Here is a 121,896-nt window from a genome sequence, read left to right as displayed (position 1 = left end):
AATATTATTTAATGTATGTGATTTTTTTCAAATATTGTTTCTAGGTTGCTATCTATGAGCAATTGGAGGTTTAATATAAGCACAATGAAAAACTTATAAACCTTAACTGTCATTTATACAATTGGCTATTAAAATTATTTGTTTTAATTAGGTTAAGATTCCCTTTCTTACTTAACTCTCCTATCCCTTCTCTTGCCCAAATGAGAATATATACAAAAAATAAAAACCCATTACAAACATGTATGCTCAATCAAAACAAATTTCCTCATGTCCAAAAAATATTTGTCTTATTCTGCATTCTGAATCCTTCATCTTTCTATCCAGAGGTAAATACGTTTTATCATTAGTCCTTTGAAATCATTTTTGGTCATTATACTAATAATAAGAGTTCAGCATAATAGTATAACAAAACATTATGTGCCATAACTTGTTCAGCCATTCTGGAGAATGGGACAATTTAGGGACATTCTTTCAGATTCCCATCCCAGCTCTCTATCCCCCTGTGCCATCTAGCTGCCTCAAAAATTAGGTAATGCTTTAAGTTTTGCTAAGTACTTTACAAATATATAATTTTATTTTTATTTGACCAGCTTTTGAAATGGACTCTTGCCTGCATTCAGAGAAAAAATGTTTTGAGCCTGGCTGTGGGTTCCTAGGATATAATCCTGGAGAGAAAGTGATTTTTTTCTCATCCTGGGGCTGACTGTGACCAACTCTGAGCCTAGTATGGTTGTAGGAGTATAAGTGGTGAGATGGACTTCTATAACATGGAAGTTTTTTGGTTTTGCTTTTTTTTTTTTTTTTTTTTTTTTAAACTGAAGGCTGAAGAAGAAACATGAAGGAGTAGTCAATGGAGGATTAAGGAAAACCATAAACTAAGGATTGGCAGAAAAACTGGAGGAGACTTCCAATTAATGAGTGAGATTTCAGCATAAAAAACAGTGAGTCCATTTTCTCTGATGGGTGAAATAAAGGCTGATCCATACCAAGTTACCATAATGTACATGGAATGGCTCTGTGTAGCCACTGAGACTTGTCTATCCCCATCTCTTCCTATACTCTCTTTTCTAGGTTTTTATAACATTACTTTTTCCTGGTTCTCCTATCTGTTTAGTGACTCCTTATTTTCCTCTGCTGGATCAATGATCCCACAACTAGTAATTGAAATAGATTTCTTTTTTTTTTTTCCTTTTAATATTTTTCTTTCTTTCTTTTTTAATTATAGCTTTTATTTTTCAAAATACATGCAAAGATAGTTTTCAGCATTCAAAACTGTGTTCCATATTTTTCTCCCTTCCTTCCTCTCTCCCTTTCCCCTCTCCTAGAGTGCAAGTGATCCAATACAGATTAAACATATGCAATTCTTCAAAACATATTTCCACATTTATCATGCTGCACACACACAAAAAATCAGATCAAAAAGGAAAAAAATGAGAGGGAAAAAAGAAGCAAAACAACAACAACAAAAGATGAAAATACTATATTGTGATCCACATTTAGTCCCCATAAGCCCTCTTTCAAGTCTATTGGAATTGCCCTGAATCACCTCATTGTTGAAAAGAGTCATGTCCATCAGAGTTAATCATCACATAATCTTATTGCTGTGTACAATGTTCTTTTGGTTCTACTCACTTCACTTAGCAACAATTCATGCAAACTGACATAAGTTTCTTGAGCCATCTACTATGCTACCAAAGTTCTCCCTCAGCCATGTCTTTTATAGGTATTGTCAAAGAAATCCAGATGCTTACTGCTTTGGAGCAGAAATATACCAGTGTTTTCTTCCTCAATTCCCTATACGGAGTTTTAATCCAAACTTGGAACTAGTACTTTGAGAAGCTTATCCTGTTCCACCTGTTGGATCTGTGAAAAGCTGAGAAGTCCAATGGAAACTACTGAAGGATTGCATTGAAGTTCCTCAAAGTTAGAGAAGGACTATATAGCTATAAGATCACCAGGAAAGATAGTGGACCTGAGGTGGTGTTTGTATGAATAAGCTGCTAAATTCCTTTTAGTTAACAAGTAAAAGGTGATGATTCCTTAGTCCCTCCTCCCTCCCTCTCTTTAGAAAGGACTTGAATCTGATTTTTTTCTCTGGATCCAGGTAGGCTTATCTTTGTTTCCTCTTTAAACATTTACTTTGTCTCTTTAAACTGGAAATATTTGGAAAAACTGTTAACTACCCACATTGCTAAATGGTGTGTAGCTGAAATGTAATTGGATACACTGGGGAGGGGAAGTGGAGAGATAAAAAAAAAATTAAAGTTTTTTTTTTATCAGGGTATGGGATCTCAAAGATAGAGAAGACTGTAATTGACTAATTTTTACGTCTTTCCAGTGTAAAGAGAATAAAAACTGAGTTTTACTAAGTAAATGAGTATAGCAGTAGCTGGGTTACTTTCTACTAGACAAATGAAACAAATTCCTCCTTGCAAAGAGCTTATATTCTACTGGTATAATACAAATATGTAAAGTAAATAAATAAAAGTAAAGTAAAAAAGTAAAAAAAAGTAAACAAATAAAATTAAAGTACACTGATGTAAAGTACTATCAAAAGGACAAGAGTGCTAAAAACTGAGAACATGAGATGCTCCATGTATGTAAAAGTTGTTGCTTGAGCTATGCTTTTAAGGAAGATAAAAACTAGGAGAGAGAGTAGTATATTTCAGACAGAGGGGACAATTTGTGCAAAGACTAAGTAAAAGGAGTACCATATTATAATATTGATAAGTATATCCTTAGCCAGTTTTCAAGGTCCTGTTGGCAGAAGTTTGAGAAGTTGATGCTCTGGAGAGTTTCAGCTCCAAATATATCTTCTCTAGGAAGATGTCCCTGGTTTCTTCTACTGCCAGTCCTACTAAGGTCTTCTTTCATCTAATCTTTATTAATTTTACATGTATATATATATATATATATATATATTTAAATGTATATACACACATATATGTGTATATATATATATATAGTCTCCCCCCATTACAATGTAAGCTTTCTGAGGGCAGGCATTATTTTAACTTTTTATTTATATCCTCAGTATTAGGCACAGTGCATGCCATAGAATAAGTCCTCAACCCATTCTTGTTGTTGTGATGTGGATCACAATATAGTATTTTCATCTTTTGTTGTTATTGTTTTGCTCCTTTTTTCCCTCTCATTTTTTCCCTTTTTGATCTGATTTTTTGTGTGTGTGCAGCATGATAAATGTGGAAACATGTTTTGAAGAATTGCATATGTTTAATCTGTATTGGATCACTTGCTCTCTAGGAGAGGGGAAAGGGAGAGAGGAAGGAAGGGAGAAAAAAATGGACACGGTTTTGAATGCTGAAAACTATCTTTGCATGTATTTTGAAAAATAAAAGCTATAATTAAAAAAGAAAGAAAGAAAAATATTAAACAACTAGGATTCCGTGGGATTGACTCATGTATATTTTCTGAACGTAACTAACGTAGGAATCTGTTTTGTTTGTGCATGTTTGCTGCAAAGGTGTTTTTTTTTCCTTCTTTTTTCACTGAGAAGGCGAGAGAAATGTTTTTTCATTAGTTAAAAAAAAAAAAAAACAAAAAAAACCCAATTGGTTGGAAGGTACCTTAAGTTTGGAAGTAGACAAACTCAAATTCCACTTTTGCTGTTTATTCCCTCTGTGTCTTTGGGCAAACCACTTAAACTCTGCGGGCCTTAGTTTTCTCAACTGTACAACGGAGGTAGTGTATTGGACGGGTCGCTGTTAGTCCCTTCTAGTTCCAAATCTACGGTGATCTCTGGGGCTGAGGTAAGGGAAAGCCGGAAAAAGGGCGACCTTGGAGGCAGCCTGCCCCTCCCAGCACGCCCGGAAGAACGGGAAAAGGAAGTAACTGGAAGTTTGACAAAGTCCACCGCGGAGAGTTGCGGAAGCCGGGAGGGGAAGGGAGGGAAAAACCAAGGGAGGAGCGCCTCCTCCCCCACTCTCCCGTGAAATTGAGTCCGGTCTCAGGGAAAGCTCCTCCCTCTCCCTCCTTCCCGCCTCTTCCGGTCTCCGGGATTTGATTCTATTGGCGGACGGAAGCGAGGCGGGGAGCCGGGAGGTTTGAACGCTGCCCGGAGGAGGTGCCGGCTGCGTCCGTCTCGGCTTTCCGCTTCGCCTCCCCAAGAGTCCTTCAACGGTTCGGCTGCTTGGTCTCGTTCTGCCGCCGCCGCCGCCGCCAGATCCTTTTCTTTTCCTCGCGGGTGAGTGGTCGGCCTCGTCCGGCGGGGGTGGGGTCGGGAGCCTGGCTGCGGGCCACCCTTGGTGGTGATGCTGCGGGATTGGGGAGGCTCGGCGGCCCACCGGCTCTTCCCACCTGCCAGGCCTCGGGCAGAACCGATCTTCCGGGCCCGTTGGGCCACCTCGGACTAGTCACTTGGTCTCTTCGAGCTGAGATGGGATGGGGTCGGGCCGATGGCTCTCAGGAGGGGGGATGGGTGCGGGGAATACATTTTAAAAAGCTTCCCCCCCCAATCCTTAAGTGAAAGTGAGCTTTGCCTTCCGTTATGTCTGTGTGGGCGACAGGGCATTATTCTGAGAAGGGATATAGAAGTTTGACCAGATTGCACGCGGAATTGTCATTGCTAGTATTTCTATAGGGCTTTGACGTTTGCAAACCTTATCTGTTTTAATAACAATAGCTGGCATTTTTAGGGAGCTTTATGGTTTGCAAAGCATTTTACATGTTGTCTAGATTTCGGTAATTATATATTTTGCATAAAATGTATAATATGTAAATGTAAATGTATATTTACATATATGTAAATATATAAATATATATAATATATAATATATATATATGTAAATATATTTACATATCCATCATACATATATTTTATAGCATTATGTATAGCAAAAATATAATTTAAGGTTTGTAGAATGCTTTAACATGTTATCAGACTTAATAATAACTAGCATTTATAGAGGGTTTTAAGGTTTGCAAAGCACTTTCCATGTCTGATGTAAAAATTTATATAATTCTTCAAGGTTTGCAGATGGCATTAACATATTATCTGGTTTGATAATAATAGCTATCATTTATGGTGGGTTTTAAGATTTGTAGAGGGCTTTGCATTCTGATTTAATAATGCTAGCAATTAAATAGCTTCTTATTTTTTGAACTGAACTGACTTGCCCATAGTTATACAGTTATTAAATGTCTGGGGTCTGATTTGAACTCAAGTTGTTCAGATTTCAGAGCTAGTAGGTTCTCTATCCATTGGATTTAGCTGACTCAAATTTCTTAAGTTTTGCAAAGCTCTTTTACATGTTTAATTTAATGATACTAGCTAGTAGCTATATGTTTCATAACATATGTTTTTATCATTTAAGTACTTGCTAAATATCCCATTTTATTTGATTTTTTTTTCATTAATTCCCTTGAAATTCTTGACCTTTTGTTTTTCCATATGAACTTTGTTGTTATTTTTTCTAGGTCATTAAAATAGTTTTTTGGGACTCTGATTGGTATAGCGCTAAATAAATAGATTAGTTTAGGTAATATTGTCATCTTTATTATATTTGCTCGCCCTATCCAAGAGCATTTAATATTTTTCCAATTGGTTAAATCAGACTTAATTTGTGTGAAAAGTGGTCTGTAATTTTGCTCATAAAGTTTCTGATTTTCCCTTGGCAGATAGATTCCTAAATATTTTATATTATCAGTAGTTACTTTAAATGGAATTTCTCTTTGTAACTCTGACTGTTGGATTTTGTTAGTGATAAATATCCCATTTTATACTCACAACAACTGGGGAAGAATAGTGCTTGTGATATTAATCATCCCCATTTTATATAAGATTAAATAAAAGTAGTGCTTCTGATATTAATCATCCCCATTTTATATAAGATTAAATAAAAGTAGTGCTTCTGATATTAATCATCCCCATTTTATATAAGATTAAATAAAAGCCGAGAGACAATTCTGTGAAGTGTCCCAGATTGTACAACTAAATTTCTCTGAAGCAGAATTTGAAAGATTTTCTTGATGGAGGCTCTAAACTACCTATCCAGTTAGTGTAATAATAATAAAAACAATACTAATAGCAGTATTTAATATTTTTGTGGTGTTTACTATGCGCCAAGAACTGTAAAGTACTTTGCAATTGATATTTCATTATATTCTCAAAACCCTGAGATGATGATGATGATGATGATGATGATGATTATTATTATCCCCATTTTTGTGAGGCAGAAATTAAATGAGTTGTCCAGGATCACCCAGCAAGGAAGTGAATGAGGCTGGATTTGAGTTCAACTTTTTCTGAATCCAGGTCTAACCAAGAAGAAAGGCAGGAAGAATATTCTCAGAGCAACTTTTAACCTGATAGCTGAAAAAGAAACACTCTTGTAAGAAAGGAGACTGGCTTCTAGGCCAGATTTTGCCCCTCAAAAGCATACATCCTTAGAAGTTGTCCTTTTGAACATGTTCAGTGAAGTAGATATGAATAAGGGAATTTAACTAGGTGTCTCCAAGGCTCTTCTAGTTCTGAATCCTATGACAAAAGTGTGATGAGGTATGGATCTTGGCAGGAATATGGATTGGTCTCCTAGTTCTCCAAAATACCAAGTTAGGGCGTTTTGCAGCAAGAAACGCTACACAAAAGGCTGTGATAAGAAAAGGCACTTTATTAAAGAGAAAGACACCAAGATGTTCTCTTAGTGGGCAATATCAAAGAATTGCAAAGAGACATTTTCTCAGGGCTTACTTATATACGGAAACAAAACAATTTGGGTTGTGCATCTGAAAGGAACATACTTGAGATAGGGTATGGGAAAAGAGTCTTTCCCAGGGAATGTAGATTTTGCATCCAAAAGGTGCATAATGTGTGGGAAGTGAGTCTTTCCCAGGGAATATAGGTTTTGCATCCAATAGGTGCATAATGTGTGGGAAGAGAGTCTTTCCCAGAGAATGCAGATGCTCTTCTGGACTAGGATGTATTGTCCTCATCATGTGTAGCAAACTATCTACCGATTTGTTTATTTATTCACTTAATAGTATTTTAATTGTTTTCTAACTACATATAGTTTTCAATACTTATTTTTGTAAGATTTTGAGTTCCAATTTTTTCTTCCTTCCCTCCCTCCCCCCTCCAAGATGGTATAGATTATACATAAACAATCATGTTAAACATATTTCCTTATTAGTCATGTTGTAAAAGAAGACTCGGAGCAAAAGTATAAAGTCATGAGAAAGAAAAAACAAAATCTTCCAAAAAGTGAAAATAGTTTGTGCTTCGATTCAGACTCCATAGTTCATTCTTTGGATATGAAAAGCTTAGGAAACTTTTATGAACCTCTCTCTTGTTTTCATCATTCCTACTTCTGCCTGTTGCAGCAACTAGGAACAGATTTTTTTCCTTCTATTTGAGAACTTTACAGTTATTTGTAATTAGTGATTGTGTTATTTGTTATTTTTATTTGTCCGGGCTAAATAGTTTTTGTTCCTCAGGTGTTCTAGTTTTTATGCCCCTCATTCTTATTATCATAGTCCTCTAGATAGGCTTTTAGCATCTTTAAATGTGATTGAAACACAATACTTGATCTGGTATAAGGAATCCTTACCTTTTGTCCTGGATAGCATGTGGCATTTAAAGTGATTCTATGATTGCATTTGTTATTTTTGGTAAGCGTGTCACCTTGTTTCAATTTTTTTTTTTTTTTTTTGAGCTTGTTCTCCACTAAAATATTTCACATCATTTCTTTTTAAGCCAGGTATTGTGAAGGTCTGTGGTTGATTCTGTGGAACATAAATATAGGACTTTATATTTGTCCCTATCAAATTTTATTTTGTTAGTTTTGGCCTTGTTCCAGCCTACAGGGATCATTTAAAATATTGACTCTGTCACTGAGTGAATTAGCTTTCGCTGAAGAATTACCATCCACATGGCGAATAAACATTTCTTCTGTGTCCTTGTCCAAACCATTGATAAAAATGTTGATACCCACGGATTGTAGCATGTCACTAGAGATTTCCTTTTATACTCTTTGTGTAATGCTCTTTTGATTGTATGTGGCTGACTACAAATCCAATTGACAGAGCTGTCATCTAGCTCAGATTCTCCCCCCCCCCATGTTTTATATAAAGATGCCATAATAAGAAATTTATTAAATATCTTGTGCCTGCAATCTGTAACAGTTCAATTTTGAAATTTATTTCTGCATCAATTCCATCTCTTGGAGACATTTTCACTTGTCAAATGGGAATAATACAAGTTTTCTTTGGAGCTCCTAAGTTTGGAACTGGAAAGGACATTTGAGATCCATTTCCTTTCATTTTATAGATGAGGAGGTATTTTAGAGAGGTCAAGTGATACAATTAAAGTGACATTGACAGTAAATGGCAAGGCTAGGCTTTAATTCTAGGTCTTTTCATTGTAATATTGTAATAGGAATCCGTATTAACTCATCTTGATTGTATGATTGATAGGTGGATAGCACATTGGATAGTACATTGATTTTGGAACCCAGGAGACTCATCCTCATGAATTCAAATGTGGCTTCAGACACTCCTTAACCATGTGACTCTGGATAACTCACTTCCTCATCTGTAAGATAAGCTGGAGAAGGAAATGGCAGAGCATTCCTGTATCTTTGCCAAGAATACTCCAAATATGACCACAAAGTGTCTAAAATGATTCAACAACAATGATTGCATTGTTCATCATTGATCATCTCTTTGTTCTTTTGCCTGTAGCAGCCTAGGCAGGTACTTGGACTGCTTTTAATGAATCAGGTGGAGCCATTTGTCTTTCTCTGAGGGTAGAATTAATACAGGGGAAACAGATCCTGTTATATTTAAGGTTCTGGGAATCATGGAGGGAAGGAAGAATGAGACATGTCCTTTACACTTACTGAGCTTCTGACTTGTATGTAGGTTTATTTCTTTAGGCAAGGGACTATTTTAGAGCAACTCCTCCCAAGCTGCTTTCTCCTCCTACTGCTCTTCATTCACTCACTGTCTTTATCTGCTTCTTTAATTCCTGCTCTAAAAAGCATATTCATGCCTCCAATCTTACAACCTACCCCAGTCCTTCTGATTTTGTATGAACTTATCATGTATACTTTTTTTGCTCTGTTCTTGAATCATTTTTCCCTTTTACTGCTAGCAAAGGCTCATGCAAACTCAAGAGCACATATGCATACGCACACAGACATAACAATATTAGAAACAATTTTTTTTAATAAGATTTTGAAGCTGGAAAGAAACATTAATTATCAGTGGAAAACTGAGCCCAAGAAAAGTAAAGTAAATTACTTGGTCAAGTTCATATGATCAATAAGTTGGCAGAACCAGGATTAGAATCTGCTTTTGTTATAAAACCTTTCTAGGAATGCAATTCAGAATTCTGCCAGGGTATCTTAGTGGTTTGTCTGCCAAAGTATTATAGTGGTTTATTGTTCATGATAAATATTTCTGTCTAGAGGCAATGTGATAGCAAGATTTATCTTGTTGGAGAAACAGCCTACTATAAGTTTTGTTTCTTTCTGATTTCTTTGAGGGAAAATGTAATGGTTGAATTCCAGACATAAACAGTTGCATCTTAAGCCAAAATCTTAACTTAGTTTTTATTTAGGCTGTCTCTTTCCCACATGTTAAGGTAGGAGGAATCAAGAAACAAAACCAACCCATTAGAGCTTTATCCCTTCTATTTTCTCAACTCATCTATTGGTGGAGATGCTAATGAGTGGAAATAGTCAAAAGGTAGATTCATTGGGAAAAAGGGAAGCTCCACTGGGTCTAAATGTTCTAGTTTGATGATCAACTCTACAACTGCACATTGACATATTAACGATACATGTTGTTGATGCTAGTCAGATGACTGATTTTCATAGGTAATTGTGGGATTAGATCAATAAATGTTGAATATTTAATATGTGCAAAAGGTTGTTGTGGGCATTAAGAAAACAAGAAATTTTTGATCTCTTTCTATTTAAAAGTTCCTATCAACCATTTAGATCATCTTTAATTTTTAAAACTAGGTTTTAATGCTTTTGTATTATTTCTATCCAACAGATTGTATGCTTGTTTTATATTTTTTGGTACTTTGAAACAAGCTTTCACCATGGCTGTGGGAGATTATGATGAACTTCTCAAATATTATGAATTATATGAAACTATTGGGACAGGTAAGCCTTACTTTTTCATTTTTTATGGAAAGAAGACTAATGAATTTTTGGGTTTTCAGCATGAGTTCTTGCTGATTGCTAACTTAGGAGACTGTCAAATGGGCAATCTTGTTTAGCTGTCAGTGCTAGTATATACTTCATGAGATCAAAAGAGAGGAATGTTGGGTTAAACACTTCTAGATGGAGTTCTGATTTTTAATTAATCATAAATTTTCAATTATTTAGTCATCCCCATGCATATGTACACATAGTTAATTACCTTTTTATTGGAGTGACCAACCCCTAAGTGGAAATGGTAATTTGATAGCATTATTTTAATCTTAGTTTTGATGGAACACTTCAGAAATTTAGATTGTTTATTATATATTTTTACTTATAATCATGGAGACTTGTATATGTTTGTACGTTTGCCTAATCATCATATAACTTAAGTTTGTTCACTGTCTAGGATGATCAGAGTAAATCTTGAAATACCTGGATTGTGACATTTTGATAGATGCTTTTGATGCTTTAATCCACTGCTTTTGATAGATTCTTTTAACGATTCTTTCTTAGACAATCCCAGTGTTATGTAATATTTTCTTTAATTCTTCACATTTCTTCACACTTCACACTTTCTTATGCTCCTGCACTTGTGACAAGACTTTTAGCAAGTTTGAGTCTTTAGATTATTTTTCAGATGGAAATTGTAGGAAGGCAGGAATATTTTTAGTAAATTAAATGCTTAAATATCAGTTTAATGGCATCTGTTATAGTAATAGTAATCAACTTTAAGTATTTGAATATGTATCAGGACCCTGAAAAACTTGTAGTTGACATGGGATTGAATGATGTGTTATTACAGTGTACAGAATAGAATTGTTACACTCTCTGCTTGCATAGATTAGTATTTGTGGGTTTTGGCTTGAGTCTTTGCTAGAAAAATTGTTAATGAGGGACATGTATATAATCTTTTCCCTCTAGGTTCCCCTTTTAAGTAAAGTCCTGATGAGAGTAAACAATCAACTGTTTTACAACTAATTGATTAGAGTGATATCAATCATTTGGCATAGTATGGCCCAACAAAAAATCTCATTTAAAATCCATATTAGATATATGTAGAATTTCTTTTCTTTAGAGATAGTATTTGTAGAACTATTTATTTATTTATTTCTCTAGGACTATTTATAAATAGCAAGAGAGTAGAGAAATTCATGATTCTCCTATTCTCCCTGATTTAGATAACTGTTTTGTTTAACTGTTCTGTACAAAATATTGATCAAGATTTTGTTGTATTTTTAAAGATTGTTGCTTATATTTACCACTTTATTAAAACATGAATTGATGTTGAAAGTGTTATTAATTTTCTGTCATTGGCAGGTTATTCACAAACTTCTCTTTTGATAAATTTTTTTATTGATTTTTTTTTGGGGGGGGGCTTATATTGTCTTCATTTTCAATTGTATTTTTTTACTATCTTTTGTAATAATAAAACTGAGAGGGGGAAAAAACATTTCAGCAAGCCTAATCAATGGATTAATGAAGTCTGACAGCACAGTCTTTTACTTCTGTAGTCCTCTCCATAGTCTTCTCCCTTATTTGGGACCAAATTTGGTTCTTATAAATACATAATGTTCAGTTTTGTTTATTTTTGCAGTTTGTTTATACATGTGTTTATATACACATAGAAATATTCTTTTCTATATGTAAAAAAAAATTATATATTTGTACAGTATTAGCTTTAAAGCAGTTTTCTCTAAAATGAGTTCTATCTACTACCTTGAAAAACCAGAGTCCACCAATTCTTTTTTTTTTTTTAAAGATAGTACCTAGTATACAATCAAATATGAAGAATCAGGATACAGTGGTAAAAGGTGGAAACTTCCAAGTCATTGAAAGACTCGTCTTGTTTGCCTGAGCCTTTAATTCTGGAGATTATAGTTAGCTAGACTCTTCTGAAATATGTTTATTTTTGAAATGTTAACTTTTTTTAAAAAATTCAGGTGGCTTTGCAAAGGTTAAGCTTGCCCGCCATATTCTCACTGGAGAAAAGGTAGCAATAAAAATCATGGACAAGAATACACTCGGGGTAAGTGTTTTTTTGTTTTTGTTTTCAAATTTAATATTAAGTTAACCTCATAAATCAAAATATGATTTCTAGTGCTCATCATGTAGGGATTTATGACATTAAATAGGAGGCAAGGGTTAACTTGATTGACCAATGTGATAACAAGTTAACTTAAGAATACTTATATGAGCTCTATTTAATCCATTTGTCCAGCCACTTAACTAAATCTAATTTCTGTATTTTCTGAACATGTGAGTATTGGACTATTTCTTTGACTGCTTTAATTGTTGCCAAATTATCCATGTGTTTCATAGGACAAATTCATGAATACAGTAGGACTTAGTTATTGTGGCAAATAAACCATTTCATTTTAGCCAAGTATATTTTACTCCATTAAAATGAAGGTATAGAAGCATTATTGCAACCCATCACTTTATTTTAGGAATACAAATACAATCAATCCCTACACTCTTAGACTACCTTACATAAGATTAAAAATAGACATAACTATATAAAACAAATATAAATGATTGCAAAGGCAGTATGGGAAGGAGGGTACTTGCAGTTGATGCAATCAGGAAAGACTGTGTAAAAAGTGGCACTTGAACCGGGCCTTAAAGGAAGAGAGGAATTTTTTGAAGAAGAGGTGAGGGAGGTCATTATATAGGCATGAGAAACAATCAGTAGAAAAGCATGTGGGTGGAAGATAGAATAATGTAGTTGAGGAATAGGGACTTTTAGTTTGGCTGGATCACATAGTGTAGGAGGAGAAATGTATATTGAAGCTATAATTTGTTATTGCCATGTTGTGAAGGGCTTTAGAAGCTTAACAAAGAGATTTATATTTTTATCTTAGAGGCAATAGGGAACCCCTGGAGTTTATTGAGTAGGTAATTGACACAGATCTGCATTTAAGGAAATTCATTGTGGCAGCAGTGTGTAGGATGGCCTGGAGTGAAAAGAAGCAGGAATATTAGGAGGTTATTGCAGTGATCTAGGTAGTGAAAAGTTAAGAGGACTTGAACTAAGGTGACAGGTTTGGGAATAAGGAAAAAAGGATCAGATTGAGAGATTATGGAGATAGAAATGGCAAGTACACTTGTACTGTACTTAATAGTGTTTTCCAGACTTGAAGAAGACTGTTTAAAAAGGTCTTGACACTGAAAAGAATCTTCTTTTAGCTAGAGGTTTTTTCCATCTTGAATCTTGCAAGTCTATAAAAGTACTTCAACACTTGTAGTGTAGATAGCAGTGATATTGATGGCTTTTTTTCCCCAACTGATAAAGTAGAAATGATTATTCAGGTTCCACAAAGAAATTAACCAATGTAGATCATTGAGGGTCTGTGGCATACAACTTTGTCAGAGAGCAATCAAATGATGGCTAAGAATCCTTTATCAGATGTTAGAAATAAGAATTCTGAATAAGGTGGGAGGGCTGGTCCAGTCCTGCTTAGGGTAATATCTGCTAAAAGTTTCAGTCAGTGGTGACCAGAGGATCATAACCCTTTGATTGTGGTTTTTGTCAGTACAGTCAGGCTTCTTGGATTTTTGGATTATATATATAGAATAAATTATATATATAAATTAAATATTTAAATATATAAATTATATTATATATATATAATTAATAATATAATATATTATATTATATAATATATTAATAATAATTATATATTATATTATAAATTATATATACTATACTATTAAATATATATATAATATTTCTGGATTTAATTTAATTTCTTTTCTTTCTTTTTTAAAATTAAAGCTTTTTATTTTTCAAAACATGCATGGATAATTCTTCAACATTAGCCCTTGCAAAACCAATTTCCCTCCCTTCTCCCACGCTCTCCCCTAGATGGCATGTATTCCAATATATGTTGAATATAGTAGAAATATATGTGAAATCCAATATATGTGTCCATATTTATACAATTATCATGCCGCACAAGAAAAAAAAAGAAGCAAAATAAAATGCAAGCAAACAACAAGAAAAGTGAAAATGCTATCTTGTGAACTACATTCAGTTCCCACGGTTCTCTCTCTGGGTGTAGATGGCTTTCTGCATCACTGAACAATTGGAACTGGTTTGAATCATCTGATTGTTGAAGAGAGCCACATCCATCAGGATTGATCATCATATAATTTTGTTGTTGCCGGACATAGATAATTTGTGGTTGCCTTGGTCAGTATGTATCCTGCAGGGATCTGTTTCTATTTGTTTGACAGTGCTTGCACCTGTGGATTAGAAAATAATTCATTAGAAATATAGAGAACATTATTATTCATTCCCTATTTAAAGATGACAATATTCTCTGTCCCTCCTAGAAAGCCTAGAAACCATTGTTGTTATGATATAGGTGTTTTATAACATGCCTAAAATTGCTTTAGGATTGTAATTTTTGTTACAGAATGATTTGCCTCGGGTGAAAATAGAGATTGATGCTATGAAGAATCTAAGTCATCAGCATATTTGTCGTCTTTACCATGTACTTGAGACTGACAACAAAATATTTATGGTTATGGAGGTTAGTATGTTCTCAAAACATAAACATATTTGCTAAATAAGAGTTATATACAATTCATTTGCAAAATTTAAAATACATGTTGAAAGTGAATATTCTTATGTTTAGTTTCAATAATGTGTCTTTGTTATCAAAATATTTAATACCTTACTGTGGATCTGTGCTTAGAACTGTACTGAGATTGTTACCTTGTCCCTGAATAGTAAGAGTTTGTACCCCTTGTCTTGGAACACTAATGACGAAGGATAAAGGGCTTGGGGACAATGAAATGAAAACAAAGAATACACAGACACTCACATATACATTACAGATGCAGTTTGGAGTTGATTGGGTATGTGTTTGAGGAAGTAGAGGACAGAGAGATTAGCTGGGGGAATTCTCTGCTTATAGTTCATATTGTTAGAGGAAGATATCTGACGAATTTGTAAGTTTTAAGAGGTAATGAGTGACTTGGGAAGATTTCTGAATAATGAATTAACTAAGCATTCTGCTGGGCTAGGGTATTTCAGTCATATAACATGGCTTACTGGCTGTTACCTGGTTAAATGAAGAAGATTTGAAACAGATGTGTATGAAATGGGCTTCCAGAAACAAAATGGAACTGTTGGTGATAATCCTGGTGTGCCTTGTTGTGGGGATTTTAAGTCCAGGGCAGAACTGTTGAACTGATTTATAGTGTGACACTAGGATACTGCAGATTTTAAGAAGGATAGTGATGGGATAACAATGCATGGTGAACTAGATACCTTGTGACAACAGCAGTGAGGATAATGAGTTGGATAGGATTAAGAGGATTCATGCTACAGGTAGAGGACTGGACTATATGACTTTTTTGGGGGTCCCTTCCAGTTCCAAGATTCTTTAAACCCATAGAAATAGGAGGTGAGGTAAGGAAAGGGTTATAGTAATTTAGGTGAAAAAATAAGCAAGGGTCTGGACTAAGGCTCTGTTACCAAGGATAGGAAAAATTCTACAAGTACAGGAAATGTGAAGGTGTAGCAGTTGAGAATGTGGGCAGCAAGGAATATAGATGAGTAAAAGATGTCTCTAAAATTTCTTGATTTTGTCAAAATAGAATTGCCCATTATGAAAGTAGAAACTTCTCTATATTTTTAAGTTTATTTTGATTCAACAGGAGGGTAACTAGTCTGAGATATCAGGGACACAGTATTATATGGGAGTGATTTTCACTCATTTTATCTGAGGCTCTATTCTGAGAAGACTTCCCAAGACTGCCAAAGACTGTCAATGATCCACACAAAGTTAAGAGCCCTGGGCCTAGATTACAGAAACATTCTCATACATAGATCAGACCTTGATTTGTTTTGCTTGTCTATATAAATTTGTTATTAAGGAGGGTTTTGTCAAAAGAGGAAGGAGGTGACTTGTGTGGGCAGTGATAGATGTGGGGGAGGAAAGCAATAAAGCATTTTAATACTTGAACAGGAGGTTGAGAGTAGAGTACAGAAGAGGTCATATTAATTTGTTGCTATCAACATGAACTCTCATTTACATATATATGTAAAACAACATATATTCACATTTGTGTGTATATGTCTACATATTGATGTGTGCCTATATATGACATACACATCTACGTCTATGTCTGTATATACACATGCACATAAAAGCATAAATTCCATTTGATAGAAAGTTTCTTTTAACAATTCTTTTCCTTTTCTTTCCCATGTTGAAATGTGTTTGATTGTTGATTAAATTAAAAACAAAACATTCAAAAATATTCATAAATGGGGGGAAAAGGAGAATGTCTATAAATTGCTCTATGTTCTTTTTTTTTTTTTTTAATAGCCTTTTATTTACAGGATATATACATGGGTAACTTTACAGCATTAACAATTGCCAAACCTCTTGTTCCAATTTTTCACCTCTTACCCCCCCACCCCCTCCCCTAGATGGCAGGATGACCAGTAGATGTTAAATATATTAAAATATAAATTAGATACACAATAAGTATACATGACCAAAACGTTATTTTGCTGTACAAAAAGAATCAGACTCTGAAATATTGTACAATTAGCTTGTGAAGGAAATCATAAATGCAGGTGTGCATAAATATAGGGATTGGGAATTCAATGTAATGGGTTTTTTTTTTTTTTTATTTAATAGCCTTTTATTTACAGGATATATACATGGGTGACTTTACAGCATTAACAATTGCCAAACCTCTTGTTCCAATTTTTCACCTCTTACCCCCCCCCCTCCCCAGATGGCAGGATGACCAGTAGATGTTAAATATATTAAAATATAACTTAGATACACAATAAGTATACATGACCAAACCATTATTTTGCTGTACAAAAAGAATCAGACTCTGAATTATTGTACATTTAGCTTGTGAAGGAAATCAAAAATGCAGGTGTGCATAAATATAGGGATTGGGAATTTAATGTAATGGTTTTTAGTCATCTCCCAGAGTTCTTTTTCTGGGCATAGCTAGTTCAGTTCATTACTGCTCCATTAGAAATGATTTGGTTGATCTCGTTGCTGAGGATGGCCTGGTCCATCAGAACTGGTCATCATATAGTATTGTTGTTGAAGTATATAATGATCTCCTGGTCCTGCTCATTTCACTCAGCATCAGTTCGTGTAAGTCTCTCCAGGCCTTTCTGAAATCATCCTGTTGGTCATTTCTTACAGAACAGTAATCTTCCATAATATTCATATACCACAATTTATTCAGCCATTCTCCAACTGATGGACATCCATTCAGTTTCCAGTTTTTAGCCACTACAAAAAGGGCTGCCACAAACATTTGTGCACATACAGGTCCCTTTCCCTTCTTTTTATAATCTCTTTGGGATATAATCCCAGTAGTAACACTGCTGGATCAAAGGGTATGCACAGTTTGATAACTTTTTGAGCATAGTTCCAAACTACTCTCCAAAATGGTTGGATTCGTTCACAACTCCACCAACAATGCATCAATGTCCCAGTTTTCCCGCATCCCCTCCAACAATCATCATTATTTTTTCCTGTCATCTTAGCCAATCTGACACTCTATGTTCTTTAGAAAGAAAGCACTGAGTTATTACACCTTGTTATGTTCTTGTTGCAGTACTGTCCTGGAGGAGAGCTGTTTGATTATATAATTGCCAAAGATCGTCTCTCGGAGGAGGAAACACGTGTCTTCTTCCGGCAGATTGTGTCAGCTGTTGCTTATGTACATAGTCAAGGTTATGCTCATAGGGATCTCAAACCAGTAAGTAACTGTTGTACAATCAGTTTCACATTGAGCTTCAAAATTCATTTACCTGTGATTATCAGATATTCGGAGTCAAACCATTCAGTCAAGCCATTGTTGTTTCCCAGAGCAAATAAATTTATTTATTTAGTTAGTTAGTTTATTCCATTCCTCAGCTCCTTGTTCTGGCATTACACTGAAAAAACACTGGGTATATTCAGGATTTTAGTGAGTGCACATGGACAGGCAGAATTCATTTCATGCAAGATACTGTGTGTGTTCCTGAAGACACAAACACGAATTGAAAATGAGTCCCTGCCCACAAGGAGCTCCTATTCCACTGATGGGATATAACTTGTAAAGAAATTAGTAAATATAAGCAGGAAAAAGGGCACAATTGAGGAGATAGGGAAAGATTTAATAGAGTAGGTGGCAACTAAACCTCTAACAAAGATTCTGAGATGAAGAAGTACATTCCACGTAAAGAGAATGACTTCTTTGAGTGCACAGAGGGCAGAGATGAACATAGCAATAGACACATATGTTAAACATATCTAAGAAACCTAATGAAAGATATAAAAAAGAAGAGCATAAAACTGTAATATATGTTCAGGGTGAAACAAAATTAAGAAGCAAAAGAAAGGCACTTGAATGGAAGGAACAGAAATTTGTTGAGAAATTATGAATAACAGTAATCTTTATACTTAGTTTCAGTCCCTTCACCTCTTTTTTTACCCATATTTCAACAAATTCACTTGGTTCTCAAAGACCCCTCCCCCCCTCCAAGGGCCTTCCTTCACTGTACCCTTGAAACCTTACCATATAACTCAGTCAGCTAAGATCAAGGTGGGGTATGTGGATACTCAGGATGTGATAAAAGCGTTCAGTAGAAACATTGAGGCTAATGGAGTGAGAGGTACATCTAGCCCCTCTGCTAAAATAGGAGATCTTAACTATTTGGAGGTTATAAAACCTTTTGGAAGTCTAGTGTGGCCCATGAACTCTTTCTCAGAATGATGTTTTTAAGTGCATAAAATAAAATATATATGGTAATAAAGGAAACCAATTATACTGAAATACACTTAGCAAAATAGAATTCCTATTAGGTTTGCAATCTGTGGCTCTGAGTCAGACAGATTTTAATCTTCAATGAAGGAGGCAGTGTTATCATTGATTCAAGCAGAATCATTGAATTCTAGCAGCACTCATGCTCTCTGGGTGGAGTTGAGGGGGGGTAGAAGGTTCAGACCCTTAGTGGTTTGGATGAATATTGATTTCTCACTCTTTAATCAGACTTTTTCCTTTGATAACTAGCTTTCCTTCTTGGGACTAGGATGGTATGAGGTAGGGGCAATCCTAGAAGCCCAGTCCTTGACCAGAACTTGTTTATTTTATTTAGTCCAGATTCTCAAGTTCTCTCCTTTTTTACTTACGAGTCTCATCTCCTTAATAATTAATACTAGTGAAGTCACCCCTGCTCCGCAATTACTTCTGCCAAATTTGTTAATCTTAAACATAACTAATAAAGAGAAAAAAATTATAATGTTAATATACTTTGATCAAAAAAACTTAGTTATTAGAAAAACTTTTTTTTTCCTTCAGGAAAATTTGCTGATTGATGAATACCATAAATTGAAGTTGATTGACTTCGGTCTTTGTGCAAAGCCCAAAGTATGTATGATAAATTAACTTATTTTACTTGTAAGTGCTGCTCTTTTGTTTTTCAGTATTAAAATGTTTAATGGATACTATCTCATAAAAACACTGAACTATGGCATTAGAGAAGATACAATTGAGAGGAACTATAAAAAATTGTGTTGTTCTTTGTTTTATAGCTTGATAAACTACTTTTTTTCCTCTTGTGTTTTGATTGACTGTTCTTTGGCCTATTAAATAGTTAAAGAAAGGAGTCTAAATACAAACTATATCAGCAGGAAAGAAGAACATTTTTAATAGCTCTGATTTTAATATAATTAACTTTTTTTTAATAAAGCATTTTATTTTCCACAACATATGCATGGATAATTCTTTGACATTAACCCTTGCAAAACCTTGTGTTCCAATTTGGTCCCACTTCCTTCACCCCCTCTCCTAGGTGGCAAGTAGTCCAATATATGTTAAACGTGGTAGAAATATATGTTAAATCCAGTATATGCATACAGTTTATACAGTTATCTTGCCGAACAAGAAAAATCAAATCAAATTGGAAAAAAATGAGAAAGAAAATAAAATGCAAGCAAACCACAACAAAAAGAGTGAAAATTCTATGTTGTGAACCACATTTAGTTACCACAGTTCTCTCCTGGGTGTAGATGGCTCTCTTCATCATAAGATAAATGGAACAAGTCTGAATCATTTAATTATTGAAGAGAGACATATCCATCAGAATTGATCATCATATAATCTTGTTGTTGCCATGTATGATGATCTCCTGGTTCTGCTCATTTCACTTAGCATCAGTTCATATAAGTCTCCTTGGGCCTCTCTGAAATCAACCTGCTGATTGTTTCTTATGGAACAATAATATTCCATAACATTCATAATTAACTTTCAAAGAAATTTAATATCCTTTGATGGATTCATGATCTGTTCATAAATGATAGGTTCCTTCCATAAATTTGGATCACAACTTTGCCCTGTCTTCTTGTCATATGAATTCTAGTCTGTCATTTCCTGTGATCCTTCCTACAAGATTCTTTCCCTCTAGGTTCCCAATTAGAGATCTTTTGCTAAATCCTTTACTGTAGCATGAATACCAAAGTACAGGCTTTTTGTTTATCATCCTTTTCTTCTGACACGAGCCCACTAGACCTTAAATGTTGTCTTATATACCATTTTTTATAGGTGTATTATGTGTAACTTATTATTGGCTTTCATCCTTCATTTTTTTTTTCCCTTGCTCTTTGGATCACCTACAATTCTTACCAGGATAAAATTGATCTTAAAAAGATGAATTTTTGATTAGGATTATTGAAAGGACTACATAATTTCTCCAAAGAAGAGTTACTTGTTCTTTTTTAGTTTAAATATGGGCTCAGCTCACTGTCCAGTTGAATATATTTAATTTAGGGCATATCTAAGATAAACTATTGATGAATTAGGTTAGCTTACTGTCTATTTGATGTAGCATAATGTGTAATTTTCATTCTTTATCTTAATGGTTTTTCCCTTATGAATTGTTAGGCTGTTTTCATTGGAGTGGCTATAGATCTCATTGAGGAGATAATATAGCATTCTAGCACTCACTTTATTAGTTATGTTTTATGACTTTTTATACTAGTAATCAAAGAACAGTTGAATATTTTCAGTGATTGCTTCTATGAAAGAATCTTTTTGATCTATGCATGGGAGATACTTGTTGGAGGAGAACCTTCTGCCTTACTGAGTCAGATGCTTTTTTTTTTTTTTTGTAATCAGTAACAATTGGATCTTATATTCTTTCTACTTCTCATGTAGTTATGAAAATAAGATCTACCAAAAAAATTGTCTTTACAATTCTGCTCTTTCAAAATCTGCCCATGTTTTCATCAATGAATCCCTTCATGATCACATGGAACATTCATGTTTTTAAAGATGAGAAATGCTTTTTGAAAATTTCATTTTTCTTTTTTTTTAATTCAGTTCCAATTTTTCTCCCTCCTTTCAGTTTTTTTTTGAGCAGTTGAGGAGCAAATAATGTGATCCTTACATATGTTAAGTTATGTAAAACATATTAGTCATGTTACAAAAAAGGCAAAAAAAGTGGAAGTTTTAATTTGTATTTGTATTCCAACAATTCTCTAAGTAGATAGCATTTTTCATTGTGAATTCTTTGGAATTGTGGATCACTGTATTGATCAGAGTAGTTACTCATATTTCTTGCTAGAATGAATGAAAAAAAAGCAATTAAATGCTTAATACATACAATAATACAAATACAGAAGTGAGGTGATTCTTAAGGAGCTTATGTTTCTAATAGGTTTGAATAGTAGCCAGAGAAGAATGAAATCAGTAATGGTGAATAGGATTATGAATCAGCTGAAAGATGAGCTTCTTTCAGAGGCATTGATATTGACCATTACTCTTCCAAGAGCATGAAGTGGGAAGGGATAGAAGGGGCAGGGGTTGGGGGTGGGGGGAAAGGCAAGAAGAAAATGGTATGTTTGGTTGTAGCTGGGTAGATGTCGGAAGCGCAAACTAGTTAGTGTGGTTTCAGGATAAGAGTGAGAGGTCTCATTTGGAGGCAGTATAACAACATCTCTTAGCATAAAGATGGGGCATGGTCACAAGGCTGTGGCCAGCTTCATCTAGTGCCAGGGCATGGCAGTGGGAAGAGTTGATGACAGGGAAAAAATATGATGAGTGGCTAATGCTGGTTAGATGATTTCTTGCCAATCATCATGACCTTGGGGCAGGATAGTAGTTGTCCTTTTCCCCTTTAAAAGAAAGGATCTTGGAGGTCATTAGTCCAAATACTTCATTTTTTTGATGAGGAACTAAGGCCCAGAATTAAGTGACTTGTTCAAAATCACATAGTAAATAAGAGAGACAGCATTAAAACCTAGGTATTGGAACTCCAAATCAGCACCTTTTTTGTTTTGCCACATGGCCCTTTCCCCCCCCCCCCCCCCCCCTTTTTTTTTAAAAATTCCTTTGGAATCTTCTTTTTGAGAACCTGAAAAAGTGAAGTCAGGATCTGAGTGTCTTTAAATTCAATGTGGCTTTAAGCTTTTCTTTAAGCTCAAATGTGACTTTTCTTTATTGTCAATCAGTTGTTCTTTACTTTGTAATCTTAAGTGCTATTGCTACCTCTTCATAGTGTACATTGGTTACTGGAATAGGCCTAAATTCTGGAGAAATATACTTGGGGCAAGGATTCTTAAAACAAGGTGTTAACTCGGTGGAATTGATAAGACAATGGTTATCTACTTTAGCATGGTAATTGATAGTTTTCTACTTCAGTATGATTGATTTAATCTTAGAACAAATAATGGTTCCCTAGTGATATAATGATTGGCTTATACTCAGTATGATGAATTGATTTAATTGTAATAGAGTATTTAAACTGGGGACAAACTTGGCCACAGAGAAGACTTGACCAGCCGCATGCTTCTCCTGCCTTCATCACTTCTCCACTAAGACCACTGGTCTAGAGATCCTCCAGAGAGCTAGTCTGGACACTATATTTTAATCAATCTAGGCAGTCTTCATGACCTTCAAATACTGCTGAGTATACAGGACTCACTTTGTCCTGTTGATTGTGTGATAGTGTGAACTATCAATCACCCTGTTAAACTAGATAACCATTGTCTCATCAGTAAAATATAACACCTTGTTATAAGAATCCTTGCTTCAAGTATATTTCTCCAGAGTTCTGACCCATTACAGGTTACAGAGCTGTTTGAGTCCAAATAGTATGGTTATACTGTCATTGATTATGAAGATTAGTTGCTGTAGAAACACTGGCCAATTTAGATCATTTCAGTAATGGTTTTGTCCTCTGACTCCAGGGTTAATATTCTATATACACTGTACTATCTAGCTGCCCTATTACTAGTTTTGTTTATAAATACTCTTGGAGCAATATTGTTTAGGAAGAATACATTGTATAAGCTTTTGGTAGGATTGTTTCCTCCTCTATGAGATCTTATTTTTTAAGGCAATAGTGATTATATTCTTCCACTATTTTCTGTCATGCTTTGCAAATCATCTTATATTTTAAACAGTGAAATCTTCATTTGGTAAAGAGAGTGGCTAAGGTGGTTTCTGGGTACTTTTGGTCATTTGATCATGGTGCTTGTTTCCACTTAGTAAAGAGTCCAAATAATGGGTACAATCATGGTCTTTAGTTTCATTTAGTTAACAATTTTCCAGAGGCTACAGGTAATTTAAATTGGTAAATTTAGAACTACTGTTTTCTGGCCTTTATCTTCCTAATTTGATGATAGCAATTTTGACCTTTGATAACTCATCAGTTGACCTGATTGTATAAGAACAGCTGAGAATGACCCATTTCCCAGTAACTAACTAGTTTCCTATCAGTAATTAGTCCATTTCCCTTTTTCAAGATGTTTTATGTTTATCTTGTTAAATGCCGAACTCCGTCTTAAAGAAAAGACTTACAATATTTAGACAAGCAATTTCTGAGTAATGTGCAGGACTTTTTTATTCTCTTTACTTTTTTTTTAGTTGTCAAATTTTTTTCTAAGTTCTTTTTTCAGTTTCCTATGCTGTGTCTATTAAATACCAAGCTTTATGTTGATTGGTCTCACAGGTTCATATATCTCGAGATAGAAGGGACATTAGAGACCATCTAATTCTATCTCCTCATTTTACAGAGGAGGAAACTGAGGAACAGAGAGAGTAAGTAACATAGGTATAAAGCATCTGATGCAAAATTTGAACCTATGATCTTTAATTTTGAATCCAGTGCTTTCTCCCTGATGTTCTCAGGTTCACTGGTAGAATTTTACCATTTTATATTTTACAATAGACATTGACCTATAATGATCTTTTTGCTTATATTAATCACAATTACTTTAAGATTAGAAGACCCAAGATCTCATAAACTAATGTTTCTTATTGCCTTTGGATATATAATGAAACCAGCTCTTTTATTTTCATTTTCAAAAAGAACCCAACCTGTGAGTTTTTTTTAATTTTTAGCTGTAACTTCATTGTTTTATTTGGATGAATGAAGCATTTATTAAGTTCTTAAATAAATAAGCAAAGTACTAGGTTAAACATTAGAGATACAAAGAGAAAAGCTAAACGGTTCTTTTCTCAAGGAGCTCACATCCTAATGTGGGCCATAACACAAATGGAGGGTTTTAGCTATAAGTCAGATGGAAAGGTACCATGGTGCTTAAGGGAAAGCAGCAAAACGGATGGCAATGACTCTATTTTTATGTTACTTTCACTGTTAAAATCATAAGTGTTTGATATTTAACTATTTATTAGTTAGAGGACTTCAGAAGAACTTTCTTTCCTGGATCTTTAGTAGTCATGGCTGTAGCTCCAGAGGAACAGTGGCCAGACTGTGATGACAGGGTCTTCTTCCTGTATGGTGACTGTGGGCCATAGATTGGAAGATTTGTCATCCCTAAGAGTCTTGGGTTCAGAATCTTGGGCTAACTCCATGAGGGTCAGAGGGGAGATGGTGGTGGCTGAACTTGTCCAGCACGGGCAGACTCCTGTCTCTCCCCAGGATGCTCCCCAGCTTCAATGAAGCTGATTTCTCCACCCATGAGACCCCAGAAAGTTATTTTAATTCTCTGCCTTTCCCTTTATATGCTAGGAAAAAGAACCACAATAACTCTGAGTATGTGATTCCTCTTAGACTAAGAGGACTGTGTGGTTAGGATGCACTTGTCATGAAGTCAGAAGTCTGATTTTCTTTCTCCTTCATGCCCCCTAGTTTGTTATATGTTCTAATATCTGCAGTATGTCGAATCTTTTATTTTCAATATTCTGTCTTTTCTTCAGAGTAACAAGGATTACCATCTACAGACATGTTGTGGGAGTCCAGCTTATGCAGCCCCTGAACTAATCCAAGGCAAATCCTATATTGGATCAGAGGTAGTATCTATGTACTCTTATAGTTGTTATTGTTTTAAAGGTTAAGGTACTATTCTGGTTTGGGTTTGTGGCAAGTTGCCAAGGGAATGCAGGCCCTCCATGAGCCACTTAGCTAAGAGCACAGAGAAAGACTGTTCTATGGCCATAGTGTTACCATCTATTTTATAAATGGCTACTATTAAGCATTTACAAAGGAAGATTGGCCAAGAGTATGTAAACAGATCATTACCACCACAGGGGGGAAAGTTCAAAATGTGCATTGTAATGACACTGGGTCCTTCCTGTGTATGAAAAAAACCAGCTTCATTATTATGTTTTTTTTTTTTTTTTTAACATGGAAGGAAGATGTGAAGGGAAAAATTTGAAAGTTCAGTAACACATATAATATAGTAGATATTTTACAAATTGGCCTATTAGAGAGAGGAAGAGCTAGTAAGAATGTAAGCTCTTCCAGTAAATTGTAAAAGCCAAGGACGAGTTTGGTTTTTGTTCTTTAGAGTCTAAAAGCATACTGACTTGTATATAGTAGGCACTTTATAAATGGATGTTCAGTTGTCATTCATACATCTGATAAGTCATCATTTTCTTTTTTACCAATTTATTTGGATGTTACCTTTTATATCTAAATCATATGTCCTTTGGGAGCTTGCCTTAGTATGAGATGTGAGATATTGGTCTAAAACTAATTTTTTCAGTCTATTCCCTGAGTTTCCCAACAGTTTTTATCAGTGGTTGAATCCTTATACCAATAGTAGTGGTCTTTGTATTTATCCAATACTAGGCTACTAGGTTTACTTTTATGTTTACTTTTTTTTTTTTGGGGGGGGGGGGGGGTTTTTTTGGGGTTACTTAGAGCTATTCTTTTTTTTTTTTTTTGGCTGAGGTAATTGGGATTAAGTGACCTGCCCAGAGCCACAAAGCTAGGAAGTATTAAGTGTCTGAGGTCAGATTTGAATTCAGGTCCTCCTGACTTCAGGACTGGTGCTCTATCCACTGCACCATCTAGCTGCTTCTTAGAGCTATTCTTTAAAAAAAAATTTTTTTTAACCATTTTTACACCATATGAATTTAAAGACCAATAAAATTAATAAAGACCAATAAATTGTTCTTTGAATAAATTGTCATTTGAAAATGAATGAATCATTTTTCCCTGTGACATTTTTGTCCAAAACATTCGTCCTTGGATATCACTTTCTTCTCTCTCCTTGCCTCCCTCCTTCCCTCCTTCTCTCTCTCTCTCTCTCTCTCTCTTTCTCTCTCTCACTCACTCATTAGTTTGCTTGCTTGTATTTATATCCTTAATGGCTGATATACAGCAAATGTTTAATAAATATTTTTTCCACTTATTCTTTTGCTATCACGTAGTATTTTCCAAATTTGACATTGTTTAAAAATCTGACCCTTAAGGCCTTGGTTTTCTTATTTGAAAAATGATTCAAACTAAGTCTCATAATTCCCTTCCAGTTCTAAGTCCATACTGCCTATTTGCTGCTTTTGCTGAGGGAAAAAAAAAAGCCTAATTTCTTGTAGGTTTATATTATGATTTTGTAGATGATTGCTAATGATTTGTTATAGTATCTCCTTAGGTTTTAATTTGAAATTAATTACTAGGATTGAAATTAGTTACTAAGATCATTTCAGATTAACAGTAGTATCTATTTAATCCCTGTTTGACTTTTTGACATGTTTTTGATAGGGTAGAGACCTTATGTCATCTTAAGCCTATAAGATATAAGAATTGGCTTGAACTTCATAGCCCTAACTCCTTTGTTCTTTGCATTATCCAAACAGTGAAGAGGAAATTACTTTATAGTACATAAAAAGATTTATTGTTAGTCTAAAATTTGTCTTTAATTTTATGTGGGTGTTTTTTTCCCTTAGGCAGATGTTTGGAGCATGGGAATTCTCTTATATGCACTACTATGTGGATTTCTACCATTTGATGATGATAATGTAATGGCTTTATACAAGAAGATCACTGTAAGTACTATGTGGTGAAATTTAAATGAATATTTTGCATTTTAGGTAGTTGTTTAATATTGAGCCCAAGTGGAAAGTAGTTTATCTTATAGATTGTGCATACTTTGAGGGATCTGTGATCACATCCATGTGAGTACTCTCTAATGGAACCATGTAATTCATCTGTGCCGCCTTATCCTTGTTCAAGTTCTTTAATAAATCTTCAGTAGACATTCCCTCAGCACGCTAGGGTCCTTCCTCAAACTCTTGTTGCTGTACTAATGGATTATACAAACTTTACATTCCCTTTCCCTCCCTTTCTATTCTTTTTTAGTCATGTCACTTTAATAATAAATAGCCTTATGCCACTTGTCCTTTGCCTCTCTATTTCTCTTTTTTCACTAGTTAAAAAATATTGATATTGATATTTTTTATTTTTATATTACCTAGATTTCCTTCATTTCCCTCTTCTCAGAATACCATTCTTTAGAACAAAGGTACTAGCTTTTAATTTTTAAAATACATGCAAAGAAAGAAAGTTTTCAATATTCATCCTTGCAAAACCTTGTGTTTGGGGCAGGTAGGTGGTGCAGTTGATAGAGCACCAGCCCTGAATTCAGGACGACCCGAGCTCAAATTTGGTCTCAGACACTTAACACTTCCTAACTGTATGATCCTGGGCAAGTCACTTAACCCCAATTGCCTTAGCAAAAAACAACAACAACAAAACCTTGTATTCCAATTTTTTCTTTCTCTCTTCTTCCATTACCACCCCCAAAAAAGCAAATAATCCAATATAAATTAAACATGTGCAATTCTAATTCCACATTTATCATGTGCATAAAAAAAAAATCAGATCAAAAAGAAGAAAAAATGAGAAAAAAACCCAAGCAAACAACAACAAAAAAAGGTGAAAATCATATGTTGTGATCCACATTCAGCCCCATAGTCCTCTCTCTGGATAATTGCTTGTTATTGTTGTGTACAATATTCTCTTGGTTTTACTTACTATACTTGGCATCAGTTCATGTCAGTCTCTCCAGGCCTTTCTGAAATCAAAAGATTTTTTTTTTAAAGTAAGAGAAAAAAGGAGGGAAATTCAACAGTTAATCAGTCCATTGAAAAAAATCTGATGGTATATGCAGCATTTCATACCTATAGGCCTTCCCTTTCCCCACCTCTGGAAAGGAGTTGGGAAGAAGTGTCTTTTATATCTTCTTTGGGGCTATGCTTATTTGTTTAATTTTGTAATATTTGTTTTCTACTTTTTTGTGACTTAAATTGTAGCCATTGTGGATATTGTTTTCCTTGCTTTACTTCATTTTGCATTTGTTCATTCAAGTGTTTCCAGGCTTCTCTTTATTTTTCATATTATTGGGCTTTTTAAAAAATAAGGCCCAGTAATTCCTTCCACAAATTATCACAATTTAATTGATAAGCATCTACTTTTTTTGCAGTTCTTCATAACCACACAAGTGGTATACATATTTTGATGTATAATCTCCATTGGTTTGTTTGTTTGTTTGCATGAATTAGTTCCTTTATTTTATTTTATTTTATTTTATCTTTATTTATTTTTGCTGAGGCAATTGGAGTTAAGTGATTTGCCAAGATTCACACAGCTACGTAGTTTTAAGTGTCTGAGGCCAGATATGAACTCACGTGTTCTCTTGATTTCAGAGAGGGTGCTCTATCCTCTGTGCCATTTAGCTGCCTTTCTCCCTACTGTTTTTTTTTTTTTTAAATAGGTTTTTGTTTACAAGATATATGCATGGGTAATTTTTCAGCATTGACAATTGGAAACCTTTTGTTCCAATTATTCCCCTCCTTCTCCCCATCCCCTCCCCCAAATGGCAGGTTGACCAATACATGTTAAATATGTTAAAGTATATGTTAAACACAATATATGTATACATATCCATACAGTTATTTTGCTGTATAAAGAGTTGGACTTTGAAATAGTGTACAATTTGCCTGTGAAGGAAATCAAAAATGCAGGTGGACAAAAATAGAGGGATTAGGAATTCTATGTAGTGGTTTATAGTCATCTCCCAGATTTGATTCATCTCATTGATGAAGAGGGCCACGTCCATCAGAATTGATCATCATAGAGTATTGTTGTTGAAGTATATAATGATCTCCTGGTCCTTCTCATTTCACTCAGCATTTCATGTAAGTCTCTCCAGGCCTTTCTGAAATCATCCTGTTGGTCATTTCTTACAGAAAAATAATATTCCATAATATTCATATACCACAATTTATTCAGCCATTCTCCAATTGATGGGCATCCACTCAGTTTCCAGTTTCTGGCCATTACAAAGAGGGCTGCCACGAACATTTGTGCACATACAGGTCCCTTTCCCTTCTTTAAAATCTCTTTGGGATATAAGCCCAGTAGTAGCACTGCTGGATCAAAGGGTATGCACAGTTTGATAACCTTTTGAGCATAGTTCCAAATCGTTCTCCAGAATGTCTGGGTGTATTCACAACCCCACCAACAACATATCAGTGTCTCAGTTTTCCCACATCCCTCCAACATTGCGTATTATCTTTCCCTGTCATTCTAGCCAATCTGACAGGTATGTAGTGGTTTCTCAGAGATGTTTTAATTTGCATTTCTCTGATTAATAATGACTTGGAGAATCTTTTCATATGGCTAGAAATAGTTTCAATTTCTTCGTCTGAGAATTGTCTGTTCATGTCCTTTGATATCAATTGGAGATTGGCTTGATTTCTTATAGTCAATTCTCTATATATTTTGGAAATGAGGCCTTTATCCGAACCTTTGACTGTAAAAATTTTTTCCCAGTTTATTGCTTCCCTTCTAATCTTGTCTGCATTAGTTTTGTTTGTACAAAAGCTTTTCAATTTGATATAATCAAAATTTTCTATTTTATGATCAATAATGATCTCAAGTTCTTCTTTGGTCATAAATTCCTTCCTGCTCCATAGATCTGAGAGGTAAACTATTCTATGTTCTTCTAATTTATTTATAATCTCATTCTTTATGCCTAGATCATGAATCCATTTTGAATTTATCTTGGTGTATGGTGTTAAGTGTGGGTCAATGCGTTATTTTCTGCCATACTAATTTCCAATTTTCCCAGCAGTTTTTGCCAAACAGTGAATTCATATCCCAAAAGCTGGGGTCTTTGGGTTTGTCAAACACTAGCTTATTAAATAATATATTATATAATTTAATACTATATTATTTACAATATATAACATATATTAATATAATATATTAATTGATTAATATAATTTATATTTTAATATTAATATTAAAATAATTAATATAATATATTAATATATTATAATATATAATATATAATTTAATATTATATTATTATATAATATAAATTAAATATATTATATAACTCCTTTATATTTTAAGCACCTTGAGGACAGGGATAGTATTTTTTTTTATTAAAGCTTCTTATTTTTCAAAACATGTGTGGACAATTCTTCCAACATTAGCCCTTGCAAAATCTTGTGTTCCAATTTTTCCCCCCTTCCCCCACATCCTCCCCTAGATGGCAAGTAGTCCAATACATATTAAACATGGTAGACATATATGTTAAATCTAATGTATGCATACATATTTATACAATTATTTTGCTGCAGAAGAAAAATCAAATCAAACCAGTTAAAAAAAAAAGGAAAATAAAATGCAGGCAAACAACAACAAAAAGATTGAAAATGCTCTGTTGTGAACCATGCTCAGTTCCAGCAGTCCTCTCCTTGGGTGTAGATGGCTCTCTTCACTGAACAATTGGCACCAGTTTGCATTATCTCATTGCTGAAGAGAGCCACGTTCATCAGAATTGATCATCATATAGTCTTCTTGTTGCCGTGTACAATGATCTCCTGGTTCTGCTCATTTCATTTAGCATCAGTTCATGTAAGTCTCTCCAAGCCTCTCTGAAATCATCCTGCTGGTCGTTTTTTACAGAACAATAATACTGTTCATATTCATATGCCACATTTTATTCATATACCATAATTTATTCAGCTTTTCTCCAATTGATGCTCATCCATCCAGTTTCCAGTTTCTTGCCACTACAAAAAGGGCTGCTACAAATATTTTTGCACATGTGGGTCTCTTTTGCAGGGATGGTATTTTATCTCTTTGTTTCCCCAGCCTTTAGCACAATACTTGGCACCTAGTGCTTAATAAGTGTTTGTTTATTAATTGTTTGAATTTTCAATTCTTTTATTATTAGTATTTGTAGATTTTTTTTTCAAATAGTTGTTGATAGTTTGTTGTTTTTATTTTTAAATTTCATGTTTGTATCTTTTTACTGTTATTGGGAATTGACTCTTTCTCCCTCCCCCCAACCCCTATATGTATATATTTATTTATTTATTGAGGCAATTGGGGTTAACTGATTTGCCCAGGGTCACACAGCTAGGAAGTATTAAGTGTCTGAGGCCAGATTTGAACTCAGGTTCTTCTGACTTCAGGGCTGGTGCTCTATCCACTGTGCCACCTACCTGCCCCTCATATATATATTTTTAACAATTCATATATATGTTATTGATTATTAAATATATGTCAGAGAAATTTATTTATAATTTTTTCCCAAGTCATTTGTTTCCTTTCTAATTCTGTCTGAATTCCTTATATTGGTACAAAAAATTTTTTCAAATTGATGTCATCTTAATTGCCCATCATATCTATGTGGCACAAGAGAGATTAGATTTTTTATTGGTTTGAGAACTCATTCTATACATAGTTGTTGAGGATTCCTCCTTTCCTTCTATATTTATGGTAGAATCTTTTATGTTTGTAGGTCATGTTTCCATGTGGAGTTTTTTGTTGTGTGTGAGAGCTGTTAACCAAGTTCTGATTTCTTTCAGACTGTTTTCCAATTTTCCTAGCAGTTTTTGTTGAATAATGAATTTTTAACCCAGTATTTATTTTTGTAACTGTACTCATAATTCCTTTTGATGACTTGGTGGCTCCAGATATTTTATACGTGCTTTGAATGAAATTTCTTTTTTTTTTTTTTCTTCCTTCTGGTTTTGTTCAGGTTGATGGCTTTGCATACTTTTTTGATTTGCTATTTTACTGAAGTTATTAATTTTCATTAAATTTTCAGTTGTGTCTCTAGGATTCTTTCTTATTACCTGAATAAACGGATAATTTTATTTCATTTTTTCCAATACTTTCTCAATTTTTTTCTTTTCTTTTTGTAGCTAGCATTTTTAGAATTATGTCAGTAATGGGGACAAGAGTATATTTCTTTTACTTTTGATTTCATTAGAAAGCATCTGTAGTGTTTTTATCTCTCTTTTTTTTATTACCTTAAAAATGGATTACTTCTGTGTTTTGTTTTAGTGAGGCAATTGGAGTTAAATAATTTGCCCAGGGTCACACAGCTACTAAGTGAGGCTGAATTTAACATCTGATTCTAGAGTTGGTGTTCTATCCACTGCACCATCTAGCTGGCCCCCGTTTAGTTATTTTTAACATGAATCTGCCAACCATTGTATCTTGTCAAAAGGCTTTTCTGCATCTATTAATTTTTATTGGTTGGGGATCAATATTGTGTATAATGTTGTGCATTCCTGATACAAGTCAAACTAGCTTATAGTGTATACTCTTTTAAGATATACCTTCTTTGGCAATATTTTATTCCATATTTTTGATATTTATTGAAGATTAATTGCTCTATTGTTTTATTTCTGTGCTTTATCTCTTCTTATTTTAGGGATTAGGACCAAAAACGTCTCAGAGAAGCAATTTGTTAGCTTTGTATTTTGGCTATGACATTCTTCAGTGATTTTACTTTGGAATGTTTTTCAAGAAGTCATTGGTTGATTCCATTTTTATTTTAGTCTCTGATTCTAAATCTGATCAGTTTTCTTTTGTTAGTTTTTTGATGTCTTAAATTTTTTGTTTGGTTATTTCTTTATGAGAGGTGATTCTCAAATTCTTTTTTCTTAACAAATTTTTTATGGTAAGTAGTTTTTAGTGAGTCTTTCATACAAGAACATTTTTTCAGTCTTTTATGTTCTGATATTTATTGTCTTGTGGAGTTATTCCTCTCAATTGACTCTTTAGGGAATCCACTTGTATGAGATTTTCCTACCTTTTGTTCTACACGATTTATTCTTTCAGTTTTTCATCTGAAACTCTCATTTGCCCTTTTATATTTTGTATCTTGATTTATATCATCAAGCAACTCTTCCCCTCTATCCTTCCCTCTCCCCCCAAAACTCTTATAGTTCATGTCAGTTTAATTTTTTCTGGATTGGTCTCTTAGGTTTCTTGATTCATTTTTCCATTTGTTTGGTGCTTTATTCTGTTTATTTAAATTTTCAGCTTCAGTTTTCAGATTGGGATTTTGTGTTTGGGTCATTCTGCTGCATGCTTTTGAAATAATCTTACTTAATAATCTTGCAGAACTTTCTGAAAATTGATCATTATCTCTATTGCTCCTTATCAAGTGATATTGTTTATAATCTATCTTTAAAAGAAATTAAAATAATTTTATATTCTAATTGGGTGTTTCCCTTTGTTCTCAGATCTTTCTGCTTAACCATGGGGTCCAAGTGTTTGATAGTTAAGCTGTTTTCTAAACTTTTTTGCCTTCTTTATTATATAAAGCATAGGACAAATCTTCAACTAAGAGGGTGAGAAAAAAGCATTTTGAAACACTTGAAGAGATAGAGATTGCAAGTAATCTTTTTTGGGGAGTATCACTTAGGGAGGTAAAAGAGGATTATCTTGTTTCAATGAGGGTTTTTTTGAAGTTTAAAAAAACCAAATATATATTTGTGGTAGATGTAGTCAGTTTATTTCAGCATGTGTAAAGGTACAGAAGAAGAGGATAGTAGGACTAATCTGGGACAGGTTTTTTTAAAATCATAAGGAGCAATAAGATAGAATTGGTGAGGGGCAGTAAAGGATTTGAAAGTTGAAGAAAATATGAAGTTGAACTAGTTAACTATTGGGTAGATACTGGCTAAGGCTGAAATGAAAGTGAATTAGAAGCAGAAGTTACTGAGGAGTTGAAAGATTTTTCATGAAGATGAAGAATAAGAGAGGTGAGACACATAGGTAAAGACGGAATGATAGGTTATGATAAGAAAATGATCAAGTGAAAGTGATAACCATTTTAAAAATGATTTTTTTAGCTCCTAGGTATGATTCCTTGGTGAATTCTTAAATTAGTTCTTACTCAGATAACATAATTTTTGAAGAGATCATTGTATTCTTAAGTATGGTTAGAAAAATATTGTGTTTTATCATGTAACGAGAAGGAGGAATCACAGAAGGACAACCTGATTGTTCCACTGGTCCCTGGGAAGTACTGAAACATCTAGAAGACCTTTAGCATATTGGATAGATTTTGTACAGAGATTTTTTTTTTTTTTTTTTTTGGATAAAATTTTTGTGGTATGAGGTGTGGATGGGCTGAAATCAGTACTGATGGAGGGAGTGTTAATGAGTTAATAGATCCATTGTAGTACAGATATACCTAGTTTTGTTGTGCTTTGCTTTATTGTGCTTCACTGATTTTGAGGTAGTTTTTTTTTTTTTTTTTAAACAAGGTTTGTGGCAAACAATTCAAGAATTTATCAAGTTTGCCGGTACCATTTTTCTTGTGCTGACATCATATTTGTGTCACATTGTGGTAATTCTCACAATATGTCAAAATTTTTCTTTATTATTATTATTATATCCGTCATGGTAATATGGCAATGATCTTTGGTAGTACTTTTGTGATTGTTCAGGGGTACCATGTATTGCACCTATATAAAATGACAAAACTTAATTGATAAATATATTGTATATTATGAGTACTCCACTGACTTACCATTCTTGAGTCTCTTTTTCTCCTTGGGGATCTCTATTCCTTCAGACACTAGAATATTGAAGGATTACATATACATAAGCTCAGTTGAGAAAGCAGAAGCAAGGTTGGAGAAGATTGACTTCAGTTTTGAAAGAAGTTCTACTCCGGGTAAGATGCAATTAAATAGCATTGATTGCTACAACAAAATCTTTCGTGGAAAGAAGAGTCAATTGATGTGGCATAGTTCACTGTCTCATTTTAACAAATTGTCACAACCATCCCAATCTTTGGCAACCACCATCCATCAGTTAGCAGCTCTCAACATCAAGGGAAGACCTTTCATGAGCAAAAAAACTATGACTTGCTGAAAACTTCGATGGTGATTAGGTTGTTTTGTTTTGTTTTGTTTTTAGCAATAAAATATTTTTTAATTAAGGTATATATATTGTTTTGTTTTTAGAATAGCACCTTTGCATGCCTAATAGGCTACAGTATAGTGTAAATGTAACTTTTATATGTATCAGGAAACCAAAAATTAGTGTGACTCACTTTATTGTGAAATTCATTTTATTTCAGTAACCTGAACCTCCTGTATGATAGTTAAAGGGGGGGAAAATTAAGTATGCCATAAGTGCTTGGTAGGGAGTAAAAAATCCTGGTTCTATCATTAATTGGACTGTGACCTTGAAGAAGTAAAATTCATTTCTTTTCAGTTTCTTCATCTGTTGAATGTGATATTATCTAAACATCTGTGATTCTCTTCATATTCAAGACAGAAAACCAGCAAGATTAAGAAGGGAGGGGCATCCTTTCTGGTAGCATAAAAGGATCAGGCAAGCAGGGCAATTATCCTGGGCATAGCATTGAAACATGGAGCACAGAACTTCATCAAAGTCTGGGACATTAAGGCTTATGGTCCCAGTGTCTATTAGTATGTTTGTATGATCTTCCTGAAAAAGATGAAAGTGTTTGAAGCAGAGAGTGACTCGTTTCTATTGTTCTCTCTTTCTGTTGCTCTGGCTCCTATTATTTTTGCTAGGCCTGGTCCTAGTTTTCCATTTAGTTGTGGCCAGGAAGATTTGATTTGGAAAAATACTGTTCTCAGGCAGTAGAAATATAGCATGGGAGGTGGTGGACCCAGGTAGTCAGATTTGCAACCTGTTAAGCTCCTACTCTGTTAACATGTGGTACTAAGATCCTAACCTTAGATTTTTTACTTGCCTTATTAGTTTCTCAGCTGTTACAGTGAGGTTTGAAATTAATGCAATTAATGCAAATTAAAGCTACAGAATTTGGGAGGAGCTAAAGTTGGAATAGTGTCAGTAAGGCTGGGGAGCTCACCATTGTCACAGCTGGGAAACTGTAGGGATAGCAGCGGGAACATCTGCTATTGCTTCTTTGTTAAATTCCCTCTGTGCCTGGCTTCTTGATTCTTGAAAAGGGAGTGGAGGACAGACTCTTGACATCTGGTAGTGTTCCAGAGGCATCCAAGCCCCTTAATCCCTTCCAGTTCCTCTAGAGAAACGGCAGCAGGGACGGAAGACTTCCTCAATGAATTGGTGGCCTCCATAGTTACTCCTCTAATGCCCAATTCCAGGCAGCACAAATTTTGAGCCTTGTGAAAAAACAACAACAACAGTCCAGATGCTGCTGTGTGAATAGAATAATAAAGGAAGGAGAAGCATTATGATTATTGGCTTCACGTTTATGCTTCATGCTCAGTAAAGAGAGAGGGACATAATAGTGTTTCTGAATGTCAGGGCTGTTTTCCCTTTCATATGCAGTTTCCTAAAACATTAAGCATCCTCTTTATCCCTCTATATTTTCTTATTGGCAAAAGGTTTATCAGTCCAAAAAAGCTATTCAGATATTTTAAACCTTTTGACACATTTTTCCTATTCTGCCCTTGGTATGATAAACATCAGTGTTCCAAAGAAATGCATTGGCTGGTAGAATCTTTTAGACACTGTGCTTTAGTGGAGTGAGCGCTGGATTTGGAGGTATAGGATCTGCTTCAAATCCCAGCTCTTCTACTTATTAGCTTTAAATATTTAGACTTTAGGATCCTCTTGGCTGGATGTCCTCATCTGTAAAATGACCAGGTTGGATCGCATTTGAGCTTGAGAGTCCCTTCCATTTCTAAGTAATAAGCCTAGAATTAAAATTATCCTGTTTAGTACAGCTGGCATTTTGTTGCTTGAGTCTTTACAAGGCATTATTAATTCATATTATAATTATAGAAGTACCATGTGGGAAAAGTTTATCCTTCATCCTCTGCTTTGTGAGTAGAGCCTTCCAGAACTGTACTGTACCTCTGCTGAAAGTGCTTTTGGATGAGAAAGTAAGAGGCAGCCTTTTGGCCCCTGTCCAGTATAAACTTTGCTCTTTTTAGGAGAGAACTTGCATGGGATCTTTATTCTGTCCCTGATGTCCTTAATGTGAAGTATCTTTTTTTTTTTTTTTTTTAAATTAAAGCTTTTTATTTACAAAGCATTTACTTAAAAATGCATGGATAATTTTTCCAACATTGACTCTTGCATAACCTTTTGTTCCAGATTTTCCCCGATTTCCCCCCACCCTTCCCCCTAGCTGGCAGGTAGTCCAATACATGTTAAATATGTTGAAATATACATTAGATCCAACATATGTATACATATTTATACAGTTATCTTGTGGCACAAGAAAAATCAGATCAAAAAGGAAGATGAGCTATCATGTCTAAGTATTTGATGAGCTGTTATTTGGAGAAGAGATTGGACTTGTCCTGTTTGGCCCTAGAAAGTGAAAGTCAGAGCAATCAGTCAGTATTTATTAAACGTCTTCTCTGTGTCAGGCACTATGCTAGGTGCTGGGAATAGAGAAAGCAAATGTGAGAAAGGATTGGTTCTCAAGATTACATTTTACTGGGGATTTGGGTAGAAATTTTAGAGAGACATATTTAGGTTTGATCTAAAGAAATAACTGTTAAGGATTGGAGCTATCTAGTCAATTAGCAAGCCTTTTTATTAAGGATGTACTCTGCTGTGCATTGTGTGAAGGGCTTCCATTCTAATGGGAGAGACCATCATACATAATTCATTACTTCACTATAATTACAAAACAAATAACTAGTAAATAGTCTTAGAAGAAATGGAGCTAAATATATCTTTTTTAGGAGGTGATATATTAGTTACATTTTAAAGTAAGCCAGACATGAGGGCTGGGTAGTACAAAAGTTCTGTGTAAGAGGTAGTGCCATGTAAGAGAAACAGCTCTTCAAATTCCCTGAGAAGTATCCTCTCATTTACTCTGTGTCTATCAGGTATGTAGCTGTTTGTTTAAATTCTATCTTCTTTAGGGCTAGGAACTATTTTATCCTTTCCTTTGTGTACTGCAGGGGTGGGGAGCATCCAGCCCATAGACTGTATAAGGCCCGAAAGAATGTGCTAAAACAATTGCATGATGAGCTAGTATAACAACCACCCACTGCTTGAGTTCTATAAGTTGATAATTTTGTATGGCCTGCAAATGATATTATAACTCTCCAAGTTGTCCTTGGCAGAAAAAAAGGTTACCCACTCCTGGTGTAGTGCCTGGCATATAGTAAGCACTTAAGTGCTTGTTGATTAATTAAAAGTTAGTTAATATGGATAGACAATAGGATACATAGAAAGGAGTAAAGTGTTAAGATTAGAAATATAGGTAGGAACCAGGTACAGAAATTTATTTTTGATTCTAGAAGAAATAGAGAGTCATTGGGATTTATCAAGTAGTAAGATCTACACAAAGATTTAGCAATTGATTGATTATGTTGGATGATCAAGAGAGAGGAATTGAGAAAAACACTAGATAGAAGTTGTTGATCTTGAGAATAATAGGGAAGTTTGAATAGGGTGACATTTTTGGGGAGAGATGACTTCTTTTTTGGCTATGTTGAGTTTGAGGGGATATAGGAAATCTAGTTTGAAATGTTCAGAAGACAGTTGATGATGTGGGATTGGAGCTCAGAAGAGAGATCAGGGCTGGATAATGAATTAGGTAGTGTTTTCTAAGTGCCACTATGCTAAGCGCTTTATCTCATTTGATTCCTACAACCCTGGGAAGTAAAAGCTATTTATTATCTCTATGTATCCAAAGGAAGAAACTAAAGCAATTCAAGAGTGCCTACTATATTCCAGGCATATTTGAGGATACAGATACAATGAATTAAATAATTCTACTTGCAAGCACCTTACTTTTCTAAGGGAGGAAGGAATTGGGAGGAAAATTGAGAAAAGACATTGATTGATTATTAGGCCATCTTAGTAAACTTAAAGAGAGCAGTGTTCCTTATGGGGTTCAAAGCAATGAATATTTCCACTGAACTGGAAACTGACCATAATTTACATAAGTCTAACTTCAAATACTGTGATTTTGAATACTTGTGACCACTTCATAAGATTCATAATTCTCACTAATTGGGATCTAACTGTATAGAGTGAATAGAATAGAGAAGTAGGTCATAGGAGCTTAGTAGATTGAAAAATTTCAAAGTTAAAGATATAGATAGAATATTAACATAGATGTAATATTTGTCCAGAATGAGACAACTGTGAACCAAGAACTGAATGATAGAGGTAAAGGGAGAATTTGAAAGTAGCAATGGGAAGCAAGAAATATTATAACTCTACTGTCATGGTCAAATGTAGAATAACTGCCTCAGCTTTGAGATGTGCACTTGATATTTATTTGGCTCACAGATAATATGGATTATGAGAATGTTATCTTTAGTTGCATCAGGGAAGGGGATAGTAAAATTTTAAAAGAATAAACCACAAAAAATAAATAAGAATTGATGAATTGATAAAATTGTATTTGCTTTTTTTTAAGCTTAAGGAATGAAGCCAAATAGTTGATATTACTTAATATATATGGTATGCAATTGTATAAGTTTTTTGTGCTAAATGTTTTTTTTTTTTTGCTGTGTTGATACACTTCCTGCCACCCCACTTTATCAAGAAAACAGGATCCAGTTGTGAACTCTTTATTTTTCTTTAGTCTATATTTCAGAGCCCTTTGACATCCTCACTGTTCCTTCTTTGTTCCAATCTTTGATAAAAAGATGCTGCTTATCAAGGATTTTTATTTGAATCTTTGATCCTGTTTTTCTCTGTCACCTGTGGGAATTTGCAATCATTTCTTCTCTATCTAGTCTTCATTCTTTCTCTACTGGTTCTTTGTCCTTTGCCAACAAACTTTGTCATCTATTTCCATTCTTTAAAAAACAACAACAAAAATCCCTTCATTTGACCCTACAACCTCCTCATTGTCCTATATTTCACTTTTCCTATCATTGTATTACGTTTAGGAAAAAAATTGCTTCCACTTCCTTTCCTCCCATCCACTTTTCAAGTTTTTGCTTTTAGGTTCTCTACTTTACAATTCAACTCAAACTTGCTTAATAAGTTACAGGGCACTTTTAACTGCTAACTCTGATGTTCTTTTCTTAATCTTCATACTTTTTGAACTTTGCAAGATTTTGTATATTAACACTTTCCCCTTGAATAGTCTTACTTCTCTGGATTTTGGGGTTTCTATTCTATATATTCTGGTTCTTCTACCTGTCTGAACACTCCTTCCCTCCTTCCCCCCCTCCCCCCCCCCCATTTATGTTCTATTTCCAAACTCTGGTTCTTCTCTGTATATACTCTCAATAATCACATCGGATCCTAAATCCAGCTCTCATTTTGCTCTTTAGTCTTTATCTCCAAATCAGTGTGTCCAAAACAGAACTCATTTTCTCCTCCCCTAAATCTACTGTCCTCCAAATTTCCCTTTTTCCTCTTGAGGATACCACTATTCAGCCACCTGAGTTTGCAACTTGAGAATTGGTCTTGTTTCTTCCTTCTTCCTCAAACCCATAGCTAATCTGCTTATTCTCTTCCACCTCCAAAAAATATATTGAATTTGTCTCTTCTCTCACCACCTTTACTGTTGTAATAGCTCCTAATTAACTTCCACTTTCCAACCCTTTCTTCAGTGGGCATTTAGAGCCCCTTACCATTTGGCTCTAGTCTGCCTCTTCAGTCTTATTTTTTATTGCTACCTTTCCTGCACTCTTTGTTTCATTATAGCTGTTGTTTTTTTTTTTTTTTTCTCTCTCTCTTTTCTCAGTCTTGGCTTTACAGCTCCTCCCTCTATGATCTTGCACAGATCACATTTGCCTTCCTTCTCCTCCTGCTCCTCCTCTCAATATCCCTAATTACTTTTAAAGCTTATCTCACATGTAATCTCCTATGGGGAACCTTTAGTTAGATCTAATTAATGACAGAGGGATATTTTTTTATACCAAATCTAGTACTCTACATTGCAATGCTGTTTTTATTTAATATGAACTTAATAACTATAACAAACACAGATACATAGATTAAAGACTGAGATTTTCCATAAAGCCTTTAGTACATTACAAAGACAGACCAAATGTATTCATAGGTATCAGATAAATGTTTGCTCTAAAAGTTCCACTATATTTAACCCTCTTTTAATTTATGTATATATAGTTATATTTAACGTGTATATTATGTTGCTGCTCCTGGTGATCTTTGCATATAAGCTACTTGAGAATAGATTTTATTTTATTCTTTGTATACCAAGCACTTAGTACAGTAGGTGCTTAATAAATGCTTTATTAATTGACTGATTTTGTATCATTGTGGAGGTCATTTATGATTTCCTTGCAAAGGCTTCATACCTATATTTTTTTGTGGCATTTTGTTATTCTATTAAATTAATTTGTTATACTTGACTCAGTTGTCTCCAATCCTTAAATTTATAAGTTGTTTCCATTTTGGGGGCAATTACAAATAAAGCAGTTGTGAATATTTTATACAAATATCACTATTTAGGATGTAGCCCTACCAATGATGTTTAAGATAGAGCTCTTGCAATGGATTTCCATATTTTCACAATGAAATTCCAAAATTTCACAGTTAATATGAGTTCCTATTTCCTTGTCTTTGCCAACTTTTCCCCTTATTTTCTCTAAGAGTTTTGAAAGGTAATAGCTAAAAAAATTGTTTTATTTGTATGTTCTATACACAGTCTGCATGACTTAGGGTTTTGTACAAAAACTAAGGTTTTTTTTACATTAGTGGGGAGGAAAAAATTAGATTTAAGGATTCACTAATTATTGATGCAGAATAATTTAGATAGAAGCAAGATTACAGAGTGAAGAAATGGCAATAACCAGTATAGATTATTTGTAAAAATTTGGAAGTGAAGAGTTGGAAAAAGAGGGGATGGCAGGTTGAAGGTGGGAATAGCAAGTCTGAAGGAGGATTTCAGGTTTGTTTTTGTCTTTTAGAGGTAATGGAAACCTCAGTCTGTTTCTAGTTAGAGGAGCAAAAATGAGGAAGGATATAGAACAGCTAATGCGATATATTATTCATTCATATTTGATTTTTGAGCTTGAACTTTGAGGTCAATATGACTAATAAGGGGAAATTAAGCATTTTTGAATATTGTTTTGTAATATGTTCATGGACTTGAGGTATATATTGTGTCTTATAGTAAGAGCTTACAGCTTTCCAACTTGTAACAGCATTGATAACTTATCTTTGTTAAATGTTGGTGAGGAGTTAGAGGAAGGAAAGAAGAAAAAACATTCGGAATATTTTAGATAGGAAACTGAATGAGCAGAGAATAAGTATCATTTAGGGAAGAGGAAAGTTTTCAATAACATATTAGAATACAATCAGAAGGACAGGGTTGTCTTCCAACATATGTTTTTTGAAAGGTCATTTCTGTTTAAAGTTAAAATTGAAGGACACGTTTTTGATTAAAGATCATGAAATCAATAAATCCAGAGGATTTTCTTTTATCACTTGTGAGATTGGAAGAGCACTACAAAAGACATGAATAGAAAGTGGAAAGGTAGTTAAAATGGGAGAAGCCTACCATCATCATTTAAAAGTAGTAGTTGAAAGCCATGTTCTATCTAAAGATCCTATCTTTCCTATCTCAAGAATGATGGAATGGGAGCTGGGAAGAGTGTTCAAGATGACACTGGTAGTTGCATTTATGGTACTAGAATATTGGCTTCTTGACCAGGCCATTATCTCTAAAATTATATCAAGAGATCATTCTCAGTAAAAAGGAGTATGATCTTTGAATTGAAAGGAGGTTGTCCTCTACCTGAGAGCAAAAATTATTCAAGCTCTCCTACATTATATGTCATATCAGTGAATATTATGATTATGGTCATCCCATGTGATAATAATTCACTTATGGAATACAGTGATTAGAATAGCTGTGGTTGTGGTTAAGGTAGATTGTTCAGGGCGTCTCCTAGACTGTTCACAAGGTCAGGAACCATATCTTTAATCTCCTTAGGACTTAACTCAGTGCTTTGCATTGTGATAGTTATTTATGGCTATTATATGAAGCCTTTGATTTGAAATACTTATGATAATGCATATGAAAAAATTCAGTATTGTGTCCAATGAAAGCTTTGTAGACCTGATGAAGAACACTCCACTATTTCAGATGAAACTGCTGTAATATGGTGATAAGCAAAGTTATCCCAAAGTTGAAAAAACTGCCAAGACTACATCACTCCCCTCTCCCTGGCTGCTGGTACCTTTTCCACATCCTGTTCTCATACCTATTTTGTATATACACATAGATAGGTATGTGTCTGTCTCCTTGATAAAAGTATGTTCCTTGAGGTTAGGGGCTGTGCCACTTTTGTTCTGAGTATCTACAGAATCTAGCACAGTACCTAACACAGTGCAAGAAACATAGCACATAAACACTTAAATTGATTCTTTTTTGGGTTTGTTTTCTTAATTCTGAAATTAGGGATTTGGATTAGGTGATCTCTCAGGTGCTTCTTAACTCTAAATCCTATGACTTTGTGTCTACTGATATTCTTCAAGTGATCAATTAATGATTACCACCTGATAGTGGCTAGTAATAGCTTTTCTATCTACCTAGGTGAAAAGAATTTTTATACTTTTATTTGCCAGTGAAATTGTCACTTTTGTATGTCAATTGTCTGAAAATGGCAGCTATGATAGTAATATCTTTTCACAGTAAATTATGTATCGGTAAATTTCAAGATTCTTTGCCATAAAAGAACAAACAGAATCCCCTAAAATATTTTAGTCTTTGATAAATCCTGGTCATCTGGTTATTATTATGTTATTAACTAAGAAAGCTAAATTTAAAAATTTGAGTTAATTTTATTTTGGCCTTTCATTCTTAACTTTATGCAATAAGATGAATGTATTCAGAAAAAATATAACCTTCCTAATCAATATTATTTGCCAATACTGCATATTCTTTGTTTCTCCTATCTTGAATTTTGTTTTTTAGGTTTTCATGTTTTTGCAAGTTGAAAATTGATTCAAATTAGGACTTTTATGCATTATTGTGGAATTTAATTTCACACATTATAGATTTTGAAATTTATTGTAATCTCAGCTGAGAACTATTGTTCCGAGTCGCAATGTAATACAGTCTGCTGGTTGAATCTAATTAAGGTGTCGTATCACTTGCATGCAGTATGTTTCCCTGCCTAGAATGTGCTAAAATTCCTCACTTGGGAATAACACTTCACTCAATGCTTCCTGGTTTGATTGAAAACCCACCAAAACTTGACATCCTTTTTGTAACTCTGGTTTGAGGTAGACTTATTTTATTTATCTTTTGCATTTTTTTAACCCAAAAGCTCAACTGCAATTTGTAGCATGACTACTAATAAATTAGATTGAGTATTAATCTTATTAACTTCACCTATATTCATGTACCATAAATGTTCAGAGGCAAGCATTGATACAGTGTAGTTCTTGGCATTTAAATATTAGGAAAGTCTTTTAAAGACTTATTTAATGAAAGTAAAATAAGATAGCTTAAGAGTACAGTTGCTTTCTGACAATCTTAAATTACAATTTAAAATAAAATGAACACGTTGGTTTTTGTGAGTTGTTTAAAAATTATAAAATATACTTACTCTAATACTAATGAAACGGGGAAGATTATATACCCCCAGAGAGTCCCACACCTTTCTCAGTAACATAGAATGAATAATTACATTACTCATGTGTAATTCTCTGTATTTAGAGTGTTTGCTGTTTTTTTCAATTTAAACTAGAAGTCAGGACCACTGTGCCTTGTGTGTACAGAAAGCCAGGGTTCTATGCGTAAAGACCTTTATGTTCAAGTTTCCCCTGGCTGAGAAAGTTGGAGGAGCTGGATGGCATTTCAGAGAAATAACTGTTGTTTAAGATTTTCCATGTAGTAGCCCTATGTATTGTAGTGAATGGGATTTTCTGGGTACTATCTAGCAGAGACCCCCAAGCATTTTTGTTGTATACCAGCCAATCTGGAAGTCAGGAACACCTGGGTTCTAGTTTCTCTTTTGCCACACACTGGGTATGTGACCACAGAGAAGTCTTTTAACTTCTTTCTCCTTTAGGAAGCTCTTAAATCTCAGAGGGCTGTTATTGTGCTATGTGCTCATCCTCCGGCCATCTGCATGAAATGTAGTATCTCCTGGGAGTTCAAAGCAGGTTGGAGTTTCTGTGCTGGTCCATCCTGAGAGACTGCTGCAATAGGGAGGGTGACTTGTTCTCTCTTTCCACTAAAAAAATGTTTCAGAAAAGGTTGAGCCCTTTATTGGTAGAAAAAATTTCCTCACTTGGGACCTCCTTATAGTAATGAAATCAAGGTATAGTCTGTTCTCTTCTACTAATGTGTACTAGTGTACCATATAAAACTTACCCAATATAGAAATTAAAAGGGACAAAGCAAGTGAATTCACCACTTGTTTCAAAGAGTGAGACTGTTATGTTGAATACAATTTACTTTGGATGTAAATGGGGAGACTAAAGGCAGGGACTCAAGTACTACAATAAGATGCTATAGCAGAAATCCATGGAAGAGGTAACGGGGGCCTGAACTAAGTGTGTGGCCCTGTGTGGAGAAGGAAGGGATAATGTAGGAGAGATTTGGAGGTAGAAATGACAAGACTTGGACATATGAGGTCATATGAGAGAAATGGGAAGGCAGTGGTGTTCTTTACAGAAATAGGGAAATTTAGAAAAGGAGGAAAGTACTAAGATTTCTACTTGTTACAACCTATGTTCTTGCTCATCCTGTGTGAGTCATTCTATCCAATCCCAAGCAAAAAGGGGTGGGGTTCTTAAAAGTCACTGCCCTCACACTCCAGACTGTCTGAGGGCCACCTGTTGTAGCCAAAGTGACCTGATGGGCTGGGTGGCAATAACATGAGGTGTTCAGAATTTTCCTTTGTCACCAACACAGCTGCTCCTGTAGGTGCCTAGGTAGTAGCTTTGCCAGCTCAAGGTATCTGGATCTCAAATGAAATGATCTTCAGGTCACCTCAAGAGGAAGAAGTGGCTATCCTGACCTGGCCTAGCTTGTGTCATGGATGTGCCATTTCTCCCAGCTAAAGTTCCATTCAAAGAGGCTGCTATCTTACGTTGGACAGTCAGGTATTTTATAGGGAGGGCCTTAATCAGGTGTGTCTAATTATTTTCTTCTCTTATGGAGAGAGGCTAACTAATAAGGTTGCATGGGAAGGTTTCCAGCATGTTAGTTTCTGGATATTGGGAGTTCCAGAAAAAAAGCCAAGTTGTTCAGCTAAAAGGAAGGAGGAAGGGAAATGTACAGAGCAGAGACAACTTGATACAAAAAGGATAGAACTAAAAAAATCTACATACAGCTGAGCTAGAGTACTATTTGTACTCAAAACAAATTTTCCTGCCTCAGTCCTGCTCAGTGCTGTTATTTCTTTTGTCTAGAAGAGTCAATAGAATAATCAGTTTCTATATTTTAAATCCTACCTGTTCTTGAAGGTCCACTTCAGATGTGATTACTTTTATGAAATCTTCCAAACATCTTCCACCCCCAGAATAGTTGTTCTTCCCTGAAACTTAACTCTGTCTCATGATATGGCCACTTGTGGACTTGCCTTCCTTACCTTTACCCTTCCATGTCTCTAGATTTTAGCTCCTTGGTGAAACTCTGTCTTATTCAGTTTTGTAAAGATTGATCCTTTCCCTCCCAGTAGAGGAGATGGTATGTAGGTGCTCAGTAATTACTGGTTGATTTGATTGATTAGTAATATCCTGTCATTACTAGGAAAGAAGACTGGGGTTAATTATAGACCAGAAATCTCTAGTGCTGCACATCTCCACTAGAGGGTCACATGGAGTGTGGCTTTCTCACCATCTTGTTTGAGCTATACGATAGATGTAATAGGAATGCTCTGTTCATTATGAACCCAGCTGGGATTGGAAGATCTGAGTTCAAATTCCACTTCGCTGTTTACTAGTAGTGTATCCATGTGCAAATTATTTAGCCTCCGTGAACCTCTTTTCTCATCTATAAAAGCGGGGATGATCATAAATTATCCATTCTATAAGAATGTTTTGACAAAAGTGCTAGAATTCTATGTAATGTAGAATTCTATGTAAATGCCAGCAATTATTTTTGCTGCAACCATTTTGCTTAAATTGTGGAGCCCCTGCTATTCTGAGACTAGTGGGTAATATAAAGGTAGATGCTGTACAAATGAAGAGTCTGATACCTGTCAGATTGGTTAAATGACAGGGAAAGATAATGCACAATGTTGGGGGGTATGTGGGAAAACTGGGACACTGATACATTGTTGGTGAAATTGTGAATACATCCAGCCATTCTGGAGAGCGATTTGGAACTATGCTCAAAAAGTTATTAAACTGCGCATACCCTTTGATCCAGCAGTGTTACTACTGGGCTTATATCCCAGAGAGATTTTTAAAGAAGGGAAAGGGTCTGTATGTGCAAGAATGTTTGTGGCAGCCCTCTTTGTAGTGGCCAGAAACTGGAAACTGAGTGGATGCCCATCAGTTGGAGAATGGCTGAATAAATTGTGGTATATGAATGTTATGGAATATTGTTCTGTAAGAAATAACCAACAGGATGATTTCAGAAAGGCCTGGAGAGACTTACATGAACTGATGCTGAGTGAAATGAGCAGAACCAGGAGATCATTATATACTTCAGCAACAATACTATATGATGCCCTCTTCAACAGTGAGATGAACCAAATCAATTCCAGTTGTTCAGTAATGAATAGAACCAGCTACACCCAGTGAAAGAACTCTGGGAAATGAGTATGAACATAGAATTCCCAATCCCTTTGTTTTTGTCCACTTGCATTTTTTATTTCCTTCACAGGTTAATTGTATATTATTTCAAAGTCTTATTCTTCTTGTGCAGCAAAATAACTGTATGGACATGTATACATATATTGTATTTAACATATACTTTAACATATTTAACATGTATTGGCCTACCTGCCATCTGGGGAAGGAGGGGAAAACTTGGAACAAAAGGTTTTGCAATTGTTAATGTTAAAAAACTACCCATGCATATATCTTGTAAATAAAAAGCTATAACAAAAAAAAAAAAAAAAAAGAAGAAGAAGAAAAAATGAAGAGTGTGATAAAGGGATGTAATATTAAATCTGAAGATATTTAATGTCTTCTGTTTTAGTGCTTTGAAGCTGTGAAGGTATGAAACCATACCTTCCCTTCTTGATTTAGTTTCAGTTTGATTTTTTGGGGAGTGTTTTCATTATACTAGTTGACAGAGAACTGAAACAGGCAAAAGAAAAAGTCTTATAATATACAATCGAAGTTCTATTTTGGGGATTAGAAATAGATTTTTCTCCTTAAATGAAATGCATGAAAATGTGTTGATTGCATATTTATTATGTGCTAAGCAAGGGGGAATTCAAAAGGAATGTGAAATTGGTCTTAAGGAGCTAATATTCTAATTAAGGGTAATCACACATGGAAGAGTTTACCTATAAGGATTTGGAAAAACCCAGAAATTCTAAACTTATAGTAGCAGGATAAATGGTAAGATCTAGTGGTCCTTAGGGTACATAAGAAGATCAGTAACAGTGCCAAGGACCTAGAGGCCATAAAGGGAAGGGCAGATGGTAAGTCAAGGTGGTCCGCCATCTCAGTAGATTGAGTAGAAGTCTTGATTGACTCCTATTTCATTCAAGTGGTATGAGCAGACGTGTTTTTTTTTTTTTTTTTTTTTTTTTTTTTGCATTAATTGCCATTGGATAGTTGAAAATATGAATGAGCTCACTGAATGTAAGGGTCAAAAATGCCAAAAAATTTAAATTAAAAAAATATTTTTCATCCTATGTGACTGGAAGTTGTGACCTAAATATAGTTGTATATTGTCATTAAAGAAATTAGCTCAGGAATAATTTCCCTTTGACATTATCACTATTCCTTTAATTCATTTCCTAGATATTACTATTTCACAGTTAAGATCACTATATCTATTAAATTTTGGGAATATGTTCCTACTTAAATCTGGTTTTATTGATAAGTATATCCCTTGTTTTTATAGATTTTTTAAAAAGTATTTTATTTTATTTTTATTTTATTATTTAAAAACAGAATAAGGAAAAAACAAAAGGAATACAAAACAAAACAAAACAAAAGAGAATATTGTCATAGGCCCAGCAGAACATCAGGGAGAATTCATTATATAATAATAAATTTCCAGTTCAAGAAAGTGTGTGTATGTGTATTGTATATATTAGTAGAAGAAATTATATATATGAGTGTCCTTTTTTATTTTGTTTTACTTCCTTGTAAATTGTTCTTTGGTGCTTACCTTTTTTCCTTTTTTTCCCCTTTGGTCCCTCCTCCAAGTAGGCTATTGATATATTTATATATGTATACATAGTTATATATAAACACATATATATACACACACCCCTTTCTCTTTCCCTCTTCCCCCTACCTATACACCTATATATCTTTCCTATCCCTGCTGACTGCTTTAATTCTGCTCCTTAACTTGCTGTTACTTAACTTTCCCTCACCCATGGATCCCTCCCTTGTCTTCTTCCCTCACCCTTTACTTCCCAGTCTGCTTATCCTTCCCTACATATTTCTTTATAGATTTTTGAGGATGTTATACCTTTTATGACACACACACACACACACACACACACCAATTCTAATTTTCAATGTTATTTTCATCTTTGAGACTCTATCTCCTTTTCTAGTTGATAATAATCCCCATAATCTTCTTGTTTTTCTTGGATGGTTTTTATTTTTATTTTTATTTTTTCCTCAATGTCTCTCATTTGATTTTAAATTCTTTTTTGAGTCTTTTATAAATTCTCTCTGGACAGGGAGCCATTTCATGTTAGTCTTTGGGGTAGAAGTTTTTTTTAACTTCAGTGTGAAGATGAACCTTGGTCTTTCCAGTTTTTATGGATGTTGTTAACTCCAGTGGTAGTTATTGTGCCATTACATTCCTGTACAACTTCTCTGTATTCATTCCTGTGGATTGTTACAATCTGTTTACCTTATCTAAATTCTATTTTGTGGCATTCTAACCCTGGAAACATAGATGACTAGGACGAAACGAGTTACAAAAGTGATTAGATTAGTTTTCCAGACTGAGAACCCCTTTGGCTAGTTAACCAGAATTACATCTGGGACTGGATTGAATCTTTAAACATTATACATACATATTCTTCCAGTCATATTGGCAAATGATTAAGTGGTATCTCAAAATATGTTTTAGTAGTCAATTTTGCCAGCAACTACACAGTGTACTATGCGAGAAATTTTTTCATTACCTCTTAAAAATTGGGAGGGGAATAGGATAGACAACATAACATATTCTTTACTTGTCTACAATGTAATGTGGTATTTTAATGAAATGAGAGAGATAGAATGGCATAGTGGATAGAAAGCTGACTTCAGGGCCACTGAGACCTGGGCTCAGATTCCATTTCTCAGAGGTTCCCACTAGATATGTGACTGTAAGTAAATCACTTAACATTTCAGTGTTCTAGGCAATACCCTTTGACTCTATGTTGTCCAGGAGGTGCTAACCTGCCTTTGGTCAAGAAAATTACTCAAAGGGAAATCATTGTACTTCTGAAATCAGAGGTCTACTTCTTGTCCTATAATGAATGAATATTTTATCCTTTCTTTCTTGAATGGCAGACTACAAATTCTGATTTTAACTGGTGGCCATAATATTTTAGTTTAATAGAATATCTATATCTATATTGGCATATACCTATCAAAATATGTCTCATTCATTCTCAAAGGGGAGTGATAGATTTTAAGAACAATGTTAAGGAGTTTTGCTGTGTCACAAGGTGCCCCTGTAGTCAATATGCATACAGATAATTATACTCTGCTTTGTGTATTAGCACTATTATTTTAAGATTCTGTCTCATTTTTCCTCTACCATCAAATTTATTCCTAGGCTATTCTTTTTCATTATTAATTTATATATGTTACAGATATACAAACTATTAAAAAAGCAATATTAAAATTTATCCTTTGCTAACTGAAAAATATATTACAAAGCCAAATAGATTTAATTTTTTCACTTCATGTACCTCCCTCTACCTTCCCTAAAAAGCATGCTTAAATATGCCTTTACTGCTTTTAGTTGACTATCTAGGAGTTTGAAGACCATAGACTCATCATAGGAGTGCCTATCCAATGAGGTAGTGAAGCATCTTGTATTTTGCTTTGGTCTAGAGAATCATAGGCTCATATATCATTGAAAAGGAGCTAGAAGGGGCCTCAGAAGAGATAATGACTCACTCTGTGGATGTGCCAAAGAAATTCATCTACTCCTTATTGCTTTCTTCTTTTCATACTGTACATTGTCCAGGACAGGTGCCCTTGATAAGTTCAAGTCACCAAGTTCAGATCAACCACATTACATGGTAGTGAAAGAAGTAGTAGGTGTGATCACTGATCTTTCAGTTCGAAGCAGTCAGGTGATTTCACTGAATAGAGTGTTTAGTTTTTCAGTTGTGTCTGACTCTTTGTGACTTCATGTGGGGGATTTTTTTCTTCATAATAGTAATTTTTTATTTTCAAAATACAGGAAAATATAGTTTTCAACATTCATGTCTGAAAACCTTATGTACCAAATATTTTCTCTTTCCCTTCTTCCTACTTTCTCCCTTAGACAGCAAGTAATCCAATATATGTTAAATGTGTAATTCTTCTATACATATTTTCACATTTATCAACATCAGCTTAAAAAGGAAAAAATGAGAAAGAAAAAAAAAGTAAGCAAACAACAAAAAAAAGGTGAAAATGCTATATTGTGAATCCACCCTCAGTGCCCATAGTCCTTTCTCTGGGTATAGATGATTCTTTCCATCACAAGACTGTTGAAATTGGCTTGAATCACCTCATTGGAATTCAAAACAAACAAAAAACAACTAAATTCTAAAAATTGTTTTAATATGTAGTTGGGGGAAAATATAATATTATTCTTTTAAAAAATTGCTTCCCTGGTGTTTCTGTTGATTTTTACCAAATCAATATATGGACAAGTAACCTATTTTAATTGTGTTTTCTTTAGCGAGGAAAATATGACATTCCAAAGTGGCTGTCTCCTGGTAGTATTCTGCTTCTTCAACAGATGTTACAGGTAAAATTTACTTGTAAATAAATTTTAATCTAATGAAATCTTTCTACTTTCAGTTTTCCTGAAAGTTTTTCAGGTTGTATTGTCTTTTCCATGATAAGAACTTTAAAAGACCATTGCTATTTTCCCTTACTCTCAAATAATAATTCCTTCCATATTTGTCATATCATCCTTATAAAAAAAGTTGCACTGGATTCTTTCATTGAGTTAAATTATATATGCTAGATTTTTGAGTTCTCTTATTTGTGCCTATTTCTGTACTTAAAAAAAAAATCTCTGATTCTTTTATCTACTTTCTAATTGACTCAAACCCTTTCTTCCCTCTCCTAATATTACATTTGTCTCTTTGGCACAACTTACATGAAATAGAAGGGGTAGCTTAGTATAATAAAGAAAAACTTGGGCTGCAAGAAAGGAGACTTGGGTTCTCACTTCTATTGTACCATTGGCTACCTTAGGCAAGTAATTTAACATTTCTTTAATCTTCTCATATATTCAGTGGAGATAATAGTAATCTTTAAGGATTATTGTGAGTGTTCAATTAAATATTCAGTATTTTGTGAATACGCTTTTTCTCAGGATCTTAATTTTTTTGTTGTCAACTAAAACATGACCTACAACTGCAAACCAAAGCTCTGGGCTTACACAAACAGTTTTGGATTTTCTCTCTAAATTCTCCTTGCTTGTTCCAAGATTTTCTCTGGGGAAGTAAAATTCTTATTCATGTGTTGAGTTTTGGTTTGACCCTCTCAGACGCTGAATATAGAGTATATTTTATTTTATTTAACAAGAAACACAAAGTACTTGTACTTGAGCTTATGAATAAGACACACACATACTTCTCTATTGGACTTTTATCTTCTCTGGATACTTATATAAGTAAGTTTTCTGAAATGTAAGCTGATGCTCAAAAACTGTAACTGTGGACTCACATGGGTTTTGTTCAGTTGTGGAACTGTTCAGTAACATTTCTTAAGTCTTATTTTACCACTATTCAGTTTTGCTCCTAAAAATCAGGATTTGAGTTGTTTTTATTAAAGACTTGCTATTCCCATTTAAGTACTCAGGATAACGAAATGAAGTATAGCTTTTGTTTATTCCAACAAAAATCATGAAGGACACAGTTAAGTATTAGGTTAAGAAACTAGACTATTGATGATCCTTTTATCATTAATATTCTAGAAGTGGGAAAATCCAACATTTGGTGAATATTTATTTCATAAGGATATTTTTTAAAAATTATTTTAAAAAACAGAATAAGATAAAAGAAAAACAAAGGAAATACAAAACAAAATGAAAGAAAAGAGAACACTGTCATGTGCCCAGCAGAACATCAGAAAAGATTCAAAATATATACCAACAAATTACAGATCAAGAAAGTTTATATTTGTAGTTGAAATTATATTCATCTTTTCTTCACTTTCTTGTAAATTGTTCTTTTGTTCTCTGCTGTTTACCTTTTTTACTTTATTCTTTTTTTCCCTTTTTCACCCTCCCCACTTCTAAGTGGACTGTAGTTTAAAAAGTATATATTTATGTTTACATATTCACACATATCTTAACTATTCCTACTGATTTTTTGCTTTAATTCTGCTCCTGATTTGCCTTGCTATTACTTAACCTTTCCCTACCCATGGAACCCTGCCTTATTTTCTTCCCACACCCTTTATTTCCATACTCACCTACTTATTTCTTTATAGATTTTGGAGGATGATATACTCTTTTTTTTTTTTTTTTTAGTATCTCCCGATTTTTCTGAAATGATCCTGCTGATCATTTTTTTTTTTTTAATTTTTATTTAATAGCCTTTTATTTACAGGTTATATGTATGGGTAACTTTACAGCATTAACAATTGCCAAACCTCTTGTTCCAATTTTTCACCTCTTACCCACCCCCTCCCCCAGATGGCAGGATGACCAGTAGATGTTAAATATATTAAAATATAAATTAGATACACAATAAGTATACGTGACCAAACCGTTATTTTGCTGTACAAAAAGGATTAGACTCTGAAATATTGTACAATTAGCTTGTGAATGACTAAAAAATGCAGGTGGGCATAAATATAGGGATTGGGAATTCAATGTAATGGTTTTTAGTCATCTCCCAGAGTTCTTTCTCTGGGCGTAGCTGGTTCAGTTCATTACTGCTCCATTGAAAATGATTTGGTTGATCTCATTGCTGAGGATGGCTAGGTCCAGGATGATATACTCTTGATTTTTGCCTATTTAACTCATTCCTGATGTGAGTAGGTTTTCAGAACTATGAGCTCTCCTCCCTCTCAATACCTGTGTGTCTATTCCTCTGCACCTACCTCCTTCATATAACACAATTACTATTTTTATCTTAACTCTGCTCCAATCTTTCTTTTGAGCTGTCCTATTGTTGATGTCAATCTTAAATATATGATATTCATTTCCCATGTTAAAAAAAAGTATAAACAATTTGTGCATGTTGAGTTCCTTGCAATTAATCTTTCACTTTTATATGTTAAATTTTCTATTAAATTTGGGTTTGGTTTTGATAAAAAGTCCTGAAAATCTACAAATTCATTGAATATCCATTTTTTCTCATTCAATATTATAAGTAATTTTGCTGAACATATTTTTGGTCGCAGGTTTACTTCTTTTGATTGTGAGTACATATGATTACAGGATGTGCAGTCTTTTATTGTGGTTGCTGATGAGCCTATACAATTTTAATTATAGCTCCAGCATATTTAAGTTGTTTTTTTCTTGTTTCTTGCAAAATATTCTCTTTGATCTGGGAGTTTCAAAATTTGCCAGTAATTAGGGGCAGTTAGATGGTGCAGTGGATAGAACATCACCCCTGAAGTCAGGAGGACATGAGTTCAAATCTGGCCTCAGACACTTAACACTTCCTAGCTTTGTGACCCTGGTCAAATCACTTATTGCCTCAGCAGAAAAAAAAGAAAGAAAGAAAGAAAAAAGGAAAAATAAAAAAGAAATTTAGCAATAATATTCCTATGTGTTTTCCACATGAGATCTTGTTGAGATGGTGATACGTGGATTTTTTTTTCCCTATTTCTACTTTCCCCTCATATTCTGTCACTCCAGGACAATTTTCTTGGAGTATTCTTGAATTATTGTGTCAAGGTTCTTTTTTTCGTCACAACTTTCAGGCAGTGCAATTAATATATTTTCTCTTCTTGATCTGTTCTCAGATCTGTTGTTATTTCTTATAAGATGCTTCACATTCTGTTTTGTTTTTTATATTTATAATCTGTTTTGTTATTTCTTGGTTTCTCAGTAGCTTCCTTAGCTTTCTCTTGCCCAATTCTAATTTTCAGAGTTATTTTCATCTTTGAGACCCTGTAACTCCTTTTCTAATTGGGTAACTTTTTTTATAGTTTTCTTATTTTTCTTGTATGGTTTTTGTTTTTAGTTTTTAGTTTTTCCTCAGTGTCTCTCATTTGATATTTGAATTCCTTTTTGAATTCTTCTATAAATTCTCTTTAGGCAGGGAGCCATTTCATGTTAATCTTTGGGATAGAAGTTTTGTTTTTTTTTTCTTAGTTTCCTCTGTCCTGCTCTTCCCTGTTCCCATATTATGTTTCAATGGTGGGGTTCTTTCTTCTGTGCCAGTTATTTTTTTAAATAAGTGGCATTAGATTTAGCACCTCTAATTGTGGAGTCGGAGATAGTGCTTCCCACTCTGCCCAGGAACCCCAAACCAAGAACTCCACTCTTCTGCAGGGGCCCACAACCAGCAACATCCCTGCCCCACTGCTTCTGTGCTTACCAGTGCTATTTCTTCTCCCCCAGAGCCGTGTCACAGCATTACAGCTGAGCCTGGTGTTCCCAGTTCCTAAGTGCCACGGTTCACTTAGACCTCCAGTACTCGGTCTCTAACTCCACAAATAATCTGGGAGGTCAAAGTTTCTGTAGGTCCAGTCATACCCAGCTAGCCCCAGAGCTCTCTACTTGATGTTTTTCCATAAGGATATGTTTTTTGGGGAAAAAATTTATGTTATGATAAATTTCCTAGCTGAATTTTATAAATAATACATATATACACAAGTATATATATGTATGTGTACACACACACACACACATACACACACAGACAACCACAATCAGTAAAGTTAGTAATTTTGCTAAGCACCTAAATTAAAGCCAGTATTGATTGCTGTAGGAGTTTATTTTGTTTCTTGCCTGGATTCATATTTCAGAAGATCTTATACCAATACTACTACAACATGGCATTTTCATGATTATAAATTTTTAAATGTTCTAATGAAATTTCAGTCCTTAGGAGAAAAAGTATTCTATTTATTTGAAAAAAGGTAATCTTTGGCCAATTCTCAATGGCCACTAGGTGGACCCAAAGAAACGGATTTCTGTGAAACATCTGCTGAGCCACCCCTGGATTATGCAAGAAAACTTGTGTCCTGTTGAATGGCAGAGTAAATATCCAGTAAGTATAATAAAAATATTATTTATGCTATTTTTATGTTTTTTTTAAAAGTTATTTCCTTGAAAGGTATGATCTTCATCAAAAATTAGGATGTTTTAAAATGCTAGATTGTGATTTCCATGATGATCTGCTTGGTTTTCTACTCTTGTATCTTTCTTATCCTTGGCTGTTATGACTGTACTCCTAGAAATCCTTGAAAAACCAGAGAATAGTATGCCACTACTCTTTTCTCTGACTTGACCATTTTTATAATTTTGCAACTGCATTTTAAACCAGCCATATTTCCTCTCCACTAATCTAACTAAACTTAATTCATTCTTCTTTTATCTTAGCAATATATGAACTTTGTGTATTGCAGTTCCAATTTGATTTCAGGAACTATTAATTGCAATTATGTAAATGCAATAATTTTTCTCTCATATGGTTGAAGTTCTCTGTAGCAACTGGAATGATTGCTTTTTTTTTTTTTTTTAGGACTTCAGTAATTATAATCTTTTAAGTTCCCTTTCACCTCCAAAATCCTATGATTCTGTGAAGATCTAATGATGTTAAAAGAATAAGCTATGTAAAATGCCTACACATGACCATTGGGTGTCGTCACTTCTCCATGTAAAGAGGTTTTTTCATAGAATCTCAATTTTTAGATACACCCGTAAACCTAGTAAAATAAGGTGCTATAACAACTCAAAATAAAATAAAGATGACATGTTAGATGAAAAGAGAGCAGGTGCATATTTTCATTATCTACTCTAAAATTTTTTCATCCCTAATTTAGCACCATGGTAGAATAAGTATCTTAGATGGTGAAGTAGTTGTGAAAAAAGGAATATAAACTTTATCTTTTAATGGAACAGTAGCAGTTAAGTAAATGTATATATTATTTGAAATAGGGTGATCTCTGTGATACAAAATCTGCTTCTAACACTTGCAATTCCCTTTTATCTAGTGGAATTTATACATGATACTGCCAGGGCTTGATTCCTTACCAGGGTCTCATCTTCATGTTCCCAGTGGAGCATATTGCTCTCTGTTACCTTGTTTTGGGATTCATAGGCTTCTTGGGATCAGAGAGGGAATCAGAAGCAGAGATAGTCAGTTGCTCTTTCTTCCTGTCTTCTCTCTGCCCTTCCCCCCCAATTAGTAAATGTCTCTGGTGCTTTCCAATCCAGTTTTCTTCTGTCTTCCGTTTCTACTGGTTTCCATGGAACTTGACTGTCTTGCTAACAAACTTCTTTTTAACTTAAATCCCTTCTTTTAAACTTTCCTTTCATTCTTTTATTGATTTCCATTCTTCTCTTAAAGATAACAAATTCTTTTGACATCCTCTGACTGTTCCTGCTGATGTCTCTTGACCTAAAGGCAGGACTAAGAATTGGCAAAATATTTCTTGTTTCTAAGTGTTACTTTCAGATTCTCCTTCTGCTGCCATTATTTAGCAACCACCTTTCTGCCTTTAAAATTCACTCTATTTTGTTCAGATTCTTAGTGTTATCTGTGGATACTAGTTCACACTCTTTTCTTCTCAGTAGTTTTATACCACAATTACATCTGTAGATTTAGTTCTCCTTTTGTCTGGCTTTCCCCAAATCTAAGTATATCACTGGTGGTGGACTAACATGTTATGACAATTGAGGGACAACCTTACTGTACTTCTTTCCTTCTTGTTTTCTAGAGTAGAGACACTGAGCAGTGGGAAATCTGTGGCCTTGCCATTTTTATATAGTGATGCTAAGTGCTAATGAATAAAATTAGTGTTCTATTTTAATTTCCAATAGAATTTTTGTTAATGTAATTATTCACGTTGTCTTTGTAGTGTGGACGTCTTGATGAAGACTGTGTTATAGAACTTTCAGTATATCATAAACATAACAGACAGATAATGGAAGACTTAATTTCACTGGTAAGAACAAGGATTTATTACAGTGGTTTTGTTTTTCTGTCTGTTTCATTCAGAGTGTTATTCCTGTTTTTATGAGCATAATATGAAAACTTACTGGTTGACTTTATTGCAAGGTTATATTGAAAATAAATTCATTTTAAATTTTAGCATTATTCCCTCTCAGACTTTCTGATGTTTTCTGATCTTTAGTAAAAATTGAATGTGTCAAAGACAGTGATTTGAATTAAAGTTGCAGTGACAATATTCTCTTAAATCATTGTCCCTGTAGGTAACCAGATCATCCCTATTACTCTTCTTTACTCTTTAATCTTTCTCCACTTTGCCATTCAACCCTTGACAGACTTCAGATCTGGATTACTTCTGCTACCTATATCTCCTTGGCTTCTACTTACATGAATAGAGCTAGAGAATAAGTCAAATAGTTGTGCTTTATTGGATACATTTATTATTCATGCTGTTTATCTTCACCTGGTCTCTCACTACAGCAAGGCAGTCTTTTTATTCTTAGTTGATTCCCTGGTTTATTCCCAGAGAAGCTATTCTAAACCATATTTTCTTTCCTCAAGCTTCTTACATTTCCTATTCTTTCAGCTAAAGACTTTATTTTACTGAGAAAATTAAGGCCATTTCCCATAAGTTCCCTATTCTCTTCCTCTCTTCATCTCAAAATCTCTTGACATCACTTTTCACTCTCTTTCATGGCTGTCTCTGATAATGACTTGATTGCTACTCACCTACTCACTGCTTAATCTTACAATCTGCAACAACCTTTGCAAAAGTCAGAAATGACTTCATTGGTGATCATTCAAAAACTTCTCATTCTTCATTCTCTTTTATGTCTTTCTGTATTTGATACTGTCAGTTACTTCTTCTGCCTTGGGCCATCTTCTCTTCCCTCTCCATACTTTCTCAGTAACATCATTAGTTCCCATGGGTTAACTATCTCATGTCTATGCTGATGTCTCCCAAATATACATATACAGTTCCCTTGAGCTTTGGTTCCACATCACCAGTTGCCTGTTGGATATTTCAAAGTCCATGTCCCAGAGATATCTCAAATACAACATAATTAGAACTGAATTTATCTTCCCCTCTTCTAAACTTCCCGATTTCTATTGAAAACACTACCATCTTTCCAGTGTCTCAGGTTTGAATTATGGCATTATCTTTGCTTTACTTATTCTTCCTAGCCACACAAATAATGCAATAAGAGAAGGGAATAAATATATATTAGGCACCTACAATGTGTGCCAGGTACAATGTGCTAACAGCTTTTACAAATAGTTCATTTGACCCTCACAGTAGATAGATGATATATGTTATTTTTATCCCCATTTTACAGTTGAGGAAACTGAGGTAAACAGATTAACCCCAAGATCACTCATCTCAGAAGTATTTGAGGCTATATTTGAACTCAAGTCTTCTTGGCTACTGAGTCAGTGCTTTATGCATGCTGTGTCACAGCATTTCTTATATCTGCCTGATTCTCTTCATTCTTTCAGTTCAATCCCTTATCACCTCTGGAACCAGGATTATTATAGCCACTTCCTAATTGGTCTCTTGCCTTAAGCCTTTCACTACTCTATTGCATAATACACACACTTATGCCAAAATCATTTTCATAAAGTGCAGATATGGTCATGTCACTTCCCGCTCAATTAAATTTATGTACTTTGTATATATTTATAATTATTTTTTATGCTTCACATATTTTTGTTTGTACTTGTATTTTACATTTCTGCATGTAGTTCTTTCCCCAGTAGATTATAATTTCACAGGAAGCAAGGATTATTTCATTATTTGTATTTGGATTCCCACTTCCTAGAACAGTGTGTACTGCATTGCTGACTGATATTTTCCCTCTGCCTTTTATGCTATCACAGGCCTGACTACCCTCATAAACCTCCTTTACTGGCTCTTTTTCCTGATCCTGTGATTTTGGTGTTTTTTAAGGTTTTGTCTTTTTTTTTTTTTTTTTTTTTTTTTTTTTCATTCTTTTGACTCTCTACTTTTTCTTTTGGTAATTTCATTCATTCTGTTTTACTTTTTACTTTTACTCAAATGACTCCAAATTCTGTATCTTCTGCCTTGATATTGTCTGTAGGATTCAAACCTAGGCAACTTGAACTCATGTCTAAAACTTACCTTTCTCCCAAAACCTATACTCTATATTCCCTTCTTCCTTCAATCCTTCCTTTATATCATATTTATGTGACATAATGAGGTAAAGAAAGATCATCTGCCAAATTAGGCTCTATGAACTGAAATAATCTTAACACAATTGAAAATAGCTTATTTAACTTATAACTTTAGGAAATTTAATTTGTTGTCTAACTCGTAAAAGAGTTTTGCGTATGTTTTGCCCAGGGGAAAAAAAATTTGCAGCTCTGACAAATAAGACAGTAATTATTTCCTGTGTAACTGTATCTGACCAACTTAATGTATTCATCACATATCAACATTCTGAGAGGTTGGATAAATATAATATATAATACAGAAGACAAACAGTAACAGGTTTAATATTAGAGGTAAATGTATTTAACATCATTATCTCTAATACTTGACTATTGTCATGCAGACTCTCATCTTCTCAAGTCTGGACTATTACAATAGTCTGCTGGTATATCTATCTGCCTGTTTCAAGTTTCTTCCCATTCCAGTCCATCATCTGTTCTTCAACCATTAAAGTGATTTTCCCAAAGTATAGATTTGACCATGTCACCTTCTTACTTTAGTGATTCCCTGTCATCATCTACAGGATTAGATACAAAGCCTTTTAGAACCTACCCTGCTCTACTTTTCCAGTTTCTTACATCTTACTTCCTGACATGTACTCTTCAATTCAGTGACATAGATACTTTGCTGTTCTTAGATGAGACATCCCCATTTCTCAGTTACAGACATTTTTCTGGCTGTCTTCCACACTTAGAATATTCTCTCTCCTCATGTCCCCTACTGAATTGTCTAGCTTCTTTCAAGTCCTAAATAAAATCTCTCCTTCTACAGGAATATCTTTCCAATCCTTCCCTCTGTTGATTTATCCTATATACAACTTGTTGGTATATGATTATTTACGTGTTGTCTCCTCCATTAGATGATGAATTCCTCCAGTGCAGGGACTATCTTTTGCCTTTCACAGTGTCTGACACATAGTAAGCATTTTATAAATGTTTATTTACTGTCTTTATATCTCATTTCTTGCAGACAACTCTCTAAGATGATAAATTACTCTAATAAGGGAAAATTTATACTCTCAGGTGTATTTCCTACACAGATTAAATCCCAGGTTATAACCAAAAACTACCATAATATGAAGCAGGATTTGGAAAACTATAGCACGCAGGCCAGATTCTCCTTGACCACCTGATTTTATACTGCTTCTGAGTTAAAAGTAGTTTTCCTGTTTTTAAAGTGAGCTGACGCTTCAGGTAGAGAGCAAATCTCATGGTGGGATCAAGAAGTACACAGTTCTAATAATTACATGTGTCAGAAACCAGTATATTAATATTCCAAACAATTGTATGTTTTGTTTTTCCCCAGTGGCAATATGATCAACTTACAGCTACCTATCATCTACTTCTTGCTAAGAAATCTCATGGAAAACCAGTTCGATTAAGACTCCCATCTGTCAGTGGAGAACAAACAAGTACTTCTTTATTGGAAGAATTACAGGTAAATTTTTAAGTCTTTTTGTTACTTAACTGTGGTTAGTCTTAATTCTCACTGTTATGAGATAATTGTAGTGTTTGAAAAGCTAACTTTGTCAGTTAAAAGAAACCAGAATAGAACTACTTCAAAACATGTTATCAAAATAGAAGTATTTCAAAACATATTACTAAAAAATCTTAACTAAGGGAGCGATACGAACAGGTATTTTTTTTTTATTATTTTATTTTTTATTATTTTTGTCTGTTTGTTTTTGCTTTTATTTTTAATTTAAAAAAATTTTTTTGTTTTTTTTCCAAACATGCATTGTTGTACTTGGTTTACAGATGAGAAAATTCAGGTTCAGATAAGTGATCCATTTGTGGCTACTTAGTAGGAGTAAAGGGCAAGATTGGAACCCAACTTCTCCCACCAAAATTTTGTCCACTATCTTATGCTGCCTTTCATTATTACTTACTTTAAAAATAATTTTTTGCTATCCCTTTAAAATTTTTTTGAGTTTTAAATTCTCTCCTTTCTAGTCCCTCTCTCACTCACTGAGGCTAGCAATATGATATTGATTATACATGTAAGGACATACTTAATTTTTGCTGTGTTATAAAACAACAAAAAAGCAAATAAAATAAAGAAAATGAAAAATTATGCTACAGTTTGAAACTTGGACTTCATCAGTTCTCTCTTTGGAGGTTGATAGCATTTTTTATCATGGTTCTTTTGGAATTGTCCTGGATCATTGTATTGATCAAAGTTGCTAAGCTAATTATCATTACAATATTGCTTTTACGTATATAATAGTCTCCTGATTTTGCTCATTTCACTTTGCATGAATTCATTTAAGTTCCCAGGTTTTTCTGAAACCATTGTGCTCATCATTTCTTATAGTACAAGATTATCCCCTCATGATCATATACCACGACTTGTTCAATCATTCTCCAATTGATGAACATTCCCTCAAATTCCAATTCTTTGTCACCACAAAAAAAGAATTGCTATAAATATTTTTGTACAAAAACATTTTCCTTTTTCTTTGATCTCCTTGAGGTCCAGAACTGGTATTACTATGTTAAATGGGATGCATAGCTTTATAGCCCTTTGGGCATAATTCCAAATTGTTCTTCAAAATAGTTGGGCTAGTTCACAATTGTACCAACAGTGCATTAGTGTCCCTATTTTTCTACATCTCCTTCAACATTTGTTTTTTTATTTTTGTTAATCAGTCTGATTGGTGCTCTCACAATTAAGTTTCCAAAAATTCCCCGCAGAATGGTGAGAATGCATGCTCTGTCATTAGGATTGGGTAAAGGAACGGAAATGTTTAGATTGGCAAAGAGAAGGCTTGGGCGGGACATGATAACTGTACTTAAGTATTGGAAGTACTATTATGTGGAAGATTGATTATATTTATTCTGCCTTGAATCTAGAAGCCATAACTAGAAGGAGTGGGTAGAATTTGCAGGGGGGGCAGATTTAGGCTTGATTGATGCAAGGAAAGATTCCTATAAAGCTAATCAAAAATAGATTTCCTCAGGAGATAGAGGTTTCTTTTTAATGAGAAGCACAAGTAGAAGTTTGGTGACAGTTTATCAGGAATACCACAGAAGAGATTTCTTTTAGTTATGAGTTGGGTTTGTTAGTCTTTGAAGTTCTTTTTAGCTATAAGATATTATAGCTTAAATTGGAACCTTAAAATAAACCCTTAAATTGGAAATATGTCTTAGATTTGAAAAAGTAATTGGTTCAAAAAAGTCACCCCTCCTCCCCATTCCTCAAGCCAGCCTACCTAATTTAATGAATCTCAAAATACAGTTTTTCCTAGATAATCCATTTAACTATTCCTTACCTCTCCTGCTCAGGCCACTGAATAGTTAAAATAATTTGAGTTTGAAGAGTGACTCACAAAAATAATTATGTATTTGAAACCTTAGAATTCCCACTTATTTATGAAGCATTTGAAGATATTTCATTTGCAAAGATGGTTTTAAAGTCTCCCAAAGTCATATAGGAAACTTGTCTTAAATAGAAATTAACTTAAAATTATATGTAAACTGTTCAACTTAAATATACCAGTGAAGTAGAAAACTAATATTGAAAATATATTGTGGGGGCAGCTAGTTGGCGCAGTGGATAAGCGTCACCCTGAAGTCAGGAGGGTCTCAGACACTTAATACTTCCTAGCTGTGTGACCCTGGGCAAGTCACATGACCCCAATTGCCTCAGCAAAAAAAAAAAAAAAAGGAAAAAAATATTGTGCAGTTTCATGTAATATTCTCTTCTTTTCTACAATATATGGAAATCGTCATTTTGGTTGGTGTTTATTGAGTTCAAAATAACAAGAAAAGAAAAAAAAAGAAATACATCTTGAACTAGAGATCATGCATGAAAGAAAATCTAGCAATTCCTGATTTCCATAAACATAAGCTATTTATCCTATATATTTGCTTTTTATTTGTTTGCATGTTATTTCCCCCTTTGGATTTTAAGTTTCTTTGGGACAAGGATTGGCCTTTACGCTTTTTACAATACTTAGCACAGTATTTGGCACATAGTAGGTGCTTAATAAATGTTTATTGATTGATTAATTAATCAGCAAGTCTGTTGATACAGTTTTGAACCTAAAATGAACCTAAAATGATTGATATTTACTAATATCTGCTAGCTCTACATGCCTTTAAGTACACAGATACTGCTCATTCCTTTTATTTTTGTTGAATTTTTAAAAATGTATTGTATGGTAATTTTTAAATGATTAGAGTGTGATATAAGACATTAACTTTTTCCATACTGCAATAAGCTTCATTCAATACTTTTTTGTAGCTTGCAAAACACTGGACAGAATCAAACGATGTGGAATCTAAGCCGTTAACTCCAATATTGTGCAGAGCAGCCAAAAAGAAATTGGAGAACAAAGAAAATGTGTGCATGCCTAAGTCTGCTAAGTCTGCTATGAAGGATGAAGAACATTTTGTACTGCCAATTCCAAAGACTCCTGTTAGCAAGAGTGTTCATGAAAGAGGAATATTAACTGTACCAAATCCTCCTCCTTATAAAGGTATAGATTATATGCATTAGAAGTTTGGGTTAAGTCATAGTGAAAAAATAGATGTCCCTTTGATGTATTCTTAGATCAAATTAGTCGAGTGCTTGAATGGGAATTGAGATGGATGATCAACCTTTTCGAAAGGATCTTCTATAGTTTCTGATACTTAGAGTGCAAGTGTAGTCAACTCTCAATTATCCACAATTCATATTTGAAGCCAACGAATCAAACGTCTGCTTATTTTCGGTTTTCTATCTGTAAAATGTTGGAGAATTGTAGCTGCTTCAATGCCAGACCTTTACCTGTCACAGACAAACTTATTCTTCTTAAGAACAGAAAAGCTTCCCTGATGTTATTAGAAGGTGGGAATAGTATCTTTTGAAGAGATTAGTGCTTCATTTAAATGCAAATAACTGATGTCAATTGATAGATATTTAGCATTTGCTTGGATTACTCCTGACTTAATAATGGAAGGTAGCAGAATAGTTTAGGGCAGTGTAAAGTATTCAGGATTTGGAATGTGAAGACATGGCTATGAAGTCCAGCTTTGCTACTTATTACTCCTACTTGCAAGCCAGCCATTTACAGGATATAAGATGCAGAGTTGTAAAAGTTCTTTGTTCTGTTTTTATCATCATAATCTTCCCAGGTTTAGAAGAGACGTGGATTTATCTAGATAGTTTATTGGCCCAGGTGACTTTGACCAAAAGCAATAGGAAACAAAGTGGCAGAAAACATAGCTAAAATTTTCCTCTTTTCTCAGAATTATGAGACTTCACATTCAGTGAAGCATGTTTCCTTCAGAACTGTAGTTCTTTTTCTTTTACTTCCTGAATGTCATTCCATCATCAGGATCACCTAGCAGTTGTTTATACACAGTAACCTGCATCAAAATGCATGTCTTTCTATCTGGGCAAAAGTTAGTTTCTTTCAGTAACATTTCTCCCTAAATATCAGCTTTTTTTACACCCTTTTTTCCCTCATCCACCTCTGATTTCTGTCACTTTTTTTAGGCAACTAGTTACTTTTACTAAAATATGTTGCTAAATCTTCTTGGTCAAGCAAGGGGCTTTGGAAGAGTGGCTTTCATAGCTTATTCTCAGCATTTTCCAGACAATGTTACTGACCTTGTTCAGGAGTTTACACATCATGTAATCTATTTTACAGTTGAGGAAATTGACATCCTTACCAACTAAATTACTTCCATCTGGTCAGATATGTAATTAGTAGTTGGAATTTGAATCAAATTTCTTTGACTCCAAGTCTAGAGCTCTTTCTATTACAAATTCCATTTTAAGTCTTTTATAATGTAGCTTTAGCCTTCTTTCAGCCTTCTATACTTTCATATACTCCACATTTAAGTTAAACCACCTTCTTGCTATTCTTCTGACATAACATTGTTTTTTGTTTTATATGTTTTTGCACTCATGTTTGTTTCTGAACTCACTAATTTGAACTTAGTTCAAATACCACCTCTGATAGGCCTACCCTAATTGCTAATACCTTCCCCTCCCAACTAACATTTTGCTGGTCTTACAAAATAAAAGCTTCTTGAGGTCAGAAACTGTTTTATTTTTGCATGTTCAGTGACCTGCACAATGCCTGGCCCTTAGGTACAATAAATGCCTTAATGTTTTTTCCTGTGCCCTTCTTCAATTTGAAGTAATCAAATAATCAAGTTGTGTGTTGATTTGACTTTTGAGCATCTTGTGAAGTTATTTATAGAATTTATATTATTTATTTATCCCCTGCAACACATGTTGAAGTAAAAGCTGCAACTATCTGTACAGTAGTAATTCCTTTCTTTTATTTATTATATAAGAAAGCATGATGATGGAGTGTCCCATATAAAGACTTTTCTTGGTGTCCTTGGCATAAGAAGAAGCTAGACACAATTCTTTCTTTTAGTTGTTAACTTTTTTTATTTCTCTGGCTCCCCCTGATCTCTACTTAAATTAAGAATTTTAAAATTATTTATACCATTCTTTACATTTATTTAGTGTGTGAGTTATTTATTTTTATTGTTTTTGAATTTTGAGGTCCAGATTCTTTCTTACCCTCTAACTCCTTCACCTATTGAAAAGGCAGGCAAAATATCACTTATACATGTAAAGTCATGCAAAACATGTAAAAAAATTAGCCATTATATTGATTGTATTAATATGAATTAATTCCTTTCCTCCACTTGGATGATTTACAGACTTTAGGCTCTAAATATGAGATTCTTATTCAACCATTGAGTTGATGGAAAAAACTTAACTATATCCATATTGATATTCTCAATCTCGTGGGCACGCGCGCGCGTGTGTGTCTGTGTCTGTGTCTGTGTGTGTGTATGTTAAAAACTTTTAAGGAAAAGAAACTTCTAAGAGGTGATTTGAGGAGCTAGATGTCTAAAAGCCTATGATATGGAAAAGAGGATTAGATTGTCTTGCTTTGTCCTGGAGAACAGATCTAGAAGCAATAAGTGGAAATTTCAGAGAAGCAGAAGAAAACTTTCTGACATATCCTAGGAATCAAATTAGCAGACTTAGTAGGTGATGGGTTCCTCTTTACTTGAAGCCTTTAAGCATCTTTTACTTGTTAACAATGTTGCTAAAGGGATTCTTAGTGATTGTACAAGTTGGCATCCCTTCTAGTGCTGATTTTCTGTAAAGAATAGTTTAGCATTATAAGTTTATACGTTGAGTTAGAAGGGATCTTTTAAGACCGTCAGAGATCCCCTTCTGCTCTCTTCTTCCATTTTATAGACAATCCAAGGCCCAGCAAACTAAAGTGGTTTGCTTAAGGTCAGTCAGATGGTTGGGTTCTCAGACATGAGATCTGAACCCAAGTTCTCTGATTACAAATCTAGAGTTTTTCCATTTTGTTTCTAGGTAGATGTGTTAAAATTCACCTAGGAAAAAGACTGCTGTGGTCTTTGAAATATTGTAATTTAGAAGAGAGCCATATGGTCTAACTTAGGAAAATGTATTAAGGAATTTCTATCATCTCATTCAAGTTATGAGTAAATTTTCTTAAATATTATATAAGCATCCTTATATAATTTTTTCTTTTACTCATTCTCTTGTTATGGTTGACCTTATGTTATTAACAACCAATGAGTGCACATCATCTTTTCCTCTCCCTATGGCTATATCAACCCTTCCTCCCCCCATCTCTGTTGTAGTCCAGCTTCATGGTCTGGGCCTAGATTTAGAATAAAATAAAACACTTTAGGTCAGCCGACTGCTAACAAAATAAATTTTACTTAAGTATAACTGGGAAAGGATATTCAGCAAGATAAAGAATTGGCTCAGTTTGGCACAGGATTTTTTGCAGTGCTGACATACTGCCTCTTATTAGCTATGTGACCATGGCATATTCTTTAATCTCTGAGTCTCTTCAGGAATTTCCTAGGACTTGTTTTTCAAGTTATACATGGGCTGTAATCAGTGTTGGTGGAGGGAGTTCTCGCACTGGGAGATTAGGCTAATGATATCATGTCTTTTTTGTGTCTCTTTTTAATACCCTACCTTGGCATTACCATGAATCTTTAAAAGTGGTTTTAAGTTTAATTATACTTTGCTTTATAGAATGGGTATCTTTCGAAAGTTGCTTATAAAGTTGGTTCTATTTTTCCATTTGACTTCTTTAAGTATATAAGAGAAGTCTACTCCAACTGCTTTTCTTGCTTTGATGACAGCATGAGGCAAGAAGAACACAGATATTTGAGCAGATTCTAACTACTCTCCACTGTTCCCATCATTTAAAAGCTAGCAATCACTGTATTACTTGATTATCTCTAGTTTTACATATTTTTTGAGCTTCATTTTTGCCATCACCATGAAAGGTGGTTGACCTTTGTCAGTATGTACTGATTGTTAAATTTTGACATTCTGATGAGAATTTTATTTGGAGAAATAATAGTATTTGAAATTTCTAAGAAAAACTTTTAGATATTGATGCTAATTTCCAATTTTAAAATATATCTACAACTTAAATTTTATGTACTATTCATCAGAGAGAAATCAGTGCAAAGAAGAAATACTGATTAAAAGTACAAATCCAGAGAAATCAAAGGAATTACCAACAGCCATTATTAGTCCTGAGAGACGGTAAGTATTTATAGTTTCTTAAATACTTAGTTCACCTAAGATGTGACCAGATTTCCTCAGGTCATATACTCAGTGATATGTTATTGGATATGAACAACTCTGTTTAAATTATTCTCTAGATTATATAATTCTTCTATGTGCTGTTAGATTAAGTCTAGTTTGGCATTATGGAATTAGTGTATGAAGGAGCAGGGAGTATTGTGCAAAAGACCCTGAATAGCAGCAAGAGCCTTGCATTCTAATCCTGGCTTTGACATTAAGATCAACTGTTCGTCATTTCTGTGAACTACAAGGTTCCCCTCCACCCCCACCCCCACTTTTCTTTCTGTAAAATTAGGGTATTGGGCTAGATTATTTCCAAGATTCACTCCAGATCTTTGATTCTATAAAATAATGATTTAGTTCATTGTTCAAAATAATGATTTAGTTCATTGTTCAGTACAGAGTAGAACTTTGTCAAGGTTTATTCAGGTCTAGTTCTTTATCCCTGTGAACATATATGAATCTCTTAACCTCCTTGGGCCTTGATTTCCCTGTCTACAATATGATAGGTTTGAGTTTGAAACCCTGAGGTTCCTTTTAGCAATAGATTCTATGATCTGCAACTCTAGACACTGAAGAGACACAAATAACTTTGACCAATTTGGATTGACTTTACTCTTTATGGTGTTTGTTTACAGATAGTTTTGTTGATTCTCTCAAGATTTACAAAGACATTTAATGATAATAATGATGATACGTAATAATTATATAGCATTTACTATGTTTCAGGGACTGTGCTAAATGCTTTATAATTATTATTTCATTTGATCCTCACAACAAACCTGGTAGATAGATGCTTTTATTATATAATAACCCTCTGTTACAGTTGAAGAAACCGAGGTAGAGTTTCTATGACTTGCTCAGGGTCAAACAGCAAGTAAGTGTCAGGAGAATGAACTCAGCTTTGAGTTCAGATCTTTTTGATTCCAGGCCCAGTGATCTGTTCCAAATTTAACAAACTAATTTCAATTTTTAAGTAGATTAAAATTTCCTGTCCCCTCTCCCCTCCAAAAAATGCCAGTTTAAGTAAATAACAAAGAAAATTAAATTGTTGGGAAGCAGCTTAAAAGGTGAATTTTTGCAGTCAATATACACTGTCTAATTGGAACACTTTACAATAGATCATATTCTTCTTTTTTTTTTTTTTTTTCCCCCCTCTGAGACAATTGGGGTTAAGTGACTTGCCCAGGGCTACATAGCTAGGAAGTGTTAAGTGTCTGAGACCAGATTTGAACTTGGCTTCTCCTGACTTCAGGGCTAGTGCTACCTAGTTACTCTGATCATATTCTTCTTATTAAATAAGTTGCTTGTATGTTGTTAGATTTAGGAATACAATTAATCCAAAAACATAAATGTTTTAAAAATCAGTTAGGGTTTTTGATACTCTTTATAGAATTAAAAATATAATTAAAAAAAAAAATCTTACCATAAAGAATTTGCTGAAACTTTGTTTCAAATAAAGGGGAAGGGGATTCTGTAACAGAAAATTTTGCAGAAAGCGGTCACAAATACATTGTATAAAAGATAATATGTTGGAATAATATTAGGTCAATAATTAATTTTATGGCTACATTTTTCTTTTAAAGATGCCGTTCAGTGGAATTGGATCTTAATCAAGCACATAGAGACAGTCCTCAAAAGAGAAAAGGAACCAAAATGTTTGGAAGTCTTGAAAGGGGGTTAGATAAAATGATTACAATGCTTACTCCAAACAAAAAGAAGGGATCTACTAGAGATGGACCAAGAAGACTAAGGGTAAATTTATTTTCAAAAAGGAAAAATAATATACATTGAGTTTAATATATTTCTATCCTCAGTTTGTGTGTGAAAGGGGTAAAGGAGATCAAATCCTTCCTTCGTGCTTTCATGTACATCTTCTTGCTTATTCCAATTATCTATATATAGTGAGTTCTCCTTCCACCTTTCTTATATCTTCTCTTCTATTATGTCTTTTTTTTTTTTTCCCCTTTTCTTTCCTTAAATGTTATGGAGTTAATCTGTTTGCTTTTTGGTCATCAGCCTATAGTGTTTCTTTGTTGGATCCAGCATTTTCTTCTGTTTAATTATATTGCCAACCTCAGTTTCTGGATTGAGACTTTATGCCAGGGCCAGATTCTGTTGTCTCCTACACTCTTGGATGTTAGGCCTGCTTTGATTCTGTTCCTTGTGGTCTGGATGTTGGATTAGGTAGCCTGGAATCCCTGGCATTTGGGTCTATGTCCTGATGACCAAACATGTGTTTTAGTATAGGTCTTTTTGTGTTTACTCCTTGCACAGTCCTCTCCCTGGAATTAGTTGTATCCTCCACTGTGGTAGTGACAAACCCCAGGCAGATGTCCTTGATTGTGCTGCTTACAAGAGTCCTTGCAAGGCTCTTTGCTGGTGCTTAGTGGGTGCTGTGTTGGCCTGTGTCTTCTGCTATAGTACTTGGTGCCCTGCGGGCCCATCTTCTGCTGTAGCACTGTGGGGCTCCCTGGGTGCTCTGTGGCTGTGTCTTCTTTTGAGGTTTAGGCTTCTAGGACTCTGGCTTGAGGCTACCTTGGAGGAGTTGGGTGTACACCTACTACCCAGCCCTGTCTACATGTGCAGTAACCCGGATGGACCTGGCTTTGTGTACTGCTTCTACAGTTCAGGGCAAGCACCCTTCTGGCTTTATAACCTATGCCTCACCTCTTACTTCTTCCTCTCTCAAGTGCTAACAGATTTCTGACAGTCTTGGACTGTTCTGGCTAATGCTCTTTTTCTTTGGTTCTCTTCATCATTGTTCCTAAGGTGCATTTTTGGAATTGTACTATACTTGGAATTTTTTGTTGTAATGTGTGATCTACATAGAATGTTTCTTCACCTTAATTTGAAGTATGTAAATATTATGATCTTATAATTAGTCAATGAAGCCTTTAGGAATTGACCTATTAATAGCTCTCTTTATCCTTACACAGTGTTATCAATTGCTCCTTTCTTTTAAGAATTCCAACCTTATGGAAGAAGAATGAAGGTAGTTTGATTATAGATGTTATTAATCTGGCTTAGTGGGTAGGGGAAATCCCCTGGCTTGGCAATCAGTGGATGGGTTTCTGGTTCTTTCTCCCAGCAATTACCAGGGTGATCTTGTGCAAATCACTTCTCTTCTTAGGGTCTGTTTTCTAATCTGTAAAATAAGAAAATTAAACTTGATGCTTCTCAGGTCATTTATGGTTTTCACATTCTTTGAAAGGCACTACAAAAAAGGAGTAGAAATGTATTAATTCTTGCTTGTGATTCTCAAATTTCACTTTCTCTTCATTTATGTTCATGATCCATATGTGATTTTTTAAAAGTAGTTAGAAAAATGATATAAGGATAACCTGTTGTATTATTGGCATTATGGCTATATATACAGAATATATTGCCATTTAGCTATTTTGACAAAAAAAAAAACTTCATTAATTCAGCATTGAATGTTAAATATAATTAATACCCTCTCTCTATCTCCCCAGTTTTCCTTATTTTTATTTTATTTTATTTTATTATTTTTTTTGGTGGGCTAAAGCATTTTCTTTCATGAATTTGGCTTAAGAGTTTGGTTTTTTTTCCCCTTTGTATGCAGCAATACCTTGTTTTAGTTAAAATCACTTTAAAACTGGAAGGAATGTTAGGGTTTATTTAGCCAAGTTTTTTTTTTTTTTTTAAATTTAATAGCCTTTTATTTACAGGATATATACATGGGTAACTTTACAGCATTAACAATTGCCAAACCTCTTCTTCCAATTTTTCACCTCTTACCCCCCCACACCCCCTCCCCTAAATGGCAGGATGACCAGTAGATGTTAAATATATTAAAATATAACTTAGATACACAATAAGTATACATGACCAAAACATTATTTTGCTGTACAAAAAGAATCAGACTCTGAATTATTGTACAATTAGCTTGTGAAGGAAATCAAAAATGCAGGTGTGCAATTAGCTTGTGAAGGAAATCAAAAATGCAGGTGTGCATAAATATAGGGGATTGGGAATTCAATGTAATGGTTTTTAGTCATCTCCCAGAGTTCTTTTTCTGGGTATAGCTAGTTCAGTTCATTACTGCTCCATTAGAAATGATTTGGTTGATCTCGTTAGCCAAGTTTTTTAAAGCTGATCTGGAACCAGCACTTAGGCTGCTTCTAATTTCTAGGCCATGAAGCTGTGTGTAAGTGGAAGATCCTTGGGCTGGGAGTCAGGAGACCACCTCTCATACTTGGTGGTAGCTGTAGTCTGAGCAAAAGCCTTTGTTTTTTCCTCTGTGAAATGGAGATAAAAATACTTGCAGATCTGTTGTGAGAGATCACATATGGAGATACTCCTTACAAACTGTAAACTACTATGTATGTGTCAGCAGTTATTATTTTTATATGTTAAATTTTGAATTAAAAATCAGATAGTCTTCATTTTGTAAAAGATTCCTTTACATGATAAGTCTTTTTATGTTTTATTTTCAGATTATTAAGTGTAAGGAGATGAAAAGCATAGAAACTTAATACTGTTTATTGAACTACTGCTTATTAAATACCAATTAGAAATATAGATAAATGTTTTTGAAATTTATAATCAAGTCTGTGGAAAAATAATCTGATTTGTTATATATAGATGGAATACTTGTTATGCACAATATTTTTTTTTTTTAACATCACCATAGATTCTTTTGTCTATGTTTTGATTCTCTCACATCAGTTGTCCAGAGGAGGTATATCCCATTATGAATTATCCAGACCATTTGCTTCAGTTTTCTTCTGTTTATATTTCCATACTTGTTAATATTACCACTATAGAGTGGGAAGGAAAAAAGGTTAGATCTGATAACTTGGCTATCAGAAACTTACTATTTCTGATTTAAAAACAGAAACAAAATAATACATTTGGAGGAGAGAATGTTAAAACCAAAATTTACATTTTGGAATTTCACTAAGCTGCCATCTTGGATGCCAGCCAATCTTGGAATTTCTGTGGTAGTTTTTGAAAGCAGAGCTTTGGATCCTCAGAGTCTGAGAAGCAGACTCAACATTAAGTCTGATGTTATTAGTGGATATGAATTGTTACTAGATAGGTGTGGTGATAATGAGGCCTCTCTTTTCTGTTGGTTCTTTTAGGCTCACTATAATGTGACCACGACCAGATTAGTTAATCCAGATCAACTTTTGGCTGAAATAATTTCTATCCTTCCACAAAAACATGTTGACTTTGTGCAGAAAGGGTAAGTACCAAACTTGACTTTGAATCCCTGCCCTTACAGTTTTATCTTGCTGATCATGTCAGGTCACTAATTTTTCTGAGTCTTAGTTTCCTCATCCAGAAAATGGGGATAATGGTACTTGTTTAATAAACCATAAAGCAATATGTAAATTTAAGTTCTATTAGGTGATAAAGTCAAACCATCTTATTAAAAAGACTGCAATTTTTCATAGTTTATTTTGTGTTTTGTTTTAATTTTAAATAATCTACCTCTACCACTCTTGCTCTGCAAAAAGACTTCTCCATTGTTTTTGGTCCAATTTAGAAGCCATGCCCTCAACGACCTTTCCTGAATCCTCCCACCTAGAAGTTATCTGTCCATTCTCTGAAGGACTTTTCTATTTCTCACATATATTTGGCAAAGGGAATACTGGTGTAGGATCTAGGGAAAATAATGAGTAGTTTAACTGGATGGAAGTGAAGGTTGTGTAAGGTTATTGAAAGATATAATATTTCTTGGAATTCTTTTTTAACCTGATTGCAAAGTGAGTTCACTAGTCCTCCAAAAAAGAGATAATAAGGTTGTTTTTTGTTTTTTTAAAGTTTTTATTATCTGGAGTGAAGTAGTTCCTTTGAAATGGGCCATTCTCATTTTGTATTGTGATAAACTAACCTTTTTTGTGGGGAAAAGAAAAAAAAAATGTCCTACTAAAAGGTCAGTATTGTCCTAAGATGTAGAGGATAGGTATTCACAAAGCAACAAGACAGATAAAATAACTTCATGCACTTGATTTCACAGTGACTATAGTATAACATTTAAAGTTAACTCCACTGAAAGATTTATTTGAGTAGAACAAGAAGAATGTATGACAAAAGCTTGGTATGTGTGGTTATATTAAAAAAAAAAAAAAACCCAGTATAATGTAAAAGAAGCTATTTTATTTGGAGAAAGGCTGAATTCTAGTAGGCTTTTTATTTTTTTAAACTTCCTTATTTCTTAGGATTCTTATTCAGCTTCACTATAGCATGATAACCATGTTGACTTGAAATTGTATGCCTAAATACATTGATGTGAAAAATGATTGTCTGTTTTATCTATTAAGCTCAGAATTGTCTAATATGTCAAATATATTATCTAGACTATTTATGACTTCCTTACTAACTACTTTCTTGTTTTTTCACAGCTATAAACTGAAGTGTCAAACACAGTCAGATTTTGGCAAAGTGACAATGCAGTTTGAGCTAGAAGTTTGCCAACTTAGCAAACCTGAGGTGGTAGGTATCAGGAGGCAAAGGCTTAAGGGTGATGCTTGGGTTTATAAGAGATTAGTTGAAGATATTCTTTCTAGCTGCAAGGTGTAATTAATGCATGATTTATATAGCCTATAGGCTAAATGTATATGTTACACTACCCCACTAAGAACATGGCTTGATCACTTTGAATTTTAGACCATTGGAGCCAAAAAAGGCTCCAATGCATCCAAAAAGGACTGTTTTAAGAACCAGTGTCTTTTTTGTTTTCAAACAGAAGACATTTTATGTATGAATTTAAGGCAATTCCATCTGTTGTTATCCATTACTGTCTTTTTTAATCATGTACCTTTGCATATTAATAACTGTTGACTTTCTTATATTCATTTCCTTTTGTGAATGTGAGCTTGTAACTGTGTCTGTGATGTGCAGTTTCTTTCTGGAATAAAATAACTTAATGAATAAAGCATATAGCTTGTCTTTTTTTGCACTTGAGATTATCATCTGAATAAAACATTGAATGTCTTTCTAACTCTTTAAGTAAAGCCCTTTTTTGGTATGTTTTATCAGATATCAAGTATGCCTTGGGCAGAAAAACAGATAAGAATTAATTTGCATAATTTTTTCCTATATCTGTTCTAAGTAGGATTTATGGAGATCGTTAACTAAGTCACAGCTGTGGTTATCAGAGTTAAACAACATGCTCAATGTGTTGAATAAAATAGAATTGTCATCAATAAATATGTAGTGTTTGAACTATGAATTTACATATTATATTTCAATATGATAATTTCCCTAAGTCTTAACTACCATAGAGCCTTACGCGTAGTAGGTACATTATAATAATCTTAGGAATGAATAAATGCTTGACTAATCTTTATATTTGTGTTTAACTTTAATATTGGTCTTTAAAGTTAGAACTAGAATTATCCCAGGATAGCTTTTACTGGATTGAATTTTCTATTGAATGAATAGCTCCTTTTCCTAAGCAATAATGAGAGAACAGTTTACTTTTCAACTGGATTATTGAAAGATCATTATGAGTTTAGAATTGTCATTGTTAGAGGATCTACTACCAATTATTTTGGATCTATCAAAATAAGTATCATAGTCACATAATTGCATTACTGTTCTATTGATCTTCATCGTGAGGTGGACCATTTGTGGGAGGAAATGAGCAGGAGTCACAGAGGATGTGAAGGCATAGATGAGTCACAATCTGCATCAATGATAGGAATAGCCATGTTGAGGAGACTGCAGATTCATTGAAACAGTGAATTTGAAAGACATGGGTGGCATTTTCCAGAGTAGAGTGAGGAGGTTTTGGATCCTCCTGGGTCTCTTGCTGTCCCTGACACCATTTACAATCTTTATCATCATCAACAACAAAAGCCCTTTTTACAGAAGAAAATGAATCTACCCTGTCCAGTCATTTTAGAGTTAGTAAATTCTATTTAGCTGAAACTTAATTTCTCGAGTAAAGGGAGGAAGTGCCTGAGAATATTTATTTTAATATAGGATTGCAGCTGATGTGTTTTTTGTTTCTTGGGTTGGCTCCCCCCATGCTTTTAACTTAAAGGAGGATTTAGGGTTCATATTTCTTATCTGTTTGTAAATATTGTTAATTTCATTAGTTGGTTAGATTACTTTGTGGACTAACATTTGTAACTTATTTTAATATATACCTGCTGAGTAGCTTTGTATTCAACCCATCTTATTGTGTCTGCAGGGTCTTTTCTTTAGAAGCCAAGAAGATAGTAGCAAACCCCTGGGAATCTGAGCTTCAACTATAATCTGGGTTTTTTTGGTTTGGGTTTTGCCTTAATTGGGATCATTTGATTCAGCTGGGCTAGCAGTTGAGCTTTGCTCTTAACAGTAAGTATAAGACAGCTCAGCCTCTGTTAGGCATTTAGAGCACTACTTGAAAGTCACGATTGCTTTCTCATTTTGGCATGAGTAAATGTGAGTCTGTCACATTATCTGTATTCACAGTAGAATGTAGAAAATGATTACCTATCAGGAATATGTGACCCAAACTTTTACTGATTATCATTGAAGCTTGTTTCCAAATAAGTGGGAAATTGGTCATAGTGTAAATAGTAATATGTATCTTTTCCCCTTAAAATATGTATACTAGGATTCATTCAGGAGCCAGTTATTAGGCACCAAGAGAAAGGTCTCTATAAAGACACTGAATTGAGAGAAAGCAGAGATTTTAAGTGAAATACCATCATTTCCAGGAATTCCAAAGAACAGTTGACAAAAAATTGGAGAGAATCTGGAAGGCATGCCACAGGACTTTTCTTAGATTTATGGACAATTAAAAGTCAAAAAAGGAAAGATGCCATGAAAGCGAGAGATTAGAACAAATAATTGTGGAATGGAGATAGGGAGGAGTGGGGCCCTTGACAAAGATGACTGTTTATCCTCCTTCATTCTCAAAAAGGACCAGTGACTTCGGGAGAGTCCTGTTTGTCTCGCAAGTGAACTGGATTTAAGTGAGGCAGATCTGTGCAAAGTCCATCAGACTCATCCTCTTCTCCAGAGGCATCCAGAGTCTAAGTGGCAAGGCGTAAGTCAAGATGACTGGTGATAGCCCAGGATGCAGGGGGAGACTGTGGCCTTTTTTAGGTAAGGTCTTTCCCAAGTCTTAGTTTATCTGAAGTAACACCCACTCGGTGATTAAAAGACCAAGTAAAAATTGGGACAAAAGATGACCTGGTTTGCCTCCCCCAAAGAATCAATCTGAGAAGGGAAGATCCCTCAGAAGAAAAAACATTTGCTATTTCCACTTACTCTGAGCCATCAAAACCCAAACAGTGAACAAGTCAAACTTGGGAATGGATCCATTATTGGCCAATAAGTGAAAGCCAAGGTGATTTGGCTTTTAAGGCACAGTCATGTAGCTCTGTTGGAATTATAGTGGGCTTTTTCAAAGTGTGTTTTTTCTGAGTTATATAAATTGTAAATGAAACTACATGAGGCAAAAGAATTGTCCCTGCTTTTTGGAAAAAATGATAAACTAGGGATGAAAAAACTTAGGCCCCAAATCCCAAGATACCTCGTGGAGTATAAGCAATCAAATATTCCTTTAGCAAAGTACTCACATGTAATGGTATGATTGCCCATGTGGACAGAGGGACAGAAGGAAGAAGAGAAGAATAAGGAGGAGAAGAAGAAGAAATAGCAGCTTTGTCCAACTCCAACTGGCCAGTTGGTTCCCTCAGAGACTACTGCTGCTATTCGTACATTGTTGTCTGTCCTTTGTTTCTGAAGAGGACCAATGACATCAGGAGGGTGGGTAATGTCTTGACTAACAAGTGAATTGTATTTAAGTGAGGCAGAAGTCTGCAAAATTAGCTTCATTCTCTCCTCCAAAGTAATCAGAGTGAGACCCTGACTGTACAGCACAAGATGCTAAGAAACCTTTGAGACTGAGGAAAAAAGGAACACAATATGGTTGAGCTGAAGAATTTAGTGAAGGGCTTGGTCACCCAAAGCTTCTTTTGTGGTCCCATAAAATAGAATGAGGCCTATATCAATTCAGTACCGAATTCTTACCCAAAACGTTATTGTCTTATACACCAGGAAAATGAGTAGACTACCTTAGTGATTTAAGCCGTGCAATTATCAGACCCTGCTGTATTCTCCAGGAGTTTCTTCAAGAAGTACCTTATCAGATTTTGAATTAAGGGGCCTGTGATTCTTAAGCAGATATATTTAGATTTTTTAAATGGAAATTTAAATTATATTTTATTATCTTTTTAATTAAAAGATCTATTTTCTTTTTCTATCTCTTTCCAATGAAAATTAAAAAAGAAAAACCTTTTTAGAAAATATAGTTGAGCAAAACTAGATTCTCCATAGAAATACCTTAGTTTGGTAGATTAAAAAAATTAAATATTATCTGGTGCTTTGTTAGTTTGAAGAGATAAGAGCTGGTTGGCTAGTGTCGTCAAGGCAAAGTTGTTGCTAGTGGGCAAAATGATCTGTCAGATATTTTATATATGAATGTTATTTAATTCAACAAGCATTTTATTAAATACCTTGTGCTTCAGGCACCGTGCTAAGTATTTTTGTTCCTTCCAACATCTGTGAGGTAATATCTAATATCCTTGTTTTATTGTTGAGGAAACTGAGGACCAAAGCTAAGTGATGGCAGTGACATACAGCTAGTAATCGTCTGAGGCTGTTGTTGAACTTGCGTAGTCCTGACTGCAGGCCTTGACTGGAGTTTATCCACTGCACTACCAGCTTCTCAGTAGAAGAAAACTTAGGTACTACTGAAGCTAATGTTTTTATTTTAGAGATTAGGAAATTGAGGCAAAGAAGTGCTATATCCATATTTACACATAGTGAATAGCAAAGCGAGGATTTAATTCCAGATCTTGTATTGGTTTTCTTCTACAACAGTGAAAAAACTCTCTACTTTGTTCTGTCACTGATCACTTTTTCTTAAACGTTGGTCCTTAAATTATGTTCATGTTAATATGCAGTACACTTCCTTTTTTAAACACTCTAATAGGCTTATTATTTCAGCTATTTATATTTAACATTAAAGTTTAATCATGAAGTTGTTAGCCATAAAAAATTATTAAATAAGTGAGTTTTAAATTGAGTATGGAACGTTTGAAAAAATTAGTGAATATTTCTGAACACACACTTGGAAAATAGATTTATGCATAGAAAACAATGGAGAATTACAATTAAGAGCTCTGGGAATCTCAGACTGATTTGTCCAGCTATTACATAGTCATTTCAATTTAAATTAAAATTTTAACTATTTTCTAGTCTACAAAAAATATGTGGTGTCACATTAAGAATTTTAATGGAGCCTTCTCTAGGGAATGCAGAACTGCTTTTGCCTCTTGTAAATAACTAGATACTAGTGATTTAATAATTTCTCTGCAAAAAAGGAATATGAAAGAAACAAAAGTGACTGGATTATTTTATATTCTCTAATGAATCACAACCCTTTCCTTAGACCAAAGAAAGAAATATTTCAATATGTAGCTAATTCCATATTACTTTATCAGAGCTGACTGAAACAAAAGTAATCTGCCTAATTTTTAAACTTGAACTCTGGTGTGTCAATATAGTTTGTTCCTGGGCTAAAATATTTTTTAAGTAAATTGATATTAATATATGATAATCTTGATTCATGGAAAATTGGATTCATCAAGACTTCAAACAATGTAGAACATTTGTTTTAAAAAAATAGGTATTTCTAATAGGAAAATTTATGAGCTGTAAGTTTAAAAGTGGAGGATATACATTAAATTGACAGATAATAATGAAGGACATTGAGTTCAAGGATTTCTGGAAATATATATACACTGTTGGTGGAATTGTATATTGATCCAACTATTCTGAAGTAGTTTTGGAATTATTTGAGTCATTACAAAACTTTAGATCCTTTGATATCATGATCTCACTAACATACTTCCAAGGAAGACAGTTACAAACACATGCACACATATAGTCACATACATACATATATATATATATATATATATATATATATATATATATATATATATGTATTTATATTATATATAAAAATCATGTTCATAACAGCAAATGAGCTCTTAATAAAAATTACTTTGCACAGTATCTGGCACATAGGTGTTATGTAAATGTCCCTTTTTTCCTTTTTCCCTCACAAATAGAATTAATGAGCCATTGATTATAGAGAATGGCTGACTAAAATGCGATATTAATTGCACTGTAATATATGAGAAATGAAAGGAAATAAGTGAAATGTCGCCTTTTGAAGTAATGTAGAGTGAAGAAAGCAGAATCAAGATACACTGACTATAATGTAAATACCGAAAAGCTGTTAATTATAATGAATTGTAATGGACAATTTCAGTCTTGGAAAATTGATAATGTACCTTTCTTGTGGCAGTGGGGGTGGGGGGGGGTGCAGAACTCAGTATGGAATATTATCATATAATAATAATATCAGTATGCACTGTAAGAAATGGTTTCTTTGTTGATTTTCCATTGGTATTTTTATTGTTACATTGAAATCTTCAATTGTATGTAGAGGAAGAAGGGAAGAAATAAACATTTATATAGTGCCTACTATGTGCCTGACACTATAGAAAGCTCTTCTTTTTTTCCCCAAAAATATTTCATTTGGTCTTAGTAATGATACAAATGAGATAGGAGTTATTGTTATGTTCATTTTATAGTTGAGGAAAAAACAAATTGTGACTTGCCTAGGGTTACACACACAGAGTAAATGTCTGAACTGGATTTGAACATGGGTCTTCCTGCCTTAAGGTCCAGTACTCTATTCATAATAACACCACCTTTTGCCTCTATATGGGGATTTTTAAGAAGAAATAATGAGTCAAAAAAGAAAAGGTAGCAATAAAAATATTTTTCACAATAGGAAAAAATGAGTGTGATTTGCCATGTACTCTTCTCTTTGGCATGTTAATATCAGTCCATAGTCGATAAGCATTTATTAAGTACTAACTTTAAAATACCAAGAAAAATATAGTTCTTGCCCTCAAATAGTTAAGATTCTAATGGGGAAAATGATATATAAAAGAACATCATTAAAAAAGGAATGAAGAGAAAGGCAGGGTCATCCTGGAAAAGTCTAAAGGATGCAGTCTGTTGAGAAATGAGTAACTTAGGCATCTTCCTTAAATGGAAGATCTGGTAGGAGCCATCCATCCCAATCTGGAGAGGACCATGGGGGCAGAGTGTACTTCTGAGGTATGAATTCCATGGCTGTCGTAATTTTTTAGGATGAAAAGGTGTCTGGGACATGATGGAGAGGTGTCTGGACTCCAGACCATTGTTTTAAGCTTTTATTTTTGTTTTATTTTAAGATTTTAAAAGGAAGAGGGCTTGTGTAGTTTCTCCTCCAGTATATAGGGACTATTAATAGGAAAGTACAGTCTTAAGAAAGCAGTGTGACTTACAGTGCTACAGGAACAAGGTTATCTCCAGACCTAACTGCACATTAGGCAGTCTGGGAAATCTCAAGTGAAGGATGTTTGTGTCTCTGAAATAGTAGTAATTTAAAAAGGGAAATGACTCTCTGAAACATTCAAGGTCTCCATTAAATCCAGTAAAGCAAGATTATGAGTGGAGACTGAATCTCCAAGGGGACACTTTAGTTTTTAGCCACATCGTTATCTGTGGGTTATTATCATTACTACAAATACTAATACACTTTTATTAAGCACTGGCAATGACCCAGGGCAAGTGGGTTTAAGCTCATATTATATTTGTTCTCATTATAAAGTGAAACAGGAGAATGAACAAAGGACGATAATACAGAATTAGAAGTTAAAAGAAAAAAAAGGATAATTTAAAATATAACCCAATAACCCTGAAGAATTCAGAGAAAAGTTCCAACTACTTGTCAGGAACCTTCTGACCTCTGTTTTGATTCTGATTTCTCTCCATCTCTTCACCAGAATTTTTTTTAAAAATTGCTTTTTTCCCTGCTCCTCACTAAGGGTATTACATGGTTTCTTCCCACTTAATGGGATGGACCCATAATTGATGAGGTTTTTCCTGAGAAATTCCCATTCTCCTGGGAACATACAGCCAAATCATGACTCCATACTCTCATAGCTGAAGGAATAATTATCCAGGAAAACACTTCAAATCGCCCAGTTGGAATATAGGAGACAGAATCTTAATCTTGTGGGATCCAGGAGACTTCTGGGTCACAGCTCCTGAAAGTTTCCAAGTGGGGGAACCTGCAAATCTTTTACAGAGTAATAAGCTGCTTGACTTTATCTGAGAGCCATTCAAGACAGTGTGGTGTAGTGGATAGAAAGCTACATTTTAGTCGTGCTCCTGACACATTGGCTTGTGTGACCACAGTTAACTTAAGCTTTCAGTGCTCTATGCAGACTTGTCAGATTGTAAATTGCTGAGAAGGGGCCAATCTACATTGGTAAAGGGACTTTCTTTATCTGGGGCTATCAGTGAAATGAAAATCCACTTTGTACCTCTCCTTCTTAGCTGATCACCACCATCAGGACATTGATGTTGCTGCTTCTTAGAATTTAATTACCTTTAAGAGGAGTGTGAAAAGTAGGATAGAATATTGAGCACCCATTTCAATTGTGTCACTATAGCTGCTTCTTGCTCATTCCAATGTGACCTTAGCTTGGGGCTATGACTTTTATCAAGCCTATAGGGTTCTCCTTAGTATTTGTATGACTATTGAGATTGTGTACTTTATTTGGTAGAGCATGGGAATACTGTTTCCTAGATATGTGTGTCTGTTTGTCTGTCTATCTATATATCTAGTTTTCCTAGATTTGGCAAAACATTTGAAAAAAATCTCTCTTCTATTCTGGCACTGATTTAATAGCCAAGCACCAAGAGTAGTTATTAATGTTTGAAATCAGTTCCAAAGGAGAACTTTAATGAATCTGTATTATAGCTCTGTGTTTTAAACAACAACAGTAACAACACTATTTTTTATTGATGACTTTGATTGAGGTATGAATAACATACTAGTCAGATTTGTGTACAACACACTTTAGCTGGAATGACAATCCAAATTCAAAAAAATCTATCTTGGTAATAATGTTGAATAGAATTGAATCTAATTGCACGAAAAGAAATAATGAATATGAAGAATTCAGAGAAACTTGAGAAGACTTGGATGAACTGATATGGAATGAAATAAAACCTGCAATGATTTAATAATGTAAAAGAAAACAATATTGGAAGACATCAGAATTCCAACATCTATAACAAAATTTAGTTTTGACTGTTGTGTAGGGCTTTTCCCAAAAGGGAAAGATAATCTGCATCAGGAATAGGAAAGCTATTTATTTCATCCACCACAAAACTTGAAAAATATTTAAATCATAAATTAATAACCCAGCACTATCATTAAAATCATCCCAAAAGGTAAAATGCTTTGTCATTTCTTATAGCACAATATTTCTTATAGTATTCTATCATAATCTTATACCATATCTTGTTCAGCCATTTCCAGATTAATGGGCATTTTCTCAATTTACAATTCTTTACTACCACAAAAAGAACCATGCATATCCTTTAGTGGGGGCTAGGGTAGTTGTCTCACAAAAGGGCCAGAGCTCATGTCCAGCTCCAGGATTTGCTTCTGTTGCACTTATACTTTTTGTCCTTTCCTGTTCTGTCAGCTTTCTCCCCTGCCCATGGCTCTCATCACCATCTGCTTTCTCCCCTGCTCATGGCTCTCTGATTATCACCCTAGTTCCCAGACTTTTACGAATGACTCAATTCAACAACCTTCTGAATGATGGTGGGACTTGACTTTTTTAAGAAAACCAGGACCGAGACAGGAAGGAATTCCTAGCTTCCCTCCAAATGTTCCATACTATATACTTAGCCATGCACAAATAAACTTCCTCTCTAATAATAGTAGTTTAAACATATGGCTGAAAAACTTTTTTTTTTTTTTTTATTATAGTACCTTTTTATTGACAGAATCCATGCCTGGGTAATTTTTTTTTTTACAACATTATCCCTTAATCATTTCCAATGGAGCAGTAATGAACTGAACCAACTATGCCCAGAGAAAGAACTTTGGGAGATAACTAAAAACCATTACATTGAATTCCCAATCCCTATATCTATGCCCACCTGCATTTTTGATTTCCTTCACAAGCTAATTGTACAATATTTCAGAGTCTGATTCTTTTTATACAGCAAAATAATGTTTTGGTCATGTATACTTATTGTGTATCTAATTTATATTTTAATGTATTTAACATCTACTGGTCATCCTGCCATCTAGGGGAGGGGGTGGGGGGTAAGAGGTGAAAAATTGGAACAAGAGGTTTGGCAATTGTTAACGCTGTAAAGTTATCCATGCATATAACCTGTAAATAAAAGGCTATTAAATAAAAAAAAAACAAAACATTATCCCTTGCACTCACTTCTGTTCCGATTTTTCCCTCCCACCCTCCACCCCCTCCCCTAGATGGCAAGCAGTCCTATATATGTTGAATATGTCCTAGTATATCCTAGATATAATGTATGTGTGCAGAACCAAACAGTTTTCTTGTTGCGCAGGGAGAATTGGATTCAGAAGGTAGAAGTAACCCGGGAAGAAAAACAAAAATGCAAACAGTTTACATTCATTTCCCAGTGTTTTTTTTTTTTTTTTTCCTTTGGGTGTAGCTGCTTCTGTCCATCATTGATCAATTGAAACTGAATTAGGTCTCTTTGTCAAAGAAATCCGCTTCCATCAAATTACATCTTCATACAGTATCGTTGTTGAGGTATATAATGATCTCTTAGTTCTGCTCATTTCACTTAGCATCAGTTCATGTAATTCTCTCCAAGCTTCTCTGTATTCATCTTGTTGGTCGTTTCTTACAGAACAATAATATTCCATAACATTCATATACCACAATTGAAAAACAATTTTTTTCTGGTCATGAATGATATATTTGACTGCTGAAATTCAACACTTCTGTAACTAGCTGAAGATTTCTTGTTATTCCATGCTCTCTTTTAAGGACTATCATGTATCATGTAATCAGATTTTCAGACAAATTACCAAGACAAATTATTCTGGACCAGGCCTAACTCAGGTTTTCCAGTGATTCAAGCTTTTGGGTTATAATGAATAAGACATTCATAGGACATTAAATGCAGTAAAAATGGCTTCCCTAATAACAAGGCATGAAAAGTATATAATTATCAAAGTTAAAAATGCGGAAATTCTGATAAAATGATTATTCCCTCCTATCTCTTCATTCATCTTGGTAATGAAGAGGTTAGTGGCACATTTGGGCTTCAGGGAACCAAATGAAGAGGTTTGGGGTTATGTCCCCCTAGGATTCAGTGCAGGGCAGGAACTTGTAGGAACCCCCTTCTGGTGATGCAGAGGTCCTTTGTAAAGGAATTTATGAGCCCGAAAAGTTAAGACTGGCAAAAAGTTTATTATTGGCATTGGGAAATCAGCCTTTGCTATGCACAAATAGAAAGACTGAATTCCTTGGTGGCAAGGTCCCTACAAAGAATTAAAGTTTCTAGCAGAGAATCCCGACAGAGAGGTATAAAGTCTTGTTAGGGAAACAGGTGAGAAAGAGATAAAGAAGGGGTAACACTAAAAGAGAATATCATTTCAGTGGGCAGAGGGTTGCTGCTATGCCAAGGGGAGAGAGGCTCCTTGGCATAGCATGGCAGGGCATGTTAGCTCCTCTGCAAGGACTGAGGTTCAAGTTGCCTCTTATAATTGCAGCCTTGGCTAGAAATGGGGCAGCTCTTGATGGGGACTGGGAGCAGTTTGGGCTGGAATCAGAATAAAAAATCTTACAATTGAATGAGTGTCTCTGGGTTAATTTCCAATTCAGTGGGGTTGGAATCTCCAGCTCCTTCTAAGTAGGAGTGGTCCTATACTCAACCAATCCCACCTAAATAACAGAATGAAGCCACTTTTTCTTGATTCCCTGGGGCGGGTCTCTCAGGGAAGAGCTTCTCTGAGGAGGTTCCCAAGTTTTCCCCCAAAGTCCAAGAGAAAGAATGAGAGACAGTTTTGGGGCTCCCCTCATTAGTAAGAAGCCAAATTATGTCAGATTTTTTTTTTTTTTGCAGGGCAATGGGAATTCCACTATAACCACTGATTCCTCATAGGTTGGATTGTTATACCTCAAGAGGCAAAGGAACCAAAACAATTGTGATCCCAAGCATCATCACTTTGCCTCCCCTTTAAGGGAAACCAGATCAACCCATGTAAAGCAGCTACTGCTTTTTGTTATGTCTCACTTTGAGTACCCCAAATTTTCAGGCTACTATATACTACTGGAATAATGCTAAAATAAGTAACAAGGGAAAAGAAGCTTAATACAAATAATACTATCACCCTCTTGGTGTTTCCTAGCTCGCCAAACAAAATACCTTTCTCAGTCTCATCATGGAAATGGTATAAAATTTTGGTCCCTTTAGAGATTTTTACTGAAGAATTTCCTCTTCCTTCTGTGAGAGTAGGATAAAGACTTTCTTTCATCTTTATCTAGGGACTGAAGATTACCATCAAGTCAATTAAAAGATTCCCATTCTTTGAGATGAGTGCTTGTTCACTATGATTACAAAAAGACAATTTAGCTTCTCTAATACCATTCAAAAGCAAAACATTTTCCAATTCTTTTACCCTTTGGTCCTCCAAACCTCTTTTAGGAAGTTGTTCAGATCATCCCAGGGGAGAATTAAAGGGGACCTGAACTATTTCCCTAGGTTGTATAGAACTTTCTGAAGGAACAGAAATCTTTAGGCCAGGGAAATTCCATGTAGAGGATGGAATGAGGAAGTGCTGGAGAAGATTAACAGGGAATGTTCAAAAATAGTCTTTTATCAGGTAAGTTTTCCTGATGGGTAGGTCCAGAAAATACTGGAGAATCTTCTCTCTTTTTGATGTAACTCTAATCAATTAAGATCATTGTTTCTGGGATGTAGGATACCAAATGCTGACTATTAGGGGTGAAATGACAAAGCTGTTGTTTTAAAAGTCCATTCAGTAATTCAATGATGCCAGTTATTTGAGAATGGTATGGAAGATAGAAAATCTAGAGAATGTGAAAATGATTAGTTTCAATAGCTGTAAAATGGGTGCCTCAGTAAGACACAATGGCCCAGGGTATCCCACAGGGAAGGAAGTATTCTGTAAGAACTTTGGTAGTAGGTATGGGATGATAGTGGATGTAATTGGCATTTCAGTCCCATATCCAGATTAAGTGTCACAAAGAGGGGAAACTTCTTGCTCAGGAATGAAAGGGGAAGGCCAATATAAATAATTTACCAGTCAGAGGCAGTCAGGAACTACAAGCATCATACCATACTGGTCTTTCAAAAGCAGATCCATCAGACAGCATAAGCCGAACATTGTTCACAAAATAGCATCCCAGATTTCATGTCCTGATTGATTATGGGACCAGCCATCTCTACTGTTCTCATGTGAAAATCAGTGTGTTTATTCAGTCCAATATGGGATGAACTCTTCCACTGGTCCTCATGGCAAAGGGAGATAATTTTTCTTCTGTTCTTTCTCATTTTGTATCCACTCAGCCAGATTCAGAACCACCACCCAGATATCAGTACAATTAAAAATCTTGTTTGCCCCTCAAAGCTCTCTTACTCATACAACTTGCAGGTTAACATACTGAGAGGACTTGCCAGGTTCCTCAGGCCTCAATGTGTTCCTTCTTACTGTCTGTCTCCAGTTATATATACCTCTTATAATAATGGGCAGAACTATCAGTGGACAGGGTAAAATGACATTTCTCAAAATGCCCCTCATGAGGATGGGGAATATTGTAGAACCAGAGAAGGCAAAGTACCGGGACTGGGATTTTAAGTCCCAGACTCTGGCAAAAACACAACCTATTCATAAAGAAGAACACAGGCAAATATGATCTTGGAGGTATCATCCATTTAACAACAGAAGCCTCCTTTGCCCAACTTGCTACAGGGATCATCTTATGTCACCCAACTCTAGCTGAAGGGCAATGAAATGAATGAATCATCTGTTTAATACCAACTGGGGAGACCTAATAACAAGCAAGCAACTGTTTTCCAAAAGTGAAATAGTGACTTGCCACTTTGGGTAGCTTATGTCTCCAAAAGTCTAATTGGATATTTTTTCTAGCTACAAATTGATTGCCAAAGTCTCATTCAGCTTGGGCCTTATGGGCAGGGACTCCCAAGAGTTTAGATTCCACGAGGAGGGATAATATAGACACTTTCATCATCCTTACTTACCGAGTCAACCAAAAGTCTACCTCCTTTTAGTGGAGTCTTGGATAAGCTATAGCCTTGAAAAACCTAAAACAGTCTAACAGTATCTCCCCCTAAGTCTTTATGATCTTGTGGAGTCTGAACTCTTGAAGGTCCCTGTCCATAAGGACCAAGCTGAATGGACTTAAATGAACTAATGCAAAACTATGTAAAAAGAGTCAATAAATAACATACACATTAATACCATAATAAAAATGGAATGACAGAAGATAATTAAGAATTACAAAATTACAAAGACCCAACATGGCCCTAAAGAATATGAGAAAACACCTTCTTCCACTGCTTTACAGAGGAGAGGTGGTTAAAGTCCATAAATGGGAAAGGTTGCCTATATTGTTAGATTTTTTTTGATGTTTTGATCAGTTTTGCTGATTTTTTTCCTCTCTTCTTTTTCCTTAAGAAAATTCTTTGTCATAAGGGAGGGTGGGAAGCAAACCAGGGGGAAAATTGGACTATGTAAAAACAAAGATATAAAAAATTATGTTACAAAATAATGTAATAAGATTTTTTTGAATTTTAGAAAAAAAATTTTGCAATATAGATATCAAATTTTTAAAGCTTGAAATTCTTCTGTAAAAACTATATAGATTAAGAGTTTTTTTCCTTACTAGTTCCTTTTACAGCTAAGAATCCAGTGAGACTGGATTATTTAAGTTTTCTATTTGGTGTTCTGATAATTTTATGTTTTATATTTTTAAGGGTACTATTTTATTTCTATTTTTGAATTTTATTGGCAGATAAAAGTGCATAATAAGTTTTGATAATTATTTTTATTTTTCTGTACTGTGATTTCACTTTATTTTTTATAGTTTGTTAATTTAGTTTTTCTCTATTTTATTTTTAACTAGGTTGGCTGAAATTTATTAGTTATTAGTTTTAAAAAGCCAAATTCAGTTTATTGATCAATTTTACAATTTATGGCTATTATCTCTACTACAAAAGAAATGCTTAAAACTTAAATGTCATTTAAGACATTTATAAAAGATGAAACAATAATACATCATCTGTTGTAATTTCCTGAAAAGTGAAAGTACTTTGTAAGACTACTGAAAAGATATTTTGCATTCATATACTATCCAACCAACACACAAAGTCCAGATTTTCTGATAAGCTTGCTCTTTCTTAGTCCTTCTAAATACAATATCTTCTTGGCACTGATCATCTTTACCTCCAAGAAGCAGTAAAATACCAGGAAGTATGTTCCACTCAGAAACCAGTACTGACTCAGGGACTCCAGACCCTCCAAAATAATCATGTAGTTGTCAAGGTTGTAAACCTCCATCTCTTATGATTGTGCTTAAATAACCTGGGTTCAAGGAAAGCACAAAACATAAGAGACACCCAGTGACTCAAAGCACAGGCTCAGGATCATGTAGACAAGCATATGTTTCACTGCCCTGTGCTTGTACTAGCACTAGCAAGAGGAATAAAAATCTTATTCTACTGGAAGTTCAAAGAAGAGCTGGCACTGGCCACATTTCAACAAAGAAGCCTCTCAAAAGAAGCTGGAAGCCATCTCTCTTCAGCCCTTATGACTTTCTGAGGGGATAGCTCTTACTGACTCAGTCACCAATCATCTTTGACAAAACCCACAATCATGGGGATATATGTGCTTCATCAAGGTACCTAATTATATGGTTCAACAGAAGGGGCCAAGGCATATAGTATCATTTCTAGTACTTTTTTATAATCACAAACCATTTTTAGATTTTTTTCTCCAATCCATTCAGCCTCTCTATTCCATTTTGTTGGAAAGTTTAGCCTATCTACCCAAAAAGGAAGATCTGAGAAGTGAGTTGAGGGAGGTATATTTGAGTATAAAGAGAGAATCAGTTCTGGAAGTAGGTTATTGAATATTAGAGAGTTTCAGACCCAGTTGAATTATTGTACCCAGGTGAGCATTATGAGGTACCAGAAGAAAGAGAAAAGACATCAGAGACCTTCACTGTCAGTTGTCTGAATTGCCAATATCTCCTACATATATACCTCTACAAGAGTATTCTCTGTATAATCACTGTTTTCCACTGATGCTATTTGTATATGTGTGACTCAGTTTTATCTTTTTAAATTGTTTTAATGTGTGCTATGCTATTTCTTTTCTTTTTTAAAAAATAATATTTTGTTTTTCTCAATTACATATAAATTACAATTTTTAAACATTCTCTTAAAAATTTTGGGTTTCTAATTTTCTCCCTCCTTTCCTCCCTTCCCAAGTTGATGTGTTATACATGCACAATCATGCAAAACATTTTTCCATATCAGTTATGTTGTAAAAGAAGACACAGGCAAAAAAAAAACTAATAAAGTGGAAAAATAATATGCTTCCATCTATATTCAGACTCCATTAGTTCTTTCTCTGGATGTGGATAGCATTTTTTATTATGCATCTTTTGAAATTGTCTTGAATTGTTATTGAGAATAGTTAAATTATCCATGGGAGGATTCTGGGAAGATGGCAGGGTGAAAAATCAAGAAGACCTGAGGCAAAACTAGGGTCCTGATACAACCTGAGAAGATCTGAAAAAAGGCACCGCAGCAGGATTAACCTGCCTGAAGTACAAACAACTTTGGGCTAGCTCTGCAGAAACTTCCAGCTGGGATCCTCTGGCTAGCTGGATGTGGTTGAAGCCTCAGCAGGAACTAGGAGACCTTTGCCTCCCAGACTTTTTGTGGAATCAGGATTTGAGTCCCAGAAGACTGAGTGAACCTCAATTGATTGGGAATGCCAGGCCCAGCTGTGCTGCTGAGACATGGCTCTGGGCGAGAACGCACCAGCACAGGTGAGAGCAGAAGCAGCAGGGCAGGGATGCTGCTGGTTGTGGGCACTTGCAGGCAGGTAGGGCTCTTGGTTTGGGGTTTCCATCAGAGTGGAGAGCTGAAGGGAAGCTTGAGACATCATCTTCCCACTCCATGATTAGAGGTGCTTATACTAATACCTCTTATTAAAAAAAAATGAACTGTCAAAGAAGAACGAACCCTACCATTGAAACATATTATGGGAAGAGGGAAAACTGGCATTCATCTTCAGAGGAGGACACTGAAGTAAAAAAAAAAAAAAGCTTCTATCTCAAAGAATAACATGAAATGGCTCCCTGCCCAGAGATAATTTATAGAACTCAAATTTTTTGTCCAAAATTCAAATGCCAGATAATGAGGAAAAACTAAAAAAAAATTAAAACCATTCAAGAAAAACAAGAAGCTTATAAAAAAAGTTAATTAATTAGGAAAAGAGATATAGAGTCTCAAAGATGAAAATAACTATTTTGAAAAATAGAATTGGGCAAGGGGAAGCCAGTGAAGTTATGAAATCAAGAAATAACAAAACAGATTATAAAGAATAAGAAAATAGAACAAAATGTGAAACAAGAAAAAATGACAAATCTGGAGAACAGATCAAGAAGAGAAAATATAAGTATAATTGGACTTCCAGAAAGTTCTGACCAAAAAGAGACCCTTGACACAAAAGTTGCTTTTTTATTATTATTAATGATTTTTATTTTCAAAACATGCACGGATAATTTTTCAACGTTGATCCTTGCATAGCCTTATGTTCCAAATTTTCTCTTCCTTGCTCCCATCTCCTCCCCTAAATGGCAAATAATCCAATATATATTATACATGTTAGAATATATGTTAAATCCAATATACATAAACATATTGTACAATTATTTTGTTGCCCAAGAAAGATCAGATCAAAAAGGAAAAAAAATGAATAAGAAAACAAAATGCAAGTGAACAACAACAAAAAGAGTGAGAATGTTGTTGTGATCCATACTGTTCTTTGTGTGTAAATGGCTCTCTTCATCACAAGATGATTGAAACTGACCTCAATCATCTCATTGTTGGAAAGAGTCATGTTCATCAGAATTGATCATCATATAATTTTGTTGTTGCCATGTACAATCATCTCCTCGTTCTCCTCATTTCACTTAGAATCAGTTCATGTAAGTCTCTCCAGGCCTCTCTGAAATCATCCTGTTGATCATTTCTTATAGGACAATAATATTCCATAACATTCACAACTTATTCAGCCATTCTCCAATTGATGGGCATCCACTCAGTTTCCAGTTTCTTGCCTACTATGAAAAGAGCCACCACAAACATTTTTGCACAGGTGGATCCTTTTCCCTCCTTTAAGACCTCTTTGGGATATAAGCCCAGTAGAAACATTGCTGGATCATAGGTTATGCACAATTTGATAATTTTTTGAGCATAGTTCCATATTGCTCTCCAGAATGGCTGATCTGTTCACAGTATTAGCCTCCCAGTTTTCTAACATCTCCTCCAACATTCGTCATTATCTTTTCCTGTCATCTTAGCCAATCTGAGAGGTGGAACTTTGACACAATAATGCAGGAAATAATCCAAGAAAATTGTCCTGGAATGATAGAACATGAGGGGAAAATAGAAATAAAAAAACCCCCACCAATCATCACCTTAAAGAGATCCTTTGTGGAAAACACACAGGAATATTCTTACTAAAATTTGAAACCCCCAGATCAAAGAGAAAATTTTGCAAGAAACAAGAAAAAAACAATTCAAATATGTTGGAGCTACAATTAGAATTGTACAAGACTTATCAGCAGCTACAATAAAAGACCACAGATGCTGGAATCATATCTACTGACAATCAAAAGAACTAGGTTTTTGGCCAAAAATATCATATCCCACAAAATTATCTGTAATCCCAAATGAGAAAAAATGAACATTCAATGGAACTTGCAGATTTTCAGGACTTTTTATTAACCAAACCTGAACTTAACAGAAAATTTAACATATAAGAGTCAATATTAAAAAACAATTTTAAGAAACTTACCATGGACAAATTGTTTAAAATGGACAAATTATTATGTTTATATATACACGTATGAATATAAGATTCATATTAACATAGGGTAGTTCAAATGAAAAATTGGCAAAGTTAAGGTAAAAATAGCAATCGTTATACAAATGAGGTGCAGAGGAAGAATAGATATAGAGGCATTAGAAGAGGGAGGAGTAGTTCTGAAAATCTACTCACATCAGGAATGGGATCAATAGGTAATAAGGGCAATTGATAATTCTATCAAGTTGATTAAGGAACTTCTTTGCACTTGCTAAAGGAATAAAAGAAAAGAAAGGTAAATAAAGAAATAGAAACTCTTTGTAGTTTATACTGGTTCATCAAAGTCAGATATAAGGAGTGAGTAGACTGCCCTTAATATTATACAGTTTACAATCTGATGTTACTGAAGGTGAGATCCACTCAAGATCTCACCCCCTAAAAGAGGAGTAAAAACACAATTATTCCAAGTCTAAAAGGAGCAAAATCTTAACTTCCCATTTTATCATCATTTACTCCTTACATCTTACATATCTCCCAAGTGAATTAGAGGAAGGGCCCATTAAAAGATTAAACACAAAGATATGTGCTGGAGGCAACTCCAAATTGAATTTAGAAAATTCATAGTTAAATTTTCAAGGTGAGCTTTTATGCCTCAGAAACTGGACACCAGCAAATACTTCAAATCAAGACATGATTCTTGTTTTGTTGATTATCTAGACTTAAGAGAGTGTTGAAGAAAATATTAATAATACAAGGTTAAAAGTTTGTTGTATGTTCTTGTTCAGTTGTTTTTCATTCACGTCTGACTTTATGACCTCACTTGGGGTTTTCTTGACAAAAATATTAGAATAGTTTGCTTTTTCCTTTTTCAGCTTATATTATAGATAAATAAATTGAGGCAGAATTAAGTGACTTGGCCAGTCATATATCTATTAAGTGTCTGAGTCTAGATTTAAACCCAGGAAGATGAATCTTCCTAATTCTCAACTGCTCACTCTATCCACTATATCATCTTGCTGCATCATTGTTGTGTATACATTTTTTGTTTCTTCTGGAGAACTGATTGTTAAGCATTTGCTAGCATACTCTGGACTTTCTTTACTTCTTAATCCAATCTGGAAAGTTTAGGTAATAAAGGTAAATAGGTTCTGGTTCTGTGTAACTTTTTCAAGGGTGCAAGTGTTGCAGAACAGTCAGAGAATGTGGATAAAAGCACAATTGTTCTCCAAAGTTAAATAACTTTTATATCAAAACATAAATCAGCCTCAATGTTGTAGGAAATGAACAGTTTTAAAAACTATGTCTTCTTCCTTTCTCTCCCTTTTGTTCTCACACATATGCATAGAAACATACATGCATGTACCTAATTGCACTTATGTACATATTACTTATACAGAGAGAAGAAAATAGATGGATGAAAAACTTAACCTTTCAAAAAGTGTTAAAATAAGAATTTCCCTTATGGAATGAGTTCTCCCTAGTCACTGAAAATGTACAGAACAGCCCTGTCATTTATCTTTTCCTCTAGCCTCTTCTTTGCTTTTCTGTGTGCTTTTGAGATGACATTCATTTTATGCTACTCTCCTCAGGTACACAGACCATTTATTACTACTTACAGAGCATGATCACAGTGCACAAAGAGAGGGTGTGTGTTTCTGACTTATGGTAGTGAAAAGTTAGATGAATAGTTAAAAAGTGTGGTATTAAAGAGACGCCTGGCAGGAAGTGATTGATGTTCTCCATTATACTCCATTAGATATTTTATTCTTGTTAAATGAAGAGCAGCCAACTTTGTCAAGTATTTTTAGTTCCCTCTGGTCTTATTGGTCCAATCTATTCTCTAGGAAGGCCTGTAAATGGCCACATATGGCTTTATGTCTGTAGGAGTGATGGCCATACAGCTGGCTTTCATTGTCCACCAATTTACTGGAACCCCCTTTATTGTGAGCCTGACAGTGCTGGGGAGCCTTGTAGATACAACCAAATATATCTATTTTCTAATTGTCTATTTATCACCTTCCAGGGATTTGTGGGCCTCCTATCTGAAGGCAAAGGGGGGAAGGCCTTGAACAATGATTCTTGTCAAGGCGCTTGCTCACTTTAAATTAGGGTCTAGTTGCTAAATAACTAATTTAGTCCTGCTATCAAGCTGAAAAAGTGGGTATTCAGTGTAAAGTGCCAACTGGGGAATTGATTATGTCTTCCCTCAGTGTGTATGATAAAACTGCCAGGCCTGACAATGGCTGAAGGCTGGAGGCTGTTCCCATGAGGCAGGCGGCATTTCATCATGGAGAATTAGCACAAACTCCACCAAATAGCTTGCAGCTCAGCACGGCAGCTGAATCCCAGGGAGCCACAGCACAGCAGAAGAGGCCCCGGCACTCTCCCCCCTCCCTCCTGCCCCCACCTCTTCCACCTCCCCCATGGAGCTGGCTGAGGCTTAGAACGTTTATTGTTTGTAGGATTTCTTTCCTTTCAGACAGGCTCTGTCCTGAAGGGAGTATTGGGACCACTTGCCCATGTCACAGAGAAGGAGAGTGAAGGAAATCAGACTGCAGTTCCAATTCCCAATTAAATTAAGAGTATTTGAAGGTGGGTCAAAAAGGAGAACATGAGTGAGAAAGGACAGACTACACTGAGAAGGACAACCTTAGGAAAAGATCTTGGTTGATACTTGCCTTTTTTCTCATCAATATCCCATCCACCTGAAAAAAAGGCTTAGAATGAGATACTATGGTTATTGGGGGGTTTTATCCCCTCCCCAGTAAGTAGATTTACATCTTTGCAATTAGTTATAAAAACAATCAGCAACATGGATGAGATTTTTAAAAAAATCTGTATATTAGAGTTCTAATCCAATTTCTAAGGTTCTTGCCAGCTTTAGATTTCTTTGGTTCTATGAACTTTCATTAAGAAAATAAGGAGTTTAAAAAAGGAGGAAAAAGTCACTATACATGCAAAGCGCTGTAAAGCAACTGTTTGTCAGTTTACTTCTGTAATTGGGTAAAACAATTTATTTGGTATTTGCTGTTCCATTTTTCTTTGTAGTAATATATATGTTCAACTGTTTGGTGACTTTTGCCTCATAGAGTAGGTTATTGACGGAGGCAATTTCTCAAACTTGAAAAATAGCATTGAGGGCAAACACTGACCTGTAATGAATACTTATATTAAATGCCCAAGTAGCTCTGGACAATCTATAGCTAAATCCCAGTTGTTCATCTAGGCAACAATGCCTCATCTCTCTCAACATTACTAAATGCCTGCTGAAGATTTCCACCAAAGAGTCTATCACTGTCTCAAACTCAATATGTCCAAAATAGAACTCATTATCTTTTTCCTTAAACCTGCCCTTCCTCTTAGTTTCATTATATCTGTTGACAGTACCACCATCCTTTCAGTCACTTGGTTCTAAAACCAGGTTCATGCTCTAGTCTGCCTTCTCCTTCACACCCCAGATGCATTTAGTTGCTGAGGTTTGTTAATTAGGCCTCCATGAGAGGTTTCCCATTACTCCCCATCTATATTCACACTACTACCCCTCTCATTCAGGCCCTCATCTCTTTTTACCTATCACATTAGCCTCCTAATTGGTCTCCTTGCTTCCAATTTCTCCCTTTTCTCTAATCCATTTTCCACACAGCTGCCAAAATAATCTTCCTAAATCACAGGTCTGACCATATCATCCCCCTTCAGTAGCTGCATATTGCTTCTAGAATAAAATGTAGACTCCTCTGTTAGACATTTAAAATGGAATGGTCTGGCTTGGCTCTTGCCTTTCCAAACATTTCCTACTCCTCTCCACTCATTCTCAGCACTAGTAGAGCTTGCTGGTTGTTTACATTCAGAATATTACATTTCCCACCTCGATGCCTTTGCTGAGGCCATGCCTCTTGGCTAGAATTACTCTTTTTACATTGACCTCTTGGAATCATTGACTTCTTTTAAGACTTGGTTTAAAGGGAAGCAATAAACTGGGGAAAAATTTTTGACATTCAAGAGTTCTGAAAAAGGCCTCATTTCTAAAATATATAGAGAATTGACTCAAATTTATAAGAATTCAAGCCATTCTTCAATTGATAAATGGTCAAAGGATATGAACAGACAATTTTCAGATGAAGAAATTGAAACCATTTCTAGTCATATGAAAAGGTGCTCCAAATCATTATTGATCAGAGAAATGCAAATTAAGACAATTTTGAGGTACCACTACACACCTCTCATTTTGGCTAAAATGACAGGAAAAGATAAATGATGAATGTTGAGGGGATGTGGGAAAACTGGGACACTGATACATTGTTGGTGGAACTGTGAACGAATCCAACCATTCTGGAGAGCAATTTGGAATTATACTCAAAAAGTTATCAAACTGTGTGTCCTCTTTGACCCAGCAGTGCTACTGCGGGCCTGTATCCCAAAGAGATCTTAAAGAAGGGAAAGGGACCCGTATGTGCAAAAGTGTTTGTGGCAGCCCTGTTTGTAGTGGCTAGAAACTGGAAACTGAGTGGATGCCCATCAATTGGGGAATGGCTGAATAAGTTATGAATATTATGGAATATTATTGTTCTATAAGAAACTATTAGGAGGATGATTTCAGAGAGGCCTGGAGAGACCTACATGAACTGATGCTAAGTGAAATGAGCAGAACCAGATCATTGTAGATAGCATCAAACTATATGATGATCAATTCTGATGGACATGGCTCTCTTCAACAATGAGATGATTCAGGCCAGTTCCAATGGTCTTGTGATGGAGAGAGCCACCTGTACCTAAAGGGAGGACTGTGGGGACTGAGTGTGGACCACATCATAGTATTTTTACTCTTTTTGTTGTTGTTTGCTTGCATTTTGTTTTCTTTCTCATTTTTCCCCCTTTTGGATCTGATTTTTCTTGTGCAGCATGATATTTATGGAAATATATATAGAAGAATTGCACATGTTTAACATATATTGGATCACTTGCTGACTGGGTAAGGGAGGGGGGAAAGGAGGGAAAAATTAGAACACAGGGTATTGTAATAGTGAATGTCAAAAATTATCCTTGTATCTATTTTGAAAATAAAAAGCTATAGTTAAAAATATAGTTTAATGACAGCTCCTGCATGGAGCTTTTCCTGATTCCCTCAGATTTTAGTATCTTTTGCTTTTTGAAATCACTTTGTATTTACTTGATGAATACTTTGTATTTGCATATTGAATATTGATAGTCTTCCCCCTCCATGAGAATGCAAGCTCTTTTAATCAAAAGCAAGCATTTATTAAGCACCTACTATATGCTAGGGGGATTTCATTTCTGTAAAATGTGAAATGAAACAGTTCCTGACTTCAAGGATCTTACGTTCTATTAGAGAAGATGGTATATAATTGTGTACCAGTGGCGGCCAAGTCAAACAAAAGTGAAGATGCTAATCTACATATCATGATTCCTGCAGATTGTATATTGACTTAATTTTAAAATATAAAATTTTATAGTTATTTTATATTTTTAAGATATTGTTATATGCTGTTTGTTGTTGATGTTATAACATAATTATGTTTCATTATATTTTTATTTATTTTGTTAAATATTTCCCAATTACATTTTAATCTGGCTTGGGCTGTACTCAGGCTGTGTGTATGACACCTTGATTGTAGATATATAATCAGGCTATTTCATCAGCCAACCTGGATTTCTTTCTGTTACTCCCTCACAAACACTCCATTTCCCTTCCTATGCCTAAAATAATTCACTATTTCTCATTTCTACCTCATAGAATTCCTCTCTTTTTTAATATGCAGCTCAAGCACCAACTTCTATGTGAAGATTTTGCTGTTCTGCCCTAATTAATAGTGCTCTCCTTTCCTAACGGTACTACCTTTTATTTTCTCTCTATGTTTATTCTGCCTCTGCTTCTAGGGGAATCTGGTACATGCCCAAACCATCTGAAACAGGATCTTCTTCATTTCTTCCTTGTAGATGTACTAACTCAAAGGAAATGTGAGATGTGCTAGTTCAGAAATATCTCCTTCTTAAATGCTCTTACAGACTGTTCCCAAACTGTGGCGAAGCCTTTTGAATTTGTATTGGTCCAAACAGTTTATAGGACACACTGTATATTAACCCTGACAGCATGAAATAATTTTGGTTCTATTTTATTATTAGGAACAATGAACAAATAATGTACTTATTGTATCCCCCATTAGAATATAAGCTCCATGAGAATAGGGATGATTTCATTCTTGGCATTTGTATTTCCAGTATTTACCACAGTGTCTAGTATATAGGTGCTTAATAAATGCTTCTATGCCTATGAGATATACATACATCTATATCTATATTGACTTACCAAATAATCACAATGTAATTAGGAGCAGGGAAGGGGGGGGAGGCAATAAACTGAGGGTATCATGAAAGGTCTCATATGAGGATGTTCTATTTGAGCTTAGCTTTGGCAGAAATTAAGGATTCCAAGAGGCAGATGTGAAGATGGGAGCACATTCTAGGCACAGAAAATAGTCTATTATTAGTGATGGATTTGAATCCTGGCTCTGGTACTTTCTGCTTGTGTAACATTGGGCTTATTGCAATATCTTTGGGTCTCCGTTTCTTCATTTGTAAAATGAGATTTGACTTCTAAGTTCCCTTCCATTCCCAAGGATATGATGTCCAATTTAGAGACTAACAAACTGAGGCTCACAAAGGGCATCCAAGACTCCAAGAGTTGAACAAGTAGCAGATGGTGAAACTAGACCTTGAAGTCAGTTCTTCTCAACTGCTTGGTCCAGGGTTGTTAGAACTGCTCATGTTATCATCCCTTTGGAAGGCTTAGACTTGTGAATGTAATGGAATATTATTATGTCGGAATAAAAGAAGAATATGAAGAATTTAGAGAAGCATGGAAAGAATTGATGAATGGATGTGGGGTAGGGTAAATAGAACCAGGAAAACAATGTAGACATTGATGGCAACAACATAAATGAAACAAACCACAAATATTCTTTGACAAATCTTTACCAGGAAGAAGAGATAAGAAAATATAACTCCCCCCTTTTTTGCAGAGGTTGGGGGACTATGGGTGTGGAATACTGCATATACTGTCAGGGTCTATTGATACGTTGGTTAAGTTTGCTTAAGTGTTTTTTTAAAACCCTATTTCTCTCTATTTGTTATAAAAGATGGTTGGGGGGAGAATATGTTCAGAAATTATGATGATGAAAAAACAAAAGATATAAATAAAGATGATTTTTTTAAAAAAAGAAAGGGTCCTATTTCACCCACCAGGAATGGTTTCTCTGCTCCTGCACCTCAGTCAGGTACCAACAATTGTCTATTCTCACCTGCACTTCTCTCTCTTAGACTAATTCCTCTGGGATTGGCTTCTGGCCTACCAGTACCATAGGAAAGCCCAGAAGCAGAGCAGGAGACTGCTTCAGTGAACAAGTCTCCCTGACATTGGCATACATACATAATACATGCATCCATAACTGACATTTGTGTAAGGCTTTAAGGTTTACAAAACACTGTGTGCCAGCTGTCTGTTATTGTGTTTCTTCAATTCCCACTGGCTGCCCATCTTCTGACCACATGCTTTGGACTTTGGACTGCCCTGATTTCTGACCCTCTTTATGTAGAGTGTCTTTTGGGTTTGCTGACACTAGGGCTGTCTGTAATTCTTCTTGGCTGTTGCTGCTTGGGTTCCTCTGAATCTGGAGACATGTACTCGTCCCACTAGCATCCTCATTTCCTATTGCTAGCTACTGGATTCTACCAGAGTATCCTGGTCCTGGCATTTTACCTTGATCAACAAGCTTGGATCCAACATCATTGATACCGTTACAATCAGAACCCTAAATCTGGAGGAATATGTCTAATATATTTGTCTCTGATAGGATTGGCTTTATGAGCATCACCTTTGTGTAAAGCTAGAAAGAAAATTAGTGGTAAAAAAGATGGCTTCTTGTATGAGGGAGAATGTAGGAATTATTGAATAAAGCTGTTTAATTTCCCAATGTAATACAGGACAAACTTCCATTCAATTTTGAGCCCATTTCACTGTCCAAGGGTAATGTCTATAGTGAGTGATATAGTTCTCTGGACCATCTGTTCAAATACAGGTCAATAATTTGGGTATCCATTCTTGAATAGGCTTAAATACATTTTTTCTAAGTGACAATGAGAAGGTCTTGATGAAAGAATCAGATTGTCATGTACAATTAGGAACATCTAGAAAACCCCACTATATATCAGGAATTCCTATTTAGAGCAATCTCTATGACGCTGCTGAACACCTTTGGTGAGTTTATGCCTTTTTTTTGTAAATAGTATTTTTTAAAATTACAAGTAAAGGCAATATTCAACATTCATTGTTTGGAAGATTTCAAGTTCCAAATCTTTCTCCTTCTCTCCCTTCCCTCTTCTCAAATGACAAATAATGGTATAGATTATACATGTACAATCATGTAAGACATTTCCATATTAGGCTGTGAAGGAAGAAACAGAAAGGAAAACTCCCCACAAAAATTCCAAAGAAAGTGAAAATAGTATGCTCCAATCTGTATTTAGACTCCATCAGTTTTTTTCTGGATGTGGATAGCATTTTCCATCATGAGTGTTTTGGAATTGTCTTACATCATTGAATTGCTGAGAAGAGCTAATTGATTGTCAAAATTGATCATCATCCAATGCTGCTGTTACTATGTACGATGCTCTTGTGATTCTGTTCTATTCACTCAACATCAGTTCATATAAATCTTTGCAGATTTTTCTGAAATCCACCTATTCATCATTTCTTAAAGCAGCATGTTCTTGTTTTAATCCTTATTCAATATTGATGCAATGATTATCACTTAATAAAATTACTTATTATTACAGAGGTTTCACTGATCAAAGAATCACAGAATCACAGGATTTCAAACTTGGGAGGAACTTAGCTTAGAGTATATCTAGTCCAACCTCTAATCTGATTGGAAATCCTCATAATATCATGTATGACAAATGCCTCTTTAGTTTTTACTTAAAGATCTCTGGCAAAGGAGAACAACTTTGATCTATTAAGGGCACTTTTAGATATCTCTGATTCTTAGAGCATTTTCTTTCAGAGTAACCCTCCATTTGCTTCCTTGTAATTTCTTCTCTTTGCTCCCAGTTCTGCCCTCCAAAGTCAGGTTGATCAAATCTATTTTCTCTTCTTGTGTAATCCCAGATGATGTGATATGGTACAATGAATAGAGTGAATATTGAAATTGTAATAAGGAAGATCTAAGTTCAAATGCTGCAGCTAATATATACTCTCTGAATGACTGAGGGCAAGTTACTTAACTCTTTTTTTTTTTTTTCAATTTACTCATATGTTAAAGTAATGTTTTTTGACAAAATGATCCTTATGGTTTCTTCCAGCCTTAAAATTAAGGATCCTTTCCCAACACTGGTGGGTAGCTCTGAAGAAAGTAGTAGTTCCTATTTGTTCTCTCCACCCTTTTGGAAGGGGTAGAGCTAATTCTTACCCAGTTCTTGTGACTACAAAATACTAAAAGAGGTAGAGGAAATTACTCAAAGTATTGGGTAGAACCTTTATTGAGGATTTGTAGAATGATGTGGATAAGAATTTTATTGGATAAGATATGAAAATGATTATGATTTTTGTTTCAGTGAGATTATAGATCCAGCAAAGTATTGAAGTAAAAGGAACGATATATTTGTGATTAGCAGGAAATGGATTTTCTTAGATTTTTTTTTTATCATAACAATTTAGTTAGGGTTTCTTTGAGTTTGCTTTTGTTTAATTATGTCCAAGGATAGAGAAATTTCTGAGCCCTTTATGAGACAATGTTTCCTAAGTTTTTCTTTAGTTTCATATCCTCCAAATTATTTCATGTGGAGATGTGTCAGAATCTGGGGAAGTTGTGGAACTGAGGAGGAAAAATAAACAAGAGCTTTCCCTTCTATGACATTTCCTTATTAAAGCTCCTAAAGTTTGAAGACAGAAGGAAAGAACCCATATATGTAAGTTTTTGATATAGTAAAGAAATGGTAACAATATAGTTGATCAAGCAGATCAATGTGAAATCTTGCACAATTAGGAGCAGACTGATTTTAGGCCTTTTTTTTTTTCATAGTCTCACAACCTAGATAAGCTCTGCTTGCAATACTAAAGATACTGTTTGATTCTAAAATAACTCAACTGCTGTATTTGGTGGCTTCTGGGATGCATAATATAAACAATAAAAATATTGCTTGACCTTTGTTGGTTGTCTCACCTTCCAATTGCTACACACTCTCATTTTAATCTATAGGCCATGTTATTGCCATTATGCTTTAGGGCAGAAATCAGGCAGGCTCACAGTTGTAGTGGAGTGTCATGGAAAGGGTTGTTTGGAAGTTGCAGGAAAAATGAACATACAAAAATATTTGTAATCCCTCACCCTCATTTTGCTTAAGATAAATTGCTGTATAAATTTTTTTCCTGGATTTTAAGTCTTCAACAAGCATTTATTGATAACTATGTGCCAGACACTGTATTAAGCACTAGCAAAAGACAAAACAGTTCTTCCCCCAAGGTGCTCATATTCCAATGGAGGAGACAATATATAAACAGACTATAAATAAGTATAAATTTTGTTGAAAAGGAATAATGTAGGATGAGAGATTTAGGGAGCTGCTTAATGATTTTTATATTTGATCTCATAAATTCTATGATTTTAAATCCTTTGCATGTCATTTCTCCCCTTCTGGAGAAAGGGAGAAATCTATGTATATTAAGAGTTACAACTTATATTGACAAGAAACTGGAAACTGAATGGATGCCCATCAGTTGGAGAATGACTGAATAAATTATGGTATATGCATGTTATGGAATATTATTGTTGTATAAGAAATGATCAGCAGAATGATTTCAGAGAGGCTTGGAGAGAATTACATGAACTGATGCTGAATAAAATGAGCAGAACTAGATTATTGTACACAGTAACAACAAGATTATACAATGATCAATTCTGATGGACATAGCTCTTTTCAACAATGAGATGATTCAAACCAGTTCCAATGATCTTGTGATGAAGAGAGCCATCTATACCCAGAGAGAGGACTGTGGGAATGGAGTGTGGACCACAACATAAAATTTTCACTCTTTTTGTTGTTGTTTACTTGTATTTTATTTTCTTTCTCATTTTTCCTGTTTGATTTGATTTTTCTTATGCAGCAAGGTAATTGTATAAATGTGTATGCATATATTGGATTTAACATCTATTTTTACCATGTTTAACATATATTGGATTACTTGCTATCTATGGGAAGGGTTTGGGGGAAAGGGAGGGATCTTGAAACACAAGGTTTTGCAAGGGTTAATGTTGAAATATTATCCATGCACATCTTTGGAAAATTAAAAACAAATAAAAAATTAATAAATAGTAAATTAAAATTAATAAAAAACTAAAAAAAATTAAAAAGTTATAACATATTTTTGCAAAAGTACAAACGACCTTGGAAAGTTTGAATGTCTATGAAGGATTTTTTTGGGAGAGTAGGTCATGAACTTTTGGCTTTGGATAAAAATTATGCAATCTTATTAGATCCTGACTTTGTCTAAGGAGATGTTTATGAAACAGCTTGTCTGAGGGGAGAAACGTTTCCATGGATTTTTAAACTGAGGGAAAAAAACTAGGAACATGTGTGGAAACAAGAAAGCTTTTATGAATTTTAGTCTGAGAAAAATAGATGATTAGAAAATTGGTTTGATGGTTTAAGGTTTCAAAAAGTTACATAAATTTTGGTGAGTGTTTATTTCAGGTTGTGAATCTGACTTTTTGAACAATTTATCACCATACAAAGTATCCAAAGGATGTCTCACACACTCTCACAGACCTCACTCTAGTCCCTTCCAACATAACCCCATCTTCTCTCTAAAGAGATGTGACTCTATGGCAGTTTATTAAGAGTTAATTTGTCTTATACTTGTTCAGATCTTTTTTTTCTGAGGCAATTGGGGTTAAGTTACTTGCCCAGGGTCACACAGCTAGGAAGTGTTAAGTGTCTGAGGTCAGATTTGAACTCAGGTCTTCCTGACTTCAGTGCTGGTGCTCTTTTCACTGTGCCACCTAGTTGCCCTCATTGTTCAGATCTTTTAAAGAATTATTTTGTTTTCAAATTTGTAATAGTAAATAATATATGTTGTATGGGATACCCAAATTCTGATGCATCGTTCAGTTCCTTGATTCACAATAAAGAACTTGTCTTATACTAACTCAGGGAAGCCTCTACCCAAATAAAACATATATCACCCAAAGGTCCCCATACTGATGACTGTAGTGACTGATTTTTACTCAGTTTTCTTCTAATTATTTAAAGCAAAAACTTCCTTTCTCCAATTATCCTTTTCAATTTGGTTTAATAAAATTCTTTTGTTACTACACTGTTCTCACTGCGTTGGTGTTCCAACAAGTCACAAAAATAGACTTTTTGTTTGCAGTAATTTTCTTTCCCCTAGAACACATGGAGTTTAACCATCACATTTCTAGGTGTGCTAAATTTGGCTGTGTATAAGATAGGAGAGGCACGTTTAAAGAGCAGTTACTCAGGTAAAAATCTTGGATCTTAGGGGCTTGGAAGCTCAATAGGAACCAGCAGTGTGATAGTCAAGCTCCTGGAAATATAGATATCATAGTTCATTGTGCTGTAGGGTACTATGTTCAAAACTGAGTGGCCAGTTAGTCAGTCATTAAACATTTATGTCCCTAAACATATGTTCAGGCACTGTACTAAATGCTGGACAACACAATTTAAGAATATTGCTAAGTTGGAAAATATAGAGAGAAGATTAACCTGGAGAGTGGAGGACCTTGAGTTTGTGTCATTTGAGGACTGGTTAACGGATTTGGGGATGTGCAGCCTTCTGAAGCAAAGATTTGGGAAGGCTGTGATAATTGGATTCAAATATTTGAACGACAATGGGAAAAACCAAGAACTCCCTAACAACTGGAGATGTCCTGAGAAGGAAGGGTTTCCCTGACTTTCATACTCTTGTCCTGGTACTGAGCCATTTTGCTTGGGACTTAGAGAATACAAATTGACCTAGTTCACTATATCTAGCTGCCCACTAACAACCAGACCATGCTTTACAAGCCATTCAACTAACCACCCCAGGCTAACTTGCCTTCCAACACCCATCTGTTTCTTGCTCTGGTGATAATTGTTCTAGTCAATATTACTATTGTTTCAGGAAAAGTCATGCCAATTGAAAAAAAGGAAATGAACATTTATTAAGTACCTAATATATGCCGAGGAGAGGAAGAGGGAGGGAGAAGGAGGAAGAAAGAGGAAGAGAAAGAGGGAGAGGGAAAGGGAGAGGGAGAGGGGGAGAGGAAGAAGGAAGGAGGGAGAGGGAGGGAGGGAGAGGGAAGGAGGGAGAGAGAGAGACAGAGACAGAGAGAGACAGAGAGACAGAGAGAGAGAGACAGAGAGAGACAGAGAGACAGAGAGAGAGAGAGAGAGAGAGAGAGAGAGAGAGAGAGAGAGAGACTTGTTTAAGGTTACACAGATCAGAAGTGTCTAAAACTGGATTTGAACTATTTGAACTGAATTCCTCCTGATTCTGGTGCAATATCTTCTGTGCTGCCTAGCTGCCTTCCTGATCAGTTAATCATTCTGATAGTCTTTCAAAACAAAACTTCTTTCACTGTTACCCTCTATATGTTGTCTTTTCTTGTTCCTTCAAGGAGTGTAAGCTCCTTGAAGGCAGGAACTATTTCTTTGTATTTTTATTTTCAGTGTATGCTTGGCACAAGGGAAGAACTTGATAAATGCTTTTTCATTCATTCATTCGTCCTTCTATGTGGTGATTTTCTTTTTCCCACTCTTTTTTCCGTTAAAGTCTTCTGTTTTTGTTCATAAAACTCTGAGAAAATATGTTTTTATCCACCCTTGATGGGGACATCATCCCTTGCCAAGAGCCCCCTCTGTATTTTAAGCTCTGGTCCAGAAATCCAAATTCTATTCTCAGGCACTAGCTTCTTAATTAGCTCTTCACTTCTTAAATTTGTCTTATTCTTCTGGATCTTTCTCTTTCAATTAGCAAAGGTGATAAAATCACTCTCTATGCCCTTAAACTTTTAAGCTATTCTTCCCTTCTCTTCTCACCTTTGGCTTCATAATCCTTAGCAATACTCTTTAGGTTTCTTCTAGTGATATCATTTGTTCACATGAATCACTGGAGGTAGATAGAGGTTATCAGGTTTGACAGGTTAAGAAAGTCCTGTCACATGCTGGATACATGCCCTGGGTAGACAGCAGACGTCTCATGTTCATCAAATACAGGGCCTGTGGGATTTTCCAGCAGTCATTTTTGCATCTGCATTTCTGACATCTGCCACTCCAAAAGCATCTCAGTAACGTGTGCCAGCCAGAGTTCAAGTTTCTCTTTTCCTTCTAAGATCATAGCATCTTTTATGAATAAAAGCAACTTTCAATAGGAGATCAGCCCACTTAGGATGCAGTTGTAATATTCATTTCAGAACGTGGGCAAGAACTTGTGCCTCTACTTTTGCTAACATGGCTATGTCGTGATTTGGAAGGACAACTCTTAGGTAGTTTTCCTTTTTTTCCCCTGGGTCTGAAGACAGTGTCTGAAATAGGGGTTTTAATGACCATTTGTCATGTACTATCTTCCCTAGGAGTCTTGATAAGAAATCTTGAATGGAAGGAAATTTTGGCTTAAGAAAACTCACATAGATTAGCAATTACATTGCCCTTTCTCCTAAATACTTTGATTTTCTCCACCTGCCCAGAGATAGTGATGATTATGATGATTACTCCTAATAATAGTTAGTATTTATATAGCACTTTAAGTTTTACAAAGAACTATATATGCGATCTCATTTGAGCTTTACAATAACTCTATGGAGGAAGTGCTATATTCCTAGTTTTTCTAATGAGAAAACTGAGGTTGAGAGAGGTTAAGTGAATTGCTCAGTCACTCAGACATCTTCTACAAAATACTGTCTCATGAACGTGGAATTACTTAGTTTTCAGCATGATGGCTTTTCTGGTGGAGGCCCATCTTTGTTTGGCGCCTCATGAACACAGTCACTTACAGCCCTTAGCATGAGGTCTCTACTGTTAGACGTCCCCCTCTTTCCCTACAAATAATGCCTTGAACTGCAGGTCCCTGAAAAGAAGAGTAGGATTGGTTAGAAAGAGACTGTATACTATGAACCTCCAGTGGGAGGGAAGTCTGGTGACAAAAGAGCAGCAACATCACTAAAAAACATCAGAGACCTTCTTTTATCAGAGTCAAGAGGTGTTCCTCCATGTCTGTGCCCTGGTCATACATGTTACCTATCTGTATACCATGTCTTCTGTGATTTGTGGGAGAGTATACGCCAAATTGTTGGAGTTTTTTTTTTGGGGGGGGATAGAAATGATTTAATAAGTGTCAGGAAAGTCAAGTGTTTATTGACTGAAGTCCTTCTTAAAATCTTTGGTCTTCTAACTGTGGTAATTCATTTATTCTTTTAAACTTCTGCATACAATTATTGTGTTTGTCATTTAGTAATATCTAGTAATATCTATTAGAGAGATAGCTGGCTCAATGGATAACCTCAGGCATGGAGTTAGGAAGACCTAAGTTCAAAAATGCACTCAGATTCTTTTTAAAAAATTTTAATATAGTTATTATATGACCCATAAAGAATTATTGATACAGAGGACAGTGCTAAGGATCATAGTTTTAGAGTGAAGGTCATTGGGTACAATCCTTCTTTTTACAGATGAGAAAAGTAGAGTACGAATATAGTTAAAAGACAGCAATGATGGGATTTGGATCCAATATTTTTTATTTGAACCTCAGGTTTCTTTTTACTGTTCCTTGTGATAGGATCTGAGATTCTTGCTAGCTTTGTGACTTCGGACAAGTCATTCAGACTCTGGAAACCACTCCATTACCTTTACCAAGAAAACCTTATTTGAGATCATGAAGACTTGGATTCTACTGAATAACTTAACAACAATAACAACAGTTTCTATTAGAGGCAGTTAGGCTGACAGTGAATAGAGCCCTGGCTTGGAGTCAGGAAGTTCTGTATTCAAATCTAGTTTTAGACACTTCCTAGCTGTGTGATACTGGGCAAGTAATTTAATCTCTTTATACCTCAGTTTCTTCATTTATAAAATGAGGAGAATAATAGCACCTACTTCCCATGGTTTTTGTGAGGATCAAATGAGATGATTTGTAAAATGCTTAGTATAATGCCTGGCATGTGGTAGGTGATTAACAAATATTTGTTCCCTTCCCCCCCCTTTTTTTCTTCTGCCTATATCCCATTTTCAAAATCAATAATATTTAAATAAGTCAGATTGGAATTGTTTTAAATTGCCTATCTTTCCCTCATTTTTATAGTAAATTTCTATTAATTTTGATCTTTGCTGTAACGTCAGTGCTGATTTATGCTGTTTGAAAAAAGACTTCCATATAAGTAATTAGTTATTTTCAGCCAGTTAAAAATAATTTAAATTTTCAAAAATTCAAAAAAATAATGAGTAATTAATTTTTGAGTGTGATGTTATTTAATATTTTCTCTATCTGGCATCTACCAAAAGCTTCTGGGTAATCTGTGCATCTTGGGTTTCTTCATATTCTCCATATTCCTCTCCATATTCCTGGTCCATATTTTTCCAAATATTTTTTCCACCATTCTTATCTATTCCTATCATTGCATTGGAGTCACTAAGTATCAAAGTATGTGTCAACCTAATTTGGAGAGTCTCACAAGGATCTTCAAATAATTTCTATATCTCTTAATTCTTTACAACAGAGGTCTGTGTATAAGTCACAATTATTTTCAAGGTGGTCCTATTGAAAATACTTATCATGCTCATTACAATATGAAGTGACTCAGAGCTCCACAAAATGATCTTTCTTGTCTTTAGATTCATGATTCAGCCAACTCTACCAATTCCTTTCTTTGTTTCTTTGAGGAGAACTTGTGAATCATCCTCTCACTTAGAATAGAAAATTACTTCTCTCTTTTTATTTTATTTGTGGTGATACAGGTAAATATGATATTATTCAATCTTTCCAAAATTATTTTAACTTGGTGGCCATTGGATGAGGACCTCACACTTGAAAATCAAGTTAAATATTGTATATGGTCTAAAGGTATGAGAATTGGTGTCCTCAGACCACTTTCAGTCACCCCACTCCTGTCACACTGCGTAAGCCAGAAAGGGATCATAGGACTAAGAACCATTTGGGATTTTCTTTCTTTTAAGGGTTGTTAGGGCCAAAATATTCATCACTATATAGATAGACCACTGGTAAGGAATCTATATACTTAGTGAGCTTAGTCCTCAAGAAGTGAGACTCAGTTTATTGCTAAACCTGTCCACAAAGCCACGTGTGGTGGAACCTTTCCTACTTAGTACTCTGCTAACACAGAAAACTCAGTGCTTTTTCCATAGGGGCAGTTGGTGGAACAGTAGAGAGACCTTTGGATCAGGGGTCAGGAAGACCAGAGTTCAAATCCAATTGCAGATATTTACTGATTGTGTGAGCTTGATTAAATCACTAACTCTCTTTGTGTCAGTTTCTTCATCTGTAAAATGGAGATAATTAAGAGCACCTATCTCTGAAAGTTTCTGTCAAGATCAAATGAGATTTATATATATATATATACATATATACATAAATAATAATTCTGACATATTAAAATACTTTTAAGTACTAGTTATTATTATGCTACAATGAGGAATCATTAGGGAATGCTCTCCATCTTCTATGTGCTTAATAAGTTGTTAAGTTGAAAAGATATACCTTCTTTATCCTATACTTGTTTATACAGATGAATTTTAAAATTTTGTTTATGACTTTATGTTAAATCATCTTTTTGGATTCCTTTTTTTTCTCTGATATTTTTCTCTTTCCCACATGCTATCTTTCATAGATGTTCTTTTAGGAACTCACCCATTCTAAGTGTGAACCAATAGTTGCCCCACTGCAGATTTTCTTAGGGTAGTAAAGAATTTGGAAATTTAGACTGGGGATAGTGGCCCTAGTATAGATTATATGATTTATGATTCTGACACATTGTTTTCTATTCTGCTCAGAGTTCTTGAAAAGAGAGATGAATACTCACTTTGGTTTTGTCCAGGAAGTGAAGTGATAAGGTGAACCTCTAATTCTTATTGCATACTAAGGCACAGGATTGTCCTCTCTTGAGAAAACTTCATCATTGAACACCTACACAGGAGCAGACTATAGAGCCAGGCTACTAAGGACACATTTTTTGATGTCCAAAAGACAGTTGATTATATGTGCATTGAGCTTTTTCTGTGTGCTGGACACCATCCTAGGCACCATGGGGGGAAAAAATAGGAGATATTATATTCATTTTAGAGAGTTTTCTATTTGGTTAAAAAGTTAGAACATATACACATGAAACAAGCTATGGGTCCCTTAGGAACACTATGAAAAGAAGAACATGTTCACAAAAGTGCATCCATTTTTATGGAAGCTAACCAAATCTACTTGAGCACCGTCTTCCTCACTGTATTTGGGTAAACCTATTATATGTGGTGAAAAGAAACCTGCCCAAATAAGTTCTTGCACTCTCCCAAGAAATAGTTTATTAGGATGGAATCATCTAGCAGTTAAAGTATTTAACTTTTTGTTTTTATAACTTTTGGAAAGGTTTTTTTTATTTACATTTTTGGTAAGTTAAGTCAATTATCAGTCTGATCCTTAGTCTTTCCTCTTCTCCCTTTGCTTCTCTTACCGCCTTCTCTTCTTTACCCCCCTCTTTCCTTCCCCCACACAATCTACTTTACTAGTACACAGTCAGATTAAACACATAGTCCTTAGGGGAAAGGAAAGAGGCTTGATGAGGTGACAGGAGCACATAGCCACACTCTTACCTCTGCTTGTGTCATGCTGGGCATCCTTTCTTTGAACTGTGAGGGAATTGAAGCTGCCTCTAAATTTCCTGATGTTCTGTCAAGCTGTCAGAATATAAAAGGCTCTTAAGGGCTGAGATAAAAATGTCAACTGAACCACCACAGTGTAGCACATAGGCCACTGGAGGAATGGATGGGAGAACTGGGTTCTAATCCTACTCCTAGCGCTTACCTTTTATCCTAATAAATATTGTGTACTTTATAGTGTTTTCTTTGTATATGTAACCCCCATGTATTATGGTTCTCTGTCTTTAACTGGTTTATTTTGGGGCCAGAATTTAGCACAGTGCTTGGAACAAATTAGACTTTCCTTGCTAGTTTGGACCTCTACATCCCATAGAGTATAATCAGAGATAAAGAAGAACCTAGAAGTGGAAAATTGTTATATTAATCAGAAATTTTTAAAAAGAGAGACTGGATTCCTTAGTGGGGTTAAGCCAGACTACAATGAGTGGTAAGAAGATGGAGATCAGTCACACCAAACCATGTTATGATTTGTCATGGAAAAGAGACTTTTGGGTAAAAGTCTTTTTTTTTTTTTTTTGCTAGATGGGATACTTTTTATTTTCTTGAACATTTTGGAGTGGGAGGTAATGGCTACCAATGCATACATGAGGAAGAGAGAAGAGAGAAGGGAAGAGGGATACATACAGAGAAAGATAAAGAGAAAAACAAGAGCTAGAGAGATCTCTACACAGAGACACAGAGAGACAAAGAGAGAGACAGAGTGGCTAAAAGACAGAGACACAAAGATAGACACATGGACATAGACACATAGAGGCCAAGAGACAGAGAGAGACATATTGGCATATAGACACAGATACAAACACTGAGACGGAGAGACAGAGAGAAAGGCAGAGAGACAGAGAAACAGAGAGATAAAGAGACAAAGTAAGAAATAGAGAGACTAAGAAATAGAGAGACAGAAAGAGAAAGACACAGAGAGAAACAGACAGAAAGACACAGACAGAGACAGAGGCAGAGACACAAAAATATATATGTGTGTGTGTAAACATATCTATATATCTATATCTATCTATCTATCTATATGAGAGACAGAGAAAGACAGAGACAGAGACAGAGAGAGAAAGAGAGAGAGAGACAAAGTAAGAAATAGAGACAGAAAGAGAAAGAGAAAAACAAAGACAGAAAGACATAGCCACACATAGACAGACCCACAGACACAAAGATATACATGTGTGTGTATACATACATACATACATACATACATATATATTGAGAGACAGTGTGTGTGTGTGTGTGTGTGTGTGTGAGAGAGAGAGAGAGAGAGAGAGAGAGAGAGACAGAGAGAGAGAGAGAGAGAAAGAGAGATAGAGAGAGACAGAGAGAGAGACACACACACAGTGAGACAGAGAGAGACAGAGGCAGAGACAGACGCAGAGGGAGACAGAGGCTTATTACTTGCTGAAACTTAGTCCAACATGAAGAGCAGTGGAAATGTTATGCCTGGCTATGGAACAGAAACTCTGGAGAGAAACACTCTGGCTTCTCACCCTGATTCCTCTGATGAATTGCCTAAAGCCAGGATGGTGTGTTAATACAGGATATTCTACCCTTCCATGACTGTGAAATGGAAGAGGGAGGAAGGAAAATTCTTCTGCCTCTGAGAGTGACTTGATTCTTTTGGTAAGAGTAAATGAGGTATTCAAAAAGTGATGACTATTTCTAGGCAAGAAAATGTTTGACCCTTTTATTTGAGTGCTAAGTAGTCACTAGGGGAATCTAAAAACTGTTTTTTTATTATTATTATTATTTTATTTCACAAATTAAAGCTGTACTTGCCATAATGTATATATTTCTTTGTGGGTCATATATATAATGAGGAAGGAAATAAGAAACTCAAGACCTGTGCTATATTTCTAAACTAACTTTATTTGGAGATTTTTTTCTGGAGGAAATTGCAGACAGGAACAAAAATATGCCAAAAATTGTGGCGAAATTATGAAAAATTATATGTGTATCATTTAATTCAGTCCATTTATTAAATTGTCTATGAGGAAACTGAGGCTTGGAGCAATTAAATGATTTGTCTACAGTCACATGGCTGGTTAGGTAAATTTGAATTCAGAACTTCTTGACTGTCTACTTGTTATTATTATTGTTCTCTTGCGTACAATTCTTTGTGACCTCATGGACCATAGCATACCATGGTGTTTTCTTGGTAAAAAAATACTGGAATGGTTTGCCTTTTCCTTCCCTAGTAGATTAAGGCAAACAGAGGTTAATTGGCTTGCCTAGCTAGCAAATGTCTGAGGCTGGCTTTGAACTTAAATCATTTTGACTCCAGGGTCCAACCTCTATCCAATGAACTCTACTACAGAGTGAAAAAAACACTGAGAAACTCTTTGGGTATATATATAAAGCCAACTTGAACAAAAATATTACATATATTCACCTACATTCATCTCTAATTTATCTGTAGTAGCTTCTGTTTGTCACAAGTAGTTAGTGAATTAGTCTACAATGTGATTTTGAATTTCTGGGTTCTGCAATTTGGATTTGGAACTGTTCCTTTGGCCATCTGCACCTGTAATATATAGTCTGTGACACCAGGTGGCAGTATAGTCATGCCTATTGAAGGGAGAAGGTTCCTATTTGCAATTTTAGCAATTCAACAAATATTTATTAAGCACTTGCCCTGTGTGTGCTAGTTGCTAGGGATGTTATCTGGTTTAAAACCATGAACCCTTTAGGACAAATAATTATTATAACAAGTGAAATTTGAACATTAAAAAAAGAGAAGAAAAGCAAACAAATGAGAATACTATTATCTTTGCAAATAGTCAGGTCTCGTTTTAACAGGCTATTCAACTGTTTCTATCAATAGACTTAACTTATTAGCATGTTTAACCCTCTCAACCCTGTGCCTTGTCACCTTTTTAAAAAATCCCAGCAACTCAACCTTTCTTTTCCTTATTTAGCCTTCCTTTATTTGAGTCTTTTAATGTCAGCATAGGATATTGGATTGTGATAGGATGACCAGATTTGGGGATGATTAAAAATAAGACCAGATAAAAACGTCAGGGTAGTAAAAAGTCAACAAGAGAATGAATGTCCTTGCCATGATTAAAATAAGGAAATCTAGACAGGTATCAATGTTAGACAAGTTTGCCAGTGAATTCAAGAAGGCAACTAGTTGGTATTAAATATTAGGTATTCAAAAAGTGCTCTATCATGCAGCTAAGGGCATATAGAAACAGAATAAAGAAGACCTGGAAACATATTGGTTTGTTGACAGGCAGGCAAAGCCGTGATATGAGAGGTCTGAAAACAGGTAGTTAGCAGAGGTCTAAGCAAGCAGGAAGGTGTTAAGAGATTGGGCATGGGGTGCTGAGTATCTATCACAAAACCTGAGGTTTCAGGACTAGATGCCATATCTGGGGCAAATACAAAGAGGATGTGGTTAACACTTTCTGGGGATCTTGACAATATAGGCCACATTTTCTCTACTATGTTCAGTTATGACAGAATTATCAAGTTGCTAATTTGCATTAAATTACAGAAATAGAATAAGAAAAAGATTTCTAACTTGGTACCACGTTGCAATGAGAATTATTTGTCCATATTAAATGCTTATACTGTTCAATTCTGATGTCTTATTGTAAAGGAAGTGATTCTGTAATTCTTAAAGACTGTATCAGTGATCATAAGTTCTGAGAGTTCAACTCACCCAGAAAGGCTTTGAGTATACATATCCCTTCCACATCTAGAAAATCTGTGTAAACTTTTTTGGTCTTTCCTTCATAATCAGAAAAAGTCTGAATTTTTTTTTCTTTTCTTTTCTTTACAGTATCTTATTGTAAAATTTGGGTTAAGTATTTGGTCACATTTTAACTTTAAAAAAGAAATTGTGCATATTTATGGTATCAAAAGAGAAAATATGTTGATATTACATAATTCTATCTATCCTATATATCTATCTTATGCATCTCTGAGTTTTTAATCTTTTCTGTGTCATCTGCTGGCCTTTGTCATCTGTGGTTTTTGCAAAGCTCCCCAAAATTCCCATAATTTCATGTGCTTATCTACACTATATCAAAATTGCAGTGGAGAAAGTTGTGTTATAGAAGAGATAATTGTAGACCTAACAATAGACTGTGGTTGCGGCTAGAGAACTAGCATAGTTCAGTAGAAAGGCATCACCATAGAACAGCCACTAGGTAAAGAATCTTGTGATTTTGCTTGCTAATAACCCTTTGTTTAATAATCTATTAAAATTCTATGAAAGTTAAAAAATTCTGAATGAAGGCTCTGAAATATTGCTTTCACTTAAGACTTGTTAAAGACAAAAATGCAAGATAATCCTCAGGCCTATGTAAATCTCTTTTGCTTCTGCAGTAATGGTGACAAAAAGCGGGGTAGAATGCCACAAATAACATGGCTTTTAGGATACCTGCTAACATAAATGTAAGTATTAGAAGCATTAATCTAAAATATAAAATCCAATGAATAACTTAGTTGATACTAGACTATTAGGAGTCTTTGGCTTAGTGTCCATGACCTTGTTTTTTTCTTTTAAAACTTTATTTGATAACTGTCTTTCAAAATAATTAATTTTCTTTATAATCTTAAGTATTTTATTTCATGCATTTAAAACATAAGTTTTGAGGAGGGAATCTATAAGTTTCACTAAACTGACAAAAGAGATCCATGACACAAAAAAGTTTAAGAATCTTGATATAGAAGAATGGGAATACATTTATATTAACACTCTTGGTAGGAATGAATCCAAAAGACAAGAAATTCATTCTAAGTGAAGGATGGTTCCAAGTTCCCTAGAAACAAGTGAATACAGAGTTTGTGAAAGGGTTGGTTTCATGAATATAAATGGAGGTGATATAAAACATTTTTCTGGGGTCTTTGGTGATTTTGCTTTGCACTTTCATGAAACCAGTACTATATAAAGAAAAAAAAACTATTCAATCAGATTAGTTTTACTCTACCATCTATCTCCTTTCTCTCCTTCCCACCATGAGTTGGTTTGACACTATTAACAATCCCCTAATCAGTTAGTGGGAGTCAGAGCAGAGATAGAGATGTGAAGACTTATAGCATCTTTTATCTCCAGCCCTCATTAGACTTTGATTAGCTGTAAAAAGTCTTCTTCAATAATCTAAATTGCATTTGTAACTTTTGTGCTTGGGCCCCTTTCCCCTCTTTCCTAGTGGGGACAATACTTTATCATAAAAATAATTAATTTAGAACATTTGTTTATAGATGTTTAGAAAATATGGGTGAGGAGATAGATCACTTCTTTTCATTCATCCTATGGGCCTAAAATAGCATCATTTTGATCTGAAAATATTGGTATCTGTTAATCACTTTACCAAGGGAACTAAACTTGGTGCTCCTCTCAGGTAGCATCCTATGAATTCTGACTAACTATGCTGTACCTGAAACTTGTGAGAACTTGTGAGAAATCTTGAGTTTTTCAGATTTTTTTCTGAGATGTCAATGATTTTTAGAATAGCTTTCTAAATCCTGTTTCCTATGTCAATTTTTAAAATTATATATATATATATATGTTCTTGCAATTTTTTTTAGACTTTATAATAATTTTTGTTGTTATCCTTCAATTCTTCTTCTCATTCCTATATCCTTATATTCAATCAGTTGTCAAATCTTATAATTTCTCCAAAATCTCTCTCATATATCTTCTCTTTTCTCTGTTTCCACAGCCACCTCCCCAGTTCAGGCCCTCAGTACTTCTTTTCTGTACTGTTGTAAAAGTATCTCCTCACATCAATCTGTCTCCCATATGAAAGTTTAAGTGTTTTTTTTCCCTAAGATATAGATCTGACCATGTTACTTCCCTATACTTAAACTCCTATAGCTTCTGTTTATTTCAGGACTAGATAAACACTTCTGTTTGCCATTTCAAAGTGTCCTTAGCCTGTTCTCTTCCTATATTTTTAGTCTTTTTTTTAACATAGTACTTCCTCCATATAATATAACTCCTATTAACCTACTTTCAATCAATCATTCAACATACATTTGTCAAGCACTTCCTATATGCCAGGAACATGAAGATACACTGAAGATATAAAGAAAAAAACAAAAACTATGACTGTTTTTTAAATTTCTTTTTTTTTTGAAGTTTTATACTGGCATTCTATTCTCCCATGGAATTGTTTGATTATATCATGAGCTTTTTTCATCTAACAATTTCCTTAATCTCTTTGTAGAGTTCTGATCTTCCCTCTCCACCCTCACCCCCAGAACTTAATCGCATCAAGAGGATTCCTGAAATTTACTCCCTTATTGTTGAGTCTGTTAAAGTTTATTAAGCACATTTCTAGCTGTTTTGAATTGATGAAAGGGAAACTGGGTTCTTACTTGGTATGTTGTTGGAAATTGATTGAGTAGATTTTTAAAAAAATTATCATTAAGTCTGATCTATTTCAATTATACAGGGCAGTGTGAGTACTCTGAAACTTCACCCCTAGAAGTCTGGTCTTATAGTTCTTATCTGGCTTTCTTAGAAAAGCAAAACAAAACAAAAACTCATTTAGTCATTCTTTGCAGAGATGTTAGGATTTGAGGGTGTGAATTTTATTTTTAACTTAAAGTAAAAATGTTAGCATATTCATAGGTTTTTCATATATTGGGCTTGTTTCAAATCATCTGGCAGCATGAAACATTAATTAAAGAAACTATAACCATGGTACATAATTTCAGCAAAAGCTGTTAAAGTACAGCCAGATGTGCCATCAGCCAAGAATAAAGTCAAATCACTTCATATGAACATCTGTATTCCTTTCACATGACAGACTTTCCAATAAGCAGAGGCATGGATTCCAGAGTATATAGTATTGAAGGATTGAAGTACAGTTTGGAGCTGCTGAGCCTAGAGCTATGACCATAGTGAGGATGGAATATTCAGGATTTTTCCCACAAGCAAATTTAATTCCTTGAGAAGGTCAGGGATGTCCTAGAGGGGATTTCTGTACTGAATGGAAAGGCTGGACTACATGATCTCTACAGTTCCTTTTAGCATTAAAATTCCAGGATTCTAAGAAATGTATGTGCAGGACTTGAAAAGAATCCATAAATAGGAGCTGATGATTTATTAGGCATTTCAAATAAATTTCAAGACTGGTCAGTAATAGTTCTGGGTGTTGCTATTGTTGGTGATAGATTGTAACCTATATTGGTAGAGGTAGCTATCATATTTGAATTTATTTTTGTGGAAGAAACTCTGCATTCTTTGTGTTTTCAGATTCCCATATCATCCATGAATGGGCTAGGAAATCTTATCTCCTCTTTGAGTAGAGCAAACAAAGGATGAATGTAGGAAATTTTTTTTTCTAATGGGATGCCAGAAATTATTACGAGGCACATAAAAACACAAATGGAGAAGGCCATGTTCTAACACCTTCTCCTCAAGTGTCAATGACTTCTTGAAACTGGCAATTAGTATCAAGTCAGCTGTTGAGAGTTTTAATTGGTTGTCATACAATTGCTGCCTAACCTCTAATCAGTAAGCAAATGACAGAGGATAAAAAACATATTGGAAAAGTAAAGGTTTATAGATTTGGAGCTGGAAAGAATCTCCCCATTATACAGATTGAGAAATTGAGGTTTGAATTAATTTGCAAAAAGGGAAAGAAAATAAACATTTATTAAGTACTTACTAGGTATCATAGAGGTAGCTAGATGGCAGAGGGAATGTAGTGTTGGGTCTACAGTCAGAAAGACCTGAGTTCAAAGGTGGTGTCCGATACTTACTAACTGTGTCTCCCTGATCAAGTCACTTAACCCTGTTTGCCTCAGTTTCTTCATATGTAAAATGAGTTGGAGAAAGAAATGCAAACTATTCCAGTATCTTTGCCAAAAAAACCAAACCAAACCAAAAACAAAAACCACCAAACAAAAAACAAAACCCAAATGAGGTCATAAAGTTTTGGATATGACTAATCAACTAAACAACAACAAAATACATTTTTTAATAGCCTTTTATTTACAGGTTATATGTATGGGTAACTTTACAGCATTGACAACTGCCAAACCTCTTGTTCCAATTTTTC

The 121,896-nt window shown here is 34.8% G+C and overlaps 1 protein-coding gene across 2 annotated transcripts; it reads left to right on the top strand.

Annotated features, from left to right (window-relative positions):
- The first annotated feature begins 852 nt into the window (after positions 1 to 852).
- On the top strand, positions 853 to 76,820 carry MELK (maternal embryonic leucine zipper kinase). 2 transcript variants are annotated; one of them, XM_031937175.1, is made up of 17 exons: positions 853 to 941; positions 10,018 to 10,130; positions 12,113 to 12,198; positions 14,591 to 14,707; positions 17,781 to 17,924; positions 19,509 to 19,577; positions 25,371 to 25,463; positions 27,345 to 27,443; positions 52,640 to 52,708; positions 57,045 to 57,143; positions 58,957 to 59,043; positions 62,584 to 62,715; positions 65,524 to 65,758; positions 69,750 to 69,843; positions 71,472 to 71,640; positions 74,994 to 75,097; positions 76,260 to 76,816. In XM_031937175.1, exons 2-17 carry the CDS (start codon positions 10,067 to 10,069, stop codon positions 76,435 to 76,437), a joined length of 1,839 nt encoding a protein of 612 aa, XP_031793035.1. In that variant the 5' UTR covers positions 853 to 941; positions 10,018 to 10,066; the 3' UTR covers positions 76,438 to 76,816. The 2 variants fall into 2 exon arrangements, with proteins under 2 accessions (XP_031793035.1, XP_031793041.1); XM_031937181.1 differs by lacking the exon at positions 853 to 941 and adding an exon at positions 4,123 to 4,204 and having other exon boundaries at positions 76,260 to 76,820.
- Positions 76,821 to 121,896: the final 45,076 nt, after the last annotated feature.

The sequence above is a fragment of the Sarcophilus harrisii genome, chromosome 1 (genome assembly GCF_902635505.1).
Source record: "Sarcophilus harrisii chromosome 1, mSarHar1.11, whole genome shotgun sequence".
Classification (NCBI taxonomy): Eukaryota; Metazoa; Chordata; class Mammalia; order Dasyuromorphia; family Dasyuridae; genus Sarcophilus; species Sarcophilus harrisii.
This window is presented reverse-complemented; position numbering and strand designations above follow the sequence as displayed.

What these genes read in the sequence shown, in the direction of transcription:
- MELK (XM_031937181.1), top strand. Translation starts at nt 10,067, where the DNA reads ATGGCTGTGGGAGATTATGATGAACTTCTCAAATATTATGAATTATAT. An exon ending in CTCATAGGGATCTCAAACCA is followed by an intron (nt 17,925 to 19,508) that starts GTAAGTAACTGT and finishes TTTTTCCTTCAG; the next exon opens with GAAAATTTGCTGATTGATGA. An exon ending in TTCTTCAACAGATGTTACAG is followed by an intron (nt 52,709 to 57,044) that starts GTAAAATTTACT and finishes AATGGCCACTAG; the next exon opens with GTGGACCCAAAGAAACGGAT.